This window comes from Crinia signifera, chromosome 2 (assembly GCF_055691185.1).
Source record: "Crinia signifera chromosome 2, ASM5569118v1, whole genome shotgun sequence".
Classification (NCBI taxonomy): domain Eukaryota; kingdom Metazoa; phylum Chordata; class Amphibia; order Anura; family Myobatrachidae; genus Crinia; species Crinia signifera.
This window is the reverse complement of record NC_139218.1, coordinates 378,372,577-378,489,114: the sequence shown is the minus strand read 5'-3', so window position 1 is coordinate 378,489,114 and position 116,538 is coordinate 378,372,577. Positions and strand designations below refer to the sequence as shown.

The following is a 116,538-nucleotide window of genomic DNA, read 5'->3' as shown; positions in this document are numbered from 1 at the left end:
GATCTACACTGGAAGGAGGTGAGTATAATTTATTTCCCACAGGAACCAAATGGATTCTACTGGACAAGATGACAGATCTACAGGAGCAACATAGGTGAGTTTTATATGTTGTGTGCATGTATGTAAAACAGTTTTACTGTGTACTGTGTGTGTGTGTATTTATTTGAGTGATGGTCCTGCTGTGTAACTTCAAATCCCAGCAGGCCCTTTAATGCCCCGTATGCAGGGATTTCTGTTTCTCCAAGTCCCTTCATGTGGAGGAGGCTTGCTTGGACTTTTAGTTCCACAGCAGAACCTAATGCTTTTTATTTATTTATTTATTTATTTATTTACTTACTTATTTAGTTGTGTACTTAAACTATCAACCCAGCACCCACCACCCAGAAGTTCCAGACATAGCCCCGGGCTTTAGCCCCAGCCGGGGGTGGCCTGGGGAGGGGCTTTATTAAGGGGGTCCCCACTCCCCCCCAGGGACTGGTGTCTGACCAGTCAGCGGGTGATGCTTTGACCTGGGGGGAGCTTTTATAAAAAGTGTGGCATTGCCCTGCTGGCTGTTGAAGCCTGGTGCTGGTTCCAAGAATACGTGGGACCTTTTACCCCTTTTGTCCCATGTATTTTTGGAACCAGAACCAGTCCAAGAGCCTGGTGCTGGTTTTTGAAATACAGGTAACCCCTACACATAGAAGCATTGCACCAAACTGACTGGTTTGTGCGCTACTTCAGACACGGCCATGTTTGACTGCCGGTTAACACGGCAGCCAAATACGAATGACTTCACCATCGGACAATATGAATCCTGAGAACTCGGCGGCTATGTAAATTTGCAGAGCTCTCAGGCCAAAATTACATCCGATCCCGTTCGTAGCCGCTTGTATTGCCGCTTCCGACCGAGCTGAGTAAATTTCCTCCTATGTGTGGAGTTTGTTGAGAATGAGGGGCGGTGGTTGTGGGTATATTAGGGTGTATTTAGGAGGACGATGCTGATGATGGTGGTACTTCTGCTGTTTGTCAGGACTTTTTAAACTCTGTTATATATTAGTTACAGTTAAACTATTTTATGTAATTTCAGACCAGCCCTCAAACATCTGCTTCATATTATAATCCACTTCTTACCAATCAGAACTATATATTATTAGCTTCTCCTGAAAATTGCTCTTGGAACAGGGCCATAAAAGTCCCAGGAGGCTGGAGAGCTTATTGATAAAGCCACAATCCTGCTTCTTATTCCACATGATTAAGGAGCCTCATTATCATTGAAGGGTCTGTATCGTGGGATAGTGGCACCGAAAGTGGGTTTGGGAGTACTCCTAACCTGTGTCCACTTCAGCGGCTCGCCTGGAGGAGCCATGGAGGAGGTGGTTTGCCCCCGGTGCTAGGCGCATGCCATCCTGAAGCAGTATATGGTTGTTAGGACGACACCATTTGCATATTATATGACTTTGTGAAATTGTAATACAGAAATGATTTTAAAAAGATCAATCGGTAATTTATGCAGTATCATAATCATTGGGACGTTATTGTAAGCCAGTGCCCTAATTTGCATGGAGATGAATTGTGCAGAGAATGCCAGAGATGCCGCGAGCCCCCTGTACTTAGAACCTGGAACCGTAAGCTAAGCAATGTCACTTGTCCGACTACTCTGCAGCGTAGTATCAGAGAGAAGCTTTGTGCTCCGGCCGTTACCGCTGCTGGGAAATTATTTCCAGACCCAGGAGATTCCCAGCTGGAAGGAATGCCGAGTGCTGTCAGCCGGCCGGGGAGAAAGCGGGGATTTCCCAACTTGTGCTTTCCTAAAGAATGAAAGTAAATGCAGATTGTTGGGAAATAAAGCAGCACATTTAGGGCGGGATGCTATATAGCAGAAATGCGGTAAAAACCCCGTTTTCGGGGTTTCTACCGCATTTCTATATGCTATATGCCCCCTCCGCAGTGTCAGCGCTGCGGAGGGAATCGCCAGCTAAAGCTGGCGAATCCCTGCAGAAGCCTATGGGCTTCTTACCGCAGCGCTGTTTGAGGGATCCGTCACGGATCCCTCCCAGCGTGCCCTGCGGCCGGCGCCGGGGTCTGCGCATGCGCAGATGGACTCCCGGGTCACAGACCCGGAAGTCCAGCGCCGGCACCGCATCGCAAGGGACAGCGCTTACCGCAAGAGCTGTCCCTTGCATGAATAACGGCATATGTTATAGCATATGCCGTTATTAATAATGCGGTAGCCGGCGAAGGGGGCCGCGGATGTTACAACATCCCGCCCTTAGGGGTAAATTTACTAAAACTTCTAAAACTGAAAAGAGGTGATGTTGCCCATATCAACCAATAAGAGTATGGTCAGCATTACTGCCTCACAGCACTGAGGTCATGGGTTCGATTCCCACCATGGCCCTAACTGTGCAGAGTTTGTATATTCTCCCCGTGCTTGAGTGGGTTTCCTCCAGGTGCTCCGGTTTCCTCCCACAATCCAAAATAAACTGGTAGGTTAATTGGTTCCCAGCAAAATGACCCTACAATGAATGTGTGTGCGTGTACATGTGGTAGGGAATATTGGGGCAGATGTATTTTGCCTTAACAAGAGATAAATGCAAGTGTGATAAGGAGAGATAAACGTCCAGCCAATCAGCTCCTTACTGACTTTTTTCAAACACAGCCTGTAACATGGCAGTTTGGTTGTTTTACTTTGGTTTCTTATTAACATGTATTATTATTATTATTATTATTATTATTATTATTTTCTACTTTGCTATATATTATATTTTGTTTACTCACCAGAGATGCTGCAACATTCCTGGAAAATGGCAGTGACAGAATAGGACGCGTTTATAAGAAAGCCATCTATAAGCAGTTCACTGACGGCCAGTACAGTGAGGAGGTCGGTAAGCCTGCCTGGCTGGGATTTCTTGGCCCAGTCATTAAGGCAGAAGTAGAAGATACAATCATTGTGCACTTCAAGAACTTTGCTTCCAGACCGTATTCTGTGCACCCACATGGGGTCTTCTACAAAAAGGATTCAGAAGGTAAATATAATATATATGTGGAGTAGCATTTTCCCTTTTATATTTATTTAGAACAGGACCTAATAAAGGGCCTTATTCTGGTTCACTCTCAGAGGCAAATTCCTTCTCAAATGGACAGAACCATGCTGCACTGCTGGGGGGGGGGGGGGGGCATATGTAACATGTGCAAAGAGAATTAGATTTGAGTTATTTTGTTTCTGTGCAGGGTAAATACTGGCTGCTTTATTTCTACACTGCAATATAGATCTCACTTTGAAGAAAAACGCCAGACAAATCTAACTCTCTCTGCACAAGTTACATCTGCCCCACCTGCAGTGCACATGGTTTTGTCCATTTGAGAAGGAATTTGCCTCGGAGAGTGAACCAGAATAAGGCCCAAAACCCCTTTGTGTGAAGCAGGACATGCCCACGTCAGCAGCGGGCAGTGTATTTTGCTTGTACAATTTTCTTGAATTCCTGTTGATAATGGTGCTGTTACTTGCTCTGCATTAAGTTGCTGTAGATCCGTAGTGCTGACCTATATACCAATATTAGAATGTGAATGTGTCTTATATTTTAGGGGCCTTTTATCCAGATGGAACCAGCAAGAATGACAAGCGCGATGATGCTGTTCCTCCTGGGGGACATCACACCTACACCTGGATTGTCAAACAGGAGTATGCACCCACCCCCGATGACCCTAACTGCCTGACTTGGGTCTACCACTCCCACATTGATGCCCCCAGAGATATCGCAAGTGGTCTGATAGGGGCAATACTCACCTGTAAGAAAGGTAATTACACTAAATGTAATCTAAATGCCATAATGTTTAGTTGCTTTGGACCAAGGAACTATTATAACATATTCATATATATATATGAGGTTAAGGTGAGGGGGAACTGAGTTCCACCACCTCTAATGGTAGGGGGAACTAGTTCCACCTCCACCACAGTCCTGCACAGTATTTCCAACAGAAAAGACTGTTCCAGCAGCTTTATTTTCTGGCACACAGACAGCATACGTAATTTCACGCTACAATTTACTATTGCTGTGGGGATTATGTATAAGGAGCAGTACTATTGTGGGCATGGTGTATAAGCAACACTACTGTCTTGCATACATGTATACAGAGTACTACTGTGTAGCGTAACATGAAAAAGTAAGTAAGGACAGGAGCACTACATGTGGTTTAATGTGAATGAGATTGTGCTACTTTGTGAAATAATTTAAATTGGGGGTACAATTGTATAACCACTGTCCCTTTATATGGGAGATAGGACATAAACCATACTTGCCTACCCTCCCGAAATGGCCGGGAGGGTTCTGCAAATCGGGCCCCCCTCCTGGCCCCCCGGGAAGGTGGGCAAGTCTCCAGCATTTGTGCCACAGACCCTGCTCCCCCCTTCCCTGTGGTATGAAACTCAGAATTTTGCGGGTCCGCGTGGAGGGGCGGGGCAAAAATGACACGAATCGTGTCATTTTGCATCATTTTAGCCCCTCCCCCATCCACGGACCCGCAAATTGATACGGCTGCCTGTCATGGGGGCGGGGCTTGGTGATGGCAGCCTCGCCCCGCCCCCCAAAACGTAGCCTCTTTCCGCCCCCTTTTCACTCCTCTCCGTAGAGGAGTTTTAAAAAGTCGTCAGGTATGGCATAAACTTATAGTTTGCAGGGAGTGCCAGGGGAAATTACTTCCACCACCTCTCCATGACCACTTTAAGCCCTGTTTATATAGAGAAAATATGCAGATAGATATCAGCTTGTAGTAGCTGATGTCCAGAGCAAAATCCCTGCTGAGCGTTAGTAGTACTTACATTATGTCTACTGCGGAATCCCATTAGCCGGCACAGTGCTCATACTGTATTGATGGCCATGCAATAATCGCATGGAGGCCCCCTGCAACCTAGTGATGGCAGTTGCAGTTTTGCTAAGTTTCGCTAAACTGCAGCTAGGTCTGATTCGGGCCTATGTTATAAGTCCTGCACTTAGGATCCCAGTAGGGATTCTATAAAGAAATAGAAACGTGAAGAATGGATAAAAAAATAAAAAATAAATAAAGGAATCATTTTAACTTAATAACTTCAAAATAAAGCATTTTAACTATGCAACGCCTCAGCTCTGTGATAGGACAGCTCATGTACCACCTTTTTATATATGCAGTAACTACCTCCCAATGCTGGTGGCGGCCGGTTATAGCACTTGCTGGCTGCAAGGCTTGTTAAATCAGGGTTGCCGACCCTCCCGGAATTTCCGGGAGTCTCCCGAAAATCGGGTCCCCCTCCCGGCCCCCCGGAAGGGTGGGCAACCCTCCCGGATTCAGGGGGGACCCCCGCTGTCCCCAGGATCGCGGCATTAAAATGCCGCAATCCTCGGGTCTCAGAGGAGGGGGCGGGGCTAAAATGTCACAATCGCGACATTTTAGCCCCGCCCCCTCCACGGAGATCCCTGAATTCGCTGGTTTACCAGCATGGGGGTGGGGCTTAGTGATGTCACGCTTAAGCCCCGCCCCCTGAGCGGCTACTGAAACTCTCCTCTCCGGGCTTCTCCCGGAGAGGAGAATAAGAAAGTCGGCAACCCTGTGTTAAATAGGTAATAGTCCTATCTCCATTGAAAACAGATTTAATGCTCTCCTTTCTATGAGAAACCATTAACCCCTTTAGTGGTATGGCCGGAAATATCTTGGGCTGAGCTGCGCTGCAGGAGCGCAAGAAGCGCTCTACTGAGAATGTTCCGGGTATGTCACTGTAAAGAAAGTGCGCGCACCACCATCCCCCCCCTGTCACTGATCCCCCCCCTGTCGCCCCCCCATTGCCGATCCTCCCCGTCTGCACTCGGGCGGGGACTCTCGGGGAGGGAGATTCAGCCACGCTCGGTTGTTCATGTGTTCGGCCGTCCAAACACGGAAACGCCGAACAAACGAGCGGTCCTGAGGCCCCCCCCCCCAAGCGGCCCTGAACTTCTCCAAGCGGCCGCAAACAGACATAGCCGGCTCTGTGAAATATTTTTCCTCGCTGAGCCTGCAACCTGACTGACAGGCAGAGGGCGTCTCGGAGTGGACCTCCGGTGTGTCATGGGAATTCCCATAGAAACAATGGGTGGGCCCATAGAAACATAGATGGACCCCATCAAACGCAGGCATTCCCCTGCCTGCTCGGGGTGGACACATGGGGTGAAATGTAAGAGGATGAGAGATTCATAAAGTGAGAGATTTGGGGGCCCATTTATCAAACTATATTAGCCGCAAATATTAACTATCTCCTAAATGTATCAAAGGGGGACCGCAGCAGGGATCTCCGATCCCTGCTGCGATCCTCCCTGCAGCGCCGCCGGCCGCATCCCCCATAGGTTTCTATGGGGGATGCGAAGCTGCCCGATGTATTAACATCGGGCAGCCCGGCATCGCAGCCCTGGGCTATCGCCATTGTGATATGGCGATAGCCCATTGTAGCCTATGGCTACACTTCGCACTGCCCAAACAGGGCAGTGCGGTCAGAGAGGTCGGCTGGGGTCAGCGCATAACCGCGCATGCGCTGACCTCCCGGCTTCCGGGTTAGGGCTTCGCAGGGACAGGCTCCTATCGGAGCCCTGTCCCTGCGCCCTTAAAAATGATACATTGCCCCGATATGATCGCATTTTACAATGCGATCCTGGGCGGTAATATTCCGCCCAGATCGCATTGTAAAATGCGATCTTGATAAATGCGCCCCTTGGTGAGAAATCTCCAGGTTTTTTTTTTTTAAAGCGGCAATCATTTACACTGCAAAATCAAACTGGTTTTGCAGTGTAAATGATTGCTGCTTTAAAAAAAAAAAACTCTCACTTTATGAATCTCTCATCCTATTACATTTCACCCCATGATGTCAGTGCTAAAACCAATTGCTCGAAAATACAAGCAGCAGCCGAGGTCAATTGGCGGCTACGAGCTCTGGGTAAAGGAAGCAAAATCCTTTGATGGTTACTTACTTCTCCTCTGTGCAGGCGCTAGCGAACAGATGTGTACCCGTACATTTCCGTTCACAGCCCTGCACATGGGTTCATACAGCGAGGGTTGGGGGGGTGTTCAATGGGGCGGTGTTAACCTGCTCGCTGGGCTCCGAACACATGCAACCCAACAAGCAGGTCCATACCTCCCAATAGTCCCGATTACCGCAGGAATGTCCCAGTTTTTGGGGACATTCCCGTGTCTCTCCCGCGGCCGGCAGTGTCCCGCGGTGAGGGGGGGCTGTTGGGAGTCCCCCTGTCGGCTGCAGAGCAGCGGGAAATAAACGCTGTGCGCATACGCACAGCGTCTATTCCCGCAGCCAGGGGGCTGGGGGCATGGCTAGAGGCTTACAGAGCCTCTTGGTCATGCCCCCATAGCGCCAAAATAGGGGCGTGGCATCGCGGGAGAACAGCGCATATAGGCCACGCCCCGTTGGTTAGGCCACACCCCTGAAAATTTTGCGCATCCATCCCGCATCGCTCTCCATGTAAGTTGGGAGGTATGCAGGTCTCAATCGGGCACCCTCTCTCTGAGGAAGATACAGTGTTGATGCCGATGTTGTGAGTGTAGGCGTATGTCCTGATTACTACGGTACAGAGACACTGCGTAGAATCAGACGGAACAGAGACTGTAGCTCTGTGTCAGCGTCTGTGCACTCTACTTCATCTTTCAAAATATCCACACAAAGATGGCAGCTCTGATCAGGAGAACATGATTGGGTCGGTAAAATCAGGACAGTTGGCATACAAGTAAAGGATCAAAGATATGCAGGATAATAACAATTTACTCCGAACTCCTTTAACCCTTTAAATGCCAAGTGAGTTTGTCAAAATAGGTGTGAAAATTGCCAAGCAAACATTTTTTTATTCATCATAATGACCAGTAATGTTACCTTATATAGGAAACATCTTTTTTTTTTTACTCAACATTTTTTTATTTGAATGTATATAACAAATGTGAGTGACGCTGGTATTTTTAGCTGATTTTTTGCACCTCTCTCGCAGAGATGTTGGCACTCAAAGGGTTAAGGTCTTTACTGTCATTTTTCAAACACAGGCTGTAACGTGGCAGTTTTATAAGCTGATTGGCTGGTGTATTCGGCTGGGCAGCGTCACAAGGACTCACAGCTTACCGAGTCAATTTGAATCAGGGCCTACAGTAAGTCAGACCTAATCGCAGGGCAAATTTGTTCTCAAAATGGGCAATACCATGTGCACTGCAGTTGGGGCAGATGTAATATGTGCAGAGAGAATTAGATTTGGGTGAGTTATTTTGTTTCTGTGCAGGGGAAATACTGACTGCTTTATTTTTACACTGCAATATAGATCTCACTTTGAAGTAAAACCCCACCCAAATCTAACTCTCTCTGCACAAGTAACACCTGCCCCACCTGCAGTGCACAGGGTTTTGCCCATTTTGAGAACACATTTGTCCTGCGATCAGGTCTGAATTAGGCCCATTGTGTTCTTTATATACACGCTAAACATTATCTGAATGCATCTTATACATTAACCTTACAAGCAGGAAACCTCCACCGTGTCTGTGTCATTATCATCTAGGGATACTGGGAGAGTCTTTGACCCGGTTGGATGTAGACAAAGATTTTGTGCTGATGTTCAGTGTGGTGGATGAGAATAGCAGCTGGTACCTGGAGGAGAACATCCAGACCTACTGCTCCCAGCCGGACACTGTACGTGTGGATGATGAGGACTTTCAGGAGAGTAATTACATGCATGGTGAGTACTGTCTTATCCCGCTACAATATCATGCAAGGGGCACACACACACAGGAATGTTACACACACACACACGCACACACACACACAGGAATGTTACTCACACACACACACAGGAATGTCTCACACACACACAGGGATGTTACACACACACGCACACGCACACACACACACACACACACAGGAATGTCACACACACACACACACACACACAGGGATGTTACACACACACACAGGGATGTTACAAGGAATAACAAGTCCTAACATTCCCCGCAAGCCTTTGTTAGAGCATGCTGGGGCTTTTAGTTCCACAGGCTGGAGAGCCAGTAAATGGGCTCTAAATGACAGAAATGTATCCTTCAGGAATACATTAAAGGAAAGGAATAAAGGAAAATACAACCGTACAGTGGGCCCGATTCAGAGTTGATCGCTGTTGTGAAATAACGCAAGTCTATCGGTTATCGAACAACTGCTCATGCATACGGATTGTAGCACACCTGTCCAAGGCCAAAGGGCGACCAGAAAAAGGGATGCATCCATTTATTTATTAATTTATTAATTAACAGTTTCTGATATAGCGCACACATGTTCCGCAGCTCTGTACAGAGAGTATTTGAATCAGTCCCTGCCCCATCTGAGCTTACAATCTATATTCCCTACCACATGTACATGCACACACAGACATTCTAGGGTTCATTTTTGTTGGAAGCCAATTAACATGCCAGTATATTTGTGGGGAGAATGTACAAACTCCGTACAGTTAGAGCCATGGTGGGAATCAAACCCATGACCTCAGTGCTGTGAGGCAGTAATGCTAACCATTACACTGCTCGTGCTGCCCCTATGCCATTTTCTCGCAATTTGACTGACAGAAAGCCGCCATTTGGGGCTCGTAACCGGCCATTTTCTGGGAGTGTCCAAAAAATGCAGGTGTGCTCAAGTGTTTTCAGGGAGGGTGTCTGACATCAGCACTGGTATATAATGCAGAGCTGGTGGAATGGTCAGAGCTTCTCACATATGAACAGACTGAGAAAATCATGCCATGGTAAGTGAGTTGTGAATGGATTGGCAGGTGGTATGCGATCAGCGATCCAATCGCAGACTTGCACGGGGCGGGATTCCAATCTGTCTGATCGCAGGGCTCTGCAAATTTGCGCAGTTTAAAATGTTTGCAACTCTTGATGGGAGGAATGAACTGGACATGGGTCACGGTTAATGTCTCACTGCTTCATACATTGGGAACCCTTTGGCACCATCTGGGTCATTGCATAGATTGTATTAGTGTTATAATAAATGAAATAAATAGATTTCCCCTATCTGAGTTATTAACAATGATCTATATATTGTGATGCACATTTCCATCACCGAGAACAAGCCATGAAAACACAGGCAATACGCCAGTACAGATCAGCATAGAACTGCAGAAACGTGGCCCAGCATTGGAGCTTGATTGCTATTTGATTGTTTTTTATTCATTTGACAGTAATCACTTCAGAGATATAGATTGTAAGCTCCTCTGTGACAAGTGATTTGCTTTACATAAGTTTTCTGACTGGAGTACATGGGCGTGATATTACCAGTCCTGCATGACCCCAGGGATATCTCCCCACGTGGCTGCAGCTTCCTGCTCACATTTCTTCATCGCCATCAGCTGGACCATGCGTCACCCACGCTGCTGCTGTGTGCGCTTGCTGGCCTGTTCCCCATTTGTCCTGTCTCTGACTTACACACATACCTAGTGTTCCTCTTTGTAGTCATGTGACTCTTTTCCTGAACTTGCCTTCACTCTTTTGAGTAGAACCAACCGCACACAAACCATCTCTTTCATATTGAATGTGATACATTTCTAGTATTTTGTACCAGCCAAGCGCCAGGTCACAATCTATTGTTCTTTAAGTGGCAGGGGCTTTTTTATCCTCTATCTTCCCGGTACTTGTTTCCTACCAGTTTCACTAAGCACGGGACCGTAGTGAAATCGCATTGCATCGCATGCGTGCTTTTGCATGCAATGCGATCGCATGCTATGCAATGCGATTTTCCTATGTAATTTATGCATTGCACCGCAAAATCGCATGCAATTGCATGCGATTGTATAGGGTGCGATGCCATTTACTTTGCTATACAGTTGTATGAGATGCAATGAGATCGAGGCAACCCCCCCAGTATCCACACCACCCCGAAGCGTGGAGAGCGGCGGTGGAACGCGTCCTCCCGACCTTTTCATACCCCCTACTATCCACGTCGGCGTGGAGATGATTGTATATAGTGTGGCGACCACAGCGAGCCACCGAGCCCGAAGCGTGGTTTATATGCTTCTCAGTGTATAGTATCCTACCTGGAAGCATTGAAGCATTTGGGCAGCACTTGCCTGGTGTATAGGAGTCCAGTACATGTATGTCCTTACAGCTAAACACAATGAGCGGGATTCATCAAGCATCATATCTTGCATGGGGTGCATTCGGACTTGATTGCGTTGTGCAAATTTGCAAATCGATCGATTATCAAATGAATGCACATGCGCACAGATCGTGTGCGCTCATGCGCGGGGCCACACAGTGACAAAAACACTGATGAATTTATTCACAGTCCTCTCGAAATTTGAATGACAGAAAGCCGGAGTTTGGGGGTCGTAACCGGCACAGGCTGGAAAAATCATTCTATGGGGCGGGTGGGATTTCACTCTGTCTGGGCGGCAGCTATCTGATTGTAGGCCGCTGCAAAATCGCACAGTAGTGGTCAGGTCCGAATCAGGCCCAATATTTGTAGGTAGACCATAAAACAATATTTTGAAGGTGGCTGTTGGATCCTGGAGTAACTGTGGGGCCTTTAGTGCCAGTGGGCTACCTGTCAGAGCACCAGGGGGCCTATACTTAAAAAGTATTGTAGTTATTTTGTAGTTATTGTATTTTTTTATTTTTAGCTATCAATGGCTACCTGTATGGAAACCTGCCAGACCTGAACATGTGCCTGGGTGACTCGGTGGCTTGGCATCTGTTTGGAATCGGCAATGAAGTAGACATCCACTCGGCATACTTCTATGGCCACACCGTCACTAACCAAGGACATCGGACTGATGTCATCAACCTGTTTCCCGCCTCTTTCGTCACCGTGGAAATGACCCCATCGACTCCTGGAAAGTGGATGATCAGCTGCCAAGTAAATGACCATATAAAAGGTAACCGCAGGAATAATCTGTCAGGCAATATGGATGCAATTATACTCACATCGCATGCATGGATATACTGTATTGACTTGTACGCTGAGGTATATGCAGTCATGCTTCCCCTCCGCTCCTATCTACCGTATACACTTGGGGCCTGATTCTGGTTGGCAAGTTCCCCTGCGTGTACTCACAGGGGAGCGATGTTTGACCAATGCGCAAGTTCGCCATCCCACCAGTGTGGGCGGGGGTTTGCGGCAGCGGCATATACACATGCCCACGGGAATGCCCAGCATTTAATGGGCGTTCCCATGGAAATGAGGCAGTCCCGCGGCTCCCGGGGGCGTGCAGCTGACATCACCGGACAGGGCGCACGCAAAGCTAAGACACCTGAGACTGACCATCGATGGTTGGCGACCATCGAATGATGTGGTCCTATCCCCCTAGGCTGCAAATGGATGTTTATGCCGTGCGAAGGGGGATGGGCGGCAGTGAGCAGCGGGAGGGCTTCAAATCACACTTAGCACTGCGAACTTTGCAGCGCTGCGTGTGAACCAGAATAAGGTCCATGGTTTTATAGCTATCATCCGTATCAGCGTGCATTTATCCCAACCCCATATCGATTCTCTGGTGTCGGCTTGTCAGATGTTGACAAAATGAACATGTCAACATTTTGACCATGCAGACCTTTGTGAATATTGACTTTTTTCTCCTGACTGACCACCCATGTCGACATTCAGACTGTTGACATTTAAAACATGGCAACATTGTGGTGCCGACAGTCTAATGACTTTTCATACCACAGCCATAGGTTGAACCTCTCTAATAACTACTTGCTCCAGAAATATTTGTTTTTCCAAGATGTCCCTAATGACATTAATTGGTGACTAATGACAGAAGACTAAGACGTCACTTCAGAATACACTTTCTGTGCCATAAAAAGAGATTACTTAGATTACTTGTTCTCTACAACTCTGACTCAGTCATAATCATTAATGCACTGACGGTTATTGCCCGGGTTTATACAGGAAAGTGCTGTGCTCTCTGTACTTACCTCCTCTGCATTTCATTGTGAGACCCACATTACAGGCCTCATTCTGAGACCGACGTACCCACAGATATGGGTAGTGGGCGTTTCCGGGTGGACACTGAGCAGTGATCAGAAATAACTATTCTGTGTCGTGGGAGTGTGGTGGGCGTTATGTGGGAGTGTGGTGGGCGGTTTGTGGGACTGTGGTGGGTGTGTCGTGGGAGTGTGGTGGGCGTGCTGTGGGAGTGTGGTGGGCGTGTCATGGGAGTGTGGTGGGCGTGTCATGGGAGTGTTCTGCGCAGGTAAACCAATTTCCATGCTTGATTGTTTTATACAGACAGAAATAATGAGATGTTTGTTACAACTGGATCTTTTGTACCAAGCATGAGGCTGGTGCATACTTGCCTTCCTTCGCAGAAGCTGGGTAAGGTAGGTCTGGTAGACCCCCCACACCCTCCACAAGGGTAGGGAGAATTATTGCATCCCACCCACTTCCTATTAATTGGCATCATGTCACTTTAGCCCCGATCCCAGAGCCGGTCCTAGCCTAAATGACGCCCTAGGCAAGATTTTGGTTGATGCCCCCTACCACCGCCACTAGTTCCGCCTCTGACACTGCTCCCCTTTCCCAGTACCCTCAACAGTCATCATAGCAGTCATCATTTTGGTGCTCCTACCCACAATATTTTAAATAGAAACAGTGCACACATTAGGTGCGCAGCCCAAACAGGGGTGTGTTTATGCTGGGAAGGGGCATGGCCACACAATAGTACCCCCAATTCACATTATGCCACACAGTAGGGCAACTTTATTCACATTATATCATGCGATGGTGTCCTTTATTCACATTACATCACACAGTAGTACCACTTTACCTTATGTACATTACTCCTCACATTATTCACATTATACCAGAGGTTCCCAAACGCGGTCCTCAAGGCACCCCAACGGTCCAGGTTTTAGGTATATCCATGGCTCAGCACAGATGGTTAAATCATACTGACTGAGTTACTAATTAAGTCACCTGTGGCCAAGCATGGATATACTTAATACCTGGACCGTTGGGGTGCCTTGAGCACCACGTTTGGGAACCTATGCATTATACCCTTAGAAAAAAATCCTGAGAAAATATTGTATTTTAAGCACCTCCATGGCCACACTGCAACCCAGCACAAAGCAATGTGTGCTGGGCAGAGGAGAAGAGCTTCAGCTGCTCCTGACTTAAGGGGAGGGGACCCGCGGCCCCCACTGGGCCCTTCCATCAGACTTTGGCCTGGGTAATTTGTACCCCCTACCCCTTTCTCTCAGCATCCCTGATAATACCACACAGTAATGCCCCTTACACATGACACACATTATTAATGTCCTTATAACCATAATGCCCCTTACACATTATGCCAACCTTTATTAATGCTCTTCATACACATAATGACATACATAAGGCCCCTTACACATATGTTGCACATTATTAATGCCCTTATACACATGACACACATAATGCCTGTTACATATATGTCGCACATTAATAATGCGTTTATACATGACACAAATAATGCCGAACACTATTGCACAGCCAACCCACCCGCAGACAGCACTCGCACAGCCGCTAACATTGTGACCTCTGCCTCTGCTTGGATACAGATGTTTCCTCATACATCTTGACTCAATAGGCCATGCAGCTCCTGGCCAGTTCTGCTAACGTTGGGTGCTTTTTTTGCTGAAAAATTTTCTTATTTGCATAGTTATGACCAGTACACACAAGGAGCTTCCAATGCTTAAAATGATATGCGGTATGCCTATATTCTGTGTGCGACTGTTGCTGTACCTGCATACGGAATGCTATGTTACAGTGATTTCCATGAATACACTATTTCATATGCAGATATAGCCTCACTCACACACAGAATATAGGCATGCTGCATATCATTTTATTCAGCAGAAGCTGCTGATGCCCCTAGACATTCCAAATGCCCTAGGCAATTGCCTAGTTGGCCTATGGCTAAGGCCGGCTCTGCCCGATCCCTTTACCCCCAAATCTATGTGGATGCCCTGGAGATCCTGCCCCTGCCTCCAAATCTGTCAGCTAAACCTAGGCTGGTGTAAATCCTAACACTAATCTATATAATAAGTTGAAGAGTCTGTGTGCATGTGTGTGTGCGTGTCCGTCGCAGTGCGGACACACCGTGGCACTCAGAGACACCAAATTTGGCAACAAGATACCTCTGGACCCGGTGGTGTGCACCTCGAAGCCGTTTTTGGGAAATTTCACTTAGAATTTTAAAAAACACCAAGTTTTAATTTTCCTTCATTGATGATCTGGGGAAAAGATCGACGATCTGGGAAACCGTGGGCGAAGGAACAACTCCACACCTGATTTCATTGCTGTCATTGAGAATGACAGACACATTCTAACATTATGGTGAAGGCTTTTAACAATTAGGAAATAATTGAGGATATACATAGACCATACATAACACACACACGTACACATTGTACACGCGCACACACACACACACAGTACACCACATACGCACACATAGCACACAACACACACATTTATACGTAGAGCACCTCACACACTTAAGCTGTGTACACACGGGGGAGATAGGGGCTGAAATTGCTGGAAACACACCGCATGCAGTACAATACAAATCCATACACACTACAACACACACCCAAAAACAGTACAACAAACACACAACTCCTGGCTTCAATCAATTCTATGGAGACGGACCACGATAAAATGGCCGCCCCATAAAGCAGACAGTTCTCTGAAACTGTTTGCGGTATGGGGGCGGCCATTTTATCGTGGTCCATCTGAATAGAATTATTAATTGAAGCCAGGAGGGGAGCCGGGACGCGCAGACAGGTAAGCCTGCGGCGATGGGGGGGGGGGGGGGGGTGGCACCGGCGGCCGGGGTGGGGAGGGGGGAAGGCGCCCCCCATTAACGGTGGGGAGGCCGGCGGGGAGGGGGGGAGGTGCCCCCCCATTAATGGCGGGGGGGCGTCCCAAACCAAGCTACGCCACTGAGAACACGCACACTTAAACATTGCCAGGATATGCACAGCACACTACACACACATATATACGTAGCGCACCTCACAAACTTACACATTCGGCAGATATACACACAACACACACACATAACACACAACTCACAGTACAACACACACCAACATTCACTACAACACACACCCAAAAACAGTATAATACACAGAACACACACTTAAACATTGCACAGATACACACACATAACATACCTCTAACAGCACAACACATACACTTACGCATTGGACAGATACATACATAACACACAAAACCACATACATTACAACACACACACAAAAACAGTACAACACACACAAAAACACAGAACACATACTGTAAAAAATAATTTGCAGTTTATTTAACAGTCTGTACCGGCAAATAAAAACTGTACCTAATGTACCATTTCTACTTTGTTCCCCATATCCATCTCTCCAGTCCTCCAGTTGCACTGAGAAATCTTTGTCCTGGCCAATGCACCCATTGATCAATACAAAGTGGGTACACTGCACTCACCCTGTTAGTCAGTTGGATATCAGGCACTGCTCTGCCTTAAGGGTTTCCCAGACTCTTTTGGTTCATAGATAAAGTTTGGTCGATGGGCATGAGCGCTGCATGCATTTGTTTGAATGTTATGAGTGTAAGAAGTTGAAGAATAAGACTGAGATGAAGATTTGTCATGTTATAGTGTACAATTTACTCAATAAATCGTGAAAAAAATATGTGTACATAGAAGTACAATCAAGAAATGAAAGTAGGATTAAAAAATAAATTATGATTCAAACTGATAATTGTTTAGATGGTTGGTGGGTTGCGAAACAAATCTAGAGGTGGAGGGGGTATGGATATTGTGGGCATAATTGGTGTTTGGTACACCTACAGCGGGTACCCAGATGATGAGAAATTTTCACTACAGTGTCACCGTAGGGGGATTTCCAATTGGGGTTCAGGTGGTCTTTTAGGGACCCCTTTACAATTCCGTTGGTCTCTTCTCCTGGAGCCTATGGTCTCCCTCAGTGATTGACTATCACTAAGGGAGACCGTAAGCTCAAGGAGAAGAGACCTACAGGATTGTAAAGGGTCCCTAAAAGACCACCTGGACCCCAATTGGGAATCCCCCTATGATGACAATGTGACCGTGACACTGTAGTGAAAATCCCATCAATTGAGGGCCCCATGTAGGTGTAACAAACACCAATTATGCCCACAATATCCATACCCCCACCTATAGATTTGTTTCACAACCCACCCCATCCAAACAATTATCAGTTTGAATCAGAACTTATTTTTTAATCCTACTTTCATTTCTTGATTGTACTTCTATGTACACTTACATTTTTTTCACGATTTATTGAGTAAATTGTACACTTTGTAACATGGCAATTCTTTTTCTCAGTCTTATTCTTCAACTTCTTATGTAGGGTACACACCAGGACGACCACCGTCGTTCACGACCGATAGACGACCATGGAACGATTTCCCTTGGACTTCCCGGGAGCTCCCAGGCAGTCCCCAGCAAACGATTAGCAAAAATTGTGTTTTTTTGCGGAACGATCTAGATCCGATCCCGATGCGCCCGCGATGGTCGTTAAGACGGTCGGATCGCTGGTTTTTGTTTTTTTTGCAAGAACACATGCGACCGTCGTCAGATGGGCCTTTGAAATTTGAATGACGGGGCTGGACTAGCAGAGGGGGGAGGACTAGCAGAGGGGGATAGGAATAGCAGCAGCCATTTTAAACCAGTGTATTTCTGCTTTGTTACTAGTGAGGCTTGGTTTATACCTGCTGAACGCTGGACATAGCTATTTACACATTACTTTGTTTTGCCTGCCATTACAAAGTGTCTTTTAACCCTGCACTATGGAGAATGCAGTGATGGGTAGTCACCAGCAACAGTACCTGCTCTATTATGCAGTTTTGAAGCTCAGGCGTCAGAGAGCCCAGCGCAGGAGAGAAAGATCATGCTGGACAAAGCAGTGGCTACTTCAGCGTCAGACTCGTTCGCACATGCCACTGCTCAGGGACATCAGGGAGAATAACCCAGACGATTTTCGTAACTTCTTGAGGATGGATGATGCCACATTCCAGGAATTGCTGCGTCTGGTGACTCCCCACATCGAGAAGCAGGATACCAAGTATCGCATGGCTATCCCTGCTGAGGAACGGCTGGTGGTGACCCTGAGGTTTCTGGCGACAGGACGGTCTCTTGCTGACCTAAAGTTTGGATCCCTCATCTCCCCGCAAGCTTTGGGCCTCATCATCCCGGAGACCTGCAAAGCCATTGTGAAGGTGCTGCAGTACCAGTATTGCAAGGTAAGATGAAATATACACTGTACACTTTATTGTGCAAACAAAATATTTTTATTTATAATTTAGGCCTAGGACAGAAACAGGTTTTTTAGGCCTTTCATGGTTAAAACATGTAAAATAGTAAATAGATTGTGTCAACACAAATATATTATAATACCATATATAAAAGATATTGTACAAAAACACACACTATATATAAAGATTTAAGTATGTATGACCCAGTTTAAACTTTCCCACTAAGTACGGGCTACTGTGTGGCAGAGGATGTCTGCCGCAGATAAGTAAAGGCTGCGGCCCACATAGCGCATGGCGCAGATGCAATGGTCCCGGCCCCATTGATGTGCGCCATACGCCATGTGAGCAGTGGCCATCACATACCTGCAGCTGAGACCATGTCTGCCGCACAGTACCCCATACTATTGGCAAAGACAAAAGGGTAATAAATGGAGTTTGCTCTCCAGATTGAGGAGAATCCTGTTCTCCCTCTGGTAATGCAGGTACAGGTAGCAGCATATAAAAAGAAAAAAAAGACACTCTGGTAACTTCTGAAACAGGCCCTTACAACAGTAGGGATAAGGTACTGTGTGGCAGAGGATGTCTGCTGCAGATATGTAAAGGCTGCGGCCCACATGGCGCATGGCGCAGATGCAATGGCCCCGGCCCCATTGATGTGCGCCATACGCCATGTGAGCAGTGGCCATCACATACCTGCAGCTGAGACCATGTCTGCCGCACAGTACCCCATACTATTGGCAAAGACAAAAGGGCAATAAATGGAGTTTGCTATCCAGATTGAGGAGAATTCTGTTCTCCCTCTGGTAATGCAGGTACAGGTAGCAGCATATAAATAAACAAAAAAAACACACTCTGGTAACTTCTGGAACATGCCCTTACAACAGTAGGGATAGGTACTGTGCGGCAGAGGATGTCTGCTGCAGATATGTAAAGGCTGCGGCCCACATGGCGCATGGCGCAGATGCAATGGTCCCGGCCCCATTGATGTGCGCCATACGCCATGTGAGCAGTGGCCATCACATACCTGCAGCTGAGACCATGTCTGCCGCACAGTACCCCATACTATTGGCAAAGACAAAAGGACAATAAATGGAGTTTGCTATCCAGATTGAGGAGAATCCTGTTCTCCCTCTGGTAATGCAGGTACAGGTAGCAGCATATAAATAAACAAAAATACACACTGTGGCCCTTGTGTGGCAGAGGATGTCTGCTGCAGATATGTAAAGGCTGCGGCCCACATGGCGCATGGCGCAGATGCAATGGTCCCGGCCCCATTGATGTGCGCCATACGCCATGTGAGCAGTGGCCATCACATACCTGCAGCTGAGACCATGTCGATGGTAAATGATAAAGTAGCCTATTTTTTAAGACAGATCCTCAAAAACAGGACACTCTGGATCTTCTATCAGTAAAGAACTGTAGAATTGACGGTACTTGGGGGGTTGAGAAGGCTGTGTAGGTGTTGACTGGGTATGTGTTGGAATTGTGCTCGACTGGCCTGCTACGGTGGCAGGCGGAGTAGGCACTGGTGATTCTAATGACAGTGGTGTGTCTGGTGCACTACCAATGCCAACTATTTTAGTGCCACTGTTGAGATACCCTAAACTGCCATTATACACCAACTCCATGCATAACTTTTCAAAAGTAAGTTGCTGGTCAGGAGCCATGTTGCGAACACACTCTGCCACATAAGTGAAGTAGTTGTCATGTTTGTCCGGGTTTCTTTGCAGGACTTGATGTGCCCGCATCATAAATTCTTCATGTGCCGCTGCTTCTCCTTTTTTTCCTTTGCCACGCATTTTTTTGGCACGGGGGAGTGGTGGAGTGGGTTCCAGGGTGGGTGGCGGAGTGCGTGCCGGAGTAGGAACTTCGTTCGATGTACATGCATTCTCAGATAGGACAGATAGGTCTGGGGTTGCAGGTGGGTAGTCACCAAGCTGTAAAAAAATTGAACATGTTTACTAATCAATTCTATTTACTTCTAATTTCAGTTCCCTACCAGCGTGAATGAATGGAAAGTCATCGCAGAGGAGTTTGAACAGCGATGGAACTTCCCAAATTGCGGTGGAGCCATTGATGGCAAACATGTCCGCATAGCCCAGCCTATCAATAGTGGTTCCTACTATTTTAATTACAAGGGCTATTTTAGCATTGTACTAATGGCTGTTGTTAATGCGAACTATGAGTTTATCTTCCTGGATGTAGGAAGGAATGGCCGTGCATCGGATGGTGGCACTTTCAAGGACACAAAGTTCTACGAAAGGCTCATAGCGAACACCCTTCACTTGCCGTCTGTCCAGGAAACTAAACAGGGGCTTAACTTTGTTTTTGTGGCTGACGAGGCTTTTGGCCTGCACGAGCATGTCATGAAGCCATATGCGCAAAGGGGGTTGAACCATGACAAAAGGATCTTTAACTACAGGCTATCCAGGGCACGGCGTGTTGTGGAAAATGCTTTTGGCATCCTGGCAAGCCGGTTTCGCATTTTCCACACTGCCATTAACCTGAGGGTGGACAAAATTGACTGGGTTGTCACGGCGTGCTGTGTCCTGCACAATTTGCTCCGCAGAAAAGCCACACAGCAAAGGGCTACAGGCACAGCACTCCAAGAAGACCAAGAACTGCCAGAGGAGGTAGTGCAGATATCCTCCTTGCAAACCCCAACACAACGCTACACAGGGAGTGCACGAGCCAAACAGGTGAGGGAAGAGTACATGGCCTACTTTAATGGGGAGGGCGCTGTGGATTGGCAGGAGGAATCAATTAGATAGCCAAAAAAATAGACTCACCGATGCAGACTGCGAATTCTCCTCCTCCTCCTGCGCCGTGACTTCTTGGTTTTCATGTTCTACCATAAGGACTACTCCTGTCCTCATCGACTCCTGGCTGAGGGTGAATGTCAACCGGTCATAGTACCAGAGCGATGTTTGATACATCTCGTCGACTCCAGCACCAGACTTCTTTGCAGCCTCCATCTTCTTGTGTTCCTTTAAGAACACCGTGCGCATATTCTGGATGCGTTTCCTCACCCATTCAACATTGGCCTCTGGATGAAATGGAAGACTGTAGCGTGCCAACTCCTCCAAGGCTTGGTTTCTTTTCATTTTGTTTGAATACTCCTTGGATTTGGTTCTCCACAGGCATTCGTGTGTACGATATTTTTCAATAAACCCTTCCAAAAACTCTTGTTCCTTTGCGTTGGACATTGGGACTGTAAAAAGATAAAACCATTTTAGTTGTTTGTTTTGTTTCATATTTAAATTTTTATAGTTATAGTTATACCCATGTTTTGTTTCATATTTAAATTTTTATAGTTACACCAGTTACCTAGTTCTAATGTTTTAAGTATTTAAAATGTTAATAAACTTTTATGAAAACCACTATACATTTTATTGTGCAGATTGCTATTCACACACACAGGTGAATGGGGCCTAGCAGAGAGGAGTGCATGGAATACTGCAATGGTGGACAATGGTTTATGTATATATATCTATATATACACAAACACACACACACACAGGTGAATGGGGCCTAGCAGAGAGGAGTGCATGGAATACTGCAATGGTGGACAATGGTTTATGTATATATATCTATATATACACAAACACACACACACAGGTGAATGGGGCCTAGCAGAGAGGAGTGCATGGAATACTGCAATGGTGGACAATGGTTTATGTATATATATCTATATATACACAAACACACACACACAGGTGAATGGGGCCTAGCAGAGAGGAGTGCATGGAATACTGCAATGGTGGACAATGGTTTATGTATATATATCTATATATACACAAACACACACACACAGGTGAATGGGGCCTAGCAGAGAGGAGTGCATGGAATACTGCAATGGTGGACAATGGTTTATGTATATATATATCTATATATACACAAACACACACACACAGGTGAATGGGGCCTAGCAGAGAGGAGTGCATGGAATACTGCAATGGTGGACAATGGTTTATGTATATATATCTATATATACACAAACACACACACACAGGTGAATGGGGCCTAGCAGAGAGGAGTGCTTGGAATACTGCAATGGTGGACACTGGTTATATGTATACACACACACATGGGGCCCACCCAAAAAAAACAGTGACATGGTCGGGTGCACGGTTGCCAAACCAGTGCTATACACACTATATACATTGGTGGCAACAGTGGGCATGCATAGAAGAGCATTGGGAGTGCAAACATACCAGGTTGTTGTTCTGGGAGATGAGACAAGAAGGAGAGTCCAACTGCTGCGCCAGCGCTGTTTGCTATGTGGAAAAACATGGCGCCGGGGGAGTGTTTAGGAAATGCCACTCAAATAGGCTGGATCAAACGACGGACGCACCGACGGACGGACGACGGAGGCGGCAAAAAACACTCACGATCTGCATACGATTGACGGTCGGTCGGCCTGGGATTGACGGATCCTACCTGCAGCACGTAGGACCAAAGATGCGACCAAACGAGCGGCGTGAACGCGCATTGGATCGGAATCGGATCAAATAAATGGCAAAAACACACGATAGTACACACAATCTGCATACAACCGGTCGGAATCGGATCTAAATTGACAGAATCGTGCCCTAGTCGTCCTGGTGTGTACCTAGCATTAGACTCAAACCTTATCAATGCACCCATTGATGATTGTGATGGCTGGATCAGTGGATTGGCTCGGCGGGTGTAGGGAAGAATTTGGCCCATTGCACCCATTCCCAGTGGGGCATTACAGTGGTGCGGGTAGCGTGCGTCGCGTCATGACATCATGTGGCCAGGCCCGTGGACCTGCTCCCACACTCAGGGGCTGCCCCACTGTTTGGTAGAGATGCCCGGTGCATGTGCTTTACAGATCCCCAGACCTCAGAGACTGCTGCAGGTTCGGTGAGGGGAGTGGCAGTGGCAGGGAGCAGTGAATTTTTAATTAATTATGGCGGGGTAAGTAACGCCCACCCCGGTCCCTTCGCACTCAGCGCCTGTAATTACACACCCTAGAAACTGTACAATTTGAAAGTATAGAAATGGAGGTGTGCCCACGACCCTTTCTGATTTTGTACTGATTTCTGACCCTCAGATGTTGGAGGATATGTCATACAGTAGGTGCTAAATCTCAGGAGTGGATGTGGAATTCATCAACACATACAAGTTATCAACTCAGGAGCGTTGTGTTTCAAACAACACCACACCTGATTTCATTGCCGTCATTGAGTATCAATGCAAACACATTCTAACATTATGGTGGAATCTATAACAAATTACAATCTTAGGTCTTTGGCACAGCATATTGTAAGATGACATTTTTCAGCAATTTTGGAAATAAAGAAACCCCAAGAGTTTCCCGGGCAACGCCGGGCGGGTCAGCTAGTATAATAATAATAACACTAATATAATAACTAGTGTTTGTCTGCGGGTTCACTAGTGGTGATTACATATGACCAATTGGGTATCACAAATGTTTTATTAATTACTAGTTAAAAGGTTGATACGTTTTGTCATAAAAGGCAATTGCAATTTTTACAAATAAAAAGTGTACAGCCTATTGTAGGACATAAAAATATAGCAATGGGGGGGGGGGGGGGGATCTCACTTGTTCCTAGAAATGCTCTCCAGAAGTCGAGTTGGACAATCTCCCACAAATGAATGGGAAACTGGGATGGCGGGTGTCCATAAACCTGCAGGAGTAGTTCTTGGGACTTGATCCTGATGTTGTAGGACCATAGAATTCAGTCCTTGGTATAATTTCTCCAGGTGTATTGGCAGGTGGTGGTTTCCCTTGAATTTTCCAGTTGGTGTCCAACAGTGGGATTTTCCGGTCGGGTATCCAACAATGGGAAAAGGTGGAACTGGGGAGGGCTGGTTCAAGTGAGAGTCCTTTTTGTAATCCAAAAGTAAATAGGCTGTAGGCACTAGACCTGACGCGTTTCGTCGTCCACAGACAACTTTTTCAAAGGTACCTTTGAAAAAGTTGTCTGTGGACGACGAAACGCGTCAGGTCTAGTGCCTACAGCCTATTTACTTTTGGATTACAAAAAGGACTCTCACTTGAACCAGCCCTCCCCAGTTCCACCTTTTCCCATTGTTGGATACCCGACCGGAAAATCCCACTGTTGGACACCAACTGGAAAATTCAAGGGAAACCACCACCTGCCAATACACCTGGAGAAATTATACCAAGGACTGAATTCTATGGTCCTACAACATCAGGATCAAGTCCCAAGAACTACTCCTGCAGGTTTATGGACACCCGCCATCCCAGTTTCCCATTCATTTGTGGGAGATTGTCCAACTCGACTTCTGGAGAGCATTTCTAGGAACAAGTGAGATCCCCCCCCCCCCCCCCCATTGCTATATTTTTATGTCCTACAATAGGCTGTACACTTTTTATTTGTAAAAATTGCAATTGCCTTTTATGACAAAACGTATCAACCTTTTAACTAGTAATTAATAAAACATTTGTGATACCCAATTGGTCATATGTAATTTTATGTTAGCGCTCCACCATTTGTTTGTTTTCTTGTTCCATATTTTTTGGGGGCTGACCTCCCCACGGTGTGAGCAGCTTGCCAAACAACTCACTCTCAAGCGCCTGTATATACCGCCCCACCTAGGTGGTTCGGTATATATACATTGCTGTCACTAGTGGTGATGTCTGTTATTGCTCAGTGGAACAAAGACAGAGGCACCATCTAATATTGTTATGTATATTTTATATTGTACATGTTTAGGGGCACCGCAACGTTTTCAGTTGGGGGGGTTAGAATTTAATTTTAGCATCCTTAAATCGCTGAATTTTGCCCCCTCAAAAGCAGCTGGACTAAATCCCCATACACACTAGGCGATATTGTTCACAATTCTTTCAATATCTCCTAGTGTGCACGCTCTTGTCAATGACCTCCTCCCTTGTCCAGCATGTCCGGATGAGGACGGTCCGCGTTAATGACGGCCATGCTGCAGCGACACAAATGCATGGTTTTGATCTTGGCTTGTATGATGCGTTGTGTGTGTTTTTGTGCACATCGTGAGGTGTTTTAGGTGGATTATGATCTGATGCGTGGTCCTACGGATCATGAGTGTAAATGGGTTGCTTAATTTGGGCCAAAAGTGTGAAATTTTGCCATGATAGTTTATGTCAATTATTATAAATCAGGGAGGATCCTGAAAATCGGGTCCCCCTCTTGGCCCCCCGGTAAGGTGGGTAACCCTCCCGGATTCCGGTGGTCCCCTCCCCCCCCTCATGTACCTGGTGGCTGAAGCTTTAAATTGCCGCGATTCGCGGCTTTTTTGAGGAAGGGGTGGGGCTAAATATGCAAATTTCACATATTTAGCCCCACCCCCTCATCTGAGACCCGCATATTGCCGTATTTGCATTACTGGGGGCAGGGACTAATGATGTCTCCATCAGGCCCCGCCCCCAGAAGTGATGATGACAGTCTCCTCTCCGTGGTTCTCCCGGAAAGGAGACTGTAAAAGTCGGCAACCCTGGTATAAATTCAACCTGCATAAGCCCCTTTGTTGAAATAATTACTAAAGTCCAGGTTTTTAGAATTGGAGTCAATGGCAAAAGCAACCAAATCAAATTCTACTTATTTATTTAGCACTTTCTAGAAGATAATGTGGAAGATTCTCTAAAACAGAAATGCGGCAAAAAGACAGCCCTTAACGCAAGAGCTGTCTTTTGCCATAATTATCCCATATTTATATGCGATAATTATGTTAGCGGTAGCCGGCGATGTGCGGTGGTAAGGGGGCGCGGATGTTAGAGCATCCCCCCCAATAGCTGGAATTTTATTGGCTGCATTTTCTATGAACCCACACAATAAAAGCCTCTTAGATGCGATTGTTTGCGTCTATGCTTACTTTATTTATATTCTGTATCATTTATAGTCCATTGATGATGAGTATGTAAGATACAAATGATTATTACATTAAAGTCCAGTTAACGTGACATGAGGAGGACTGCAGAGTTTCAAGGTCCACGGAGACGATCTGGTATCAGCGGGCTCAGCCGTAATTTATTGCAGCGTGTGTTACTTGCTGAGTAATGATTGGGGGGGGGGGTAACGATGGTCATATTCCACAGACGTGTCAGATACTAATGGTCTCATGAGTCATCACAAATCAGAGAGTTCACTTTCTTATCTATATCTTGTGCTACTGTTGTATGTGGATGTCAGTATTCAGATTACAGCTACTTTTTCTTTTTTGCCGGCCAAACGCAGGGTGATTGAAAGGCGGTCATCGTTTGGGGGTGGCTCCCGGACGTTTTATGAGAGTGTCAGGGAAAAACACAGGCATGCTCAATGCAATCGATGTGATTATAAATTGTATAAGCACCCTAATGGGGGCTTACAATGCTTAAATGCACCCCCCCCCCCCCCAAGTATAAACGTGAACTCGAAGCGTGGCGAGCGTCGGCGGTACACGTCCTACGACCTTTTCATACCCCCACTATCCACGTCGGCGTGGAGTTGATTTTATAAAGTGTGGCGAGCGCAGCGAGCCACCGAGCCTGAAGCGTCCCCTCCGGGTTCCCTCGCGGGCTTCACAGGTATCCGCGTCTCCTCGCTGGGCGCGCTGCGCTCGCCACGCTTCGGGCTTGGTGGCTCACTGCGCTCGCCACACTTTATGAAATCAACTCCGCGCCGATGTGGATAGTGGAGGTATGAAAAGGTCGGAGGACGCATACCGCCGCCACGCTTCGGGTTCACGTTTATACTTGTGACGGGTGTATGGCATGCAATGCGATGCGATAAAAAATCGGGCGACTAAGTATCGTGGGCGCCGTGCTAGTACACAAGTACCTAAACTTCAAAGATTCTGGGAGAGTACATGAAGACTTCACGGGTAAGAGTGCTAGCCAGAGAGGAGACTGTAAAAGTCGGCAACCCTGGAATAACCCCCTATGTGTGCGCCTAGGTGACAAATACTATATGCAAGGGGCAGCAAGACCCAGGCCCCTCTGTGCCCTCTCAACAGGTCTGAGCCTCCCTTTCTGCGCTACTGCGCAGTGGTACAGAACACAGGGAGATCTGTTGTATTAAAAGACACATTTTGGTGCCATTTGTTCTTGTATTTTCTTGTTTACAGTTTAACTCTTACAGACCTAAGCAAGGTTCCTATAGTCGCTTATATTTGTTTTGGTTTTCTAGGTGAGTGCCCCCAGACACTGGATGATGGGCTGGTTTTTGAGGGTGTACAGAGATTCTTTCTCGATAGGCAATCATGATAATAACTATGAAGCGGCTTGAGGCCCGATGTACAGGGGGCCCGTTAAAAGTGGGCGTGGTCAACAGGAGGGGTGTGGTCACCTCCCTGTAATGAAAAATAAATAACAGGGGGTGTGGGCCATCTGTGGGTGGGCAGTCGGAACAGGCTGCTGCTGCCTCTCTCCCCCCACTTAGCACACGGCACTGAGCAGCGTGTGCTGAGCTGGTGAGAGAGGCTGTGCTGCAGCGGCAGCCTGTCCTCTCTTCTCCCTCTGCTAGGCTTTGTGCAGCGGGGGAGGGGGGCACGGGACCCGAGCCCCTCCATCAGGCCCGGGTTAAAAGTACCCGGTTCCCCCTCTCAACGCCACTGCCGATGCAGACCTGATTGCAAGGCTGTGAATTTACCCAGTGCTTGGTTAAGACACCGCCACACTACAGTAAAATTCTGCCTTGCAAATGAACGTGCTTGCTGTGCCAATGGGTGTGTACGGCTACACATCCATCCGCAGCTGTGCAAATATGTCCAAAAGCCGTCATAACAGGCTCACCATCTGATGATTTAACAGTCATTGCTGGTGCCGCGTAGCCCAGGACTTACTCTGCTGTCCGATGCACATCCGGTCTGGGGCTGAAGCCACACCCCCTACCCTAAAATGCTCAGGCACAATTAGTGTTTTCTGGACACTCCCAGCTTTTTTCTGGTACTCCTGACGTTTTTTTTCAGCACTCCCACTAAATGTCCGGTTTCCACCCCCAGACGCCTACTTCCTGTCAATCAACTTGTGAACGGCGTGCGTAGAGAAATAGTTACAGGATTTGTTTGCAGATTGGCCTCGTGCACGTCTACTGCGAACCGTACGCATATGCAATGTATCAATAATCAGCCTACATGCCAATTCGCAGCAATATGATCAGGTCTGAATGAAGCCCTTTGTCTTTGGGTGCTGGGTCTCAGGGGTGCGGTGGCTAAAAGTTTACAAATTACATTTAACCTGTAAAAAAAACAGTAAATAGCATCAATACGTAATAAATAAACAATAATATTTGCTGGAGAGTTAAGTTCTCTGATCTCTCTGTCATTATTAGACCCATAATCCTGTACTGTGGGTGAAAGGTTTTAGCTTGAGTTAAAAGTTTTTAATGAAGTGAATAACTGTTGGAATGAATCACTAACACCAACATGTGTTGCTAATATTGTGCAACTGTGGAATGTTTCCTGGAACTGGAGGAAGTAACCTCCCTGATTTTCACCTTGTCATACATAGTGGCCCTTATTCTGATTGAGTCGGACGGCTAACAATACATGTATTTGCGCATGTGCAGAGGTGTTTCGTCCAAACACAGCGTGAATTCCGTACAGAAAAGGATCGGTCAGAACAATCCGAACAGGGGGTGGAGAGGGGCGTGAAGGGCTGTTTGGGCTCATTACCATATGCGTACATCCCTGGGCGTACATATGGTAATCCGGCAGTGACGCACGAGTGGGGGGGGGGGGCGGACAGCTGACATAGCCGGATGCCAGCTGCTATCGCACGGAGAAATGTCCGAGTGGTCTGGAGCACTCGGAGCTGTCTGACCACTCGGTCCATCATTCGATGGCTGGCGACCATCGGAGGATGGGGGAGGTTCCCACAGATGGGGTCGTTCGCTCTGCGTCTTACCGCATTCGGACGGTGTGAACGATCCGGTGTGAGCTGCATTACATAATCGGTCGCATGCTAAACATAGTAAATTAATTTAATGTGCTAATATTCCGGTTGGGGAGAATACATTAGAGCATAGTACTGTACACACACTTCTTGTTACAGAGGGGTACATGTATGAAGTAGGGATGGCCATCGACCATCAATGATCAGAAAACATTTATGGTTTATGGCCGATGTTGAATAGTTTTGACATTGATGGGGGAGAACCAGATGGTTTCCCACCATCGATGTCAGGCTTAACTGAATAGTTTAATTTTTCTTTTTTCATCTAGGGGCCGGGACATGGAGCATAGCTCCGCCCCCGACACCTGTGAAGCCCCAGAGGCCAATCTTTCAAAGCAAATGGATGACCATCGATATATAAAAACATTGATGGTCATCCATTGCATACTTATACACTATCGATGGTCTGTTTCACTTTTGCCATCGATGGCAACCATCGATGGCAAAGGCAACGATGGCCATCCCTAGTATGAAGCTTGGAGAAGTGGTATCTATACCCCATAAAGAATGTTATGTGCAAGGTGATAATGAACTAGCCAATCAGCTACAATATGTAAATTCACAGCTAGTAGCTGATTGGCTGGTGCATTATCACTTTATGGGGAGAGATACCACTTCTCCAAGCTACACATATTTACCCCAGAATCTCAGATTGTGCCCAAATGCTATGTGCAATAACATAGCAGGGGACTGCCTGAGAAATCAGGAGTCTCCCGCCACTTGCAGGAGGGTAGGCCAGCATGATGGTTATTATATGTGTTTTATACCGTGTTTCCTTACATACATAGCCGGAATTTTATGACATTATGTGTATGTATAAAACATGTGTCTCCTTACATTCCTTACATTCGTAGCTGGAATGATGGGCCTGTACAATGTGGGAACCTGTGGAAATTCTCCCAGCGTTCTGAAGCCGGAATCTGTAAGAAAATACTTTATCGCTGCAGAGACGTCCGTCTGGAATTATGCCCCAGGGAACACGGACAGATTCACTAACCTGGCTCTAGACACTCCAGGGAGGTAATCCTACATATTAAATGTTTTATGCTTTCCAAACGGTAAGGGTTATTTAATAAGCCCCGCGGTTCCCCCCCAAAAAATGCACATAATTTTTTGGGGGTTCTCCTTCCCAATAAGCAAAATCCAGGGCTTATGGATAATTTTGTTATTTGTAGGTTGTTTACAGGTCTCAGAAAGCATGCCCCTACATTAAAGGGCTGCTGGCACCAGAAGGGCTGCCGAGAGAGGGTTAGGGTAGGTACTAATTACCCGGGCCCGGGCTTACTGGAGTTCCTGGAGGGGGCCCTGGTCCCCCCCTATACCTTCCCATTCCCTCCCTCCTGGGCAGCAGCGACTCACTGACAACAAGAGAGCTCATGCTGAGCATAGCACATGCTGTAGGTGGGACCTGCTGCTGCTGAGGGGGGGGAGAATACCAACATTCCCCATTTGACTTTAGACTGCTTTTTCACCCCCCCCCCCCCCCCCCAAATTTTACCAGGGTCCTCTCGGCTGCCCTGTGCACCAGATGAAGATGCCCCCCCCCCCAAATAAATAAATAAATGTAATAGGATGAGAGAATCAGAAAGTGAGAGATTTGGTAAAAAAATCTCCAGGTTTTTTTTTAAAGCGGCAAACATTTACACGGCAACACCAGTGTACATGATTGCCGCTTTAAAAAAAAAAACCTGGAGATTTCTTACCAAATCTAACTTCGAAAGAGGAACGGTTGTGCACCACTAGTACAATGTCCACTGTGTATGAGCTAAATGCGCTCAGAAGTATTAGGATATAGGATCTACCCAACGACCAGACTAAGACCTCTATGGGGTGAAGTGCATCGGGTGAAATCCAAACCAGATTAGGATTTCAGAAATTATAAATAATTTCATGTGTTCTGTCTTTCAGTAACTCAGCGACCTTTTTTACAAAGAGCAGCGACCGGATCGGGGGATCTTATGTGAAAGTTCGATATACAGAGTATACAGATGAATCATTCAGTACTAAGAAGACCCGAACTGCAGCCGAGGAACATCTTGGAATACTGGGTATATACCACTCTTTCTATGTAATATATACAGGGTCTTCTATTAACATGGTGAACGGTACAACACATATGGGTAAAGGCAGATAGTAATATAATATAGACTAGCTGGGATTAACCATTTCAGTTATTAAGTTATTAGTGAGTTCGGTGTAAAGGCTTTGGACCCGATTTCACCCGATTATCGGCAGATTGGGCTAAGAAATCCTGTGAGATCAGCCCAAATAGCATGTGTCTGATATCCGATCCTGTGCACATCGGATCGGACCCAGAGATCATACGTGCTGCAGGTATGATCTCTGTGTTGGACCCCCTCCCGGTGGTAGGTAGCGGGGATCGTATGTAATACATTGCATGCCTAAGGGCCACATACAATGTATCGCATGCGATCCTGACACCTGGGAGGAACCCGGGTGGCTCAAGTGGAACTGGAAGTCTATGGGAGCCTCAACTGTCAACATATTAAATATAATGAGCAGCTCCTCCAACACCCCGAGGAGGTGGCTACCCAATGTTGTTTTTGGGATGTCGCCAGTAGCCCTGATCCCCAGAATTCCATTGTCCAGTTTTATAATCACAAGTTGGGTTTCCAATTTTCCTTCTGGTATCAATGTTGCTATTCCAGGACTTCTGGGTACACAACATGTTTTGTCTTCCAATCTCTATTTCTGTCTGGGTTATGGTATAAACAGTGAACACCAATGGCCGACATGCACAAGGTCAACAGAAATAAGGATGACCAGAGCAAAAGGTTGACACGGTAATGAAAAGGTCAACATAAGTTTTTTATTTGTTTTGCTTGGGTGTCAGTTTGTAGATTTTATCAGTTTGACTGCAAATAATGACACCATGCTGCGGGCCGGGCGCCTCATTCCGCTACCCCTGTGCTCAGCACACTTTACCGCTCCCAGTCAGAGTCCACGTGAACAGTGAAGTAAAAAAAAAAAAGAAACAAATTCAAAACTCCATCAACTTTTTCATGTGCCGCGTCAACCTTTTATCTGTCAACATTGTGCATGTCCGACCATATGCTGTCGACCTATCGACATTCTATCTAGTTATGTTAGTTCATTGATTTATGGTTATTACAGGTCATTCTCTGGCTCCCTGGGTCACAGTTCTATCCAGCTTACACCAACGGGAGGTCCAGCTGGGACCCCCAACTCCCTTCTATTTCTTCTGGGATCCAATGTTACCACTTTGGGAGGTTTTCTTCCAAATCCATCCAGTGGAAGAATGTGAGGTCCGACTGGAACTCGGTATTTGGTCGGTGGGTTGACAGCGTCTAAGTCGACATTCAATAAGTCAGACTCTTGAAAAGCTCCAATGGTTCCTATGCTATAACACCCCCGGCCTATCAATCGGGTAGATATTCCACCACCGAGAGCAGGGTGACTCTGCCCTGGAAACCCTTTATATCAGGAAATCCAAGGTGCTGCTGATTACACCTGGTATTCTGCTACTGCTACCAAAACCTGGTCTGGATCCTCCACATTACTTTCATTTGGGGGAATGCTGACTGCCACAATATATACATAATTTTCACTTTTATATATACTGTATGAATGTTATGGAGGCAGCCATCTCATGATGCTGCAAATCAAACACCATGCCCCCAACTCTTGTCCTCAGGTTTTCTTAAACAAATGTCAGTAAGTATGACACATGCAAGTTAATTGGAGTAAATAATATTATATGTTTTATTCACTTTGCAACAAACTGTTGATTGTTACCGTTTACGTTTAGGCCCAGTCATCAAAGCTGAAGTTGGCGACACCATCTTGGTTATGTTTTCCAATATGGCTGACAGAAACTACAGTATGATGCCCCATGGGGTGTCATTCAGCAAAGATTCAGAAGGGGCGCCATATGTAGATGGTAAGTCACCACAATTATACTGGTATTGTGTAAGAATAAGAAATAAACATAGTTTATATTAAGCTGGTAAGTGTTAGCTGATTTCTACAGTACGGTTACTACGGTAATGTATTATATAAATGCAGTTGGATCATCTTGTGTAAGGCCTCATATCCACCAGGGTCAGTTCTGTATATTAATACAACATATAAATTGTCCTGAAGGGTTTATTTATTTTAGTCACCTCCCAGCGGCGTAGCTACGTTTTGGGCGCCCCCCCCGCCGTTAGGGGGGGCGCCCCCCCGCCGCCCATTCAAACCCCCCCCCCCAATCCCCCGCAGCCTTACCTTTTGCGCTGGTCCCGGCGGCTCCGTTCTTCTGCTGAGGACCACCACAAAATGGCCGCCCCCATACAGCAGACAGTTTCAGAGAACAGTGTGCTATATGGGGGCGGCCATTTTGTGGTGGTCCTCAGCAGAAGAACGGAGCCGCCGGGACCAGCGAAATAGGTAAGCCTGCGGGGGATTGGGGGGAGGTGTAACTATAGCACCGCAGCCCCCGACGCCCCCATATGCACAGCGCCCCCCTGCGGTGGCGGCGGTGCTATAGTTACGCCAGTGTCACCCCCATAGATGTGTTGTCATTCGTATATTTTAATGTTGCACTTTACTAAGGGCTATGTCATGTCATGTCACGGAGTAACTTGGTAGAGCTGAGCATCTTTATATGTAAATTTTTCCGTAAAATACATCTTCTTGGCCAAGGGATTTGGATGTGAATATGATGCACAACCGGCTTCTCCTGATTCAATTGTAATATTCTGTGTGCGACTGCAGCTGTATCTGCATACTAAGAGGGGTATTCAATCCGGCATCACGACTGTCAGGCTAGCCCGACAGCCTTGACCCGGTCCCGTTCTCGCCCAGCTCGACGTCAGCTCGGCAGGCGGGATTCAATGTTCCGCCTGCCGAGCGCTGAAAAGGGGGCGTGGCCATGAGATGCGTCCGGAAATCGTTCCCTGCCGTTCTTGGCATAACGTGCCCGAATGCTGGTAAAATCAGGCACGTTCTGCCGAGATACCTGTTCAATGCTGTCGGAGAAGCTATTCCCTGTCGGGAATAGCAGAGGGAGATTGAATACCCCCCAAAATGTTACAGGAAAAAAAGACACTGATACTATAACATAGCATTTTATATGCAGATACAGCTGCAGTCGCGCACGCATGTGCTTCCTATGCCCAGGGCTATTTTTCAGTAGGCTCCAGCAGGAACTGAGGCCCTTATTCTAGTTCACTATTTCTTAGATGGATAAAACCATGTGCACTGCAGGGGGGGCAGATTTAAAATGTGCAGAGAGAATTAGATTTGGGTGAGTCATTTTGTTTCTGTGCAGGGTAAATACTGACTGCTTTATTTTTACACTGCAATATAGATCTCACTTTGAAGTAAAACCCCACCCAAATCTAATTATCTCTGCACAAGTAACACCTGCCCCACCTGCAGTGAACATGGTTTTGTCCATCTAAGAAATATTTTGTCAGGAAGAGTGAACTAGAATAAGGGCCTCAGTTCCTGCTGGAGCCTGCTGAAAACCTGCCTATACCCATCGGTTTGCGAAAAAGCACTTTCACGGCAAAAGACACACAAAAAGACACTTGGCTCTACAGTCACATGGTGCTCACGTCACGTGTTATGTGAATTGTGACGTGTAGCATATTGAGGATAGATGTATGTGGGCACATTTGTGTGTGTGAATTGCTCTGGTGTTTGCACTGCTAATGTAAGTGAATAAAAGGCCTTCAGTGAGGAGCTACAGGAGTAAGCTCATAGGATGGATCTGATCGGACAATTTGAGCCGACGTGCCTACCATCCACTGAGGCATGGAGGGAGAATATAATTGTAGGGGCCGGACTTATTTATTTATTTATTTATTTACAGGTTCTTATATAGCGCAGCAGATTCCGTTGCGCTTTACAATAGTAGACAGTGATAAAACAAACTGGGTAACAACATACAGACTTGGAGGTAGGAGGGCCCTGCTGCAAGCTTACAATCTATAGGGATATAGGGGGAAACACAAGGACAGGCACCAGTAATACCATAGCAGTCCCACCAAGTTACAAGTCCAGAAGGGTAGCTATATAATACATAAGTGCCTCAGAGGGTTATGCATGTAGAACTTAAACATTATAGGCTTGCCTGAAGAGGTGAGTTTTCAGGGAACGCTTGAATGTTTGGAGGCTATTGGAGAGTCTTATTGTGCGTGGAAGGGCATTCCATAGGATGGGAGCAGCCCGATGAAAGTCCTGTAATAGTGAATGGGAGCTGGTGATCCGTGCAGAAGAGAGACGCAGATCTTGTGCAGAGCGGAGTGGTCGAGATGGGAGATATTTTGTGATAAGTAGAGAGATATATGCTGGTGCAGTATGGTTAATAGCTTTATAAGTTAGTAGAAGTGTTTTGTATTGAATACGGTAAGATACAGGTAACCAATGGAGGGACTTGAGGCAAAGCCTAGAGGTAGGCCTTCCCTGACAGGGTTTGTAGGGAGCTGATTAGTGGGGAAGTTATAGAAGGGGTTTCAAAAGAAAGGGTCATAGTGGGAGGGGTTTAACAGGGTGTTGGAGGGGTTTATAAGCAGGGTTCAGGCGGGAAAAGGGGACACTGGGAGTTTTTACAGCAGCTTGCAGCTTCCATGGCTTCCCCAGGCGCTGCTGACTTGGAGGTATCCGCTGCGCTGGCTGCGCTTAGGGAAGCAGCGGGCACCAGAGGGGCGGAATGGCTGCAGCAGCAGATGTCCGGTCTGCTGGGGGGACTGGGAGCAGCGGCGCAAGAGGCTGCTCCAGCGGGCGCACGGCCTCGGAGGTCCCGGCCTCCGGAGCGCTTCAGCCCATCTGTGTCCCCCAGGGTTCAGCGCCGTTCACGGAGCCCCGTCAGGGACCCTCCAGGCCGGGCTGCGGGACGGGCACCTTCCGCCCGCAGGACCCGGTCTGGGAGGAATCCGGCCAGGAGGCGGAACTCTCCGCGAGGGGGGGATCCACCCCCCGTGCAAGAAGATCCGGCGGTGCGGGGTACGGGACCTGGAGCGGTGGGGCATGCGGAACATGCTGCTGCCCGGCGCGCGGTGGGCCGTGCCAGGGGGGCAGAAGAGCGTGCAGATGGGAGCAGGACTGGTGTCCGGAACGAGCAGCGCCTAGCGGGCTCCGCCTCCGATGATGTCACGCCGGCTGGCGCTGTCCCTGATGGTCGTGATGCCAGGGGAAGCGGGATGCCACCTACAGTGGGTGATGGAGAGGTACCTGGTCCTTCCACTGATGTCGTGGCTCGTCGGGACGCTGGAACTGCGGCTGCTGGGTCCACAGCCCCCAGGCAGCCTGGTGAGTCTGTCTCTATGTCTGTTAATACCTTAGCGCAGAGTCGGGGGGGGGGGGGGGGTCAGCCCTCCAGGGGGAGATGAGCAGAGGTTTTACTGATTTATTGAGTGGTTTTGCAGATTGGTTGGCTGGTTTGCGGCAGGGGGCGGGGCCGTCCCCGGCGGCGGCGTGGGTTCCGCAGAATGCGAGCACGCCAGTTAGCAGTAGTGTGCCAGTTAGCAGTGGGGTGCCGGTGGGCAGTAGTGTGCCAGTTAGCAGTAGTGTGTCAGTTAGCAGTGGGGTGCCTGTGGCCAGTAGTGTAACAGTTAGCAGTAGTGTAGGGGCTCAAGGGAGCAGTGGGGAGACACAGGAGGAGGTAGGGAGGCTCAGTGACACTGCGAAAGGGGAGGTGTATGTCTGTTTTGAGGGGCCTTTGGGGGCCCACTTAAAGCAGGAAGTGAAGGAGAGGATTTGGAAAGGGGAGTATGTTGATATATTTTCATTGCTCCCTTTGGAGCGTTTTAATCTGGATAGGCCCCGTAAGGAGGAGAAGAAAGAGAAGGAGGAGCGGCGGCGGTATCGGCTGATACCGCGGTCGTTCACGAACTGGTTGCAAGCATTTGCTATTTTGGCTAGTGTGATTGGGGAAAAAGCACCTGAAAATTGTTCGGCTTTGTTTTGTTACATGGATGCGGTAGGGGAGGCGTACCGGGTTTATGGGGGCCTGGCCTGGCTGCGGTACGATGAGCAGTTTAGGCAGAGGAAGGTGGTGCGTCCCAATTTGCGCTGGGACCATAAGGACATTGCTTTGTGGTTAAAGGTTACGGCGCCCATCAAAATGGGGCAGCCCTTTCGTGGGGATGGGGGGGGGGCCGAGAGAGGCTACAAATGGTACGGCCATGCAGAAGGGACTCTGTTTTGCCTTCAACGACGGGTCGTGCCGGTTTGGGGCAAAATGTAAATTTAAGCATGAATGTTCCTCGTGTGGGGGTACCCATGGTGCAAATAAATGCTTTAGGGGGAAGTCACGGGATGGTACTTCAAAAGGGGGAGACGCCGGTGCGGCTGGAAAGGATGCTGGGGTATCTGCGTAGATACCCTGATCAGCGGACAGCCGCGTTGTTGGAAGAGGGTTTTAGGGAAGGTTTCAAGATACCTTCCGGGGTGCGGGTTTCAGGGGTTTTTAAGAGGAATTTGAAGTCCGCAAGGGATCACCCTGAGGTGGTTCAGGACAAACTGTTTAAGGAGGTGCAGCTGGGCCGGATGGCGGGGCCTTTTGTGTCGCCACCATGGCCGGATTTGATAGTTTCACCGTTGGGGGTGGTGCCTAAAAAGGAGGCGAACAAGTTTCGCCTTATACACCATCTGTCTTTTCCGAAGGGGGCGTCGGTCAATGATGGCATTGACCCTGACATCTGTTCGGTGGTTTATACATCTTTTGACGCGGCTGTTCAGTGGGTAAAGCGGTTTGGGAAAGGGGCCCGGTTGGCAAAAACTGATATTGAATCGGCTTTTCGTTTGCTGCCGGTTCACCCAACCAGTTTGCGTTTGTTAGGTTGTTGTTGGAACGAGGAGTTTTTTGTTGATCAGTGTTTACCGATGGGTTGCTCCTTGTCGTGCGCTTACTTTGAGGCCTTTAGTTCCTTTTTGGAGTGGGTGGTTAAGGATGTCTCCGGGTGCAGTTCAGTGATTCATTACCTGGATGATTTCTTATGTATTGGTCCGGGGGGGGGCCGGGGTCTGTGACTTGTTGTTAAGGACGGTCGAAAGGGTGGCGGCGGACTTTGGGGTCCCGCTGGCGCCTGGTAAAACAGAGGGCCCTGCTACTGTGATCAGTTTTTTGGGTATTGTCATTGACACCGAGAATATGGAGTGCCGTTTGCCCGAGGATAAATTGCTGGGGCTGAAGGCTGAGGTGGGGAGGGCATTGCTGTTGAAGAAAATTAGATTGCGGGAGTTACAGTCCTTGCTGGGTAAATTGAATTTCGCATGTCGCATTATGCCTATGGGCCGCATATTCAGCAGGAGGCTGGCGGCAGCGACAGCGGGGGTGGTTCTTCCTCATCATTTTGTCAGACTGGGCAGAGAATTGAAAGGGGACTTGCGAGTCTGGGCAGCATTTTTGGAGGCTTTTAATGGCAGAGCGTTGTGGATGTCAGACGCGTGTGTGGCCACGGAGCTAGACCTCTTCACGGACGCGGCTGGGAGTGTCGGTTTTGGGGCGTATTTCCAAGGACATTGGTGCGCGGGCCGGTGGCCGGAGTCTTGGGTACAGAGAGGCATGGTGAAAAACCTGGCATTGTTGGAGTTGTTTCCTATTCTAGTTGCAGTGGTGATTTGGGGGGAGTTGTTCCGCAACAGGAAGGTATGTTTTCATTGTGATAACTTAGGAGTCGTCATGGCCATCAACCAATTGTCGGCATCTTCCCCGCCGGTGGTCACTATTTTGCAGCAGTTAGTGTTGGAATGTTTGGCGTTGAATTTGTGGGTGGTGGCGAGGCATGTCCCTGGTGTCTCTAACGGTGTTGCGGATTCTTTGTCTCCTTCACAGTGGGAGCGTTTTCAGGATTTGGCGCCAGACGCGGACAGGGAGGGGACCGCGTGCCCGAGCCGGCTCTGGGATCTGCTGGACGGGTAGTTGACCAGCTCATCAGGGAATCTCTGGCCCCGAACACATGGTCGGCGTATAATCAGGACTGGCGGAATTGGTTGGAATGGCGTGAGGTAGCAGGTTTGCCGGAGGATGATGATGAGTTGGCTGTCCTGTTATATATTGGCCATTGTAAGGAGGTTGGTTGGTCAGTTGCAAAAATTACTCGCTGCATGGCGGGTTTGGCTTTTGGGTTTCGTTCATGTGGTAGGTCTGATGTCACAAAGAATTTTCTGATTTCGCAAGCATTGAAGGGGTGGAGGAGAGGTCATGTGGTCCAGGATCAGAGAAGGCCGGTTTCTTTTCAGTTATTGCAGAGTATGGGCAAGAAGTTAGGGGCGGTTTGCAGCTCCAATTTTGAGGAAAGGTTGTTTGGTGTAGCCTTTTCTCTTGCGTTTTTCGGGGCATTGCGGATAGGGGAGCTTGTGAGTCCAAGCGTGTCCAGGCCGGGGGGCTTGTTAGAAGAGGATGTGGATTTATACTCGGATAGGTTGGAGCTGTTGGTTAGGAGGTCAAAGACGGATCAGTTGGGAAGGGGGAAGAGGGTGGTCCTCTTCTCTGTACCAGGGTCGGATATGTGCCCGGTGGCACGACTAAGGAAGTTTAGGGAAATCAGAGTTGGCAGTGGAGGTGATCCTTTGTTGTTGCATGCAAATGGGTCTTTTCTGTCGCGATTCCAGTTCATAAGTGTGTTCAGGGCAGTGCTGCGGACATTGGGCCTAAAGGGGGAGGAATATGCTGGTCACTCTTTCCGGATTGGGGCCGCAACTGGAGGCTGCTAGGATGGGGTTTGGTGATGAGTTGATTAAGCGTATTGGGCGTTGGGAGTCGTCTCGTTTTCGTTCTTATGTTCGCTTAGGGGATTGTTGATGTTTGATTGCGTGTTTTTTTCTGTTTTAGGGCAGCCTCCGTGCCTGATTTGGATTTTAGGACATTCATATGTCTTTTGGGGAGCGTTACGGGCTGATGTGAGACCGAATGGCCGCCAGCTGGGTTTGGCTAGAGAGGAGGCGTTGGTCCGCTGGCTGGGGAAGCGCGGTATGGTATGGAGCGGAGTATTGCGGGAGTTCCACCGCTTTGTTCGGCTCGATAGGGCACCCGATATATTGGTTTTACACGTTGGGGGAAATGACCTTGGGGGCAGACCATTTAGGGAACTGATACGGGATATCAAGTTTGATCTCCTGCGTTTGTGGGCTATGTTTCCTGAGGTGATCACGGTATGGTCGGATATTGTGCCACGTCAATTTTGGAGGGATGCAAGGTCGGCTGACAAGATCAATAAGGCAAGGATTAAGGTCAACAGGGCGATTGGGCGTTTTATGGCCAGGAATGGGGCAGTGGTGGTGAGGCACAGGGAGCTTGAATCCGGTGCTGGTGCGTTTTGGAGAGGGGACGGTGTACATCTGAATGCTGTAGGGATAGATATTTGGTCTTTGGGACTACAAGAGGGAGTGGAAACAGCGGTCCGGATGTGGGGGGGGCGCACGGGGTTAAGGGATTAATCCCGTGCTTAGTGGCGGAGGGGGGTCCTCGAGGTTAGTGGCATTGAGGCTTAATTATGTGGCGGGGAGGGCCCCATGAGGGGGCTGGACTCCCCTGGGTGAGGTTAAGTAATGAGCACTGGGTGTTGACAATTGGTGCCCCCGAGCCAATCGCTATCGGCTGGGGGTAAGAACTCCTGGAAGTGCTTGAATGTGTGGATAGGTTTATTGGGGCCTCGGGGACCACCTCCGTTGGGAATGTTTTTGGTTATTGTTAAAATTGTATTGTTTTAATAAAGATGGCCGCTGTGGCCAATTTTATCCAACAGGAGGTGTTGTGTCATTTTTGGGTAAGCGGGGTCAAGGAAGTATGGGTCACAGCGATTAGACAATACCCTGTCATGTAGGGGCCGGACTTGAGGCAAAGCCTAGAGGTAGGCCTTCCCTGACAGGGTTTGTAGGGAGCTGATTAGTGGGGAAGTTATAGAAGGGGTTTCAAAAGAAAGGGTCATAGTGGGAGGGGTTTAACAGGGTGTTGGAGGGGTTTATAAGCAGGGTTCAGGCGGGAAAAGGGGGACACTGGGAGTTTTTACAGCAGCTCCCACCCACCCTCCCTGTTTTATAGGGGTTAGATAGATGATTGTAATATTATGTCCTTTTTGTCACAGTGGCCTGTGCGGAGGGGGGTCCTCGAGGTTAGTGGCATTGAGGCTTAATTATGTGGCGGGGAGGGCCCCATGAGGGGGCTGGACTCCCCTGGGTGAGGTTAAGTAATGAGCACTGGGTGTTGACAATTGGTGCCCCCGAGCCAATCGCTATCGGCTGGGGGTAAGAACTCCTGGAAGTGCTTGAATGTGTGGATAGGTTTATTGGGGCCTCGGGGACCACCTCCGTTGGGAATGTTTTTGGTTATTGTTAAAATTGTATTGTTTTAATAAAGATGGCCGCTGTGGCCAATTTTATCCAACAGGAGGTGTTGTGTCATTTTTGGGTAAGCGAGGTCAAGGAAGTATGGGTCACAGCGATTAGACAATACCCTGTCAAGTGCCCGAGCCCGAATCATGGCGAGGGGACGCGGTACACTTAGACGGTGTCCATGTCGACCTTTGTCATACGTATTTTCTTTGTATTATTTCAGTAATTTGTAGCATTTACACTAGTTTGGGAGGCACCATAAGCAATGCCTCCCACTAGCTAGTGTAAAGGGATGAAGTGGGGGGTGGGGCTTGGGACAAAATAGCCCCACCCCCCAAGCCCTGGGACAAAATAGCCCATTAAAAATAACAGCGAAAGTGGCACTGCTAGGGGTGCTTCATTGACAGGGGCTGCTCTGACTGGTCTTCAGATCCAGGTGCTGTCCAATCACAGCAGCCCCCTCAATTATGCTTCTGGAAGTGCTGCTTTTACCTGGCTCTCCCCACCCCTGTCGCATGTACCCAGCTCCTGTGACCCAGTTCCCAGCTCCCTGCCAAGGCTATCCCCTCTCTTTTGGTGCGGTGAGGGTTTATGATATTTTTTTCCAGGCAGCGAAGGCAGCAGCGGGGGGTGTGAGTGGACTTTGGATATCTGCGGCAACTGGGGGTGGGGGGGTACGGGTGTCGACAACGGTGGGCTTGCAGGGGGGGTGCAGTGGTGGCTGTGACAGTGCCTCTCTGTGCACAGCCACCACCGTACGTCACTGCTTTTGACTGTCGACCTTTGGACCCTGTCTACCTTCTGACTGTCGACCTTTTCACCCTGTCGACCTTTTGACTGTCGAGCATTAGTGGTTGACCATATGACTCTAGACCGAGACATTGTAGATCTCAAATTCCATAACCCAGTAGTACAGTGGGAGGGTCAATTTAATACACATTCGTGGTCCTATGGTCATAATTGTGTTTCTGTGTAAGGTGCCCATGAGAAAAAAGGATCTCACGTAAAACCAGGCGACACCTTCACCTACACCTGGAGAGTCCTAGAAGAAGATGGACCTACCGACAGTGACCCGAATTGCCTGACTTACCTCTACTACTCAGCAGCGGACCCAGTAAAGGACACCAACTCCGGGCTGGTGGGCCCTCTGCTGGTCTGTAGAAGGGGTGCGCTCCTCTCTGACAACACACAGGTATTTTAACTCAAGGAACACGTTCTGCGTTGTAGACCTTATGCACACACCCATCCTTTGTCATTCATTGCGTCGACACAAGCATTAGGTTGACAATGGCTAGGTCAAAAGGTCGCCTCCAGTTTTTCACTTTTTTTGTGCCGACAGGCGGTATTTCGTGCCCTACCATCCACTACAGCATGGAGGGAGAATATAATAGTGTGCCAGGGGCGGATTGGGAATTAAAACCAGCCCGGGAAAAATCTTGAAGCAGCCCTAAGAGGGGGGGAGTGTTGTTGCGCGCCGGAGGCGCGCCCGAATTTTTAGGGGGTGTGGCCTATCAATATGGGGGTGTGGCCTATTCCAACAAGGCCACGCCCAATTTCTGCCGCTGTGAGGGCATGGCTAGTGGCTCTCTTAGCTGCTGGCTATGTCCCCAGCCCCTCAGGCTGCAGAATAGGCGCATGCGTACAGCGTTTATTCTACAGCCTGTGGGGCTGGGGAGATAGAGATGGGGGGGGGGGGGGGGTGACAGGGGGTCTCCCAACACAGTAGAGTGGCAGGGTGGAAGAGGATGCAGGGAGGGAGGGGGGGATGGAGGGTGCCGTAGAATGCTGGGAGGGGAGATGCAGAGTGGCTGAGAACGAAGGGAGTGAGGACTTACACAGGGTGGCACAGGACGCAGAGTGTGAGGGGGCATGGTGGCACAGGATGCAGGGTAGGAGGGGGGATGCAGAGTGGCAGGGGATGCAGGGAGGGGAGTCACAAAGTGGTGGAGGAGACAGTGATGCCCATTATAGATATGCCATACACCGTGATGCCCATTATACATATGCCACACATCCTGATGCCATTATACATATGCCGCACACCGTGATGCCCATTATACATATGCCGCACACCCTGATGCCCATTATAGATATGCCGCACACCCTGATGCCATTATACATATGCCGCACACCCTGATGCCATTATACATATGCCGCACACCGTGATGCCCATTATACATATGCCGCACACCGTGATGCCCATTATACATATGCCGCACACCGTGATGCCCATTATACATATGCCTCACACCGTGATGCCCATTATACATATGCCTCACACCGTGATGCCCATTATACATATGCCGCACACCCTGATGCCATTATACATATGCCGCACACCGTGATGCCCATTATACATATGCCACACACCGTGATGCCATTATACATATGCCTCACACCGTGATGCCCATTATACATATGCCACACACCGTGATGCCCATTACACATATGCCACACACCGTGATGCCCATTACACATATGCCTCACACCGTGATGCCCATTATACATATGCCGCACACCCTGATGCCATTATACATATGCTGCACACCGTGATGCCCATTATACTTGTGCCGCACACCGTGATGCCCATTATACATATGCCACACACCGTGATACTCCATTATACATATGCCGCACACCGTGATGCTCCATTATACATATGCCACACACCGTGATGCCATTATACATATGTCACACACCGTGATGCCCATTATACATATGCCGCACACCGTGATGCCCATTATACATATGCCACACACCGTGATGCTCCATTATACATATGCCCCACACCGTGATGCTCCATTATACATATGCCACACACCGTGATGCCCATTATACATATGCCGCACACTGTGATGCCCATTATACATATGCCGCACACTGTGATGCTCCATTATACATATGCCCATTATACATATGCCACACGCCGTGATGCCCATTATACATATGCCGCACACCCTGATGCCCATTATACATATGCCCACACCGTGATGTCCATTATACATATGCCCCACACCGTGATGTCCATTATACATATGCCCCACACCGTGATGCCCATTATACATATGCCACACACCGTGATACTCCATTATACATATGCCACACACCGTGATGCCCATTATACATATGCCGCACACTGTGATGCCCATTATACATATGCCACACCGTGATGCTCCATTATACATATGCCACACGCCGTGATGCCCATTATACATATGCCGCACACCCTGATGCCCATTATACATATGCCCACACCGTGATGTCCATTATACATATGCCCCACACCGTGATGTCCATTATACATATGCCCCACACCGTGATGTCCATTATACATATGCCTCACAGTATGAACCTCTCTCTCACACTTTAGTTACCTTAAAATCAAGCTGGCTGGCACTTCATCTACTTCTTCCTTTCATTAGATGTGTGCTCCCGTGTAGCTCCGCCCCCTTCCACTCGTGTAGCCCCGCCCCTCAACTCCGTGTTGCTCCGCCCCCTTTCCAGTCCCTGCTGTCATGACTGATGACACATGAAAGTGGGTTGGAAGAAGCCAGGGAGAGAGCTCTGTGCTGCCGGCGCTGCTGCCTCTAATGTAGTGTGACAGTGTACTGGCAGCCGGCAGCTACAGAGTCTGAGGACAGAAGCGGCCGGGGATGTACAGCAGGGAGAGAGCCTCCCTGCGCAACCATCCTCACAGTGAGTGCTTGCCACACACAGAACCGCGGGAGCAGCTGCGTGCGGTCGCACATGCGCACCAGCACTCCCGCGGCCATTTTTATTTCTGTAATAGCCGAGGCTGCCCGCAGCCATATTTGTTTGGGGCACAGTGCTGCGGCCACGGACGCCCGTTAACCGCAGAGATGGCGGTCTGCGGCCCCGCCAATGGGGTGAGCGGCCTTTTAGTGACTATTAGGGGCCGGCCCACCGGGAAATGGCCCGGTTTCCCGGTGGTCCAATCCGCCCCTGTAGTGTGCCCACAGCATGTTGAGCGGATGCGGTACACTTTGACGGTGTCTATGTTGAAAAACTCATGTTGACCTTTTTGACTGTTGACCTAGCCATTGTCGACCAATGCTTGTGTCTACCTTCCAACCCTGGCCCCCTTGAGGCACGTCGACCTATTTTATGTTTTGACATAAGCTGTGTCGACCTTCTGTAGTCGACCAAATACATGTCGATGTAATAATGGTCAACCCAATGACCCATATTCTCCTTTGTCACCTTCTTACAGCTGGATTGCTTCTATTATGGGGCCAAAGCTAATTGCCGCTTTAAATCTTATGACTATATTGCTGGGATTGCTCTGACTCCCGCAATCGAGGCTATAACACTTGGCCCCATAAGCGAAGTCGATCTTCCATACAATGTCCGTATTATTTCTTATCTTCTCCTCTGAAATATTTCACAAAGGTCCTATAATGCCGGTAGCTTAGTGTTCTCAGGGGTCTGTGCTCTGAGTGATACTGAACATGACAGGCATAGCGCAATGGGGGTTATTCTGGTTGATTCGTAAGGCTGAAAATTCACAGCCTTGCGAGTCCACCAAACCCGCCTTGCGAATGGTGGCCTGGCCATCACCCATCCGCAAGGGCGATTTGCTCGCAGGGCACAGTAACATCCACTCGCAGCCTTAAGGGATCCTCCCACCAGTCCCGGTGCAAGCCCTTTCACTGGCAAAATGGAGGGGGGGATTGGGGGTGCCGCTCACCTGGAAGGGGGGGTGCGGCCAATCCAGCACCCACCAGCTCCAGCGCCCAGTCCACCGGGGGCAGGGTGCGAACAGCCTCCTGGCGGCTCAATTGCTCCACGGGGGAGGGGTGTGCGCCGTGATCTGGGTTCTTCTGCTCCACGGGGGTGGGAGGTGCGGCAGACCCGCCGCTCACCTGCTCCAGCCAGGGGGGTGTTGCTGCATCTGCACCAGCTCCACTGGGATGGGGGTAATGTTGGTAAGTCAGGGCGTGCAGGTGTGAGGATGATGTCACTTCATGCCGCCATCCAGTGGCCGGCGCCCCAGGCAGTTGCCTAAAGCTGCCTAGTGGTGGTGCCGGCCCACCCTCCCACATCATTTGATGGTCGGCGAACCTTGAATGATGGCAAAGGCGCACGCATATAAAAGTGACTCTCAAGTCACTTATATATGCGTGGACGCTGGGGAGGAAGTGGGCGGACAGCTGACATCCGGTGATGTCCACTGAAAGCGCCCCCCCCCCCCCCCGCGCGTGTCATCGTTCCATTACCATACGAACGCCCATGAGATGCTAGACGTTCCCATATGCAAATGGAACAGCCATGTGCTCCTGTCTGCAATAAATATACATGTAACCTTTTACTACTGAATTATTTTATTGTTGTTTTTCAGGCGCAGATCGAAAATGAGTATTTTCTGCTATTTACGGTCTTTGATGAAAATTTAAGCTGGTACTTGGATGAAAATCTGGAGAAGTTTTCTACGGACCCACCGACCGATTATGCGACCGATGAGGAATTTCAGGAATCAAACAAAATGCACGGTAACACCCTGCGGTCATATATTACCCAGTGTATACATGCAATATCATCTGACCTTATACAATACGGTCCCATCTGCCCAGCATATTGACCAACTCCCTATGACCTGGAATATTCTCTGCAGGACAATGGTGGGCTCTGGGTGTAAGGTGAGGGCTAAATTCTATCACATAGTTTATGTTCCTGCTCTGACAGAAAGGGAGCGAGCTGGGTTTTGGGGTACTTGCACAACTGTTGTGCCTCCAGTATTCCATGTCATGGTTGTGGGCGGAGTCTCCAGTCAGGGGCAAGCTGGTGCTGTTGAGTCTCAGTTACTCCATCCCTGCTTGGTTTAACTTGACTTCTTCCCTGGAGCCCTTGGCTTCAGATCTCGTCAGTATCAGTCCATCTGAATGGAGACTGGCCAGGGGGTCCTCCTCATTGGGATTGGTGGGTAGTATGCACATGCCCAGTCTGCCGCCACCTACCTAGGAACTTCTAGGAAGTGCTGCGGAACAGGTGGGTGCTCATTTACTTCCTTCTCCCGCTCCCTCCACAACAACTATCATTAATGAATTACTTTTACTAGCTACAGTAAGTCATTCTACCCTTCACTTCTCAACCTATAAATACCGTGTTGTATTATTGTGGTATTGGTGCTTTATAATTGCATTAATAATCTCTGTATAGCACTAGGGACACTATTATTACATGGGTTATTAAAGTACCAAACATATTCATCATATACTGTAACATGATAAAGTGCTCTATATCTTCCTACAGCTGTGAATGGCTACATGTTTGGGAACCTTCCGGGTCTTGTCATGTGCCGGTTGGGCAACGTCTCCTGGCATCTGCTTGGACTGGGCACAGAGATTGATATACATGGGATCTACTTCCAAGGAAATACCCTTACCCTTGGGGGAATGACCAGAGACACCGTCAGTCTATTTCCACACACAGCGATCACCGCGTACATGCGGCCAGAAGAAGCAGGTATGGCCGTGCACCAGACATGTGTTTATACTAATAAAGAGTGTGCTGTGCAATTGGTGAGTTTTATCAAAAACATAATTTATTTATATGGCATTCCAATTCTTATATTTATGAGACAGCACCGTCGGCAAACCAATAAGCAATGACCCAGAGAAGTCCCCACAGAGATGGAGAGAGGGCTTGGCTATATAGGAGAGGTTTAGCTAGGTGACATGGTGCCCGGAACAAGGGTATGCCCCCCCCTCCCCCCCAAATAGTAATTTTTCCTTCTTATAGTGGTCTCTTACACATTACGCCACACAGAAATGCCCATTACACATTATGCCACAAACCGTAAATGCTTATTTCCCTTTATGCCACACACCGTAATGCCCATTACATATTATGCCACACACCGTAATGTCTATTACATATTATGCCACATACCGTTATGCTGCTCACACCATTTTACCACAATAAGGTTTCTAATTGCTCGTCGCCAGGTGTTTCATGGCAAAAGATGCAGCTTTCTGCATCTTCTCTTGGCGGCGCCATCATTACAGCACTTCCAGGTAATGCTATTCATGCAATGGAGTAATACAAATGTCCCCTGTAGTTCTGCTTACACACTTAATGCCTCTACTAGTGCCACTTACACATATAATGCACCCCTGTAGTACCGCATACACATATAATGCCCCCCTGTAGTGCCATTTACACACATAATGCCCCACTAATGTCCCTTACCCATATAATGCCCCTGGTAGTGCTGCTTATACACATAATGCCTCCACTAGTATCACTTACACACATAATTGCACCTGAAGTGCCACTTACCTACATGCTTGTTGACAGGGGTTACATGCACGTTGCCAAGAGTTTCATGCTTAATGCTCGTTGCCAGGGGAGATCACATACTCATTGCCAGTGGGTTATGTGCCCGTTGCCAGGGGGATTACATGCTCGTTGCCAGGGGGTTACATGCTCGTTGCCAGGGGGTTACATGCTCATTGCCATGGGGAGGGGGTTACATGCTTGTTGCCAGGGAGGGTTACATGGCTTGGCGGGTTACATGCTTGTTTCCAGGTGTTTTGCAGGCATACAGCACACCAACGGTCCTGAAATCTGCTCTTCTGGGTAGCGCTGGGCGCACTGCGCTCCCAACAGCCACTAGAGTTGCAGGAGGTCCTCTACCTTCTGTATCCTCTAAGGCAGCTGCCATTTTTGGAGGGGCACAGGGTCTCTGTCAGTATGCGGACCAAGAATCTGCACTCCTTGGGTGCCGCTTCTCCCACCAGTGTCTGCAGTCTCCCAGTGGAGGGAGGAAAGGGGCCTTTTGCAACCTGGACTGTGTCAGCAGGCAGCCTGAGTAAAGTCAGAGACTTAGTCAGGCTGCAGACACAGAGGAGCATAACTCCCCTAGTGCCTTATGTGTCTGGATTAAAAGAGGTACAGAAAAGTCGGTGGTGTATCTGTAAAATTAAGCTGTATTTAATATTGTTGTGTAATTTTAATCCAGCAGATGAAGCCAGTGAAAGTTAGGTCAGCTTTGAGAACGCAATGCTAAGTAAATAAATTGAGCCCTATGTGTTAGACAGTAAAAAGAGCAGGTTCCCCCAACAGCACAGTGTAGTGATGTGAGCGAGGTTCTACTAGTCACTGGCAGATTAATGTGCACAGCCGCTGTCCATACAGTAACATTCAGATTTTCACCTGGAAAGGTCCTTGTGAAGCATCTCTGGCTTTTGCAAGTCCCCCATGGACAGCTATAGGCTAATGCCATCTCAAAGGCTGTTGATTGCTTGCTAAATCACTAATACTAGCCTTACCCTCCATCAGGTGTATTTGAAGTGGGCTGTCAGACTGCGGATCATTATGTCAGTGGGATGAAGCATATGTATACAGTAGTGGCATGTGATAATTCCACTATGGAGGAACGTCAGTATGGAACCATGAGAATCTATTTCATCGCAGCAGAGGAGGTGGAATGGGACTATTCCCCCAGTAGGGCCTGGGAACTCGAGAAACATAACATCACTGAACATGAACATGAGAGGTTTGTTGTATAGTAATAATAACACTAAGTTATAATAAATTCAGCAGGGGCTGGATGTAATGAGGGCTGGATGTAATGAGGGCTGGATGTAATGAGGGCTGGATGTAATGAGGGCTGGATGTAATGAGGGCATTTTTCAAAGTCGACAATTTATAACATATTTAGAGCAGGTTTGTTTGGGTTAGAATCGGCAATGTTTCCATTCATTTACAAGTATAAAGGGATAGCGCATTTGTAATAAATAAATAAACATTTGAAAAATTATTTCTAACCTTAAAATGCTAAATTTGACAAGCTCGTGTACTGTACTTTTTTCCCCCTGTTAAATACATGTTATGCACATCAGGATGCTAACTAGATGCACAAGCAGCTGTTGCTGATTAGAATAATTAAAATGATAAAATTATATATATATATATATATATATATATATATATATATATATATATAGTCCAAGAAGAGGCCGGCACTCAGGACTTGAGTGTGGATGCCCGCGGGTACTTGCTCTGGTGCCCTCTCACAAGAGGGGAAAGGTCCTCTGGGTATATGCAGGAAGGAAATAAGAGGCACTCGGAGGCTAGAGTAACTGGTGAATCAATATGGAAATTTATTCCATGTGCAGTTAGAAAATGTTTCGGAGCTCGGGGGCTCCGTCGTCAGTTCAGGGAAAACACAAGAATGATACAAACAATGTAAAATATATAGGTGACTTACCCGCCCCCTGTGAGACCCGTCCGTGTCCTCCCGGAAGCCGCTGTAGGAGGACACGGACGGGTCTCACAGGGGGCGGTTCCTGGGAAAAAAGGCAGAGATTCTACCGTCCGAGTTGAGGCGACTTTTTCGGAGCCGCAAAAATGATCTCTCATTACATCCCGCCCCCAACTGTTATTTGGTGCGCAATATGATGCAAAATGCATCATATAATAATAATAATAATAATCTTCTATGTTGTGGATTCTCCCTTTTTTTTTTTATTCTGTAATGATTCTAGATTTTTATGTGTTTTTTTTATTTATCTGCCTTTAGCCCCGGACACATTTTTGTTGGTTCTGGCGAGGACCGCATTGGATCTAGGTACAAGAAAGCCGTCTATAGGGAATACAGTGACGGACAGTTCATGGAGCTGAAGGAAAGGAGGCCGGAGGAGGAACATCTGGAAATTCTGGGTTAGAATGTGAATAAAAATGTTAATAAGTGTTAAATATTTGATATGTGTCATTGATATGTGTCAGCTTCATTAAGTTATGTTCCTCAGCTTTAAACCAAGGTTTTATAAGATATATTGGGGCAGATGTATGAAACTGCCCGTAACGTTTTTTTTAAATAACTGGTCCCGCTTCTCCAGCTTAACGTGGAGAAGGTAACACCCGTTATGGGCAGACGTATGATCCCCCCCCTCACCAAGCCAATAAGGAGAGGCATTATGCCCAGCATTAACGGCTCTCCTTATCGGCTCCCCTGGCGTGTTGCGCTTTCCCCCCCTGACCGGCTCTAATGGGCATGCGCGAGATCTCCAGCGCAGCCCGAGCCAGAAGCAGGGCTAGCGCTATCCCCGCAGTGGGGCATAGGACAACGCTAGCCCTGGGCGGCTGTTAATACATTGCCCCGGCCGCTATTCATTAGGGGGGATTACAGGGGACAGCCCCGCGGAGCATAACTTGGCGGGCTGTCACTAGCACACGTTGGGTAATACATTAACATAAACATAACCCCCCCCCCCCCAGTTAACCAGCGTTAAATGCATTTCTGCACTTAACGCTGGTTCATACATCTGCCCCATTATCAGGTATCTTCAAGAGACAGAGGAAAGGATAGTAAGCTATTTATAGACATACTAGTTAAAGGACCATCACAATCACAGCTTCTGCAATGTAGTTTCAGTTTAAGCTGTGACCGTTTTTACTTTCTATTTGAGCTGTGACAGTTTTTAGCACACAAACTCTCCACCCACCCCCGGTCCATATCTGCTCCTACCTCCAATCTGTCTTCAAAGCTCCCTCCCTCCATATCCAGCAAATTTGAAACAGATCAGTGTCCCTACAAAAATTGCATTCACTTTCTGTAATGACATATTTTTAGCATACAAAGGGATAATTTGGTCCATTGCGAGACCTCTACTGATCAGTGGCGGTACTTCACCTTATAGAGATGAGGAGTAGTTAGCCTTCTATATATATATAAAGATAATAATAATAATTATAATTATTATATTTTATTTATAAGGCACCACAAGTGTTTTGCAGCGCCGTACATAGGAACAGTACAGGGAGACAAAACTTAACATTACAGTAAATAAATAACAGAAATAGCTTACAGGTAAACTGAATGCCACAGTTCAATACACATTACAGCTTAGAAGTAAGTAATGAGGACTTGATCAACATACTACTAGTGGCTGGTGGTCAAAGAGCTGTGAGTGAAATGTGAAGAGAAGAGGGCTTAGACGACAGGGGGGAAGAGGGCCCTGCTCTGAAGTGCTTACAGTCTAGTCGGAAGGGGCAAAAGAAAGATTACATGAGGTACAAGCTGGTGGGTGGTGGGTTGATGACAAGATGTAAGTTGGCAGAGACAGTCAACGTGTGTGGCTGGGGTCAGAGGACCAGCCTCAGGACTTATGCTGGGTACACACCAGGACGACTAGGGCACGACCCCCTCAATCTAGATCCAATTCCGACCAATTGGATGTAGATTGTGTGGTGATTGGGCCCTTTTCTGTCCTGGTGTGGACCGATACCGATCCGATGCGCGGTCCCGCAGGTCGGTCGCTATTGAGATCCTACCTGCTGCAGGTAGGATCTGAATGACGACCATACAGCCGGGTGCGGGTCGCCATCGGATCGGACCCGCTCACGGTGCACATCGTGAGCGGGTCGTGCCCCCCCCCGCGTCACCGTGAGCGGGTCGGACGAGACACTGATGACCCGCTCACGATGTGCATCGTGAGCGGGTCGTCGTGGTGTGTACCCTGCATAAGTTATGCAAAGATAATGCATACCAATGTCGTCTCTGGGTGTTGTTTATCCAGAATGCATATATTGTTTCCTTGTGTGTTATTTAGGTCCGTTCATACGAGCAGAGGTTGGAGAGAGTATACTGATTGTGTTTAAGAACAAAGCCACACGTCCGTACTCCATATATGCACACGGTGTCCAGGTGGTGGATCTTGGTGGCGGAAGCACGATTCAAGCAACACAACCAGGTTTATTAAAAGCAAAAATTAACTCTATTCATCTATGTTCTGAAAATGGAAGATGCATATAGGGCCACATTCAGATTCAGTCGCTGATTGCCATGTGCCAGTTATGTAGGGGACTGCCAAAGGGCGTTTTTGGGGATGGCAACGCGGCATTGCGAGGGCGTGGTCCAGACGGTGACATCACCCGCCCCTGCTGCTAGCATGCATTGATTACCATATAGTCAACATTTTGCATGCAGCACAGAGGATGGGGGGATTGTTAACGATGCGCATGAGCATAGACTGTTAACGATATCATTATTGGTCATATCGATAACGATATATCGTCTAGTTTGTATGATGCTTTACAGTGCAAACAAGACTTCTTAGGAAAAGGAATGGACCACTAGAAACTAGTGTTATATTAGGCCCTAATAAATCAAGAGAATGATTATAGTACTGTATTATTGTTGAATAATCAAAAATATATAAATATAAAAATAATCAGCAGACCTCTATATGTACAAGTGTGTACATGCCTGGATCTCCCATATGTAGATACCATGTATTTATAACACACATAGACACCCAGAGGAGTAATACATTGTAAATATTTATTTCTATAATTAGAAATTATTTAGGCAGCCGCCTAAAAATGAATATTAAATAAAATAATATAATAGAACAATACAATTACATTAACAATACATTTATCACAAATATACTAAAATAATATTCTAATGTATAAAACATATACTTTTACTGGAGCCTTATGACGATATGTTATATGGATCACCGCTGTGGTCCTGTGAATAAATTGCACTAAGAACTTTATTCTGATTGACTCGCAAGGCTGCAAAATTCGCAGCCCTGTGAGTCCATCAGACGCCACCTTCCGCCCGCAGTGCTTCCACCTTCCGGCAGCCCCCCCCCCCCCTCGCACGCAGTTACCCCCGCACGGCTGAAAATGGATGATTTACATAAGTATCCCTTTTCAGGTGGGAAGAAATCATTCGATGGTCACAGACAAGGCAAAAGGAGATAAAGCACCAGCCAATGAACTGTGTTTGAAAATGACAGTTGGGAGTTGATTGTCTGGTGCTTTATCTCCTTTTACCTTATCTCCAGTTTATCTCTACTTCCGGCTTAATACATCTGCCCCACTGAGACCTAAATAGTCTCTGTAAACTGCGGGCTCTCTGTGCGAGGACCGGGCGGGCGGCTAACACCCGGTGATGGCAGCTGCCTGCCCCCCGCATGTCCGTCACGGCCTCATTAGCCTGAGAACGCCCAGTGTTCTCATGGGAACGCCCATGGAACACTGGGCGTTCCCATATGCTAATAGGGCTGCCCGGCGCCCCCCCGCTCTGCATTTAGGGTAAGTGCACCCAGCGAACCGAAAGTTCGCCAGGGGTGCATGCACCCCATGTCTGCACATGCACAGAAACGCACATGGGAAGACGCAAAACATCGGTCCTCTGTGCGAATGCATGGTGGACCGTAGGGATCTAAATAAGGTCCTAAGTCCGTATTCCAGCTATAAGTTATTTCACCCTGTTATTTTGCAGTTGTTATTTATAATAAATGTATACACTTGCTGTTTATAATTGAAAGAATGCCTCCATATAAATAGCCAAATCCCGAGCCGTATCTGTGGTGGCGCCGGGCCACGGCACCCACCGCGGGGAGTCTTTTAATAGCAAACCGTTCACCGGAGTAGAAGGTTTTGCAAATATAATGCTGTATGTACACGGTATATAACTCATGTTACGGACGACTGTACTGTAATTGTATCTTCATGTGCTTGCAGGGGGAACAAACACTTATAGATGGAATGTTCCAGAACATTCAGGACCAGGGAGTAATGACCCAGATTGTTTAACGTGGGCTTATTATTCCAATGAAGATTTTGTGAAGGTGAAGTAAGAAAAATCGGAATTTAATTGATTTATTTGCTATGTATCACCGCTCCTCCGGTTACCAATGAATATTTATTTATGTAACTTTAGTAGTAATCTAAAGTAGTAGTAAACTAAAAGCATATGTGCATACCTCCCAACTTTTGAAGGTCTGCAGGCGGGACGATGCTCCTGCGCGCCGGAGGCGCGGTGAAATTTTCGGGGGGGTGGCCTAATTTGGGGGCGTGGCCTATACTCGCGTCTCTTCCGCGAGGCCACGGCCCCATTTTGCCGCTATGGGGGCATGACCCACAGCGTTTATTCCCCGCTGCTTAGCAGCTGACAGGGGGGACTCCCAACAGCCCCCCCACATCGCGGGACACTGCCGCCCGCGGGTGGGACATCGGGACAGGCCCTGACAATCGGGACTGTCCCGATAAAATCTGGACTGTTGGGAGGTATGTATGTGTATACAGCGCCTCATTGAGATGTGGTTGGAGTTGCTACTGTATTGTTGCTGTCATTGGAGTTGTTACTGTGTATTGTTGCTGCTTACGTAGAAGCAGCAGCGATAACACTATTATGGAATAGGCCACACCCTCAGCGGGATGCAGTCATAGTCCCGACGGTCAAAATCCCGACGGTCAAAATCCCTACAGCTATTGACCGACGGTCAAAATCTCGACATGGTCAAAATACCGACATTTAAAATCCTGACAAGGTCAAAATACCGTCATATAGAATGTAGACAGGTGAAAAAGTCAACATGACTTTCGGTCGACAGTTCGCGAAGTCGACATGGGTTTTTTCACAGTTTTTTTGACCCAACATGTGCCGACAGGCGGTATTTCATGCCCTTCCATCTACTAGGGCGTGGTGGGAGAATAAAATAGTGTGCCGAGCGCAGCGAAGCACCATGCCTGAAGCATCGCAATCGACTACGGTTGACTTCCAACTGTGTCCATGTCAACTGTGTTGACATTTGGGTAAAAAAACAGTGAAAAACCCCATTTCCACCTCGCGACCTGTCGACCGAAAGTCATGTTGACTTTTTCACCTGTCTACATTCTATATGTCAGTATTTTGACCTTGTCAGGATATTAAATGTCGGTATTTTGACCTTGTCGATATTTTGACCTTTTTTGGGATTTTAAATGTCGGTATTTTCACCATGTCGGGATTTTGACCGTCGGTCAATAGCTGTCGGGATTTTGACCGTCGGGATTTCATACCGAATCCCCTTCAGCAGCATTACCGATCCTATCTGACATCCTATCTGACACCATGGCTGCCTGATCCACGGTGTTGCGCAATTTGTCCGCCACAGCTCTTACCTAGAAGGCAGAAATCTTCACGCTCTGAGATCCAGACCTCTTTCTCTCTTGCAGCAGTGGTGACTCGCCTCCGTTCTGAAGTTTATCTTCAGTCATTGGACAATTTTTTATTTTTCTATTACTATTTTTTTATAGGATATCTACAGTGGCTTGGTGGGACCACTACTAACCTGCAGGAATGGCGTGCTAAATAAAACGGGACAGAGGAAGGATATTGCCCGGGAATTTGCTTTGCTGTTCCTGGTGTTTGATGAAAACACATCGTGGTACTTGGATGACAACTTACAAAATTACATCCACAAAGACCTCAGTGATGTCACTAATACAGAAGAGTTTGAGGAAAGCAACAAAATGCACGGTAAATAACATCCCATCCTCAGTCCCTCCTTTCATGGTCACATACAGAGTGCAGATGAGCGTTCATTATTAGATTGTAAGCTCCTTGGTCACAATTAATTTGGCTCTTATTTCATACGGAACCTATTATTAAATACCATTATTGTGTTGTATTGGGCCTAATTCAGAGCTGCAATGATCACGTACTAAGCAATTTTTGGTACTTGTTTCCTAGAACGGCCACAATCGTGAGTGATCGTGGCTCTTAATTAAGGGACACGATCCTCACGATGTGGCCGATTTTTTACAATTTTTTCACTTTGATTGACAGAAATCGGGTCAATCGGTCGGTCGCGACCAATTAAAATCGGCCGCGATGCGACCGACTGATTGACCCGATTTTTCCATAGACTTCAATGTTAAAAAAACTTTTAACATTGCAATCGGGAGGATCGCGTCGGTCTTGTGCCATTATAATGGCACAAGATGAGATGGACTTGATTAAGTCCATCTCACATAGGGTAAAATGATAAAAAAGGTGAAATGGCCCAATATGACCCATTTCACATTTTTTATGTGCCCGCCATGACCCCACGATAGACGTCAACCCGAAGCGTGGCGAGCGCAGCGAGCCCGCGAGGGGCGGCGGTGCGCGTCCTCCGACCTTTTCATTCCCCTACTATCCACTAGGGCGTGGAGTGAGAATAGAATAGTGTGGCGAGCGCAGCGAGCCACCGAGCCCGAAGCGTGGCGAGCGCAGCGAGCCCCGCGAGGGGACGCGTATCCCTGTGAAGTTAGACGCGTCCCCTCGCGGGGCTCGCTGCGCTCGCCACGCTTCGGGCTCGGTGGCTCGCTGCGCTCGCCACACTATTCTATTCTCACTCCACGCCCTAGTGGATAGTAGGGGAATGAAAAGGTCGGAGGACGCGCACCGCCGCCCCTCGCGGGCTCGCTGCGCTCGCCACGCTTCGGGTTGACGTCTATCGTGGGGTCTAGCCCACTTAGTAACATTTGGGGGGGCAATTGAAACAAATCTGGTGAAAAAAAAAAAAAAATCGGGTGAAAAATCGGTCGGTCGGATCGGTCGCATCGTATGCGACCAAATCGCATGCGATGCGATCGATCCGATTTTTTATCTTACGACCACAACGATCTAAATCGTTGTGGCCGTGCTAGGAAACAAGTACCCATTTTTTTATTAACTGCGCACATTTTTGAAGGCTGGATTAGAGTGTACAATGCACCTAGGGCCTCATTCTGGTCCTCTCGCAAAAGCAAAAATCTCTCTCTCTAATGGACAAAAACATGCTGCACTGCAGGTGGGGCAGATGTAACACGTGCAGAAAGAGTTAGATTTGGGTGGGGTTTGTACTTCAAACTGATATCTATATTGCAGTGTCAAAATAAAGTAGCCAGTATTTACTCTGCACAGAAACAAAATAACAGCCAAATCTAACTCTCTCTGCACATGTTACATCTGCCCCACCTGCATTGCACATGGTTTTACCTATTAGAAAATTTGTCTTTGTGAGTGAACCAGAATCAGGCACCTAGAGTGTACACACAAAGGAACTGGTTCATATTTGTACACAAACCCAATGGTCTGCGTACAAATACCGATGTTTGGGGGTCCGCGAAGATGCAAGACCCAGTCTGCACATGGCGGTGAATGGTAATTAAGCTAATGGAGAACGACAAAGGCCTGGGTGTTACTTACGAAATGGTCTAGGTTTTTGGGGAGTAAATCTTCTTGTTGTTCCAGCAATAAATGGGAAGATCTTTGGAAACCTCCATGGGCTGAACATGACTGAAGGCGAAAAGACCAACTGGTACCTGCTGGGAATGGGCAATGAAGTTGACATCCATACTGTCCATTTCCATGCCCAGAGCTTTATCTACAAGGTGAGAAAATCTCAGCTATACGGTCTCCGCATACTTACCTTCTTACAGCATGTCATTCACAGACGTATTGCCGGTACACACGGGCCAAGGGACCGACGATATATTGTCCCCAATGTGCCATTTATACATACATTCCCACCAATACAAGGCACACACTGACAACTGCCACAGGACAAAGAATGCTTATTCGTCAGTGAGAGAACCCACAGGTTCTGAAGAAGGAACACCGGTATATATATATTGTTAGATGGAGGCAAATTGATAGGGCTATTGGGACATCCAAAGGGCCTGGGTACTAAAATGGGTGTGGCATAATAACCCCCTAAAGAGTCTATGTGCAGGATCCCTCCGTCTTGCCCATTCCCTGGTAATTAGTACTCACCCCTCTCTTGGCTCCCCTGCATATGGAACGTCACATACAATCGTCTCATAGTTTTCATAGGAAAAGTGGTACTTGTTTAGTTTCACGGCGGCCGATATATCGGATGCGATATCGGCCAATCCAATGCGATTTTTTACCTGTTCATAACCCCACTATCCACTACGAATGGAGCCCGAAGCGTGGCTAGCGTAGCGGATTACTGCGCTCGCCACACTATATAAAATCAACTCCATGCGTAGTGGATAGTGGGGTTATGAACAGGTCAAAAATCGCATTGTATCGGCCGCCGTGAAACTAAACAAGTACCAGAAAAGTTACTAAGCTAATGGTGCCCATACATCGCACCGCGTAAGGGCACCTTAAGGCTGATCAACCTCTCTGGACAGTTGTCCCCAGGGGCGGATTGGGGACCAAAAGTGGCCCTGGAAAATTTCTGGAAGTGGCCTCATGTGGGCGGCACCAAATCAAAATGGGCGGGCCAGCATAACAGTAGGCAGGGTTACTACTAATGTAGTAACCCTGCCTACTGTTATGCTGGCCCGCCCATTTTGATACCTGCGAACTTGAAGCTGAAAGATGCACAGGTTTCTACCTAGTCACGTGTGTTGCGCCGCCCAAATAATTCGGCCGCAGACCCTGCAGGAAACAGGGCTGATTACTTTGGATACATACACTTAAACATACATATATATATATATATGAAGTTTTCAGCCATGTATAATTCTGAACAATGGGAGGAGGGAGAGCACCTCTCAGGGAGGAGGGGGGGGGGGGGGGGGCATATTCATGAGCTCTCCTCCTAAAGCCTTAAGGGGCGTACACATGGGGCGATTTCAGATCCTTTTCTAAGTGAGCTGACTAGATCACCTTTGCTTGGCACAACTTTACTAATGGTAACGGTACATGTATACTGTATATTTGTAGATATAGGTTAGAAAATAGTCCAGCTCCACTGACACAACACTACTGCCCCGATTCACTCAGGGAAAACAACACCTTGATAAAGGGGTCATACACCTCAAAAACTGGAGTATATGTGACATATTAAAACAAAGTTTTGCACAAGCCCCTGGGTGGCCCTGCTTTATCTATATCAAATTGCTTTGCCCCTAAAGGTGGGGAAAAAACCCCACTATATATACAGTATATACTTATTTATTTTAAGTATAGTTGGAGCCGTTTTCATTCAACCCAAAAATGCGGCATGTCTGCCCGTGTCGATGCACCATTAGCTGAGAATGGGACGTGCATGCGTGACACTTGCGCACCACATTTGCGGCAATGGGACACACAAGCATGTGAGATGCTAGTGCATCCCCATCTTGGCGCATTATTGGGCTGAATGAAAACGGCACCATCTGTAAGTACAAATGTTGCCTCAGACATGCACTTGCACTTACTGTAAATATTGAGCCTGAAAATCAGCACAGCAACAGCAGTATTTGTGGTTGCTCTGTGTTGTGACTAGACAGAATTAGTCCCCTCCATTGCGTTTACCGCGATTCTTGGCCCTGTGGGGAGGGGGAGCCAAATTAAATTACAATTGCATTATGTCGGCTTTGCTATCACCCCACAGACCATCGAATCGCGGTAAAATGCTGCATTGAGAGGGGGCAGCACGGCGCTACGATTCTGCAAACTTTACATTTCCACCCTCTCATACTTTACAAAGGGTCCGCGCACACAAAAAAAAGATGTGTGGTCTCACAACACAGGGACGTGACCACACAATAGTACACTCATTTCAAATGACGCCACACCGTACACCATCTTATTCACATTATATAGCACCAGTGCCATAATTAGACATTTTGGTGCCCTGTGCCAGAAAGTGTATTTGTGACTGCCCCACTACCACTGGGAGAATGCACATTGTAGGCGCATATGATATTATGCTATGCATAATGCCCCAAGCACTCCTGCTTATACATACAATGCCATCAGTAGTGCCCCTTACAAATGCACAGAGAAGTGCCCATTGCAGTATTCCTTCAGTACTGCTTACTGAGTAATCCAGTCCTGTCTAGCCCTGAATCCAGCAGAGCTTGCAGAGGCACTGAATTGATTTTCAAATATGGCACCAGCTTTTGAGCCAATCAGAGCTCTCGGTCCGACAGCCAATCAATAACTGCAGCTGCTGGACCACAGTGCAAATGGGCAAGGCACCACTGGCACACACCTACTTATTGCCCTGCACAGCACCTAGTTCCCCTTATTCACATTACGCTTCACAGAAGTGCCCATTACACAAAATGTCCACAGTAGTAACATTGCTTATAGATAATGCCCACACTTGCCCTCAGTAGTAGCGCTGACTATACGTAACGCCCACACCAGTGGCCGAAAGTCTTAGCGCTGATTATACGTAACACCCACACCAGTTGCCGACAGTAGTAGTGCTGCCTATACATAACACCAGTTGCCAACAGTAGTAGTGCTGCTTATACATAACACCAGTTGCCAGCAGTAGTAGTGCTGCCTATACATAACACCAGTTGCCGACAGTAGTAGTGCTGCCTATATATAACACCAGTTGCCAACAGTAGTAGTGCTGCCTATACATAACACCAGTTGCCGACAGTAGTATCACTGCCTATACATAACACCAGTTGCCGACAGTAGTATCACTGCCTATACATAACACCAGTTGCCGACAGTAGTAGCCCTGATTATATGTAACACCCACACCAGTTACCGACAGTAGTAGCGCTGCTTATACGTAACACCAACACCAGTTACCGACAGTAGTAGCGCTGCTTATACGTAACACCCACACCAGTTACCGACAGTAGTTGCGCTGCTTATACGTAACACCCACACCAGTTACCGACAGTAGTAGCGCTGCTTATACGTAACACCCACACCAGTTGCCAACAGTAGTAGTGCTGCCTATACATAACACCAGTTGCCGACAGTAGTATCACTGCCTATACATAACACCAGTTGCCGACAGTAGTATCACTGCCTATACATAACACCAGTTGCCGACAGTAGTAGCCCTGATTATATGTAACACCCACACCAGTTACCGACAGTAGTAGCGCTGCTTATACGTAACACCAACACCAGTTACCGACAGTAGTAGCGCTGCTTATACATAACACCCACACCAGTTACCGACAGTAGTAGCGATACTTATACCTATCACCCACACCAGTTACCGACAGTAGTAGCGCTGCTTATACGTAACACCCACACCAGTTGCTGACAGTAGTAGTGCTGCTTATACGTAACACCCACACCAGTTGCCGACAATAGTAGTGCTGCTTTTTCCTAATGCCCACACCAGTTGCCGACAGTAATAGAGCTGCTTTTAGCTAACAGTAGTAGCATTGCTTATAACTAAGGCCCACACCAGTTGGCGACAGTAGTAGTGATGCGTAACGCCCCCACCAGCTGCCAACAGTACCGCTGCCTATATGTAACGCCCACAACAGTTGCCGCCAGTAGTCAGGGGCAAACGCAGGATTTCTAAAGGGGGGTTTACAGATGGCGTGCGGTCAGGACGCAAGCATCCCAGCTGCTAGTGGCGTAAGTTCCTCCCAGGTGCCCGGAGGCAAGATAAATGATGGTATATATAGTGTCAGAATACAGGCGGCACTCACAGGATTTTTTTCAGTGCAAAAAAAACGTTTTATTTGAAAAACTTAATCCAACATGTTTTGGGACACAGCCCGTCTTCAGGGATCAAGGGTGCATACAAAGTGAAGGCATTTTAAACACTAAGAAAGGAACCCGCCCGCAAGAAACAAGGATTGCGCTCACCTGCAGCATCTGTCGCTGGTCCCGGCTCCCGCCATCCACATTCGCGCCGCCCTGCGACAACGTCACTCTGAGTGCCCACTCTCACTGCCGGGCCTCATCTGTCACGTCATCAGCCGCTGCCCCGCTCTGTGCATGACTTCCTGGAGCCAGGCCTCGCTTTGGGCGCCGCAAGAAGCGGTCTCCATAGAAACATAAGTGCAGCTAAAGTTTAATAAAAATACATTATTAAGCGAGGAGGAACTTAGTAAGATACTATAGGCCCATATTGGAAGCACCTTTCCAGCCAAGCTAACATTTAATATGAGCAGGAGAGAGATAAACTTCCTCGACGTCAAAATTAGTATTGGTAACAACAAAATTAATACTTCTATACACGTGAAAGCAACAGACCGCAACACTCTGTTGAGATATGTGAGTTGCCACCCGAGAGCTTTGAGGTATGGCCTCCCATTCTTACAGATGTTGCGGGTCAAAAGAATTACCAGTGATGAGGAACAGGCAAAAGGGGATTTAGACACCATGCAGAGTAGATTTGAGGAGAGAGGGTATAAAAGTAAAGATTTAGCAATAGGTAAACAGAAAGTTTTGAGCTTACCCAGGGAAACAGCTTTGACATCTAAATCTAAAAACAACAAAGAACACCAGCCCATGGACAAAGTCCCATGGGTAACACAACATGCGGCCAATAGTGAGGAACACACCAGGAAAGTGAAAAAGCTTTGGCCCATAGTCTCCTCTGATAAGGAACTAAAGAGTTTGCATAATAAGGGTCGACTCGGGGGAACAGTGGTACGGCGCACGGATGCCCGGCAGCAGGAGGGAGACCAGACACCCGGTGGGGATCCGGCGATAACGGGAGAGGACAATGGATTCAGTGCCCCTTTAGGCCAGGTGCCCTGCGGCAAATTACTTCAATGCACTGGAACTTCAAACAGATCAGGATGCTCATCCTGAGCGTAAGTATGCTGAGGTGGGTTAGGATCAGGCGGGGAAGATGAAGTTAGGTTTAGGCACGGGGGGGGGATTAGGGGTAGACTGTGGTGAGGGAGTTAGGCATTTACAAGGTGCAGTTCAGTTATGGATAGGCTGCGAGGAACCCTGCCTGGATTTGGGGTGTTGAATGTATCCCCCCTTTCAGATATGTGCTATATGTGTAGATAGATAGATATATGCCACCCCACCTCGAACAGTGAGAGAGAGAGAGAGAGAGAGAGAGAGAGAGACACATTTAATTCAGCCTTACTTTTGATGTTCTGCTTGGGCTGTCAAATTCAGGCTGTGAGTGGTACATTCCAGTAGGAACCCCATCTCCTTCTTCACTGCACCATGCGCGCCAGCCAGTAACAGAGCCGCAGGCTGCAGCACACATGTGATTGCACAAGCCAGCCATCCCAGCCCAGTCAGCAAAGCTCCTCACTCAGAGCTGGTAGTTGTAACAGCTGTCAATGAAGTGATCAGCAGTGCGGATCCGGTCCCCCCCAATGCGGCTCTATGCAAAGCTTGACTCGCGGGGACAAGGAGGCTCCTCTCTGTTGTTTTTTGCCTGCAGTGCCGGGTCATCAGTTGCCCGCGGCAGCAGTACTTGTAAAGTGTGTAACAGAGGAGGGGAGGGAGCAGAAGTGGTCTCCTTCCTCTTCTTCATTAAGACCCTCTTCCCCATTCATCTTTCTGGCCCCTGGTACTGAGACCGGCAGTGAAGGGGAGCCGCATCAGCATACTGTAATTAGTAAGTGCTGATAATTCTGTCAGCTGTGGGCCCTTCACTGTCGCGCACCTTGGTGCAATGCCCCGGCTACATAAGCGTTGGCTCCGCCCCTCCCTCTGACCTTGCCGATGCTGTCATTACTAATGTACCGCTGGCTAGCCGCTGCTGCGTCCGGGTGCCTGACGCTCCCCTAGCACATACATAGAGCTATTTAGGGCTCTCGTCCTGCTGAGCCGCAGCCAGGTACATTAAAAGGCACCTCTGTCTCTGCTGGTCACTCGGAACTTCGGAAGAAGCAGCAGCGGGGGGAGGGCTCTTCTTTGCTCCTCCGACTTCCGAGTCCACTGGGCTCCTTTGATCCTCCTGCGACATCCCACCTGTCTTCCCAGCCGGGAAACTGCTTCCGGGCACGGACACTGCTTCTTCATAACTCCGCAGCGGCCGGCCCCTTTAATCAGTGTCATCTGCATCATTCGGCCTCAGGGTCGGCCGGCCTCCCGGGAAACTTCCCGGTGACTTTAATGGCCAATCCGCCCCTGGTTGTCCCTCTCTATTGAGAGGATACATCTGACAATGTTAGTATTAGCTCCACGAGGGAGCTTTTTTGCACATCTGCACACCAAATAACTATGATATTTGAGGAGGAGCCATTTAATCAACGAAGGGGGTGCTGTTCCCAACAGTCGGGTACACAATATTTTTGAAACAAAAGAAAAAAGAGACTGCTGTGTGGGGAGCTCACTGAAAAGGAAGGAATCTTAAAATATAACCTTTATTACTTTATCATTCATTAATGATAAAGTAATAAAGGTTATATTTTAAGATTCCTTCCTTTTCAGTGCGCTCCCCACACAGCAGTCTCTTTTTTCTTTTGTTTCAAAAACATCTGACAATGTGACTGTTAGATGCGCTGGGTTAGACAGCCACCAGAAGTCCTTCTGAGTACATGGGAAATTGATGTTAACCAAAGTTCCGGTAATGTTTCTTCTGTGAAATAAAGGAATATGGGGCAGATGTATTAAGCCTTAACAAGAGATAAATGCAAGGGTGATAAGGAGAGATAAACGTCCAGCCAATCACATCCTAACTGCCATGTTACAGCCTGTGTTTGAAAAAAGTCAGTAAGGAGCTGATTGGCTGGACGTTTACCTCTCCTTATTACCCTTGCATTTATCTCTTGTTAAGGCTTAATACATCTGCCCCTATGTGTGTTGCTAGATTATAACAGTAGGTGGTAGTATAGGAAAGTCTAGGCGTTGGATAAAACTGCTATTCCCGTTGTGCACATTCTGGATACTACACAATACATGCTCAGTATAAGTCTTATTTTTGCATTGCAGAAGGACAAGGCGCACCGAGCGGATGTGTTTGATCTCTTCCCGGGGACGTTTCAGACCATAGAGCTGGTGGCGGGTAACCCGGGGACCTGGCTGCTGCACTGTCATGTCTCCGATCACATTCATGCTGGCATGGAAACCACTTTCACCGTGAAGTCGCGGTCAGGTATGGCGTGCGGCCGATAGAAACTATTCTGCCCATATCTAAACTTCTCTGACAGTGACTGATATATTATAGTATAAACCACAATGTTCTGACTGATCATCACGGGTAATATAAAGGGACATCACAAGCAAAATAACTTTTTTACTTTTTTGTCAGCCTGAATTTTTTATAATTCAAATGCAGTTTCATTTTTATCATAAAGAGTTTACCATTATATCTATGAATAGAAACTTATCTGTAGCCAATTTATGGATAGAATCCAGGCAAAATGTATCAACCCTATGAGTGTGGTCAACCTCCAAAAAACTGCAGTTTTCGGAGGTTTGCCACAATCCCCATATCCATCTGTAGCGGATAGCGGAGATATGCTGGTATGCATTGTTCCAGATAATCAATGCCAATTATAGATTGTGCTGCCTATAGGCTTCTAAACGGGAAATAAGTAAAAAACGGAACAGGTCATGCCCCGGGAGGTGCTCTGTCCGGGAGGTGTTCTGTACGAGGGGGGGTGCCTGGGATAGCTTTTACCAGGAACATGGGGAGATGCCCATGTGGTCTGGACTGTTCCGGTTTTTGCTACATTCCTGGACCATACAGAAAGGCTTTATTCTCTCCCTGGTGACAGGTGTCACAAGCAGTCCCCCCAGGACAGGACACCCCCAGAAAGGCACTCCCTGGACCGGACACTACAAGCTCCGGAATGACAGAAATTGATGAATGGAGACTTCACGGTCCGGGGTCAAGTCCAGTTCCGGGTTTTACCTGCTCCCTTCTTAACGTAGAGCTCTCCTGAGAAGTATTGTATCCAACGGATCCCTCTCTGCCGCCTCCCCGATCCACCACCTCCTCATTGGCTGCACATGTGTAGTGGGACCCAATTCTCAGGCCCAGCAGAGAGGGTGGCCTGCAACCTCCTCTGCACTACAGAGATTAAGTTAATTTTATTGCAACGGGCCCCCAGAATTCTTTATTCATTTATAATACATACTATATGCTAACAACTGTTCATTGCATACTGTCAATGTAATGTTTGCAGTATTTATAATGGGTAAAAAGCACAATAATTTCAGGTCAGGGTGATGATGCCAGTATTGGCGACATTACAATCTCATGATCTAGGTGCTGTGGCTACACTCTGGTACTAGGCATGGGGAGAGGGGCCCTGTGCCTACTCTGGGCCCTGCAATTACTGAAGGCAGCCCCGTGAGACTGCCTGTTACAAGCACTAGCTATGCCTGTAACATATTGCCAGTTGCTTCATCAGCATTCCGATGACCATGAGCGTTCTGTTTGCCGATTCACATGAGTGATGTCACTGGATTCTAGTGATGCCATAAGTTACATTTCATGACTTTTGGTTCTGCAGTAATAACAGTTGTGTAAATGATCGAAAAGGCGATTACAAATGTCTTTATTTGCATGGAGTGAACATAGCAGGCAGTACGGATGGTGTTATGGTTAGCATTACTGCCTCACAGCGCTGAGGTCATGGGTTCGATTCCCACCATGGCCCTAACTGTGTGGAGTTTGTATATTCTCCCCCTACTTGCGTGGGTTTCCTCCGAGTACTCTGGTTTCCTCCCACAATCCAAAAATATACTGGTAGGCTAACTGGCTCCAAACAAAAGCAACCCTAGAATGTCTGTGTGTGCGTGTACATGTGGTAGGGAATATAGATTGTAAGCTCCAATGGGCAGGGACTGATGTGAATGTTCAAAATATTCTCTGTAAAGCGCTGCGGAATATGTGTGCGCTATATAAGAAACTGGTAATAATAAATACATAAATAGCAGGTAAATGTAATACGCTGCATTATATCCATCCAACTTCTCATACAATGTGTTTCTGTTTTCTTTAGCCGAGGGAGAAAATCCTCCTCCACCAGGTAAGAGCTGCACCAGTAGGTAATCTGTATACAGCTGCTGGTGTTATCAGCCCTTTACATTCCCTCTTTATTTGTATTCCAGATCCTGACAGCATGACTGGGGTGCCGTTTCTGGGGCAGGTCCTGACAGCGAGCCAGGCCAATGTCGCCCTCCTGTGTCTCCTATTCATTGGTTTGGTCCTTTTAGTAATTCTGCTTCTAGTAATGACAGTTCTCAGTTGCAAAAAGAAAAGGATGCATTACAGCACCATTTACAAAGGTGCGCTCCCAATGAACAGTATATGAGAGCTCAGCTGCAATGGACAGTATATGAGACCCAGCTGCCATGAACTATAGGATCCCAGGAAGTGCCTTTGCATTTACTGCTCTATGTTTACATTGCTGGAGATGCGTCTGAGCCCCCGGACCTCTGCAGTATGAGAAGACACTGTTGTTTTATAATGGAAGCCAAGGAAAGTGATAAGGAGGCGAAATTCTTAATGACCGACAAAAAGCAGGAAGCGTTAACGTTTTTTTATTACACTTAGATTTTATGGGGTTTTGTATTTTTGAGAGTCAGTGAACGAAAATGATTTTAAAATTTCTGTTTTTAAAAAGTGCTTAAGTAACAAAATAATTTTGTGATGTACTACTGTGCTACCTCATCTAATGCATAGCTGTGTAAGGATTATCAAAAATCTAAGTACACAAGATAATCCTTGTGACTGCTGTACAATACACAGAGCCTCCTAGAGACCACAAAACAATATGAAGAGCTTCCTAGTAAACACAACACAATAAAATAAAGCAATACACAAAGGGATAATTAGAATCTCAAGCATAAATGGAATATAAATAGTCACCAGGGCCGGTGCTAGGGGGTTCGGCGCCCTCCTGCAAACTATAAATTTGCGCCCACCCAAGCTTTACAAAGGGACAGCGCACACCAAAAGAAAAATGTGTGATCTCTCAAGGAAGGGGAATGGCCACACAAATGTACTCCCACTCCAAATTACACCACATAGTAGCACAATATTATTCACCTTACACAGCTGTTACTAGCCATTTTGGTGCCATAAGTAAAAAAAAACAGGGAGAGTTTGCGCCGTAGGAGCGTGCAAAAATGTAGGAGCGTAGCTTTATGGGGAATGGGCGTGGTCACATAAAAGTACCAATTACACCGTAATCCCCATAACACATTATGCTTCAAACCCTAATGCCCATTACACATTATACCACACACAGTAATGCAAATTATACATTATGCCACACATCATGATGCCCCTTACACAATATGCAGCACACCATAATGCCCATTACACATTATGCCACACACTGTAATTCTCCTTACAAAATATGCCATGCACCATAATGCCCATATGACATTGACACACATTATGCTACACATAATGCTCCGAATACTCCTGGATTTACCCACATTTGAAGGGCTGCTTATTCAGAACGCCCACACCAGTTGCCAAAAGTAGTTGCTCTGCTTATACGTAGTGCTCACACCAGTTGCCAACATTAGTAGCACTGTGTAACCATATGCCCACACCAGTTGCCGACATTAGTAGCACTGTAAGTAGGTAAGTAGAATTTATATAGCGCACTTTCTCCAACAGGACTCAAGGCGCTACTGTGTAACCATATGCCCACACCAGTTGCCGACATTAGTAGCACTGTGTAACCATATACCCACACCAGTTGCCAACAGCAGTAGCACTGCCTATACATGTGCCCCCACCAGTTGCCGACATCACTAGCTCTGTCTACATACATGCTCACACCAGTTGCCGACATTAGTAGCGCTGACTATACACGTGCCCACACCAGTTGCTGACATTAGTAGCGCTAACTATATACGTGCCTACACCAGTTGCCGACATTAGCAGCGCTGACTATACACGTGCCCACAGCAGTTGCCGACATTAGTAGCGCTAACTATATACGTGCCCACAGCAGTTGCCGACATTAGTAGCACTGACTATACACGTGCCCACACCAGTTGCCGACATTAATAGCGCTGACTATACACGTGCCCACAGCAGTTGCTGACATTAGTACACTGACTATACACGTGCCCACACCAGTTGCTGACATTAGTAGCACTGACTATACACATGCCTACATCAGTTGCCGACATTAGTAGCGATGTCTACACACATGCTCACACCAGTTGCCGACATTAGTAGCGCTCACTATACATGTGCCAACACCAGTTGCTGACATTAGTAGCGCTAACTATACACGTGCCCACACCAGTTGCCGACATTAGTAGCGCTGACTATACATGTGCCCACACCAGTTGCCAACATTAGTAGCACTGACTATACACGCAGAGGCGTAGCTACGGTGGAGCCGATGGAGCGCTTGCTCCGGGCGCAGTAATGTCACCTGGCGCCGGAGCTTTGCACTCTACCGCCGGCTCCACTGCCCTGCTCGCCCGTTCCATGCCCTGAGAAAGAAAAAAACCCGGCCAGCGCTCTCATTGCGCATGCGCCGGTTTGGGAGCTATGGGGGAGAGAGACAGCAGCGTCTGCAGTGCTGACTGCGGAGTATACCCGCGCTCAGCTCGGCTCCCTCTCCTAAGTCCAGGACCCAGCCCCCCGCCTGCCTGCACTGTATAGTTCACTAGTAGCACTTCAAGACGGAGCTGCTGCCGTCAGAACACACCGCAAGACGATGCAGCTCCGCAGGAAGTGGCAGGCTGGCAGCTAGAGGTGAGAGGGGGTAATTTTACAATATCAAGCGTGCACTGGGGGTGTTTAACAGTGACGGCAGTGTGAAGCTGCACATTGTCCGGTCACGGACTAATAGGCCCAGCGACAGTGGGGTCTACAGTTTTATCACTCCCCCCTTCTCTCCTGCCTCACTCCCTGCCATGTCTTCCTCCCTGCTCTGTACTGGCCTACCCCCTTTTTCGTTTTATGCTATGTCCTGCTCCAACACCATTCCCATTCTGCCCCCCACTCTGTACCACCTCTCTCCCTACTGCAAATATACTTACCCTTCATCTCTGGCCAGGGTCTGTCTGGTCCTGTAGCAGTGAAAGTAATTGGAGGGGCAGAGCATTGAGGACCCATTTTATATACCCTCGATGCTCGCCCAGGATCACATTGTAATATGCAATCGTATCTTGGGGGATGTACCTTCACTGAAAAGGAACCCACTGTGCGATGTGCACAGCCATATGTGTGCGCATGTATGGTCAGTGCTGATCCCCCCGGGGGGGGGGGGGGGGGGGGGGGCGCGAAACATGCTCTTGCTCCAGGCACCATTGCACCTAGCTACACCGCTGTATACACGTGCACACACCAGTTGCTGACATTAGTAGCGCTGACTATACATGTGCCCACACCAGTTGCTGACATTAGTAGCGCTGACTATACATGTGCCCACACCAGTTGCTGACATTAGTAGCACTGACTATACACATGCACACACCAGTTGCTGACATTAGTAGCGCTGACTATACATGTGCCCACACCAGTTGCTGACATTAGTAGCGCTGACTATACATGTGCCCACACCAGTTGCTGACATTAGTAGCACTGACTATACACATGCACACACCAGTTGCTGACATTAGTAGCGCTGACTATACATGTGCCCACACCAGTTGCTGACATTAGTAGCACTGACTATACACATGCTCACACCAGTTGCTGACATTAGTAGCGCTGACTATACATGTGCCCACACCAGTTGCTGACATTAGTAGCACTGACTATACACGTGCCCACACCAGTTGCTGACATTAGTAGCGCTGACTATACACATGCCTACATCAGTTGCCAACATTAGTAGCGATGTCTACACACATGCTCACACCAGTTGCTGACATTAGTAGCGCTGACTATACACATGCCTACATCAGTTGCCAACATTAGTAGCGATGTCTACACACATGCTCACACCAGTTGCTGACATTAGTAGCGCTGACTATACACATGCCTACATCAGTTGCCAACATTAGTAGCGATGTCTACACACATGCTCACACCAGTTGCTGACATTAGTAGCGCTGACTATACACATGCCTACATCTGTTGCCAACATTAGTAGCGATGTCTACACACATGCTCACACCAGTTGCTGACATTAGTAGCGCTGACTATACACATGCCTACATCAGTTGCCGACATTAGTAATGCTGCCTACACACATGCTCACACCAGTTGCTGACATTGGTAATGCTGCCTGCCTATACACGTGCCCACACCAGTTGCCAACATTAGTACACTCACACTTTAGTCTGCTGTCCTGGCAGCTCAGTCTCTCCTGTGTCTCTCTTCAGTCTTGCTCCATCGTAGCCCCGCCCCTCCGTCAGTGTAGCCCCACCCCCTCCGTCCCATGTAGCCCCGCCCCTTTTAGTACGTACTGCTGCCCTGATGTATACTATAGGAGCCTGGAGGGAACTCTGTGCCTCCGGCGCTGCTGCGTGCCCTGCAGTGTGATAGGCGCAGCAGCAGCCGGCAGCCTCAGAGAGTCAGAGACAGCAGGGGATGCAGAGCAGGGACAGTGGCGCCTCTCCTGCCCGGCGCCTACCTGCTTTGCATCCTCTGCTGAGCGGGTAGCGCCGGCCCTGATAGTCACTGATCATGAAGATCCAGGTGACATAAAACAAATCCATTTTTTTTGTGAATCTTCTCATTAAATATCCTTGTTATGATTTAGAAGCATCACCACAGAAACATAAATGGAATGATGTGTAATACAATACCAGTAATTTAAATACCAACAGCGAATAGGTGAAAAGATGATTGCAAGGATCCTCAAATAAATAAAACCACAGACCCAAATGTCACAATAGGTATGGTGAAAAGGGAAATCCAGTCCAAGTACAATATGAATGGACTGTGTGCCATACTCACTTAAATGTGAAATAAATTATGCACATACAGGCATCTTTAGGGATCAACCTCCCTGGTAGCGTTACATGCCTGAAACCCAAGACAACAGTAATATGCACCTCACTTACATGTAAGGAATGAATATCCATATGAATAAAGGTTTCTTTAAATTCTGAACAGTAAATATAGTGCAACCGCACCCAGCTCACAATCACACTGAGTTGGGATCCTCACATAAAGGTTTCTGTCATTGCTCTTCCTTGCGGTATGGTTTTCTTTTCATAAAGTTGTATAAAATAGATATGAGCCAGAGTTCGCAAAGTTTAATAATTTATTCACAACCATTCAAAAAGACAATAATAAAAAATGCTTATATATCTATATATATTTATATGTATATATATGATAGATAGATAGATAGATAGATAGATAGATAGATAGATAGATAGATGAAAATGAACCAAATCCAGTGTCATTTTTAAGAGGAGGTTAAAAATTAGAACCACATAATCCTATGCACGGGTATAAGTGTCCCGACATTCACCTGAACGTGTTGTCCATCTAATACAAAAGCCTTTGGAAAGTGTCATTGGTGAACCCAATAATCCAAATCCAATGTATCAATCCAATCCAATGTTTCAAATATATCAAGGGCTTTAACAAGGTATAGGTGGGAGACATTCTTCGGTACTTGTGTATTATCAAGGCGCTCGATTTTATCCAAATCGCATCCGATATTGCATCCGATTTATCGGCCGATTTTCTGCCGATTTTTGGCCGATTTGATCAGCAATGCGATTTTGCGTCCGATTTTTGGACGATTTTCGGCCATTTCCTGATGATTTGCATGTTATTCCATCCTTGCACACCCCCAGGTACTATGCGATGGTATGCGATGTGATTTTCGGGAAAATGCCCCTGATTGTACAATTAAATATCACATAGCAACGTATGCCAGCAAGTGGCATGCGATGCAATGTGATTTGCAATGTTAAATGCCCCCCCATTGTTAACGCCACCCCCACTATCAACGCCAACCCGAAGCGTGGCGAGCGCAGCGGTACGCGTCCTCCGACCTTTTCATACCCCCACTATCCACGTCGGCGTGGAGTTGATTTTAGATAGTGTGGCGAGCGCAGCGAGCCACCGAGCCCGAAGCGTGAATTACTTTACATGTATTCCGCGTCCCCTCGCCACGCTTCGGGCTCGGTGGCTCGCTGCGCTCGCCACACTATCTAAAATCAACTCCACGCCGACGTGGATAGTGGGGTATGAAAATGTCGGAGGACGCGTACCGCCGCCCCTCGCGGGCTCGCTACGCTCGCCACGCTTCGGGTTGGCGTTGATAGTGGAGGTGGCGTTAACAATGGCGGTGCATTTAACATTGTAAGCACCCATCAGGGTGATTGTACAATTACAAATCGAATCGCTTCACATGCATCGCATGGCATGCATCACATGCCACTATATTGCATGCGATGCACTACGATGGAAATCGGGGGTGTGCAAGGTGTGCAATAATGGAACAGCATGCAAATTGGCCGGAAAAAGTGAAAAATCGGTCGAAAATCGGCCGCAAAATCGCATCCGATTTTTCTATGCGATTTGCGGCTGATTTCGTGGGCGCCGTGATAATACACAAGTACCCATTCTTCACATGAAGAGGAGCAACAGAACACGAGGACATGCACTGACACTAGAGGGAGGACGATTCAGGGGAAATGTGAGGAAGAATTACTTCACAGAAGGGTAGTGGATAAGTGGAATAGCCTACCATCAGAGGTGGTAGAGGCAGATACAGTAGTACAATTTAAACATGCTTGGGATAGGCATATTGATATCCTTACAAAAAATAAGGATCAAATATGGTTTGAGGTAACATGTTTAATAAAGGGGCAGACTAGATGGTTCTTATCTGCCATCACATTCTATGTAATGTGGTTTGATTTTTATCATGGCATCCTGAACTGGGCCCTGGTTGCTTTAAAGTGTCCATTGCACTATAAATCAAAGTGTAGGGGAAGACTATAGTGCAAAATAGCCACCCAATCAGGAAAAATAGATACAACCTATAAATAGCGAAGATATATGATTATATGATTAAGTCACTATTACGAGTAGCATAATACTATACACAGAGGTAATTTGGCACGTACATGATTCCAACGTCAGCCAGAAAAATGTTGAAAGGTATGCCCGATAGAACGCCAACAGTGCAGGGTGGGGATCCAGGGGCTGGCCAGCCACTCTGGGAGCACTGGACATGCCCCCAAAATGATGAAAATGGGGTTGTGGTGCAACTTGGAGGCCCCTCTCCCCTCGCCCCAGGTTCTGTTCCCTTTTCAGGCGCACCAGATCTCGGCTTTAAGACTCCAAAAGTTGGGAGGTGTGTCACAGTATTTATAATGTAATGGCACATAAGAGGGCATTGGCATTCTGCAGTTGATGGGTGCTGGCAGCAAAATAAATGTGCAATGGATAACAGTGTACTGTATGTGAGTGTGTATGTGGTGGGTGGGGAGATACAACTTTGTCATCTGTGTTATTTTTACAAAACAAGTATATGAATAAAAGGAGAACATGAAGATACCTGAATTCTGATGTATTTGTGTTCACAGTCACTGTACCAAGTGCTTCATGCACGCTTATCCTGGCAGTTACCACCACGCGCCAACAGTGCCAAGGGCATCAGCCCAGCTGCAGCCATCTTGCTTGGTGCATACATGGCCCAACAGGCCAGTGATTGCAGTATGGACGTCACAGGGTCACAGTGAGCAGGTCTCAATTGGGCCCTTGAACCCATGACCTCATTGCTTTGAGGCGTCGCACTGTTCATGCTGCCAATATTCAGTTCTGTTTTAATGAACAATTGGACAATGTCACCCTTCTTTAGAAACTTTGATTCATCTCCCCCAATATGTATTACCCAATATATTATGTTTCCCTAATTTGTACTAATAAACATAGCAGCAATCTCGCAGGAAGGACGATGCTGCTGCGCCCTGGGGATAATACTTCATGTGCTATCTGGTGCGTGTTACCTTATCGCCCTGCCCGTAGCGCACATTTATTCGCCCGCATGCCCCTCATTGGGAATCAGCCATTCTTTCTGTGTCTGCAGATACAAATACAGCACATGCATCTCTCACCCCTGTCTTACAGACTCTGACTTCACCTGTCCCTCTCATTTAATAAAGCATACACCCATTATATAATGCTTAGCATTGGGGGAGATTTACCATAGCTTGGAGAGAGAGATAAAATACCGACCAATCACCTCCTGTCATTTTCCAAACACTACCTGTAACATGGCAGTTAGGAGCGGACTGGCTGCTACTTTATCTCTCTCCACATTAATTCTCTCCAAGGTTTGATACATCTACCCCTAAATATGAAGTGTCCCCCATTGTCCTAGAGAAATGTCAGCAGTTTTATATTTTGAATTAAAATAAAAACTGTCAAAGTATAAATCAGAGTTTGGCAAAGAAGCTGCTGACCGATATTGGGTCACAAATGCGCTATAATACTCCGGTAACGCAGGTCTGATAGCGGCTCTTCCGTCGTCTCCTGGGCACCATTATGGCGGCTGTACCCTTGGTTTGTAGGGTATTTATCTGAACCAATATCATTTACCATGCAAATCACATCATGGACTTGTATTTACACCTTTACATGCCATGGCCTGGCCACTGTGACTAATGATGTCATAATGAGTGAGTGACACCAACTGCCGCTCCCAGGCTGTGACAGGTCAGAACCTCACAGAACACCAGACATACTGTACAGACAGAAACCAGCTACTGTACCTTGGTAAGTGAGATTTCTTACAGAATGGTCAGTACTACTACGCAGAAACTAATACAGGTCGGGTATCCCTTATCCAAAAGGCTCTGGACCAGAAGCATTTTGGATAACGGCTTATTCTGTATTTCGGAAAATATATATTTCAGTGTGGAATCTTGAGGTTTATCTTGTATTTATGTCGTACAAACACATCAAACACATGAAATAAACACAAATATATTTTATTTGTGCATGAAACAAGGTTTTAAAACATGAAACACAGTTTGTGTACAATCTCAGGCACTGAATCTAAATGCTAAGCAATCATTTTCTTGCACATATTTAGTGGCAGTTACATGTCATGTCCCCAGTAGTGCACTTACAGATGTCCACAGTAGTGCCAGTTACATACTGTATCATGTCCCCAGTAGTGCCAGTAACATATCATGTCCCCAGTAGTGCCAGTTGCAGATGTCAAAGTAGTGCCAGTTACATACCATGTCCTCAGCAGTGCCAGTTACAGATGTCCCCAGTAATGCCAGTTACAGATGTCCTCAGTAGTGCCAGTTACATACTGTATCATGTCCCCAGTAGTGCCAGTAAGATATCATGTCCCCAGTAGTGCCAGTTGCAGATGTCAAAGTAGTGCCAGTTACATACCATGTCATCAGTAGTGCTATTACAGATGTCCCCAGTAATGCCAGTTACAGATGTCCTCAGTAGTGCCAGTAACATATGTCCACAGTAGTGCCAGTTGCTGATGTCACTGTAGTGCCAGTTACATATCATGTCCTCAGTAGTGCTGTTACAGATGTCCCCAGTAGTGCCAGTAACATATCATGTTCTCATTAGTGCCAGTTACAGATGTCCTCAGTAGTGCCAGTTACATATCATGTCCCCAGTAGTTCCAGTTACATCATGTCCCCAGTAGTGCACTTACAGATCTCCCCAGTAGTGCCAGTTACATACTGTATCATGTCCCCAGTAGTGCCAGTAAGATACCATGTCCCCAGTAGTGCCAGTTGCAGATGTCACAGCAGTGCCAGTTACAGATGTCCCCAGTAATGCCAGTTACAGATGTCCTCAGTAGTGCCAGTTACATACTGTATCATGTCCCCAGTAGGGCCAGTAAGATATCATGTCCCCAGTAGTGCCAGTTGCAGATGTCAAAGTAGTGCCAGCTACATACCATGTCCTCAGTAGTGCTGTTACAGATGTCCCCAGTAATGCCAGTTACAAATGTCCCCAGTAGTGCCAGTAACATATGTCCCCAGTAGTGCCAGTTGCAGATGTCACTGTAGTGACAGTTACATACCATGTCCTCAGTAGTGCTGTTACAGATGTCCCCAGTAATGCCAGTTACAGATGTCCCCAGTAGTGCCAGTAACATATGTCCCCAGTAGTGCCAGTTGCAGATGTCACTGTAGTGACAGTAACATATCATGTTCTCATTAGTGCCAGTTACAGATGTCCTCAGTAGTGCCAGTTATATATCATGCCCCAAGTAGTGCCAGTTAGATGTCCTCAGTAGTGCAAGTTACAGGTGTACCAGTTACATACTGTATCATGTCCCCAGTAGTGCCAGTTACAGATGTCCAAGTAGTGCTTTTACCAACAACAACAAATACATTCTGGAAACTATGGATAAGGGATAATTTGGATTATGTAACCTGTAGCAGAATAATCATTATCAGTATAAAACTGTATTCACTAATAACTATCCGCAACAAAGCAAACACCAGGTCTGATTACATTGTCTTGCAAGGGTACAATTAATTATTGTCTTATATGGTGCCACAAGGTTTATGCAGCCACTTACGTAGAAGCAGAACATACACTAATATTATATAGGGCCTGATTCTATGGTGTGAGCAAAAGAAGAAGAGAGCAAGTAACTTTATAAACCTGGCTAGTACCATGCTGTACTGCTTGGGCTGGAGGGAGGGAGTCAGTAAGATTGCCAGAGTTAGATGTGGTGGGAGGGGGAGAGAGTTGTGGGAGGGGCAGATGTAAGAGGGCAAAGGGCCGCATTTATCAAACCATATTTGCGGCTAAATCCCCGAAAACACCCATTTTTGGGGGGTTAGCCGCAAATATTAAGTATCGCTGAAATGTACCAAAGGGGGAAGGCAGCAGGAATTTCCGATCCCCGCTGCTATCCCACCTGCCACATCCCCTATAGCAGGGCTGGGCAATTACGGCCCTCCAGATGTTGATGAACTACACATCCCAGGATGCTTTGCATTAGTTTTGCTAAGTGTCCATGCTGAAACTGATGCAAGGCATGCTGGGATGTGTAGTTCATCAACATCTGGAGGGCCGCAATTGCCCAGCCCTGCCCTATAGGCTTCTATAGGGGATGCAATGCTGCCCAATGTAACAACATCGGGCAGCCCGGCTTCGCATCCCTGGGCTATCACCATTCTGAGATGGCGAAAGCCCATTGTAGCCTATGGCTATGCTATCATGCTGCTGCCGGGGTCGGCAGGGTCGGCGGGGGTCAGCGCTAACCACACATGCGCAGACCCCCTGACTTCCGGCTGAGCGCATTGCAGGGACGGGCTCTGCCCTGTTCTTTACAATGCGATCCTGGGTGGTAACATTCCCCCCAGATCGCATTGTAAATGCGATAATTGATAAATGGGCCCCAGAGAGAGATGTGGGAGGGGCAAATGTAAGATGGGCAGAGACAGGGCGAGATGTACTAAGCCTTGAAAAGTGATAAAATAGAGAGTGATAAACCACCAACCAATCAGCTCCTGTCTGACATTTTTCAAACTCAGCCTGTGACATAACAGTTATAAGCTGATTGGCTGGTGATTTTTCACTCTCCATTTTATCACTTTTCAAGCTTAGTACATCTGGCCCATAGAGAGATGTGGGAGGGGCATATGTAAGATGGGCAGAGAGAGAGATTTGGGTGAGGTATCTACACTGACATCTAAAATTCTATGCTGCCGAGCATGTGTGGCCAGTGCTGCTGATAGAGGAAGGGGAGGTTGATTACTGTTGGCCCTGGCCTGTTGGCGGGGCCCTGGGTCCTGATGTGCCACCCCACACACACACACTTCCCCATTGCAGTCAAGGAGAGGACTGACTGCTGCTTTAGCAGCCTCTATCTTCCAGCACAGCACACGCCAGTAGCGCACGCAGGGGGGGTTTCTGAGTACCCAGAAACCCCCCAGGCTGAAAGCTGAGGGTCCCCTTTTTAAATGAGTGCAAGAATTTTAAAAATCGGCCCTTGGGAACCGGAGATATATGACTTCAAAGCAGTGGTCCCCATCCAAGCCTGTTAATTGCTCTTCCCAGTCAGATATTTCAGGTTCTGTCTGACTTAGAGTTTTTCTGAGGGTATATTCCAAAAGATGGAACTCTCCCCCTTTGAACGACTCTAGAAGCTTGTCTCTACTTTTCCGAGAACCAGAGATATCAGCCTTCGAGCAGCTGGTTACTGTTCCAGCTCCACACACCTGGTATGTAGTTTTATATACTCGTTGGCAGATTGCTCTGCCTCCTGAACTCTGATCCCCTAGTCCCCAATACCATTTGGTAGGTGGGATTCTCTAGTTTTTTATTCCATTAAAATCTAAGAAATCTATTTCCGGGAACTGGAGATATCTGCAATCAAGCAAGCTGTACTCTCACCAGAAAATTATGAATAATAAGCCCACTCCACTATACACCCCTCCTCTGCATATTAAACATCCTCTACCACCCTGGAAGTTATGTATCAGGGCCCCTTCAATTAGCCCAATGCCCCCTTCTCCCACCCCATCTCCCACCATCTGTGCAGTAAAGGGGTAATTAGTGGAAATTACTGATCCAGGCCCTACATGCTGAGCGGTTGATATAATATCCCCTACCACCCGCGGGACATCAAAGCTTCCTCCACCCCTACCGCTGGAGGATTGGTAGGTGCCCCAATACATTGCTATGCCCAGGGGTCTACACTGCTGTTGACACCCCTGTATGTATATTATTATTATTATTATTATTATACATTTGGTCTATCTATAATACTTTAACTGACCCGGCATATACTGGGTCACCTAAGTGTCCATCTCCGTGCTTTGCTCCGCCCCTCTGGAAACCCCCTTCTGAAAATCCTGCGTTTGCCCCTGCACGCTGCTATATGCTCGGCTAGAAAGAGAGTCAACAGTCAGTCCTCTCTCCTATGCAGGGGCGCTGACAGGTCACCTGGGCCCTGGGAAAATGTAGGGGGTGTGGCCTCTGGAAAGGGGCATGGCCACATTCCCATGCAGTTTTTTTTTTAAGAAGACGGAAAGAGAAGACAGGCTAGAAAGGGGGAGGGGGAGCGGGCCCCCGGCCTCTACAGTAGACCTGGGCCTGGGTAAAAAGTACCCTCAATTAAATACAAGGTCACTTACTAGCATCTAGAAAGAACCGCAGTTGACCTGTTCCTGGTACTGATGTGCAGTTCACCACAGGCCCAATTCAGACATGATCTCAGGGCTGCGAATCTTCACAGCCAAACAATCAGGTAAACTCCGCCCCACACGCGTGAACTCCCGCCCATGTGCACGGCTGCACGTTTGTTCGCAGCTGTGCACATGATGGTAGAACCATTTGCAATCACTCACATGGAATGGTTTTCCCCTCTGTGCGCAGTGCAGAGTAAGCCAGGACTTTCTCAGCGATGGCTACAGGGAGAAGGAGGCCGCTGCTGACATCAGCAGCCCTCCCACCCAACGGCTGGAGAACGTCTGTGTTTTTTGGGGAACTCCCAGAAAACCCTGGGTTATCACCCCCCAAGCGGCCGCAGGGTGACAATCACCCTGCGGCCGCTTGGGGGAGGTAACCCGGTGCCCCAGAAAACACATAAGAATCTATGTTGTATATAAATATTACTAGTGTTCTTCTTTTGATTTCAGCAGCACAACAACTATGGGCGCAGAAGAGCTGCTCATGATGTGTGACGTGTGGGCCAACTACGCCTGGTTCAGTAAGTACAGTGCATGTAGCGGTGACATTGTATGATCCCTCTCTGATTACAGGCACCTTAGGGGAAAAGTCGCAGCCAATTCCCCTCGAGTCGCCCAGGATGTTCCCGGGTGGCAGGATCGCATGTCGTCCTTTTGCATGCAATATATAGCATGTGATCCCATTCCCTGCTGCCGGGAGGCTGTCTGAGTCGGAGGTCAGGTCCGATCTCCGACTGCGATGTGCATGGGGCCGCGCATCAGATTGGATCACACATGCGATATGGACACTTTACACGTTACACCCGATCCATCGGAATTGGGTGAAAAGTGTACAATTTGCACTAGTGAATGGCCAGCTTTAAAAGCATCTCCTGGGATGCAGTCAAAACCCGATGGTCAAAATCCCGACAGTCAAAATACCGACAACCATTGACCGACGGTCAAAATCCCGACAAAGTCAAAATACCGACATTTAAAATACCGACAAGGTCAAAATACCGACATATAGAATGTAGACAGGTGAAAAAGTCAACATGACTTTCAGTCGACAGGTCGTGAATGTCGACTGTGTCGACATTCGGATCATAAAACAGTGAAAAAGCCATGTCAACCTTTTGCCTGTCGACCTAGACCCTGTCAACCTAATGCCTGTGTCTTCCTATTGACCGGTTGAACTTAACATGTGTCGACCTTAACACACGTCGACCTTGTCCCATGTCGCCCTAAACCCATGTCCACCTTTCCCCATGTCGATCTAACAGTGTCGATCGTTATGACTGTGGACCAAACGATCCCAACCTGTGACGGGTCCCCCCACCAGGTACAGTATATATGGTACTTATGTAGTATCTGGGCTGCCGATTTCTAAATCGGGTCGGATCGGGAGATCGCATCGCATCGCATGCGACCATGCGATTCGATGCGATGCGATGCGATGCGATGACCCGATTTTTCCATAGGAATCAATGTTAAAATGGACTGAGTCCATTTTAACATGGAATTCAATGGGAAAAATGGGTCCTTTTCATACCCCTACTATCCAAGTGGGCATGGAGTTGGATATAAACCTGTGGCGAGCGTAGCGAGCCACCGAGCCCGAAGCGTGGCGAGCGTAGCGAGCCACCGAGCCCGAAGCGTGGCGAGCGAAGCGAGCCCCGCGAGGGGACGAATACCGTCCCCTCGCGGGGCTCGCTTCGCTCGCCACGCTTCGGGCTCGGTGGCTCGCTACGCTCGCCACAGGTTTATATCCAACTCCATGCCCACTTGGATAGTAGGGGTATGAAAAGGACCCATTTTTCCATAGGAATCATTTTAACATTGATTCCTATGGAAAAATCGGGTCATCGCATCCGATATCGGATGCGATGCGATGCGATGCGATGCGATATCGCATCGCATCGCATCTGATTGTATGCCTTAACTTAAGGCATACAATCAAAAAATCGGCAGCCCAGATACTACATAAGTACCGTATATATATATTCTCCGACATTCTGTGTAACATACAGTGTAATATATGGAAACATTCTGCAAGCCACAATGCCATCACTGTCAGCTGCAGAATCCATAGCAGCACCAGTCTGTCTGACTTACTTTATATTTCATTTACAGAGCTTAAAAGGCAATACAAACATGTGAGGGCAGACGTGAGGAGCCTAGCAGTAAGTGACCACTACATCGCTACTCTGTCTCTCCCCATCACTTTTTTGCCCACTATATCTCTCCCCTTCCCTCTATCTCTTGCTAAACCTCTATCGGTATCAGTCTCCCTTTATCAATCTCTTTACTGGGGCCTACACATGGGGAGACAACTCAGAATGCTCAGATCTCTGAGCACACAGCGCTGCACAGTCATGTGCTGCTGAGCGATCTGTCCGGGACAGTGTTCTCCGTGGGGGGCGGGCATCACTATCGCTATGCCCCTACACACAGCCATGTGCCGCTGAGCATACTGTCAGGGTCAGTGTTCTTCCTGGGGGCCGCACATTACTATCGCTATGCCCCTACACACAGCGATGTGCCGCTGAGCATACTTTCAGGGTCAGTGTTCTCCGTGGGGGCCGCACATTACTATCGCTATGCCCCTACACACAGCGATGTGCCGCTGAGCAATCTGTCAGGGTCAGTGTTCTCCGTGGGGGCCGCACATCACTATCGCTATGCCCCTACACACAGCCATGTGCCGCTGAGCGATCTGTCTGGGTCAGTGTTCTCCGTGGGGGCCACACATCGCTATCGCTATGCCCCTACACACAGCAATGTGCCGCTGAGCGATCTGTCAGGGTCAGTGTTCTCCGTGGGGGCCACACATCGCTATCGCTATGCCCCTACACACAGCCATGTGTCGCTGAGCGATCTGTCAGGGTCAGTGTTCTCCATGGGGGGCCGCTCATCACTATCGCTATGCCCCTACACACAGCAATGTGCCGCTGAGCGATCTGTCAGGGTCAGTGTTCTTCCTGGGGGCCGCACATTACTATCGCTATGCCCCTACACACAGCGATGTGCCGCTGAGCATACTGTCAGGGTCAGTGTTCTCCGTGGGGGCCGCACATTACTATCGCTATGCCCCTACACACAGCGATGTGCCGCTGAGCAATCTGTCAGGGTCAGTGTTCTCCGTGGGGGCCGCACATCACTATCGCTATGCCCCTACACACAGCCATGTGCCGCTGAGCGATCTGTCTGGGTCAGTGTTCTCCGTGGGGGCCACACATCGCTATCGCTATGCCCCTACACACAGCAATGTGCCGCTGAGCGATCTGTCAGGGTCAGTGTTCTCCGTGGGGGCCACACATCGCTATCGCTATGCCCCTACACACAGCCATGTGTCGCTGAGCGATCTGTCAGGGTCAGTGTTCTCCATGGGGGGCCGCTCATCACTATCGCTATGCCCCTACACACAGCAATGTGCCGCTGAGCGATCTGTCAGGGTCAGCGTTCTCCGTGGGGGCCGCACATCACTATCGCTATGCCCCTACACACAGCGATGTGCCGCTTAGCGATCTGTCAGGGTCAGTGTTCTCCGTGGGGGCCGCACATTACTATCGCTATGCCCCTACACACAGCGATGTGCCGCTGAGCGATCTGTCAGGGTCAGTGTTCTCCGTGGGGGCCGCACATTACTATCGCTATGCCCCTACACACAGCCATGTGCCGCTGAGCGATCTGTCAGGGTCAGTGTTCTCCGTTGGGGCCACACATCGCTATCGCTATGCCCCTACACACAGCAATGTGCCGCTGAGCGATCTGTCAGGGTCAGTGTTCTCCGTGGGGGGCGCACATCGCTATCACTATGCCCCTACACACAGCAATGTGCCGCTGAGCGATCTGTCCGGGTCAGTGTTCTCCGTGGGGGCCACACATCGCTATCACTATGCCCCTACACACAGCAATGTACCACTGAGCATACTGTCAGGGTCAGTGTTCTCCGTGGGGGGCCACACATCGCTATCGCTATGCCCCTACACACAACAATGTGCCGCTGAGCGATCTGTCAGGGTCAGTGTTCTCCGTGGGGGCCGCACATCGCTAACGCTATGCCCCTACACACAGCGATGTGCCGCTGAGCATACTGTCAGGGTCAGTGTTCTCCATGGGGGCTGCACATCGCTATCACTATGCCCCTACACACAGCGATGTGCCGCTGATCGATCTGTCTGGGACAGTGTTCTCCGTGGGGCCACACATCGCTATCGCTATGCCCCTACACACAGCCATGTGCCGCTGAGCGATCTGTCCGGGTCAGTGTTCTCCATGGGGGCCGCACATCGCTATCGCTATGCCCCCACACACAGCAATGTGCCGCTGAGCGATCTGTCAGGGTCAGTGTTCTCCGTGAGGGCCACACATCACTATCGCTATGCCTCTACACACAGCAATGTGCCGCTGAGCGATCTGTCAGGGTCAGTGTTCTCCATGGGGGCCGCACATCGCTATCGCTATGCCTCTACACACAGCAATGTGCCGCTGAGCGATCTGTCAGGGTCAGTGTTCTCCATGGGGGCCGCACATCGCTATCGCTATGCCTCTACACACAGCAATGTGCCGCTGAGCGATCTGTCCGGGACAGTGTTCTCCGTGGGGGGCCACACATCGCTATCGCTATGCCCCTACACACAGCAATGTGCCGCTGAGCGATCTGTCCGGGACAGTGTTCTCCGTGGGGGCCGCACATCGCTATCGCTATGCCCCTACACACAGCAATGTGCCGCTGAGCGATCTGTCCGGGACAGTGTTCTCCGTGGGGGCCGCACATCGCTATCGCTATGCCCCTACACACAGCAATGTGCCGCTGAGCGATCTGTCCGGGACAGTGTTCTCCGTGGGGGGCCACACATCGCTATCGCTATGCCCCTACACACAGCAATGTGCCACTGAGCATACTGTCAGGGTCAGTGTTCTCCGTGGGGGCCACACATCACTATCGCTATGCCCCTACACACAGTCATGTGCCGCTGAGCGATCTGTCAGGGTCAGTGTTCTCCGTTGGGGCCACACATCGCTATCGCTATGCCCCTACACACAGCAATGTGCCACTGAGCATACTGTCAGGGTCAGTGTTCTCCGTGGGGGCCACACATCACTTTCGCTATGCCCCTACACACAGCCATGTGCCGCTGAGCGATCTGTCTGGGTCAGTGTTCTCCGTGGGGGCCACACATCGCTATCGCTATGCCCCTACACACAGCAATGTGCCGCTGAGCGATCTGTCAGGGTCAGTGTTCTCCGTGGGGGCCACACATCGCTATCGCTATGCCCCTACACACAGCGATGTGCCGCTTAGCGATCTGTCAGGGTCAGTGTTCTCCGTGGGGGCCGCACATTACTATCGCTATGCCCCTACACACAGCCATGTGCCGCTGAGCGATCTGTCAGGGTCAGTGTTCTCCGTGGGGGGCGCACATCGCTATCGCTATGCCCCTACACACAGCAATGTGCCGCTGAGCGATCTGTCCGGGACAGTGTTCTCCGTTGGGGCCACACATCACTATTGCTATGCCCCTACACACAGCCATGTGCCGCTGAGCGATCTGTCAGGGTCAGTGTTCTCCGTTGGGGCCACACATCGCTATCGCTATGCCCCTACACACAGCAATGTGCCGCTGAGCGATCTGTCAGGGTCAGTGTTCTCCATGGGGCCACACATCGCTATCGCTATGCCCCTACACACAGCCATGTGCCGCTGAGCATACTGTCAGGGTCAGTGTTCTCCATGGGGCCACACATCACTATCGCTATGCCCCTACACACAGCAATGTGCTGCTGAGCGATCTGTCCGGGTCAGTGTTCTCCGTGGGGGCCGCACATCGCTATCACTATGCCCCTACACACAGCAATGTGCCGCTGAGCGATCTGTCAGGGACAGTGTTCTCCGTGGGGGCCGCACATCGCTATCGCTATGCCCCTGGCCTACACACAGCAATGTGCCGCTGAGCGATCTGTCAGGGACAGTGTTCTCCGTGGGGGCCGCACATCACTATCGCTATGCCCCTACACACAGCGATGTGCCGCTGAGCGATTTGTCCGGGTCAGTGTTCTCCGTGGGGGCCGCACATCACTATCGCTATGCCCCTACACACAGCCATGTGCTGCTGAGCGATCTGTCAGGGTCAGTGTTCTCCGTGGGGGCCGCACATCGCTATCGCTATGACCCTACACACAGCCATGTGCCGCTGAGCGATCTGTCTGGGTCTGTGTTCTCCATAGGGGGCGCACATCACTATCGCTATGCCCCTACACACAGCAATGTGCCGCTGAGCGATCTGTCCGGGTCAGTGTTCTCCGTGGGGGCCACACATCACTATCGCTATGCCCCTACACACAGTCATGTGCCGCTGAGCGATCTGTCAGGGTCAGTGTTCTCCGTGGGGGCCACACATCGCTATGGCTATGCCCCTACACACAGCGATGTGCCGCTGAGCGATCTGTCCGGGACAGTGTTCTCCGTGGGGGCCACACATCACTATCGCTATGCCCCAACACACAGCGATGTGCCGCTGAGCAATCTGTCAGGGTCAGTGTTCTCCGTGGGGGGCGGGCATCACTATCGCTATGCCCCTACACACAGCCATGTGCCGGTGAGCGATCTGTCTGGGTCAGTGTTCTCCATGGGGGCCACACATCGCTATCGCTATGCCCCTACACACAGCAATGTGCCGCTGAGCGATCTGTCAGGGTCAGTGTTCTCCATGGGGGCCGCACATCACTATCGCTATGCCCCTACACACAGCCATGTGCCGCTGAGCGATCTGTCAGGGTCAGTGTTCTCCGTGGGGGCCACACATCGCTATCGCTATGCCCCTACACACAGCAATGTGCCGCTGAACAATCTGTCAGGGTCAGTGTTCTCCATGGGGGCCGCACATCACTATCGCTATGCCCCTACACACAGCGATGTGCCGCTGAGCGATCTGTCAGGGTCAGTGTTCTCCGTGGGGGGCCACACATCGCTATCACTATGCCCCTACACACAGCAATGTGCCGCTGAGCGATCTGTCAGGGTCAGTGTTCTCCGTGGGGGGCCACACATCGCTATCACTATGCCCCTACACACAGCGATGTGCCGCTGAGCGATCTGTCTGGGTCTGTGTTCTCCATGGGGGGACGCACATCATTATCGCTATGCCCCTACACACAGCCATGTGCCGCTTAGCGATCTATCCGGGACAGTGTTCTCCGTGGGGGCCACACATCGCTATCACTATGCCCCTACACACAGCCATGTGCTGCTGAGCGATCTGTCTGGGACAGTGTTCTCCATGGGGGCCGCACATCGCTATCGCTATGCCCCTACACACAGCGATGTACTGCTGAGCGATCTGTCAGGGTCAGTGTTCTCCGTGGGGGCCGCACATCGCTATCGCTATGCCCCTACACACAGCAATGTGCCGCTGAGCGATCTGTCAGGGTCAGTGTTCTCCGTGGGGGGCAGCACTTAGCTATCGCTTTGCCCCTACACACAGCCATGTGCCGCTGAGCGATCTGTCAGGGTCAGTGTTCTCCGTGGGGGGCCGCACATCGCTATCGCTATGCCCCTACACACAGCAATGTGCCGCTGAGCGATCTGTCAGGGTCAGTGTTCTCCGTGGGGGGCAGCACTTAGCTATCGCTTTGCCCCTACACACAGCCATGTGCCGCTGAGCGATCTGTCAGGGTCAGTGTTCTCCGTGGGGGGCCGCACATCGCTATCGCTATGCCCCAACACCCAGCCATGTGCCGCTGAGCGATCTGTCAGGGTCAGTATTCTCCATGGGGGCCGCACATCGCTAACGCTATGCCCCTACACACAGCCATGTGCCTCTGAGCATACTGTCAGGGTCAGTGTTCTCCGTGGGGGCCGCACATCGCTATCGCTATGCCCCTACACACAGCCATGTGCTGCTGAGCGATCTGTCAGGGTCAGTGTTCTCCGTGGGGGCCGCACATCGCTATCGCTATGCCCCTACACACAGCCATGTGCTGCTGAGCAATCTGTCAGGGTCAGTGTTCTCCGTGGGGGCCGCACATCACTATCGCTATGCCCCTACACACAGCCATGTGCTGCTGAGCAATCTGTCAGGGTCAGTGTTCTCCGTGGGGGGCCGCACATCGCTATCGCTATGCCCCTACACCCAGCCATGTGCCGCTGAGCGATCTGTCAAGGTCAGTGTTCTCCATGGGGGCCGCACATCGCTATCGCTATGCCCCTACACACAGCCATGTGCCTCTGAGCATACTGTCAGGGTCAGTGTTCTCCGTGGGGGCCGCACATCGCTATCGCTATGCCCCCACACACAGCCATGTGCCACTGAGCGATCTGTCAGGGTCAGTGTTCTCTGTAGGGGGCCGCACATCACTATCGCTATGCCCCTACACACAGCAATGTGCCGCTGAGCAATCTGTCAGGGTCAGTGTTCTCCGTGGGGGCCGCACATCGCTATCACTATGCCCCTACACACAGCGATGTACCGCTGATCGATCTGTCAGGGTCAGTGTTCTCCGTGGGGGGCCGCACATCACTATCGCTATGCCCCTACACACAGCAATGTGCCGCTGAGCGATCTGTCAGGGTCAGTGTTCTCCGTGGGGGCCGCACATCACTATCGCTATGCCCCTACACACAGCCATGTGCCGCTGATCGATCTGTCCGGGTCAGTGTTCTCCGTGGGGGGCCACACATCACTATCGCTATGCCCCTACACACAGCCATGTGCCGCTGAGCGATCTGTCAGGGTCAGTGTTCTCCGTGGGGGCCGCACATCACTATCGCTATGCCCCTACACACAGCGATGTGCCGCTGAGCGATCTGTCAGGGTCAGTGTTCTCCATGGGGGCCGCACATCACTATCGCTATGCCCCTACACACAGCAATGTGCCGCTGAGCGATCTGTCAGGGTCTGTGTTCTCCGTGGGGGCACACATCACTATCGCTATGCCCCTACACACAGCCATGTGCCGCTGAGCATACTGTCAGGGTCAGTGTTCTCTGTGGGGGCCGCACATCACTATCGCTATGCCCCTACACGCAGCCATGTGCCGCTGAGCGATCTGTCAGGGTCAGTGTTCTCCGTGGGGGCACACATCACTATCGCTATGCCCCTACACACAGCCATGTGCCGCTGAGCGATCTGTGAGGGTCAGTGTTCTCCGTGGGGGCCACACATCGCTATCGCTATGCCCCTACACACAGCCATGTGCCTCTGAGCATACTGTCAGGGTCAGTGTTCTCCGTGGGGGCCGCACATCGCTATCGCTATGCCCCTACACACAGCCATGTGCTGCTGAGCGATCTGTCAGGGTCAGTGTTCTCCGTGGGGGCCGCACATCGCTATCGCTATGCCCCTACACACAGCCATGTGCTGCTGAGCAATCTGTCAGGGTCAGTGTTCTCCGTGGGGGGCCGCACATCGCTATCGCTTTGCCCCTACACACAGCCATGTGCTGCTGAGCAATCTGTCAGGGTCAGTGTTCTCCGTGGGGGGCCGCACATCGCTATCGCTATGCCCCTACACCCAGCCATGTGCCGCTGAGCGATCTGTCAGGGTCAGTGTTCTCCATGGGGGCCGCACATCGCTATGCCCCTACACACAGCCATGTGCCGCTGAGCGATCTGTCAGGGTCAGTGTTCTCCGTGGGGGCCACACATCGCTATCGCTATGCCCCTACACACAGCAATGTGCCGCTGAGCGATCTGTCAGGGTCAGTGTTCTCCGTGGGGGCCACACATCGCTATCGCTATGCCCCTACACACAGCCATGTGTCGCTGAGCGATCTGTCAGGGTCAGTGTTCTCCATGGGGGGCCGCTCATCACTATCGCTATGCCCCTACACACAGCAATGTGCCGCTGAGCGATCTGTCAGGGTCAGCGTTCTCCGTGGGGGCCGCACATCACTATCGCTATGCCCCTACACACAGCGATGTGCCGCTTAGCGATCTGTCAGGGTCAGTGTTCTCCGTGGGGGCCGCACATTACTATCGCTATGCCCCTACACACAGCGATGTGCCGCTGAGCGATCTGTCAGGGTCAGTGTTCTCCGTGGGGGCCGCACATTACTATCGCTATGCCCCTACACACAGCCATGTGCCGCTGAGCGATCTGTCAGGGTCAGTGTTCTCCGTTGGGGCCACACATCGCTATCGCTATGCCCCTACACACAGCAATGTGCCGCTGAGCGATCTGTCAGGGTCAGTGTTCTCCGTGGGGGGCGCACATCGCTATCACTATGCCCCTACACACAGCAATGTGCCGCTGAGCGATCTGTCCGGGTCAGTGTTCTCCGTGGGGGCCACACATCGCTATCACTATGCCCCTACACACAGCAATGTACCACTGAGCATACTGTCAGGGTCAGTGTTCTCCGTGGGGGGCCACACATCGCTATCGCTATGCCCCTACACACAACAATGTGCCGCTGAGCGATCTGTCAGGGTCAGTGTTCTCCGTGGGGGCCGCACATCGCTAACGCTATGCCCCTACACACAGCGATGTGCCGCTGAGCATACTGTCAGGGTCAGTGTTCTCCATGGGGGCTGCACATCGCTATCACTATGCCCCTACACACAGCGATGTGCCGCTGATCGATCTGTCTGGGACAGTGTTCTCCGTGGGGCCACACATCGCTATCGCTATGCCCCTACACACAGCCATGTGCCGCTGAGCGATCTGTCCGGGTCAGTGTTCTCCATGGGGGCCGCACATCGCTATCGCTATGCCCCCACACACAGCAATGTGCCGCTGAGCGATCTGTCAGGGTCAGTGTTCTCCGTGAGGGCCACACATCACTATCGCTATGCCTCTACACACAGCAATGTGCCGCTGAGCGATCTGTCAGGGTCAGTGTTCTCCATGGGGGCCGCACATCGCTATCGCTATGCCTCTACACACAGCAATGTGCCGCTGAGCGATCTGTCAGGGTCAGTGTTCTCCATGGGGGCCGCACATCGCTATCGCTATGCCTCTACACACAGCAATGTGCCGCTGAGCGATCTGTCCGGGACAGTGTTCTCCGTGGGGGGCCACACATCGCTATCGCTATGCCCCTACACACAGCAATGTGCCGCTGAGCGATCTGTCCGGGACAGTGTTCTCCGTGGGGGCCGCACATCGCTATCGCTATGCCCCTACACACAGCAATGTGCCGCTGAGCGATCTGTCCGGGACAGTGTTCTCCGTGGGGGCCGCACATCGCTATCGCTATGCCCCTACACACAGCAATGTGCCGCTGAGCGATCTGTCCGGGACAGTGTTCTCCGTGGGGGGCCACACATCGCTATCGCTATGCCCCTACACACAGCAATGTGCCACTGAGCATACTGTCAGGGTCAGTGTTCTCCGTGGGGGCCACACATCACTATCGCTATGCCCCTACACACAGTCATGTGCCGCTGAGCGATCTGTCAGGGTCAGTGTTCTCCGTTGGGGCCACACATCGCTATCGCTATGCCCCTACACACAGCAATGTGCCACTGAGCATACTGTCAGGGTCAGTGTTCTCCGTGGGGGCCACACATCACTTTCGCTATGCCCCTACACACAGCCATGTGCCGCTGAGCGATCTGTCTGGGTCAGTGTTCTCCGTGGGGGCCACACATCGCTATCGCTATGCCCCTACACACAGCAATGTGCCGCTGAGCGATCTGTCAGGGTCAGTGTTCTCCGTGGGGGCCACACATCGCTATCGCTATGCCCCTACACACAGCGATGTGCCGCTTAGCGATCTGTCAGGGTCAGTGTTCTCCGTGGGGGCCGCACATTACTATCGCTATGCCCCTACACACAGCCATGTGCCGCTGAGCGATCTGTCAGGGTCAGTGTTCTCCGTGGGGGGCGCACATCGCTATCGCTATGCCCCTACACACAGCAATGTGCCGCTGAGCGATCTGTCCGGGACAGTGTTCTCCGTTGGGGCCACACATCACTATTGCTATGCCCCTACACACAGCCATGTGCCGCTGAGCGATCTGTCAGGGTCAGTGTTCTCCGTTGGGGCCACACATCGCTATCGCTATGCCCCTACACACAGCAATGTGCCGCTGAGCGATCTGTCAGGGTCAGTGTTCTCCATGGGGCCACACATCGCTATCGCTATGCCCCTACACACAGCCATGTGCCGCTGAGCATACTGTCAGGGTCAGTGTTCTCCATGGGGCCACACATCACTATCGCTATGCCCCTACACACAGCAATGTGCTGCTGAGCGATCTGTCCGGGTCAGTGTTCTCCGTGGGGGCCGCACATCGCTATCACTATGCCCCTACACACAGCAATGTGCCGCTGAGCGATCTGTCAGGGACAGTGTTCTCCGTGGGGGCCGCACATCGCTATCGCTATGCCCCTGGCCTACACACAGCAATGTGCCGCTGAGCGATCTGTCAGGGACAGTGTTCTCCGTGGGGGCCGCACATCACTATCGCTATGCCCCTACACACAGCGATGTGCCGCTGAGCGATTTGTCCGGGTCAGTGTTCTCCGTGGGGGCCGCACATCACTATCGCTATGCCCCTACACACAGCCATGTGCTGCTGAGCGATCTGTCAGGGTCAGTGTTCTCCGTGGGGGCCGCACATCGCTATCGCTATGACCCTACACACAGCCATGTGCCGCTGAGCGATCTGTCTGGGTCTGTGTTCTCCATAGGGGGCGCACATCACTATCGCTATGCCCCTACACACAGCAATGTGCCGCTGAGCGATCTGTCCGGGTCAGTGTTCTCCGTGGGGGCCACACATCACTATCGCTATGCCCCTACACACAGTCATGTGCCGCTGAGCGATCTGTCAGGGTCAGTGTTCTCCGTGGGGGCCACACATCGCTATGGCTATGCCCCTACACACAGCGATGTGCCGCTGAGCGATCTGTCCGGGACAGTGTTCTCCGTGGGGGCCACACATCACTATCGCTATGCCCCAACACACAGCGATGTGCCGCTGAGCAATCTGTCAGGGTCAGTGTTCTCCGTGGGGGGCGGGCATCACTATCGCTATGCCCCTACACACAGCCATGTGCCGGTGAGCGATCTGTCTGGGTCAGTGTTCTCCATGGGGGCCACACATCGCTATCGCTATGCCCCTACACACAGCAATGTGCCGCTGAGCGATCTGTCAGGGTCAGTGTTCTCCATGGGGGCCGCACATCACTATCGCTATGCCCCTACACACAGCCATGTGCCGCTGAGCGATCTGTCAGGGTCAGTGTTCTCCGTGGGGGCCACACATCGCTATCGCTATGCCCCTACACACAGCAATGTGCCGCTGAACAATCTGTCAGGGTCAGTGTTCTCCATGGGGGCCGCACATCACTATCGCTATGCCCCTACACACAGCGATGTGCCGCTGAGCGATCTGTCAGGGTCAGTGTTCTCCGTGGGGGGCCACACATCGCTATCACTATGCCCCTACACACAGCAATGTGCCGCTGAGCGATCTGTCAGGGTCAGTGTTCTCCGTGGGGGGCCACACATCGCTATCACTATGCCCCTACACACAGCGATGTGCCGCTGAGCGATCTGTCTGGGTCTGTGTTCTCCATGGGGGGACGCACATCATTATCGCTATGCCCCTACACACAGCCATGTGCCGCTTAGCGATCTATCCGGGACAGTGTTCTCCGTGGGGGCCACACATCGCTATCACTATGCCCCTACACACAGCCATGTGCTGCTGAGCGATCTGTCTGGGACAGTGTTCTCCATGGGGGCCGCACATCGCTATCGCTATGCCCCTACACACAGCGATGTACTGCTGAGCGATCTGTCAGGGTCAGTGTTCTCCGTGGGGGCCGCACATCGCTATCGCTATGCCCCTACACACAGCAATGTGCCGCTGAGCGATCTGTCAGGGTCAGTGTTCTCCGTGGGGGGCAGCACTTAGCTATCGCTTTGCCCCTACACACAGCCATGTGCCGCTGAGCGATCTGTCAGGGTCAGTGTTCTCCGTGGGGGGCCGCACATCGCTATCGCTATGCCCCTACACACAGCAATGTGCCGCTGAGCGATCTGTCAGGGTCAGTGTTCTCCGTGGGGGGCAGCACTTAGCTATCGCTTTGCCCCTACACACAGCCATGTGCCGCTGAGCGATCTGTCAGGGTCAGTGTTCTCCGTGGGGGGCCGCACATCGCTATCGCTATGCCCCAACACCCAGCCATGTGCCGCTGAGCGATCTGTCAGGGTCAGTATTCTCCATGGGGGCCGCACATCGCTAACGCTATGCCCCTACACACAGCCATGTGCCTCTGAGCATACTGTCAGGGTCAGTGTTCTCCGTGGGGGCCGCACATCGCTATCGCTATGCCCCTACACACAGCCATGTGCTGCTGAGCGATCTGTCAGGGTCAGTGTTCTCCGTGGGGGCCGCACATCGCTATCGCTATGCCCCTACACACAGCCATGTGCTGCTGAGCAATCTGTCAGGGTCAGTGTTCTCCGTGGGGGCCGCACATCACTATCGCTATGCCCCTACACACAGCCATGTGCTGCTGAGCAATCTGTCAGGGTCAGTGTTCTCCGTGGGGGGCCGCACATCGCTATCGCTATGCCCCTACACCCAGCCATGTGCCGCTGAGCGATCTGTCAAGGTCAGTGTTCTCCATGGGGGCCGCACATCGCTATCGCTATGCCCCTACACACAGCCATGTGCCTCTGAGCATACTGTCAGGGTCAGTGTTCTCCGTGGGGGCCGCACATCGCTATCGCTATGCCCCCACACACAGCCATGTGCCACTGAGCGATCTGTCAGGGTCAGTGTTCTCTGTAGGGGGCCGCACATCACTATCGCTATGCCCCTACACACAGCAATGTGCCGCTGAGCAATCTGTCAGGGTCAGTGTTCTCCGTGGGGGCCGCACATCGCTATCACTATGCCCCTACACACAGCGATGTACCGCTGATCGATCTGTCAGGGTCAGTGTTCTCCGTGGGGGGCCGCACATCACTATCGCTATGCCCCTACACACAGCAATGTGCCGCTGAGCGATCTGTCAGGGTCAGTGTTCTCCGTGGGGGCCGCACATCACTATCGCTATGCCCCTACACACAGCCATGTGCCGCTGATCGATCTGTCCGGGTCAGTGTTCTCCGTGGGGGGCCACACATCACTATCGCTATGCCCCTACACACAGCCATGTGCCGCTGAGCGATCTGTCAGGGTCAGTGTTCTCCGTGGGGGCCGCACATCACTATCGCTATGCCCCTACACACAGCGATGTGCCGCTGAGCGATCTGTCAGGGTCAGTGTTCTCCATGGGGGCCGCACATCACTATCGCTATGCCCCTACACACAGCAATGTGCCGCTGAGCGATCTGTCAGGGTCTGTGTTCTCCGTGGGGGCACACATCACTATCGCTATGCCCCTACACACAGCCATGTGCCGCTGAGCATACTGTCAGGGTCAGTGTTCTCTGTGGGGGCCGCACATCACTATCGCTATGCCCCTACACGCAGCCATGTGCCGCTGAGCGATCTGTCAGGGTCAGTGTTCTCCGTGGGGGCACACATCACTATCGCTATGCCCCTACACACAGCCATGTGCCGCTGAGCGATCTGTGAGGGTCAGTGTTCTCCGTGGGGGCCACACATCGCTATCGCTATGCCCCTACACACAGCCATGTGCCTCTGAGCATACTGTCAGGGTCAGTGTTCTCCGTGGGGGCCGCACATCGCTATCGCTATGCCCCTACACACAGCCATGTGCTGCTGAGCGATCTGTCAGGGTCAGTGTTCTCCGTGGGGGCCGCACATCGCTATCGCTATGCCCCTACACACAGCCATGTGCTGCTGAGCAATCTGTCAGGGTCAGTGTTCTCCGTGGGGGGCCGCACATCGCTATCGCTTTGCCCCTACACACAGCCATGTGCTGCTGAGCAATCTGTCAGGGTCAGTGTTCTCCGTGGGGGGCCGCACATCGCTATCGCTATGCCCCTACACCCAGCCATGTGCCGCTGAGCGATCTGTCAGGGTCAGTGTTCTCCATGGGGGCCGCACATCGCTATGCCCCTACACACAGCCATGTGCCGCTGAGCGATCTGTCAGGGTCAGTGTTCTCCGTGGGGGCCGCACATCGCTATCGCTATGCCCCTACACACAGCCATGTGCTGCTGAGCAATCTGTCAGGGTCAGTGTTCTCCATGGGGGCAGCACATCGCTATCGCTATGCCCCTACACACAGCGATGTGCCGCTGAGCGATCTGTCAGGGTCAGTGTTCTCCATGGGGGCCGCACATCGCTATCGCTATGCCCCCACACACAGCCATGTGCCACTGAGCGATCTGTCAGGGACAGTGTTCTCTGTAGGGGGCCGCACATCACTATCGCTATGCCCCTACACACAGCAATGTGCCGCTGAGCAATCTGTCAGGGTCAGTGTTCTCCATGGGGGCCGCACATCGCTATCGTTATGCCCCTACACACAGCGATGTACCGCTGATCGATCTGTCAGGGTCAGTGTTCTCCGTGGGGGGCCGCACATCGCTATCACTATGCCCCTACACACAGCCATGTGCCGCTGATCGATCTGTCCGGGTCAGTGTTCTCCGTGGGGGGCCGCACATCACTATCGCTATGCCCCTACACACAGCGATGTGCCGCTGAGCGATCTGTCAGGGTCAGTATTCTCCATGGGGGCCACACATCACTATCGCTATGCCCCTACACACAGCCATGTGCCGCTGAGCGATCTGTCAGGGTCAGTGTTCTCCGTGGGGGCCGCACATCACTATCGCTATGCCCCTACACACAGCAATGTGCTGCTGAGCATACTGTCAGGGTCAGTGTTCTCCGTGGGGGCCGCACATCACTATCGCTATGCCCCTACACACAGCCATGTGCCGCTGAGCGATCTGTCAGGGTCAGTGTTCTCCGTGGGGGCCGCACATTACTATCGCTATGCCCCTACACACAGCCATGTGCCGCTGAGCGATCTGTCAGGGTCAGTGTTCTCCGTGGGGGCCGCATATCGCTATGCCCCTACACACAGCAATGTGCTGCTGAGCATACTGTACGGGTCAGTGTTCTCCGTGGGGGCCGCACATCACTATCGCTATGCCCCTACACACAGCCATGAGCCGCTGAGCGATCTGTCAGGGTCAGTGTTCTCCGTGGGGGGCGGGCATCACTATCGCTATGCCCCTACACACAGCCATGTGCCGCTGAGCATACTGTCAGGGTCAGTGTTCTCCGTGGGGGCCGCACATCGCTATCACTATGCCCCTACACACAGCCATGTGCCGCTGAGCGATCTGTCAGGGTCAGTGTTCTCCGTGGGGGCCGCACATCACTATCGCTATGCCCCTACACACAGCCATGTGCCGCTGAGCGATCTGTCAGGGTCAGTGTTCTCCGTGGGGGCCGCATATCGCTATGCCCCTACACACAGCAATGTGCTGCTGAGCATACTGTCCGGGTCAGTGTTCTCCGTGGGGGCCGCACATCACTATCACTATGCCCCTACACACAGCCATGTGCCGCTGAGCATACTGTCAGGGTCAGTGTTCTCCGTGGGGGCCGCACATCACTATCGCTATGCCCCTACACACAGCCATGTGCCGCTGAGCGATCTGTCAGGGTCAGTGTTCTCCGTGGGGGCCGCACATCACTATCGCTATGCCCCTACACACAGCCATGTGCCGCTGAGCGATCTGTCAGGGTCAGTGTTCTCCGTGGGGGCCGCATATCGCTATGCCCCTACACACAGCAATGTGCTGCTGAGCATACTGTCCGGGTCAGTGTTCTCCGTGGGGGCCGCACATCACTATCGCTATGCCCCTACACACAGCAATGTGCCGCTGAGCGATCTGTCAGGGTCAGTGTTCTCCGTGGGGGCCGCACATCGCTATCGCTATGCCCCTACACACAGCCATGTGCCGCTGAGCAATCTGTCAGGGTCAGTGTTCTCCGTGGGGGGCCGCACATCGCTATCGCTATGCCCCTACACACAGCCATGTGACGCTGAGCGATCTGTCAGGGTCAGTGTTCTCCATGGGGGCCGCACATCACTATCGCTATGCCCCTACACACAGCATTGTGCCGCTGAGCGATCTGTCAGGGTCTGTGTTCTCCGTGGGGGCCGCACATCGCTATCGCTATGCCCCTACACACAGTCATGTGCTGCTGAGTGATCTGTCAGGGTCAGTGTTCTCTGTGGGGGGCACTCATCACTATCGCTATGCCCCTACACACAGCCATGTGCCGCTGAGCGATCTGTCCGGGACAGTGTTCTCTGTGGGGGGCACTCATAACTATCGCTATGCCCCTACACACAGCGATGTGCCGCTGAGCGATCTGTCCGGGTCTGTGTTCTCCATGGGGCCACACATCACTATCGCTATGCCCCTACACACAGCCATGTGCCGCTGAGCGATCTGTCTGGGACAGTGTTCTCCGTTGGGGCCGCATATCGCTATCACTATGCCCCTACACACAGCGATGTGCCACTGAGCGATCTGTCCGGGTCAGTGTTCTCCGTGGGGGGCGCACATCGCTATCACTATGCCCCTACACACAGCCATGTGCCGCTGAGCGATCTGTCTGGGTCAGTGTTCTCCGTGGGGGCCGCATATCGCTATCACTATGCCCCTACACACAGCGATGTGCCACTGAGCGATCTGTCTGGGTCAGTGTTCTCCGTGGGGGGCACACATCGCTATCACTATGCCCCTACACACAGCCATGTGCTGTTGAGCGATCTGTCAGGGTCAGGGTTCTCCGTGGGGGCCGCACATCGCTATCACTATGCCCCTACACACAGCCATGTGCCGCTGAGCGATCTGTCAGGGTCAGTGTTCTCCATGGGGGCCGCACATCGCTATCACTATGCCCCTACACACAGCCATGTGCCGCTGAGCGATCTGTCCGGGACAGTGTTCTCCGTGGGGGCCGCACATCACTATCGCTATGCCCCTACACACAGTGATGTGCCGCTGAGCGATCTGTCAGGGTCAGTGTTCTCCATGGGGCCGCACATCGCTATCGCTTTGCCCCTACACACAGCAATGTGCTGCTGAGCAATTTGTCAGGGCCAGTGCAGGGCCGCCACTAGTAATGTTGGGGCCCGGGATTGACCTTCAGCCCGGGCCCCCAGCTGCACCCCCCCTTCGCACACCAGCACCCCGCCTCTCCACCCCACCCCCCCCCCCCCCCCATTGCTATTACTTACCAGCGGTGCTCCGAGCCCCGAATCCTCCGGGATTCGGGGCTCGGAGCACTCACTGCACAGTGCAGCCTGCAGAGCCCCTCTGTATCCTAGGCTCGGTGCTCTGCAGGCTGCACTGTGTATTGTGCGCGCCTGCCCGCCTGAGCTGGGTGGGGGGATTTCTGCGGGGGGGGGCGTGCCACTGTGGGCAGCTGCCCGGGCCCCCCTGTCGGCGGCCCTGGGTCAGTGTTCTCCATGGGGGCCGCACATCGCTATTGCTTTGCCTCTACTCACACAGTCATATAGGGGTATTTTATAAGTTTACAAAAGGCCTGGGGATCGCTACGTGTGTAGGCCCTATACCACTCTTTATCTCCCTGTCCACTTATTGCCCCATACACACCGGGCGGTGTGTGCCACTGAGCGGTCTAGTTAGCACAGATCGCTCAGCACACATTGCTGGCTAGATCTCCCATACACACAGAGTGATGTGTGCTGAGCAATGTGTGCTAACCCAGTGTTTATTCATGCACATACAGGTGATCTAACTAGATCTTGCCTGCATGTGCTCAATATCTGGGCCGGCGATGGCCAAGGGCAGGACCGCGTATCGCTACGGGGCATACACACGGAGTGATCTGTGCTTATCTTAATGAAGACAGATCGCTTAGAAAACGGGCTATTATCGCCCCATGTGTATGCCCCGTTAGTCTATCAATCTCTCCGTCTATCTTCTCTGGCTGTTAGTCTATTATATTTATTATATTATATTATATAATTATTATTATTACTACATTTAACTTATAAGGTGCCACGAGGGGTTCACAGCGCTGTACATAGGGCACACATTGGAATAATACAGGATACACAGAACTAAACATAAAAGTAAATGAAAGACTAAAACAGAACACAGTTAACAGTAGCACAATACATAAACCTACTCTCTGAACCTGCGGGAGACTCCTGATATTTTAGGTAGTCTCCCCACCCCACGCTGCACTACCCTGACTGCTGTCCTGGAGCGGTAAGTGGGCAGGTATGATGCATCCCCTGTGTCAGCCGCCCGGGTCAGCGGCAGCCGCAGCAGCAGCGGGGCTCCCCGTCGCATAGTCCTCCTGACAGCCGCTTTGATCAGTGAGGTTCCCCACTGCATCATCCCAGCAGAAGTGCTCCCTTGACTCCACCTGGTGCCGCGTCCATGGCAACCAGAGGAGACTTGATACTTCCACCCGGCGGCCGGGTGGCCAGCGTCACTTCCGCCCAGTTCGGAAATCCCGGCTGTTGCCTAGCAACCAGAGGATACCGGTTATCGCGCCCTGCACCCCCAGTGGTAATCAGGGCAGGGGGCCTGGCACACAGGGGTAGATTTATTAAGCTGGGTGAAGCAGAGCTGGCCCTAGCCTAAATGACGCCCTAGGCAAGATTTTGGCTGGTGCCCCCTAGCACCGCCACTAGTTGCGCCTCTGACCCTGCTCCCCCCCCTTTCCCAGCACCATCAACCCTCATCATAGCAGTCATCATTTTGGTGCCCCTACCCGCAATACTTTAAATAGAAACAGCGCACACATTTGGTGCAGCCCAAACAGGGGTGTGTTCTTGCTGGGAAGGGGCATGGCCACACAATAGTACCCCCAATTCAAATTATGCCACACAGTAGTGCAACTTTATTCACATTATATCATGTGATGTGTCCCTTATTCACGTTACATCACACAGTAGTACCACTTTACCTTATGTACATTACTCCTCACATTATTCACATTATACCCTTAGAAAAAAATCCTGAGAAAAATTGTATTTTAACCACCTCCATTGCCACACTGCAACCCAGCACAAAGCAGTGTGTGCTGGGCAGAGGAGAAGAGCTGCAGCTGCTGCTGTCACTTAAGGGGAGGGGGCCCGGGCCCCCACTGGGCCCTTCCATCAGACTTTTGCCTGGATAATTTGTACCCCCTACCCCTTTCTCTCGTCACCCCTGATAATACCACACAGTAATGCCTCTTACACATGACACACATTATTAATGTCCTTATAACCATAATGCCCCTTACACATTATGCCAACCTTTATTAATGCCCTTCATACACATAATGACACACATAATGCCCCTTACACATATGTTGCACATAATAATTGCCCTTATACACAACATAATGCCTGTTACACATATTTCGCACATTAATAATGCGTTTATACATGACACACATAATGCCCCTTACACATATGCTGAACACTATTGCACAACGAACCCACCCACAGACAGCACTCGCACAGCCGCTAACACTGTGTCCTCTGGCAATGTAGCTCCTGGCCAGTTCTGCTAACGTTTGGTGCCTTTTTTGCTGAAAATTTGTCTTATTTGCATTTTTATGACCAGCACACACAAGGAGCTTCCAATGATTAAAATGATATGCGGCATGCCTATATTCTGTGAGCGACTGTGGCTGTACCTGCATATGGAATGCTATGTTACAGTGATTTCCATGAATACACTATTTCGTATGCAGATACAGCCTCACTCACACACAGAATATAGGCATGCTGCATATCATTGTAAACAGCAGAAGCTGCTGGCGCCCCTGGGCATTCCAAATGCCCTAGGCATTTGCCTAGTTTGCCTATGCCTAAGGCCGGCTCTGCGGTGAAGTGATAAACTGTCTGGTTTTTATCATTGGCCAATCAGCTCCTACCTGTGAAGTTACAGGCTTGGTTTGAAAAATTACAGGTAGGAGCTGATTGGTCAGTGATAAAAACCAGACAGTTTATCACTTCACCAAGCTTAATAAATCTACCCCTCAGGGGGCAACTGATAGGCTACCTCACCCCTTTTAAGGGGTGGGAGCCTGCTTACCCCCGCCGGTGATACTTCCTGTTCCAGGAGTTCATTTTTGTCCCTGCTGGTTCTCTGCTAATCCAGGTCCTTCCTGAGCCTGTCAGTCTGTCCTAGCTTCATTCCTGGCTGCCATTTCTCATCTGCAGCTGTTGGAGTATTTCCAGTTATCTTCTCGTTCTTGCTGGTCACCTAAATGCTCCTATTGGAACCTGGTTATTATTTCTCTCTTTCATTCATTCATTATATTCTTTTTGTAGTCGTCGTGTGTGGGTTGTTCCCGGCTGCTGGGAAAACCCCAGGCTTCTTTATCGGTACCGTTATTGTCTTTGGGGGTACCTTTTTTCTTTCTGTGCTGCATCTGGGTCACAGGTTTCCTGTTTTTGGCCAGGTGCCGTTAGATAGTTGTTTTTCCCAGGTAGTTCCCTGTAGTCAGATCTCCTTTTGACCATCTCCTCAGACGATCGCTGTCACCTTGTCACCTCGTAAGACCTGGTTGCACCCGAGTTGGGGCAGACTTTATTTGCCCCTCCAAACATGGTGATTAAAGGTGAAGCCTTAGTTCCTGCAGGTTTCAGCCATTTGTCTGAGGGGGTCAACAGAGGTAGGGCAGGGTGTGCCTTGGCCAGTCCCGGCTGTGGGTTCACGCTCAAAAGCAAAACCAAGTTTAGATTCATTACACCCTGGATGTATTACAGGGGCTCTGCAGCACATATCAATTTCTGAGAGTGTGGTATGAGCTGCCGACAGGCGGGATTCCAACAGTCAGAATCCTGACTGCCAGGAATCCGACCGGGGGGCAAGCGCTATGAAGCCCCTTGCGGGCTCGATGGCTCGCTGCGCTCAGCACAGGCTAGATTCTTCCTCTATAGGGTCATTGACCACCACAAGGGAGAATAGCCCCTATCAGTCGGGATCCCGACTGTCTGGCATTTAACAGTTAGAATTCCAATGTTGGTCTACTGACCGTCAGAATCCCGATTGTAAGTAGCAGCCCTCATAGGTTTCTATATTGTGAGATGTACAAAGCTGGGATATGTAATAACCCTACAGCATTTAGCTACTAGCTTGTATTGGTGGCAACACTCTTATCCTTCTTTTAATTGACTGTATTTTCTTTCCTGTACCACAGAGATCCTGCGGACGCAGGACGGCTCCCAACAGGTAAGTGACTGTCATAGATGCAGGAAACAGACTATATCTAAATACCATGACCTCTGATGTACAGTTACTAGGAGTGTCTCTAACATACCTATTGCCATGCATCAGTGTTATTACACCCCACTGGCACACTATGTGAGGTCATAGCTGCAGGAGTCATTATAACATACATATTGCCATGCACAGGGCCGGATTAACAATGGGCCTGATGGAACTGCAGCTCAAAGAAAAAGGTATTAAATTACCGAAACGTCAGACCAAAGCAGTTGTCGGTCTGCATTTATTTCGTGAGAAAAACCCGTTTGAGTACCGCCCCGTTGTATGATCTACTTCCAAGGCTATATCTTTCTGGAAGGCACCGCGGTTGTTGAAGTTGTTTGTTGGGAGTGCCGGATCCCTGCCCTATCTATATATATATATATATATATATATACATACAGCAGACAGATGGCGGCACTCAGCAATAATACTACATGACAACGGCAGGTTAGTCACCGTTTTAAACCAATTTAATACGGTTCTTCTTCAGGACATTTATGTCCTGAAGAAGAACTGTATTAAATCGGTTCGAAATGTTGACGAACCTGCCGTTGTCATGGAGTATTATTGCTGAGTGCCGCCGTCTGTCTGCTGTGTTTGAATCCCTCTGGAGGGATATGGATGGCACCTGATTTGGACTTAATCATATATATATATATATATGCCATACATATGGATGACCGGCGGGAAGTTCAGGTAAGTATACTTACTCTTCCCCTGCCCCAACCATTCCTTCTAGCAGCCTAACCCTGCCCCCTTGTAACCTGACCCTAACCCTCCCCACTAGTGCATAACCCTAGCCCCTGCACCCTGCCACCTAAACCTAATCATCCTCTCCCTGCAGCCTCCTTCTAAGTGCCTACACCTAGCCCCCCCTCCCATCCTCAGCCACATGCTACCCTGCTGGCATACTGACCATTTGGGATGCTAGCTGACAGTATTCCAGCATCAGCATCCTGACCGCATTCCATGTTCTTTTTTTTTTTTTTTTTTATTTTCTTTTTATTTCACGTTAAAACATTTACATACATTTGGATATATCTGGCATACAACATGTATGTCATATATCTCTCATATATACACTTATTCTTCTTTACGTACAACACTTAACATTCAACATTTAACAATAACACATACATTTACACTTACATAGACATTTACTTTTTACTGGTCCGTCTCCTAAATCTTAATTGTTTTACCGTATTCATGGTTTATTTTTCTCTCTAATTCTTATGGGTTACTCGATCTAGGTCTACGCTTAGTTCCCCCCCTGGAGGACTTTCTTATGTGTCTCTATCTATATAATTTCCCCACACTTGCCACTTTTTAGTTATATTGCTCTCTTGTACGTCTGATGTTTCCATATTGTACGCAAAGTTTATTTTACTGATTACTAGTGTGAGGTTTGGCGGTTGATCTTGTTTCCAGTTCTGAGCTATTGCCGTTTTAACTGCGATAAGTATCTGATTTAGTACATATTTATTTTTAATTTTCAGTTCTTTATTGTATATGTGTAACAGTGCCATTTGAGGGGACAGGTTTATTTTTACCCCCGTTACTTGCTCTATTAGACGTTCTGTTTCCTGCCAGAGATCTTTTAATCTACTGCAGGCCCAAAAGACGTGTAGCAGGTCTCCTCTTTCTTCCATACACCTCCAACATACATTTGGTTGGTCTGGGTAAAATTTATTCATTTTTTCTGGTGTTAAATATACCCCATAGAACAGTCTCATAAATTTCTCAATGTGGGAGCTAGATTTAGTCATTCCATGTATTGAGTTGAACAGGCTGGTCCAATCTCCCTCATCCAAGGACACCTTTAATTCTTGCTCCCATCTAAATTGTGGTTTAATTTTTTCCTCTAAGTTGTTACCCAATATATATCCATACCAAAAGGTAATTCCACCTTTGGATTTTTTGTTTTTTATCTTATTTAATAAGATATTGGGAAGATTTTGCAATGAGTCCTCGGATGTTGGGGATTCGGCCAGCCAGCTCCTTATTTGGAGGTATTTATAAAAATCTACTGACAATATGTCATATTTTACCTGTATTTGTGTAAATGTTAATAACCCCTCTCCTGAGTATATGTCCTGTAGGGTTTTTATACCTTTAGCTATCCATTCTTTTAGGTTTAGGTGCGGGATACATTTTGCTATTGTTCTTATTTCTGTTTGTCTTAGTGGAGCCGTAAATTTGGCTTTGGTATTTAAGATGATATCCCATACCTTCAGAGTCTCTTTTGTTGCTTTGGGGGTTGCAGGGCTTATATTCCTATTTTTTGGTGGTAACCAAAGTAGTTCTTCTGCGTTTACGTATTCTATTAGGTCATCTTCCACTTTTGCCCATGGTTTTTTTTCCTGCCCTATCCAACCCGACACTTGGTTAATTATGCATGCTTGTTGGTATATTTCTAAATCTGGCAATGCTACCCCTCCGTTTTTTTTTGGTCTCACTAAATATTTTTTTGCTATTTTTGTTTTTTTATTTTTCCATATGTACTTATTCAGGACAGCATTAAACCTGTTTAACCAATATTTCGGTAACAGTCGTGGAATTGCCCTGAACAAGTACATCATTTTTGGTAAAAGAGACATTTTGAGGGCTGCTACTCTTCCTATCCAATTAACCTCGTGATTCATCCAATCTTTAGTTTTTTTTTTTATTTGTTCGAGCAATGGGGTATAATTATATTCTATTAAGTCTTCATCCTTCTCTGTTAAATTTATTCCTAAATATTTTATTGTTTTTGTTTTCCAATTAAATCTATATTTTCCTTTCAGGTTTATTAGTTTTCCCTGTTCTATATTCATCGGCAAAGCTTCTGTTTTTTTCTTATTGAGTTTATAGTATGATGCTCTTGCATATTCATCGATAATTCCCATCAGTATCTCTATTGAATTCTCTGGGTCCGTAAGCATTAGCAGAACGTCGTCTGCGAATAGGAGTATTTTGTGTTGATCTTTATTAATTACTGGGCCTTTTATTGTCTGGGTTGATCTTATGGTCTCGGCAAAGGGCTCTATCGATAGAACGAAAATACTTGGGGATAATGGGCATCCCTGCCTTGTCCCATTTGTAATAGGGAATCTATAGGAAGTTTTATTATTTATATATACGTGTGCTGTTGGATTTGAATATAGGGCTAAAATTGCTTTCAGGAATGTTCCTTCTATTCCAAATTTCCTCAGGACTTCTTCCATGTATTCCCAATTGAGGCGATCGAAGGCCTTTTGTGCGTCAAGCGACAGCACCATAAGTGGGAGACCTTTTTTTGAGAAGCATTCCATTATATTTATTGCTTTCCTAATATTCTCGGTTCCCTGTCTATCCCTCACAAATCCGACCTGTTCTTCTTTTATTAATTGTGGAAGATATTGGTTAAGGCGGTTTGCCATTATTCTCGCATAAATTTTAATATCTGTGTTGAGCAATGCTATTGGCCTGTAGTTTTGAACACACCTCAGATCTTTGCCTTCCTTAGGAATAGTCACGAGGCGTGCCTCTAACATCTCGAGTGGAAATTTTTCTGCCCTTATTACTGCTGCAAATGTGTTTTGAAGAATTGGGGCTATTTTTGCTTGGAAGTGAGTATAGAATTCATTAATATAGCCATCTGGCCCAGGTGTTTTGTGTTGCTTCAGGCTTTTGATAGTTTCTCCTATCTCTTGCACTGTTATGCTTTTATTTAAGTTGTCTATTTGATCCTTTTTTAATTTTGGAAGATTTTGTTTATTTAGAAAATTCTCTATTATATTCTTTGTAGGTTGGAATGTTTCTTTATCATCTCTTAAGTTATACAAGTTCTTATAGTAGTCTGCGAAGATATTTGTTATTTCATTTGGGTTGGAAATTTTATTACCATATTTGTTATATATTTCTCTAATTATTTTCCGGGTTTGTTTACCCTTGATTTTCCTTGCTAATAGTCTTGTGGCCTTATTACCTTCTGTATAAAATGTCTGTTGAAGTTGTGCTATATTTTTCTTTATTTGTTTAATATTATTATTTTCAAGTTGGTCTCTTAATTTATTTAAGTTTTGCAGTACTTTATTATTTGTTGGGGATTTTTTATGTTCTCTTTCCAGTATTATTATCTGATTCTGTATCTCTACCTGTTTTCTTTGTTCTTCTCTTTTTATCCTCGAACAGATCTGGATGATATTGCCTCTAAGTACGGCCTTTAAGGCACACCAATAGTTAATTTGATTGGTTTCTTCAGGATTGTTGTTTCTACAATATTCCTCTATCAATTTTACTATCTGGGTTTTTGTTTCTGTTTTTTTAAGCAAATGTTTGGGGAAGCTCCATATTCTTTGTTTATCCACGGGTACAGTATTTTCCCACGTGGTCACTACCGGGGCATGATCTGACATTGTTGTTGGCAATATGTCTACTTTCTGTATTTGTTGGAGCGTTGTTTTATCCGTTAGTATTAAGTCTATTCTTGAATATGTTTTGTGGGCGTTCGAGAAGAATGTATAGTCTCTTGTAGTGGGATTTTTAATCCTCCAAATATCGTATAGTTCTGCTTCTGCTAATTTTTCAGATATTCTTCTCGAGAGCTCACAAACTGCTCGTGTTGTTTTTAGTTTCCCTACATTTGTTTTATCCATTTGAGGGTCCAATGTTACATTAAAGTCCCCCAGCATTATTACTGTTTCGCCCCTTACTTTTTGGATTTCTTTTAATACTTTCCTAAAATATTTCTCCTGTGCACTGTTGGGCGCATATACTGTTACTAAAGTTATTGATTGACTTTCTAGAAGTCCCTTCACTATAATATATCTTCCTTCTTTGTCTACTGTGTATGATTGAGTTACCCAGTTTAAACTTTTCCTTATCAGAATTGCGACTCCACGTTTTTTACACAGTGCACTGGAGAAATATACCTGTGTGTAGTTGTGATCCTGTAATTTAGGTGTATTTACTCTTGAAAAGTGTGTCTCCTGTATGGCAGCTATATCTATTTTCTGGACGTTTAAATACTGGAGAAGGCGTCTTCTCTTCTGTGGGATGTTCAGTCCCTTTATATTCAGAGATAATAGTTTTACCATTTATTTAATTGTTTGGGGGGTCTTGTTCTTATTTGTACCCTTCTTACTTCTTGTGTTAACTGAGACGGACCTGGAACATTTAACAATTGGACTTTTACATTTAAAACATACATTACTTTATACATACACATTTTACTCATACACATTTACCTTGCTCTTTAATAAGAGCACAATGGTCCCTACTTCTTGGGACTGTCTTTCGTCCTCTAGGGGTAGTGCTAGGGTTTAACCCATCACCTTTTGCTTAGATTTAAGTAGATATCGATTTAGAAGTTTTTTGTTCCTTACTACCTCTTTCTTAACTTCCTTTTTCTGTTCTTCTATCTTTCCCTTCTTACTGACTGTCTAATTATCTATATGGGGGAGATGGCTTTTTCCCCGTTTTTCTTTCCTTTTCCTTCTCCTCCCTTCCTCACTCTTCCCTTCCATTCCCCAGGGGAAAAAAAGAAAAAAAAAAGAAAAAAAAAAAAAAAAAAAGGGGGGGGGAGGGGGGGAGAATGGGAACAAGGAATAAAAGGAGGGCTGGTTTAGTTACACTCTTAATTTATTTGACCGCTCTAGTGATCTGCGTTAGGTGCACTTACTCGCTTATGTATTATCTCTTAGTCTGTCCTATTCTTTACTCAGCTAGTTTAGTCTTATTGATTTAATATATCGTGAGGTTATCGAAACTATTTAGTGAAATGTGACCTTTTCCTATGTCACCATCCCTTCTTACTCCTGGTGAGGATTAAACTGTGTCTTAATCTAAATGTGTTATCTATTATTATATACCGCTTCCTTGGGTTCTGTTACTCAATTTTAGTGCTATTTTAAACTGTGTTCCCCCTCCCCTTACCTCCCCTTCCCCCCTCCCTATTCCCCTTCCCCCTCCCTCGTCCCCTCCCTCCCTCCTCCCTTCCCTCCCCTCCCTCCCGCTCCCTCAATCTCCCCTTGTGTGCTATGAATTAGTGCATTTCTTCCTTCTTTTCTTCCTTTTTTTCTTTTCTCCCTCTCTTCCCTTCCCACCCTTTATCCGTGTGTTTAATTCAGTGATTCATTTTCTGTTGCTTCTTATTAATTATTTGTTGCATATGATATATCATCGTCTTATCAGGCGTGTACACTCTGTATGGTCTTTCACGTGGATATATACACACATAAAAACCCGCTCTAAAGTAAAAAAAAAAAAAAAAAAAAAAAAAAAAAAAACACAGGAAACAAGGGTATTAGGAATGGTAGCAGTAAAAGAGGCCGAGGAGGGGGATCGCCTCCTGCCCAATCTTTAGCCCACTTTAGACCAGTCCGGTTGGAGCTGTTGAGGTGTTATTATTATTCCCTCTGGGTATGGGATCTTCCATTCTCTTAGAAGTACAAGTCCCTCCTCTTCCGTCGTAGCTGTCCTGATCTCCCCTTGATGTTTAATTATGAGTTTGACTGGAAAGCCCCATTTATATGGAACATTAGCTTGTCTCAGGGCATTTGTAATTTTTGCCAGGGCCTTTCTTTTCATCAAAGTCTGTACTGATAGGTCATTGTATATCTGAAGTGTACCGAGGGTTCTTAGACCTGTTGTATCTCTGGTGGCTCTTAAAATTTCGTCTTTAATTTGTGGGTAGTGGAGTTTCAATATTACATCCCTCGGCGCGTCTTCTGGGGCTCTTTTTGCTTTCGGTAATCTATGGATTCTATCAATCAGCATTTGTGTTCTTGGGGTTTCTGGCAGTAATTTCTGGAAGGTATCTTGGGCATATTGTTCTAAGTCTTTTATCTGGACTGTTTCCGGTATGCCTCTTATTTTAAGATTGCTCCTTCGTGCCCGGTCTTCCAGACTAATTGTTTTATCTTTTAGGGAAGATAACTCCTGTTGTGTACTCTGATACGCTTTTACCAGCTCATTGTGTGCCTTTGTCATCTCTGTTAATTTTGTTTCTATCTGGTCCGTTCTATTACCTAGATCTGTTATTTCTTTAGTTAAGTCTTGCACTGAGCTTCGGACTTCTGTCGATATATCATTCTTTAATTCTGCTAGAAGCTGTAACATTTTACGTAGCGTTATAGGTTCATCCATCCTTCCGTCTACCTCCGGGGAGGAGGGGCTGGATTCTGTTGTCAGGGCACTACTTTTTTGGCTTGATGTTGATAGTCTCTCTTTTTGTTTATCTTTAGTTTTTGTACTGGGCGCTGAAAAAAAGTTTGTTGAGGTATTTAAAGGGTTTTTATCTTTTTTTGGCGCCATATTGCTTCCGCTTCTTTTCTCTTCTTGTCCCTTGAGTTTTTTTCTTTTTTCCCCTGTTTTTCCTTTTCTCCCGTAAATATTAGACAGTCACGTTATTTTGTTTTTACAATCATTCTACTTCATTTTAAAGAATTTTACGATAGATTTTACTAGGTGATGGGGTAGACGTCACTCATTCTTTTATTTTCCTCATTCTTCCCAGACTTCCCAACGCCCCAATCTCTTGTTTACGTTTTATTTTGTTCCCCCACTGGGCATATAGGACTGGCGATTCTCCTCCTTTCTGTCCCTTGCGTGGTGATTTTGTGAGCTTATTTTACGGGCTTACTGCTCCCTCTACTGGTATCACGCTGATATTAGTCCCGTCTCAATTATCCCAAACGTGGGTTCAGGATGAGATGGCAAGGGTAGGGATAATGGGGGGTAGAAAGGAGATGGACCTCTTCCTTTCTCTTCCACTCCTCTTGCTAATAATTAGTGGGGAAGTGCAGGGAGATTTTATGGGCGTTGTGCTGCTGGTTGTCGTTTTTTTTTTTTTTTTCCCCTTTTTTTCCTTTTTTTATTTTATCTGCTGAATGCAATATCTCGCTCCTCAGTTTCTGTACTTTTAATTGTCTTTAATATGCAGAGCAATCTGTATAGTCTGGTCTTATTCCCAGCTTTTCTGTTCCCGAACTGGGATAGCTGCGGGTAGAGTGGGAGGCACAGATAGGGGGTACTAAGGACAGTGTTACCTCCCCCCCCTAATGGCCACCCTCCACTCAGTCCTTATGCTGTTGGGTTGGGGCACTTTATCAGCCTATATTATTGTTAGGGTGATCTGGTTCCCTGTTGTCAGGCTCAAGCAGGGCGGACAGGCACAGGAACAGGCAGGCTCAGGCACAGGCTGGGAGGGCCTCTCACTTCCTCCCCTCACTGGCCCCCGTTCTTCCCCCTCACCTGGGCACACTCCGGACTCAGGTCTGCTTCTGGTATCCCCCGACCGGCTCGTCCACCTCCTCACAGCGTCGCTTTAGGCAGCGTCTGACAGGGACCCAGCAAGGCGTCTGTGACGGGATACCTTCCCGTCGCGTCTCTCAGCTCTCCGGCACACCCCGTCTCCTCTCTGCCGGTGCCGCAGCAAATATCGGGCTGAGACCACCTGTCGTTTCTGGATTGACCGCTCGTCTCGCTGGTGTCCAGACCGCTGTATAAACTTGCGGGGGACCTCCTCTAGAGCCGCTAGCGGGGATCGGCAGGGTGTCCGCGTCAAGGTATGCGCTTCCCTGGTTTCCGCTCTCCCGCTCTCTACGTGCTCCGGTGCTCCAGGCTTCTCCCCAGTCGGGCGCAGCAGCATCCAGCAGCGTGTCCACGTCTGGCGTCTGACGTGGTCAGTGACGTCCTAGCACCCGCATTCCATGTTCTGACACCAGCGTTTTGACAGCAGTTAGGACATCCCCATAGCAGTGGTCACACCCTCAAATAACCAATCACACTACAAACACATCTGCCCCACCTGCAGTGCACATGGTTTTGCTCATTTTGAGAACAAATTTGTACTGCGATCAGATCTGAATAAGGGCCATACTGCTCCTCTGTGTAAATGATGGGATTCCATTGACATTTGTCATTGGGAATCGCCTTAACCAATCACCTACGAGCTCTTCCAGTGATTGGCTGGTGGTGTCCTATAAAACGAAATGTTATTTTAATAACATTGGGCCTTATTTTGGTTCACTCTTTCTGACAAAATCCTTCTTAGATGGACAAAACCATGTGCACTGCAGGGGGGCAGATGTAAAATGTGCAGAGAGAATTAGATTTGGGTGAGTTATTGTGTTTCTGTGCAAGGTAAATACTGGCTGCTTTATTTTTACAATGCAAAATAGATCTCACTTTGAAGTAAAACCCCACCAAAATCTAATTCCCTCTGCACAAGTTACATCTGCCCCACCTGCAGTGCACATGGTTTTGTCCATCTAAGAAGGATTTTGTCAGAAAGATTGAACCAAAATAAGGCCCATTGAGTTGTATAGAATGAAAATAACATTGAGTCCTATGATGGGAACCAGCAAATCTGCAGGACCCCAAAGTTAATTGAACCTAACCACAAGGGTGAGTGATCCATATTTTAATAGGGATCAGCCTTGTGGTTAGGTTCAATTAACTTTGAGGCGAATGAAGAGTTTCTTCATTTTATTATGTTTAAGCAATATAGGACGGTCATTTTTTTCTGGAGGCTGGCATTGCTACGCCTCTTGGATTTGGATACACTCACTGGCAGTAGATGGCTGTCTCAATGGCCCAAAATCTGGTCACATTCCTCCTGCACCCCAGATATGGTAGAGTGTATGCTTTCCCCATAGTGTATATATTTATGATGCGCATTGTGTACCTGACTCCCGTTACCTTTGTCACTTTCAAGGTTTCTCTTCTCCTTATAGGAAGAACATGTAACTCCGCGGAGCCGGGATGGGTTCGGCTCTCTGTGGGTCTCCTGTATAACATCTACACACTGCCTCCATTCTGCCCCAAATGCTTATAGCCTCTCCTACAGCCATACGGATCTCCGCACGATTACATCTGGCCTCAGAAAGCCATAACATCGCTGCACCTCAGTCCGTACTTTGACTCCCAACCGATTGTAACATCTAAGGCAGCAGCTACCATCAGACCTACGCCAGCGCAGACAAGTCACACCCATTGGGGGTATTATGAGATCTAAACCCCCCTTCCATCATCACCACCAATGCACTCCCTTCCTTCCCTGGAAAATTCAAAAACAACAATAAAAAAAACCTCTGCATCTCAAATGAGCGTGTAAGAGCCTTTTGTGAAACACGTCGCACACGCAGAGTACATATAGGCATCATCAGGGATACAATGCTGTGGTTGTGTGTGTAACTGGTGATCGGGATGAGAGTGGGAACGCAGCAGGTTAGGGCGGACATGTGTGATAGGGGAGAGGGGGAGAATGTGTGGGCAGAAGGGAACTGCGGATGGTCAGCATCAGGTCGCTACTGAGACGTACAGAGTCTCCTCCTAATGTCGTGTTACAGGTGTGGCGCAAGTGTCACGTAACTGGGTGCGTAATCAGTCAGCAGTACGATACACCCCAGCATACAGCTACCTCTCAGTGTCAGCCCCCTGTGTGTAATATTAGGGTATGATTAGGGACAGGGGTACATTACACCCCAGCATACAGCTACCTCTCAGTGTCAGCCCCCTGTGTGTAATATTAGGGTATGATTAGGGACAGGGGTATGTTACACCCCAGCATACAGCTGCCTCTCAGTGTCAGCCCCCTGTGTGTAATATTAGGGTATTATTAGGGACAGGGGTACATTACACCCCCGCATACAGCTGCCTCTCAGTCCCCCCTGTGTGTAATATTAGGGTATTATTAAGGACAGGGGTACATTACACCCCCGCATACAGCTGCCCTCCTGTGTGTAATATTAGGGTATGATTAAGGACAGGGGTACGTTACACCCCAGCATACAGCTGCCTCTCAGTGTCAGTCCCCCTGTGTGTAATATTAGGGTATTATTAGTGACAGGGGTACATTACACCCCAGCATACAGCTGCCCTCCTGTGTCAGCCCCCCTGTGTGTAATATTAGGGTATGATTAGGGACAGGGGTACGTTACACCTCAGCATACAGCAGCCTCTCAGTGTCAGCCCCCCTGTGTGTAATATTAGGGTATGATTAGGGACAGGGGTACGTTACACCTCAGCATACAGCTGCCTCTCAGTGTCAGCCCCCCCCCCCCAGTGTGTGTAATATTAGGGTATTATTAGGGACAGGGGTACGTTACACCCCCAGCAAACAGCAGCCTCTCAGTGTCAGTCCCCCTGTGTGTAATATTAGGGTATTATTAGGGACAGGGGTACATTACACCCCAGCTTACAGCTGCCTCTCAGTGTCAGCCCCCTGTGTGTAATATTAGGGTATGATTAGGGACAGGGGTACATTACACCCCAGCATACAGCTGCCTCTCAGTGTCAGCCCCCCTGTGTGTAATATTAGGGTATTATTAGGGACAGGGGTACGTTACACCCCAGCATACAGCTGCCTCTCAGTGTCAGCCCCCTGTGTGTAATATTAGGGTATGATTAGGGACAGGGGTATGTTACACCCCAGCATACAGCTGCCTCTCAGTGTCATCCCCCCTGTGTGTAATATTAGGGTATGATTAGGGACAGGGGTACGTTACACCCCAGCATACAGCTGCCTCTCAGTGTCAGCCCCCCAGTGTGTGTAATATTAGGGTATTATTAGGGACAGGGGTACGTTACACCCCCAGCAAACAGCAGCCTCTCAGTGTCAGTCCCCCTGTGTGTAATATTAGGGTATTATTAGGGACAGGGGTACATTACACCCCAGCTTACAGCTGCCTCTCAGTGTCAGCCCCCTGTGTGTAATATTAGGGTATGATTAGGGACAGGGGTACATTACACCCCAGCATACAGCTGCCTCTCAGTGTCAGCCCCCTGTGTGTAATATTAGGGTATGATTAGGGACAGGGGTATATTACACCCCAGCATACAGCTGCCTCTCAGTGTCAGCCCCCTGTGTGTAATATTAGGGTATGATTAGGGACAGGGGTACATTACACCCCAGCATACAGCTGCCTCTCAGTGTCAGCCCCCTGTGTGTAATATTAGGGTATGATTAGGGACAGGGGTACATTACACCCCAGCATACAGCTACCTCTCTGTGTCAGCCCCCCTGTGTGTAATATTAGGGTATTATTAGGGACAGGGGAACATTACACCCCAGCATACAGCTGCCTCTCTGTGTCAGTCCCCCTGTGTGTAATATTAGGGTATGATTAGGGACAGGGGTACGTTACACCCCAGCATACAGCTACCTCTCAGTGTCAGCCCCCCTGTGTGTAATATTAGGGTATGATTAGGGACAGGGGTACATTACACCCCAGCATACAGCTGCCTCTCAGTGTCAGCACCCCTGTGTGTAATATTAGGGTATTATTAGGGACAGGGGGACAGTACATCCAGCATACAGCTGCCTCTCAGTGTCAGCCCCCCTGTATGTAATATTAGGGTATGATTAGGGACAGGGGTACGTTACACCCCAGCATACAGCTGCCTCTCAGTGTCAGCCCCCTGTGTGTAATATTAGGGTATTATTAGGGACAGGGGTACGTTATACCCCAGCATACAGCTGCCTCTCAG

General features: G+C 48.8%; 2 protein-coding genes and 1 long non-coding RNA gene across 7 annotated transcripts; 2 read left to right on the top strand and 1 right to left on the bottom strand.

Moving 5' to 3' along the window:
• Positions 1 to 2,768: 2,768 nt before the first annotated feature.
• On the top strand, positions 2,769 to 71,041 carry LOC146058115 (ferroxidase HEPHL1-like). Its single transcript, XM_083170116.1, has 19 exons — positions 2,769 to 3,008; positions 3,568 to 3,780; positions 8,529 to 8,705; positions 11,625 to 11,879; positions 30,038 to 30,203; positions 31,092 to 31,231; positions 32,974 to 33,105; positions 42,464 to 42,678; positions 46,846 to 46,996; positions 47,757 to 47,969; positions 49,788 to 50,004; positions 51,031 to 51,170; positions 53,063 to 53,203; positions 54,990 to 55,096; positions 56,547 to 56,769; positions 58,510 to 58,649; positions 65,842 to 66,004; positions 67,863 to 67,889; positions 67,972 to 71,041. Exons 3-19 carry the CDS (start codon positions 8,582 to 8,584, stop codon positions 68,172 to 68,174), a joined length of 2,757 nt encoding a protein of 918 aa, XP_083026242.1. The 5' UTR covers positions 2,769 to 3,008; positions 3,568 to 3,780; positions 8,529 to 8,581; the 3' UTR covers positions 68,175 to 71,041.
• On the bottom strand, positions 17,967 to 22,263 carry LOC146058116 (uncharacterized). The gene is made up of 2 exons (XM_083170117.1): positions 21,055 to 22,263; positions 17,967 to 20,202 (listed from the first exon to the last, which is right to left on the bottom strand). The coding sequence occupies exons 1-2, from the start codon at positions 21,517 to 21,519 to the stop codon at positions 19,630 to 19,632; spliced, it is 1,038 nt and encodes a 345-aa protein (XP_083026243.1). The 5' UTR covers positions 21,520 to 22,263; the 3' UTR covers positions 17,967 to 19,629.
• Positions 71,042 to 76,427: 5,386 nt separating the features above from the next.
• On the top strand, positions 76,428 to 114,152 carry LOC146059237 (uncharacterized). Of its 5 annotated transcripts, none has more exons than XR_014470199.1 (5): positions 76,428 to 76,534; positions 81,403 to 81,470; positions 83,062 to 83,111; positions 104,018 to 104,049; positions 113,784 to 114,152. It is a non-coding gene; the product is annotated as an uncharacterized LOC146059237 (long non-coding RNA). The 5 variants fall into 5 exon arrangements; XR_014470201.1 differs by having other exon boundaries at positions 113,765 to 114,152; XR_014470200.1 differs by having other exon boundaries at positions 76,436 to 76,534; positions 81,400 to 81,470.
• Positions 114,153 to 116,538: the final 2,386 nt, after the last annotated feature.

Coding starts and splice junctions, on each gene's coding strand:
- LOC146058115 (XM_083170116.1), top strand. CDS start 8,582: ATGTTCAGTGTGGTGGATGAGAATAGCAGCTGGTACCTGGAGGAGAAC. Junction 11,880..30,037: donor AGTAAATGACCATATAAAAG/GTAACCGCAGGA, acceptor TTACATTCGTAG/CTGGAATGATGGGCCTGTAC. Junction 31,232..32,973: donor GGAACATCTTGGAATACTGG/GTATATACCACT, acceptor GTTTACGTTTAG/GCCCAGTCATCAAAGCTGAA.
- LOC146058116 (XM_083170117.1), bottom strand. CDS start 21,519: ATGAAACAAAACAAACAACTAAAATGGTTTTATCTTTTTACAGTCCCA. Junction 20,203..21,054: donor AGAATTCGCAGTCTGCATCG/GTGAGTCTATTT, acceptor ATTTTTTTACAG/CTTGGTGACTACCCACCTGC.